At 53.2% G+C, this 111796-nt stretch overlaps 5 protein-coding genes and 1 pseudogene across 12 annotated transcripts; 4 read left to right on the top strand and 2 right to left on the bottom strand.

The window, feature by feature from the left end:
* The first annotated feature begins 10110 nt into the window (after positions 1 to 10110).
* On the top strand, positions 10111 to 17812 carry LOC124514413 (actin-4-like; annotated as a pseudogene).
* A 2909-nt stretch (positions 17813 to 20721) lies between these two features.
* On the top strand, positions 20722 to 22201 carry NPPB (natriuretic peptide B). The gene is made up of 3 exons (XM_047083059.1): positions 20722 to 20942; positions 21174 to 21429; positions 22007 to 22201. Exons 1-3 carry the CDS (start codon positions 20817 to 20819, stop codon positions 22021 to 22023), a joined length of 399 nt encoding a protein of 132 aa, XP_046939015.1. The 5' UTR covers positions 20722 to 20816; the 3' UTR covers positions 22024 to 22201.
* A 6806-nt stretch (positions 22202 to 29007) lies between these two features.
* NPPA (natriuretic peptide A) lies at positions 29008 to 30079 on the top strand. The gene is made up of 3 exons (XM_047082397.1): positions 29008 to 29130; positions 29232 to 29558; positions 30068 to 30079. The coding sequence occupies exons 1-3, from the start codon at positions 29008 to 29010 to the stop codon at positions 30077 to 30079; spliced, it is 462 nt and encodes a 153-aa protein (XP_046938353.1).
* Positions 30080 to 33157: 3078 nt separating this feature from the next.
* CLCN6 (chloride voltage-gated channel 6) lies at positions 33158 to 66425 on the bottom strand. 4 transcript variants are annotated; one of them, XR_006962661.1, is made up of 24 exons: positions 66334 to 66425; positions 65487 to 65546; positions 59143 to 59208; positions 58721 to 58786; positions 56361 to 56427; positions 53669 to 53775; positions 52969 to 53095; positions 51674 to 51741; positions 50223 to 50281; positions 49266 to 49398; positions 48568 to 48681; positions 48092 to 48258; positions 47425 to 47551; positions 44656 to 44782; positions 44215 to 44368; positions 43958 to 44117; positions 43742 to 43848; positions 42399 to 42585; positions 41371 to 41525; positions 41065 to 41221; positions 39391 to 39498; positions 39123 to 39248; positions 37238 to 37374; positions 36024 to 36102 (listed from the first exon to the last, which is right to left on the bottom strand). XR_006962661.1 is itself a non-coding variant. In XM_047083066.1 (23 exons), exons 1-23 carry the CDS (start codon positions 66418 to 66420, stop codon positions 36022 to 36024), a joined length of 2610 nt encoding a protein of 869 aa, XP_046939022.1. In that variant the 5' UTR covers positions 66421 to 66425; the 3' UTR covers positions 33158 to 36021. The 4 variants fall into 4 exon arrangements, 3 of the variants coding, with proteins under 3 accessions (XP_046939022.1, XP_046939023.1, XP_046939024.1); XM_047083066.1 differs by lacking the exon at positions 37238 to 37374 and having other exon boundaries at positions 33158 to 36102; XM_047083067.1 differs by lacking the exon at positions 36024 to 36102 and having other exon boundaries at positions 36604 to 37374.
* Positions 66426 to 66617: 192 nt separating this feature from the next.
* Positions 66618 to 83207, top strand: MTHFR (methylenetetrahydrofolate reductase). 5 transcript variants are annotated; one of them, XM_047083072.1, is made up of 12 exons: positions 66618 to 66813; positions 69572 to 69817; positions 70968 to 71206; positions 71963 to 72073; positions 75242 to 75435; positions 76146 to 76396; positions 76677 to 76811; positions 77027 to 77207; positions 77458 to 77640; positions 78587 to 78688; positions 79595 to 79714; positions 80039 to 83207. In XM_047083072.1, the coding sequence occupies exons 2-12, from the start codon at positions 69585 to 69587 to the stop codon at positions 80252 to 80254; spliced, it is 1965 nt and encodes a 654-aa protein (XP_046939028.1). In that variant the 5' UTR covers positions 66618 to 66813; positions 69572 to 69584; the 3' UTR covers positions 80255 to 83207. The 5 variants fall into 5 exon arrangements, with proteins under 5 accessions (XP_046939028.1, XP_046939030.1, XP_046939027.1 ...); XM_047083074.1 differs by having other exon boundaries at positions 69575 to 69817; XM_047083069.1 differs by lacking the exon at positions 66618 to 66813 and adding an exon at positions 68460 to 69294 and having other exon boundaries at positions 69497 to 69817.
* Positions 80472 to 102770, bottom strand: CUNH1orf167 (chromosome unknown C1orf167 homolog). The gene is given in 19 exon segments (XM_047082398.1): positions 80472 to 80502; positions 80608 to 80683; positions 81673 to 81805; positions 82256 to 82469; positions 82670 to 82992; positions 85973 to 86231; positions 86935 to 87156; positions 88549 to 88762; positions 89836 to 90044; positions 90773 to 90927; positions 91031 to 91217; positions 92840 to 93008; positions 93573 to 93748; positions 96884 to 97070; positions 97500 to 97589; positions 98884 to 99019; positions 99657 to 99846; positions 100135 to 101510; positions 102372 to 102770. Coding segments are annotated over 19 exon segments (4500 nt in total). The 5' UTR covers positions 102525 to 102770.
* Between the last annotated feature and the right edge of the window lie 9026 nt (positions 102771 to 111796).

Here is a 111796-nt window from a genome sequence, read left to right on the forward strand (position 1 = left end):
GGTGCCTGGGTGGGTCAGCCAGTTAAACCTCCTATTCTTGGTTTAGGCTCAGGTCACGATCTCGCAGTTTCTGGGTTTGAGCCCCGTGTTGAGCCCCGGGATTCCCTTTCTCTCCCTCTCTCTGCCCCTCCTGTGCACTCTCTCATTGTCAAAATAAATAGGTAAACTTTTTAGAAAAATAAAAAGAAAGAAAATTAAAGAAAACAAAAGGTCGGTCATCTACCACCGTCCTCCCCCTAGGCTGGACTCCCAGTTTTCTCTTACACGACTTGGGTTTTTTCCTTTGTTATTTTTCTATCATTTATTTCTGGACTTTGGCAGGAAAATTTGGGAGATCTGGCCTTTGTCATTCATCACACAACAAAGCAAAATACAACAACGAAAAGACGTGTTGGTCTTTCCCTCCTTCTCGACGATGAATGCACCGAGGGCAGGGACATTTTTGGGGTCCCCCTTTGTGCCACAAAGTGTCAGGCTTCTGGTCAGTGTTGCTGGACGTTTGCTGCGTCCTGCGGGTAGAGGGACACCCAGCCTGTCTCTCAGAAGCAACAGGTCCAGGGGGGATCTCTTGGTGGCACCAGTCCTTGGTCTTCCTTCCACCTCTTCTGAGAGGTTTCTCCACCAGACAAGTCCATCCTGTCACGGATTCTGGTGGCTTCGTGGCAGCTGTCTCAGGCCCAGCTAGCAATGCCTGCCGGGCACCACGTGGGGGTGTAGCGCTATCCTGCGTGGGGCAAAGCCATCCCGTGGGACAGCAGCTCAGGCTCTCTCACTAAGGATTCCCGGGAATGTGACGGAGACGCAGACAGTGCCTCGTGCTCTGCATGTGACCACCCACGTGACTCCCGCAGGAGCCGGGTGAGGGCCCCACAGCCCTCTCCTGACTCCCCAGTGTCTTCTGAGTGTCCCCCCGCCCCCTTAGGGGGGACCTGGAGCAGAGATTCAACAAGGAGAGCCAGTCGTGGGTAGCCACTCCCCTCCGTCCTCCTGGGACAGTAGGACAAAGCCACCATCATAGTGATAATCAGAGTCACAACAACAGCTCATTATGGGGGGAGTACAATGTGCAGAGAATGATGCTGGGCTATTCCTACAGGCATCGTCTCACTTAGCCTCCGTGAAAACCCCATGAGGTGGGCACTACTGCTATACCCATTTTACGGATTGGGAAAGCTGAGGCTGACGGGTCTGGAGTGATGTGCCTAAGATCACACAGAGCTGGTGGGCTTTAGAACTGGGATTTCGACCCAAGCCTGTCATTCAGACCTCTAGAGCCCGGGGTTCTTCTCCTAATTACTCATCTACTAGTCCTTACTGCCTGGGTGGCCCAGATGAATTATTATGGAAAAAAAATTCCATCACACCTTGGGATGGTGCTCACACTGATTTATTATTATTATTATTTAGCAGCATTATTTTAGGTGTTATGAGCAGCAACCAAATGAAGCTTCTGGAAGCAGAAACTTTACTTAGGGGACCTGCTAAATGTTAGGGTGTCTGCCCAAGTTTCCCCTGTTCAGAGGGACACCAGTTATATTGGGTTTTAGGACCCACCCTAATGATCTCACTTAAACCTGATCATCTCTCAAAGACCCTATCTCCAAATAAGGAAATTCTGAGGGACTAGGGTTTGGTACTCCAACGTGACCATGACGGTGACCTTGGGTAAGTTAGTTAATGACTCAGCGGGGGACACCCGGGTGGCTCCGTCGGCTATGCCTCTGACTTCAGCTCAGGTCATGATCTCACAGTTTGTGAGTTCGAACCCTGAGTTGGGCGCTGTGCTGACAGCTCGGAGCCTGGAGCCTGCTTCGGATTCTGTGTCTCCCTCTCTGTCTGTTCCTCTCCTACTTGCGCTTGTTCTATCTCTCAAAAGTAAATAAATGTTTAACAAATTTGTTTTAATAAGAAAAATTTCCTTGTCTATGAGATGAGGCTGGAGACAATCCCTTCCTCCCCAGATTGCTGTGTAGAAACACCACAGAGAAGAAAAATGTTCGATGCAGTGCCCAACTCATAGCTGGTGCTCAGAACAGCAGCTGTTATTTTCTTTCTTATTTATTTATTTATTTATTTAATTTTTGAGAGAGAGAAAGAGAGAGACAGAGTGTGAGTGGGGGAGGAGCAAAGAGAGAGGGAGACACAGAATCTGAAGCAGGCTTCAGGCTCTTAGCTGTCAGCACAGAGCCCGACGCAGGGCTCGAACTCACGAACAAAGAGATCGTGACCTGAACCGAAGTCGGACGCTCGACCGACTGAGCCACTCACGTGCCCTTCAGCTGTTATTTTCTACGGCGTTCCTAGGATGAACTTGGCCAAGAGACCGTGGGGTCAGGAAGGACCTCGGGGAGACGCTGGCCTTTCCAGGGGCATTTGATGCCTGAAGGCAGGGCCCTGCCCTGGCTCTGGCCCATGCCCAGGCTTCCAGACAGTTGCTGGACTTGACTTCTGCATCTCTGGGTGAGGGATTTGAAGGCCCCACTTCCAGGCTTACTTTTCTGTTGTCCAGCCGGGGTTTCTCGATCTCGGCACCGTTGACATTTTGTCAACAAAATGTTGGGCTGATCGTTCTTTGTTGTGGGGGCTGTCTTGTGCACTCTGGGATGGTTAGCAGTTTCTCTGACCTCTATCCATAGATGTGGGGAGCACCCCCCTCCCTTGTTATGACAACAGTGATGTCTTGGGCGTTCCAAATGTCTTCCAGGGGTCAAGGCCCTACTGGCTTAGCTGGCTGCCTTAAGAAAGGCCCCAATGCTGCTGCATTTGGAATCCCACGCCTACCTCTCTCTAACCACCGCCCCCCCACCCCCCAAACCAAGGAAGGTTCTGGAAATAGTGGGTTGGCCTGCACTTGGGGCAGAAAATCTCTGGCACCGTGGACCCACTCCATATCCTGAATGAACTGTTCTTCCTGATCCTGCTACACAAGCCTGGTTCTCGGGGGTCACCTCAAGGTGACTGTGGCCCGGCCTAGGCACGGTGGCCGGGGCTTGACTGTAAACAGGCAGCAGGAAGCCCAGAGCAGGGGTGGGCCCAGGGAGGCTGGGCCAGGAGCAGGTGTGGACAAGCCCGCTGACAGGCCCACCTTATCAGGCGTAGAGGCCCGGGCTCCAGACGAGCAGGTCGCGGGGCTTTATCAAGCTGTAAGAGTGACAGAGTTGCAGCAATCCTGCGGGCCAAGGGTGCTGACAGCCAGGGGCTGGTGGGGCACAGCTTGGGCTCCGGGTCTCTGGCCTCCGGTTCCCAGCACAGGGCGGAGGCGCGCTTTGCAGGGACATTTGCAAGAATGGCGGTGAGAAGAGAGACAGAGATGAATCTTGCTTCCCCCCTCCCCCCACCCTCCCACTGCTTGCCTTGGAAGATTTAAGCATGTGTTTGCAGTTTCAAAGCTGATGCCTGCTGGCTGCGAGTTATTTTATTGTATTATATTTTGCTAGATTTTTATCGATTAAAAAAAGTTTTTTTTTAATGTTTGTTTATTGTTGAGAGAGAGGGAGCAGGAGGGGGCAGGGCAGGGTGGTGGTGGTGGGGGGACGGAGGATACGAAGCAGGCCTTGCACTGACAGCACACAGCCCGAGGGGGGGCTCAAACTCAACTAATGGGGGGATCATGACCTGAGCCGAGGTCCAAAGCCCGACCCACTGAGCCACCCAGGTGCCCCTACAAGTTATTTTAAAAGGAGTGGGGTGTTGGAGCACCTGGGTGGCTCAGTCAGTTAAGTGTCCCACTCTTGGTTTAGGCTCAGGTCATGATCTCACAGTTTGTGAGATTGAGCCCTGTGTCGGGCTCTGTGCTGACAGCGTGGAGCCTGCTTGGCATTCTCCCTCCCTCTCTCTCTGCCCCACCCCCACTCCTGCTCTCTCTCTCTTTCAAAATAAATACATAAGTAAACTGAAAAAAATAAAAGGGGTGGGGGTGCCGGGATGCACTGGCAGGGAAAGGAGGAGGGGAGCAGGAGAAGGGGGAAAGGGCAGGGAACCGCATGAGGACCAGAATCCCGGCTCCTTCCCACTTCCGCTGCCCCTGCGGTTGTCCTCCCTGCCTTCACTCTTACTGTCCGGAAGCTACAGGAACCAAGAACCGTGCTGGCTCAGAACGACGCAACGCTCATGGTTCTGGAAGTCAGAAGTCCAAAATCTGTATCACCGGGCTAAAGTCAAGGTGTGGGAGGGTCACACTCCCTCGGGAGGCCCTGGGGACAGTCCATTCCCTACATCTTCCAGCTCCTGGTGGCTGCTGTCCCTTGGCTCATGGCGCATCGCTCTGGCCTCTGCCTGGGAGGTCACGCGGCCTTCTTCCATTCCGCCTGGGCCAAGTCCCCCTCCGCCTCCCTCTTACAAGGGTACCTGTGACTGCGTTTTGGGCCCACTTGGATGATCCAAGCTAATCTCCCTACCTCAACACCCTTAATTTAGTCACATCTGGAAAGTCCTCTGGTGGCCAGGTAGGGTGACACTCACAGGTTGCAGGGATTCGTCTGTGGACATCTTTTCGAGGCCTTTAATTAGTCTTTCTCACCCTTGCTCCTCCAGCCTGCTGGCTTTCTGCTGTTCCTCAAACACAGCACCCCTTCCCTCCTCAAGGCCTGGCCTCTTTTCCTGCTGCCTGGATCACTCTTCCCTGGAATCTTGGCTTCTTCTCATTCTTCGGGTCTTGGCTCCAATGTCAGCTCTGTGGAGAGAACTTCCTTAGTCGGCCCCTGTGCCTGGCACACAGTAGGTGCTCAACGCAAAGATGTTGAATAAAAGCAATGGAGAGAAACCCCGTTCTGAGCACCTGAGTCCTGAAGGGGAAACCTGTCTTCCGGAGCCTTGGAACATTCCCTGAGCCTTCCCCAGAGGCCCCTGGGGACTGAGTGGTGGGGGCAGCGGACACTGTGGGCACAATTCACCCACCAGGGGCATTGGGCAAGGCACCTGGCCCTTCTGCACCCCAGCATAATAAAAATACGAGTGAGCATTTATGGAGTGCTGCTCGGCCCCCGGCTCTGCTCATTTCTTCCTCACTGTAAATGACATGATGATTACCTTCAGCGTGTAGAACCGTTCATGACCCCCGCTATGTGCTCAGTGAACATTAGCTTGTCTCCCAGGGCCCCTTAGAGGGCTCCTGGTGTATGTGTGAGCACAGGGAAGAAGAAAGGAAGGAAGGAAAGAAAAGAAGGAAGGAAGGGAAGGAGGGAAGGGAAGGAGGGAGGGAGAGAGGAAAGGAGGAGAAAGAAAGCAGGGAAGAAGGGAAGGAGGAAGGGAGGAAGGGTTGGAGGGAGGAAAGGAGGGAGGAAGGTAAGAAGCTGATCCCGTAACTTGGAACGATGGCTTTACCTCTCTGGGTCTCCGATTCTCTTTCTATTTAAACTGAGGGGTTGGAAATGGGTGATTTTAGAGCTCCCCATTCATTCATTTGTTTATTTTTGAGGCAAGAGCAGCTGAGCTGTCCTGGTGGCATGGGCTCCGTTCTCAGGGCACAAGTGGGCACCTCTGTGCAGCTGGGACCTGAGGCGACAAGGCGGCCGTGTGGTTCTAGAAGGAAAGACTCGCGTCTATGGCCCTCGCCTTGGAGTTGGAAAGAGCAGAACAGACTGGTGGGTCCCCAAGAGCAGGAGTCATCTGTCAATGACCATGAATGCTAAATGACCTTTAGCAGGTTTGGAGTTCTGGCCAAGAGCTGCTTGGCATCATGCAACCAAAACGATCCTCTTGAGATGACCACAGTGGTTGCTGAAGAACGGAAAAGCTGTCGGTCGGCTTTATCCCTAAGTGTCCCCACCTGGGGACATTCTTGTCACTTTCCTCCCTCATCAGAGTTTCCTCTCAGGGGGCAAGTGCCTGACAGCCCCCCGACCCCCCGCAACAGAGCAGTGGAGTGGGGCAGGACTTCCTGTCCTGTTCACAGGTTGTACCCCTGGAAGGATCCACACTTCCATGGGGAGTTGTCTCTCTGGCCTCCAGTTCGGGTGTGGGCAGTGGGAGGTGAGCACGTCAGCCTCCCAGGAATCACTTTGTATGTGGAGGGGGGGAATCTCTGGGTGTTGGGGTCACACAATTAGAGCGAGATGGATAAAAGCTGAACCTCGGTTGTGTCACTTTGCTGTGGGTCGAGACCAAATGACTTAGCAGGTTCAGGTCTCCTGCTCTGTGAGGAAGGAAGTCCTATATTCTTTGGTTCCTGTTTGGCCCCAGTGTTAAGGCAGTGTCGCATAGAGTAGACACTCAATAAACAGTTGCCGAAGGGATGAATTATTTCCTTAATTTCCTCATCTATAGAACAGAGATGATAATATCTACCTGTATTATAGTATTACCTGTATTAGTTAGCTGTTGCTGTGTAACAAAGTAGCCCAAACTTAATGACTTAAGAAAATAGGGGGCACCTGGGTGGCTCAGTCAGTTAAGCATCCAACTCTTGATCGTGGCTCAGGTCATGATCTCATGGTTTGTGAGCTAGAGCCCTGTGTCGGGCTCTGTGCTGACAGCTAGGAGCCTGCTTGGGATTCTCTGTCCCTCTCTGTCTGCCCCTTCCTTGCTCATGTGCATGGGCACTCTCTCTCTCTGTCTTTCAAAATAAATGAATAAACATTAAAAAAAAAAAAGAAAGAAAAAAGAGGGGGCACCTGGGTGGTTCAGTCAGTTGAGTGTCTGACTTCAGCTCCGGTCATGATCTCATGGTTCATGAGTTCAAGCCCTGCGTCGGGCTTGCTCCTGTCAGCACGGAGCCCACTTTGGATCTCCTGCCACCCCCACCCACTCCTTCCCACAGAGCCCGATGTGGGGCTCGAACACATGAACTGTGAGATCATGACCTGAGCTGAAGTCAGATGCTTAACCGACTGAGCCACCTGGGTGCCCCTACATATATTATTTCATTTAATCTTTCAATCACCCCCTGAGGTAGGTGCTGCTAATATAGACGGGCAAAGGGAGGCTAAAGTGGTTTGCCCAAGATACACAGTTAGCACTTGGTTATCAATCGCTGTGTAGTAAATCACCCCAGAATTCAGTGGCTTAAAATGACAGCACTCATTTTATTCTGTCTTAGGGTTTCTGTGGGCCGAGAGTTTGGGAAGGGCTTGTGTGGTTTCTGACTCAGGGTCTTGGATGCTACCGCAGACAGGCAGTGGCTGGAGCTGGGGCAGGTGGGGCTGGCCTGGCGTTTCTCTCTCTTCGTGGGGCTTCAGGGCTTCTCCAGGTGGGCTGCTCTGGGCTTCCTCATGGCATGGTGGCCTCAAGGCAGTGGGACTCCTCACATGCTGACTCTGGCCTCCAGCACAAGCGATCTGCTGAGCAAAGCAAAAGCTGCTTCACTTTCCAAGACTTAGCCTGAGAGGTCGGTGTGACTTCTGCCATAACCATGAGCCTGCCCAGGTTCCAGAGGAGGGAACGTGGTGGACCCTCTTTCGGAGGGAAGGAGAGTTACAGATCCCGTTGTAGGAAGAGCATGTCCCGTGGGAGATCTTGTGGCCATCTGCCACAGAGGGAAGAGGCGGGACTAAACTCCAAATCTCAGGCAGGCTGACTCCCGGAACCCAGACCCTACCTTGTCCTATCAAAGGCTAAGCCCCCCAGAGACCTACGGCATAAACCTAAGGACCCAGGAGCCCAGGCCAAAGACGCTTTTTAAATCCGAGGTGCTTGTGTTCCTTCTTGTGGTGACCACAGCACAGCACCACAGACTGGATGTCTTCAAGCCGCAGAAATTTATTCTCTCCCAGTTCTGGAAGCCGGAAGTCTGAGATGAAGGTGGCGGCAAGGCTGTGCTGTCTCTGAAGGTTCTAGGGGTGGATCTCTCCTTGCCTCTTCCAGCTTCTGGTGGTTGTTGGAAATCCTTGGCTTGTAGACACATGGCTCCTAACTCCTAACTCTGCCTCTGTTTTTAACACTGCTCCCTCCCTCCCTCCCTGTCTGTCTGTATCTGTGTCTCCTCTCTTCTTATAAGGAGACCAGTCATATTGGACTTAGGACCCACCCTATTCCAGTATGATCTCGTCTTAACTAATGACAACTGCAAGGATCCTATTTCCAAATAAAGTCATGTTCTGAGGTTCTGGGAGAACATGAATTTTAAGGGACACAGTTCAACCCAGCACAATGGCCCCTGTCTGATCTTCCTATCACCCCCGACCTACTTTCCCAGCCCCTCACATCATTCCCTTTTAAATGAGGGAACATGGCTCTGACCACGAGGACAGGTCCCCAAACATGTCCCGGAGGATGCAGCTAGCTTCGGAGGGCCTGGAACTCTGAGGCGCCTGGGGACTGCCCCCTTCTCTGGGGAGTAGTGTTGAGGGAGAAGAGCCAACCAGAAGGCCTTGGGTGCCCTGTTCCGGCAGTGGGAGTGTCACAGAGCTCTTTCCCCAGCACGTGGCCCTGCTCCTGCGTGACCCTCCCCAGGCACAGAGTGTTCTCTCCTCAAATAGCTCTCATGTGGAAGTTCCGGGACGGCCATTCATGATCTTGGCCTCACGTGTGCCCCCCCCCCCGCCCCACCCCACTCCAAGCCATTCATGAATGTGACCCTCCGGGCTTGGCCGGCTCCCTCTCCCTCTCCTGTGTCCGTTTCTGTTTTCCACTCCTTCCCTCCCTCCCTGCCCTTCTCCATTTCCAGAGCCTGCAGGATCTAAGCCACGATGTGCTTGTTCTTCAGAGTGACCCCCCCCCCCCCCGGAGTTAGAGGCTGCTGTGTTCACATCGCCCTGGAAGTGAGCAACATCTGCTCGGAGATGTGCCCCGCGCAGCCCTTCCCAGGGACTGCCGTGTGAATGGCGCCCCCTGTAGGCGTGCGCGCAGCAGTAGGGAGCCATTCTCTCCCCGCGTGTAAGGTCTCCTCTTTCGCAGACACCCCCACCACTTTCACGAGGGTCCCTGACTCCGCTCTCTTGGCCCTTGTGACAAAGATTGTCAGCTGCTACGGTCCTGTTGGGGGGCCAGCCCCTCATCAGCATGGAGAGTCCTGAAAATGCTCGTGCTTTCAATTCGGTAACTCTTTCTTGGGCACGTAGCCTAGTAAAATAAAGAAGTGGTTCTCAACCAGGTGGGATTTTGCTCCCCCAGAGGACATTTGGTAATGTCTGGACACACCTTCGGCCTTCATTATTTGCGTGACAGGGACACCACTGGCGTGTGGGGAGTGGACACCGTGGATACTGCTAAGAATCCTACGGTATAGGGGCGCCTGGGTGGCGCAGTCGGTTAAGCGTCCGACTTCAGCCAGGTCACGATCTCGCGGTCCGTGAGTTCGAGCCCCGCGTCGGGCTCTGGGCTCATGGCTCAGAGCCTGGAGCCTGTTTCCAGTTCTGTGTCTCCCTCTCTCTCTGCCCCTCCCCCGTTCATGCTCTGTCTCTCTCTGTCCCAAAAATAAATAAACGTTGAAAAAAAAAAAATTTAAAGAATCCTACGGTACACAGAACAGCCCCCGCCCCCCCCGCCCCTGACCCCGACCAGGAAGGATCTGGCCCCGAATGTCTACATGTTGGAGGATGAGGAACCCACACCGAAAAGGCCAAAAGGCCTACATATGTAAAGGTTTTTATAGCGGCATCATTTAAACTAACGAAAAAGAAGTCTGGGCACTACCTATCAAATTAGAAAATAATGACATTACGAATACAAAATTCAGTGGATTATAAAACGACCATTTAAAAGGATAAGTATGAGGGCGCCTGGGTGGCTCAGTCGGTTAAGCATCCGACTTCAGCTCAGGTCACGATCTCACGGTCCGTGAGTTCGAGCCCCGCGTCGGGCTCTGTGCTGACAGCTCGGAGCCTGGAGCCTGCTTCAGATTCTGTGTCTCCCTCTCTCTGACCCTCCCCGGTTCATGCTCTGTCTCTGTGTCAAAAATAAACATTGAAAAAAAATTTAAAAGAATAAATATGACAGCTCTTTAGCTATATTGAGAACTATATGAAAACTTATGTATAGGAATGTTATAGATAATTGTATGTACAAATGCCTCAAATGATCGAGCAGAGTTACTGGATGGCCCAACCATTCCACTCCTAGGTATATACACAAGAGAGGTGAAACAGTACAGCCTCACGAAAACTTGTGCGTGAATGTTCACGGTGGTATTGTTGACGATAGCCTAACAGCGGAAGTAACTGCAAAGGCGGAAGAATGGAGAAGCACAACGTGAGACGTCCACACAATGGAATATTGTTTGGCCATAAGGAGGAGCGGAGTTCTCATACAGGCTGCAGCATAGATGAGCCTTGAAAACATTACGCCGTGTGAAAAAAGCCAGACACAAGAGGTTACACATTTATGATCTCAATTTATATGAAAAATCCAGAGTAGGTAAATCTATGGAGACAGGAAGATTAGTGGTTGCCTGGGGCTGGCGTCAGGGGGGAGGGGATAATGGCTGAAGGGCATGGAGGTGTTTTTTTTCTGAGGGGACGAAAATACTCTAGAATTGCCTATGATGACTGCATCTATCTGCGAGTATACTAGAAGCTATTGAATTACGTGCTTTCTTTTTTTTAAATATTTATTTTTGAGAGAGAGAGAGAGAGAGAGAGATAGCACGAGCAGGGAAGGAGAAGAGAGAGAGGGAGAGAGAGAATCCGAAGCAGGCTCCAGGCTCTGAGCTGGCAGCACGGAGCCGGACGCGGGGCTCGAACCCACGATCTGCGAGATCATGACCCGGGCATAAAACAAGAGTCTGATGCTTAACTTACTGAGCCACCAGGGTGCCCCACAAACAGACATATTTGCGTATCTCTGGGTTAACACGTGTCTAAGGAGGCCTCTTCCATGTGTCCAGACCTGTGCCAGCCATTCCAGATATAAAATGGGTAAGTCTGACCCGTGCCCTATGCAGCTCCCACCCCGGCAGGGAAAACAGACAGCCGCTGAATAATTCCGCTATAGTATCAGGAGCCTGTCAATGGAGGTCCGCACCAGATTCTCTGGGAGGCACAGGGGAAGGAAGAAATACAACTCCTAGCGTCTTCTGGGACAGTCATTCATGATCTGGGTCTCGGGTGAACACTCTGCTCCAAGCCATTCGTGAGGGGGACGGTAGGGGGAGGGTATGGTTGGCGGGATCAAAGCCAGCATCCCAGCATCATAGAAAACATGATGCCAAGCTGAGCAGAGCTTTCCAGATGGAGGAAGCAGCCACAGTGTGAAGGGCTAGGGTCTCAAGGACTGCCGGTCCGTCGGTTCAGGGCGTGTAGGTATAAAGACTGTGCCCAGAGGGGAAGTGGAAAGCGAGTTGGGGCACACCATGAGGGACTCGGGAGGCAGGCCAAGGCGTTAGGTGAGCAGAGAACGTGGGACAGTAAGACCGACATTTGGCGGTGGGGTTGGGGGGGTTGCGTTACGGAGAATGGCGGTCTCCCAAAAGATCTGTCCACGTCCTGACCCCTGAGAATGTAAACTTGCTTGGAAAGAGGGCCTCTGGAGATGCAATGAAATTAAAGATCTTGAGATGAAGTCATCCCAGATACGAGGTGGGCCCGATGTCCAATGACAGGTTATCCTTATAAAAGAAAGAGTGGGGCACCTGCGTGTCTCAGTCGGTTAAGGGTCCGACTCTTGATTTTGGCTCAGGTCACGATCTCATGGTTTGTGAGTTCGAGCCCTGTGTCAGGCTCTATGCTGACAGCACAGGGCCTGCTTGGGATTCTTTGTCTCTCTGCCTCTCTCTGTCTCAAAAATAAATGCACAGGAGTGCCTGGGTGGCTCAGTCGGTGAGCTGTCTGCCTTTGACTCAGGTCATGATCTCACGGTTCTTGAGTTTGAGCCGCGCGTGGGGCTCTCTGCTGTCAGTGCAGAGCTCACTTTGGATCCTCTGTCCCCCCGGCCCCCACCCCGCTCTCTGCCCTTGCCCTGCTCGTACTGTCTCTCTTTCTCTCTCAAAAACAAAAATAAGCAAATAAATAAAAACTTAAAGGGGCGCCTGGGTGGCGCAGTCGGTTAAGCATCCGACTTCAGCCAGGTCACGATCTCGCGGTCCGGGAGTTCGAGCCCCGCGTCGGGCTCTGGGCTCATGGCTCAGAGCCTGGAGCCTGTTTCCGATTCTGTCTCCCTCTCTCTCTGCCCCTCCCCCGTTCATGCTCTGTCTCTCTCTGTCCCAAAAATAAATAAACGTTGGAAAAAATAAAATAAAATAAAATAAATAAAAACTTAAAAAAAAACATTTGGAAAAAGAGAGAGGGTTTGAGACACAGACAGACACAGAGGGGACAAGGTGACGCGAAGACAGAGGCAGAGATACATTTATAAGCGAAAGAGCACCTGGAGCTGGAAGCATCCTGGGAGGATCCTCCTCTAGAACCTTCTGAGGGAGCGTGGCCTAGCCAACACTTTGATTCTGGACCTCCCGCCTCCAGAACGCTGAGAAAACTCCTGATGTTTTAAGCTGGTTAGTTTGTGGTAATTTTTAAAAAGTGTTTATTTTTGAGGGGGGTGAGGGGCAGGAGAGAGGGAGAGACAGAGAATCCCAAGCAGCTGTCAGCACGGAGCCCACTGTGGGGCTCGAACTCATGAACCACAGGATCATGACCTGAGCCAAAGTCAGACGCTCAACCGACTGAGCCACCCAGGCGCCCCCCGGGTGGTAATTTGTAATGGCATCTCTGGGAACGTGAGGGCGGCACTTTCCTTCCTACCGCCTTACGGGGGTGTCCTTGAGGCTGGAGACCAGGCCTTGTTCCGGGGGAAGCCTCGCTGCTGAGCCTACTGCTAAGGGCTGGTCGGAGACCAGGAACCACACCAGTTATTTTAACAGAGAGAATTTAATGTATAAACTTGTTAACGAGGCGCTGAGAATCTGAAAAGGCAAACAGAGAATGCTAGGTATCAGAGAGGGGGGAAGCTGCTAGAAGGAGATACTCACCCCCTTGCCCCGCTAGGGTAACGCAGGGGGCCCGTAGGAATGCTTCAAACTTAGCAGCTTGGAGGAGGAGCCCCAGGGTCCCAGCCTGATGAGGAGAAGCAGAAAAGGAGGTGTTTGGGGTCAGCTCCCCGGAACAGGCAGGGCCACACTTAGAGGGAGGCAGAGCACGTCCTCTCTGACCTGAAACCCTCCGACGGCCCCCATCTCACTCGAGCTAAGGTTAGCCAAGGTCTTAACCAGAAGGCTGTGCACTGTGGAAACATCACTACCTCTCTGAGCCCATTTCTTTCTCCTCCTCCTCTTCCTCCTCCCCCTCCTCCTCCTCCTTCTTCTAAAGTCTATCCATGTATTTTGAGAGAGAACACACAAGTGGGGGAAGGGCACAGAGAGAGGGAATCCCAAGCAGGCTCCACCCTGTCAGCGCAGAGCCTGGCGTGGGTCTCAGTCTCATGACTGTGAGATCACGACCTGAACCGAAATCAAGAGTCAGCTGCTTAACTGACTGAGCCCCCCCAGGCGCCCTGCCTCTGAGCCCATTTCTTATCACTCCCTCCACTCCCCGCGCTGGCCTGTTAGCCATTCTCCGACGTGCCAGATTCACTGTAGGGCCTCTGCACTGGCTGTTCCTTCGTCCGGCCCGTGCTTGTTCGAGACTGTCAACACTTCTGCCGTGGTTGTGGCCATCCAGGCCGTGCTGTCCCTGTAGATCTTTGGCTGCACCACTGGTACTGTCCTGGGCTCTGGAGATGGGGTCACCCACACTGCACACCTGCCCAGGCCACCCTGCGTCCGGACCTGGCTGCCCAAGACATGATGAATTACCTCATGAACGTCCTCTTGGAGCATGGCTACAGCTTTAGCACAGTGCCCGAGTGGGAAATCATGTATGACGTCACAGAGATGATGTGCTATGTCACCTTGGACTTGGAGCGGGAGCTGGCCAGCAGCCTGTCATCCTCCTCCCTGGAGAAAAGCAATGAGCTGCCCACAGGTGGGGATCACCATCAGCCCTGCCCCGAGGCGCTCTTTCAGCCCTCCCTCCTGGGGAATCCTGGAGACCTCCTTCAACTCCATCACGAAGTTGTCATGACACTGACATCCGGAAGGACCTCTTTGCTGACACGGTGCTGCCTGGTGGGGCCACCACTTTTCTGGTTGTCATTTCCGTCTTGCTGGCCCGATGCGGCTGGGAGAGTCTGAGCCTTAGGACCCACTTTCCTTTCTTTCTTAAAAAAAATTTTTTTAATGTTTATTTATTTTTGAGGGGGTGGGGAGGGGCAGAGAGAGGGAGACACAGAATCCGAAGCAGGCTCCAGGCTCTGAGCTGTCAGCACAGAGCCCATCGTGGAGCTTGAACTCACGAAACACGAGGTCATGACCTGGGCTGAAGTCAGACATTCAACCAATTGAGCCACCCAGACGCCCCTCTTTTTTTTTTTTTTTTTTTTTTAGATTTTATTTTTAAGTAATCCTTTCAGCCAATATGGGCCTTGAACTCACAACCCCGAGGTCTAGTGTCCTATGCTCCACTGTCTGAGCTAGCCAGGTGCCCCCTGTCTACTTTCCTTTCTTTCTTTTTTTTTTTTTAAAATTTATTTATTTATTTTGAGAGAGAGAGAGAGCACACAAGCAGGGCACGGACAGAGAAAGAGAGATTGAGAAAGAAAGAGAATCCCAAGCAGGCTCCGGTCTGACAGCACAAAACCCAATGCGGGGCTCGATCTCACAAGCTGTGAGATCGTGACCTGAGCCCAGATCAAGAGTCAGATGCTTAACCGACTGAGCCCCCCAGGCGCCCCTCCACTTTGCTTTCTTAACTGATGTTTTCCTTCCAGAATGCCATGGGGTGTTCCTTGCCCTGAGTTGAAAAATGGTTTGCATTTACACCTGTACATTTATTCCTCCTTTTAATTTATGTAAGGTTTTTGTATGCAATTCTCAATTCTTCAAGAGATGACAATAAATTTTGGTGTTCTACTGTCATGTGAGAGCATTAGGCCCCAGCACTACATCATCGCGTGAGGAAAATAAAGTTCTGCAGTAAAGCAGAAAAAAAATTAGTGTCCAGCAACTTTGTCTGCAAAGGCTCCAGACTTTGGGCTGTTACTAAGGGCTGTGATACCTTGTTCTCAAGAAACTTTTCTAAGAAAAAGGTGTGCAGTTTCTTTTGGGGACTGTGTCAGGAAGATTTGGGGCGGAAGTGACAGAAATCGAACTTAAATTGGTCTAGGCACAAAGGTGGGGGGGGCAGATTTACTGGCTCCTATAACTGCAAAGGCTGAAGTAGATTAACTTCGGGCATTTCTGGGTCCAGGAGCTCTAATGATCTCACCGGGGTGTCAGCTAGAGGGACAATATGGTACAGTCCTTCCTGGAGGTGGTGGGAAGGATAAGGCGACCCTTTCAGAACTCTTTTCCCTTATGAGGTTATAGAAATGAGAAATGTAATTTCTATAGAGATAGAAATTACGCTCAGATGCTGCTGGTGAGGCTGGACACGGGATGGGAAGAATTAAGAGCTATTTTCTTCCAGGCTACTGATCTCAGCCTTCCCTCTGATAACCATCAGTTTAGAGATTCACTTCACAGCAAAGAAGAGCTGCACACTCATGAACTCATATGCTGGTTTCCAAAGCACCCCCAACACACACACACACACACACACACACACACACGCACACATGCACGCACACCTGCATTGATGCCACAGCTGTGAAGGATCTGATGGCTCTTCTGCAGATATTTTCTGGCCTTTGGAGAAAGTGTAAAGAGTCACAGAAGATGCAGATACTAGCAGGGGCTGGGAGCCGGCGAGCAGACCTAACCATGAACGAGGGGCAGCTCTCACAGGGCTTTTGCACCTGTGAGAAATCTTCATTTCATTCCTTCATTCTACACAAGGGGGAACAGAGTCCCAGAGCAGAGAAATGACGTGCATAAAAGCCACACCATGAGACAACAGCGGGCAGAGACTTACCACCTGTGAACCCCCTGGACAGTGTGCCTTGCTTCCTCCTTCCCCTTTCCCCGGAGGTCGGTGCTCTCATTGTGCTGCCCTTTCTGGCTGCCCAGGGCTGGAGGTCAGAGTCAGAGGGGAGCTAAGGAGAAGTAGGTCAGCACATTTGCCCCAAACCTTTCCTTGTCTGCGTCTTCTCCCTTCTGACAAGAGCCTAGATGCTATAGATTGAGTGTCTGTGTCCCCCCCCCCCCGACAAATTCATTTGTTGAAACCTATTTCCCCAATGTGAGGGGGTTAGGAGGTGGGACCTTTGGAAGGTGATTAGGTCATGGGGGTGGAGCCCTCACAATGGGATCACTGCCCTTTTAAAAGAGACTCCAGAGAGCTCCTTTGTCCCTTCTGCCAGTTGAGGTTATAGGGCAAAGACAGTGCTTATGAACCAGTAAGAGGGCTCTCACCCAACATGGAATCTACCGGCAGTAGATCAAGAATCTACCAGTCTTGATCTTGGACTTTCCAACTTCTAGAATCATGAGAAATACATTTCTGTTGCTTATAAACCACCCAGTCTATGGTATTTTGCTATAAGGCAGCCCACACTAAGAGACTAGAGGTGGTAGTTGATCAGTTAAGCAGCCCTCAGCTCTGCCCTCCTCATCTTCCTTCTAATGGATAATTCTTTCTTTTGTCTTTTAATGTTTTTATTTATTTTTTGAGACAGAGAGAGAGAGACAGAGCATGAGCAGGGGAGGGGCAGAGAGAGAGAGGGAGACGCAGAATCCGAAGTGGGCTCCAGGCTCCAAGCTGTCAGCACAGAGCCCGACACGGGGCTCGAACCCACAAACCGCGAGATCATGACCTGAGCTGAAGTCGGACGCTTAACCGACTGAGCCACCCAGGCACCCCCGTGGATAATTCTTTCTTATCCTTCAAAGCCTTAGCTCAGTAGTAACTTCTTCGGGAAGCTCCCCCTTTGACTGAGTCTTCCTGCTGTGCTTACAGAGCACACCCAGGACTCTCCAGTGTCGGTGGCCACACGACCCTGGGGAGTCTGTGACTGCATCTTTCTCCCTGCACTGTGCGTTCCCCAAGAGCAGAGCCTGTCTTGTTCATTCTGTGTTCCCACTTCCTAGCAGAAAGCTTAGTTTTGCCTGCACAGTCTCATCCCTCCTCATGACAACCATGTAACACAGACATGAGAAAAGATGAAGAGATGCGCGGTAACTTGCCTGAGATCCCATAAGTAGCAAAAGGTTGAGGTGTTGTTGAATCCAGGCAGTCTGATTTCAGAGTCCGGGCTCCAGACCACGGAGACCCCACGCGTTCAACAAAGGCTTGTTGAATGAATTAAGGGGCTTCTTTCTTTCTCTGTAGCCAGCACCTAGCACCCAAGGTTTGACACTGGTAAGAACCAACATTGCCGCCACAACCACCTTTACGGAAGCTTATTAAGTACCGGGCACTATGCTCGGCATTTTGCGCATACTGGATTAATTGCACGTTACCATTGAAACAAATTGCTGCGAACTTAGTGCCTTAAAATACCAAATTTATGTCCCTACAGTTCTGGAGATCAGAAGCCTGAAGTATGTTTCAATGGGCTAAACTCAAGGTGCTGGCAGGCAGGCCTGTGTTCCTTCTGGAAGCTCTAGGGAAGAATCCATTTCTTTGCTTTTTCTTGCTTCTAGAGGCCAATTGCGCTCATGGCTTCTTCCTCCATCTTCAAAGATGCCAGTAGTAGTGTAGAATCTTCTCTCATACCTGATCTCCATTTCCATCCTTCCATTTTTCTCTCTCTGACCCTGATCCTCCTGCTTCCCTCTTATAAAGACCTTTTTGATTATATTAGCCCCCCCCCCCATAATCCAGGATAATCTTTCTACCTCCAGATCTTTAATCACATAGACAAAGCCCCCTTTACCATATTAAGCAATATATTCACAGTTTCTGGAGACTGGGACATGGACATCTTTGGGGAAAATTGTGCAGTCTACGACATATACCATCTCATTTAACCCTTGTACAGTAATGCTGTGACATGGTGGTACTAGCTCCACTTAATAGGAGTGGAAGATGTGTGGCACACAGGGGGTGCTCATAAGTGTTCGTGGGGATGATCTGGTGTGACAGCTGATTGATAATACATTGTTCTTCACTGGACAGAAGGTCCTGAAGGATGTATCCAGTCCTGTGTCTTCCCTAAAATCTTCTCTACAATCCCCCCGGCCCACCCCGGGGCAGGTGGAGGCTCCGTCAGAGTCCTTAGCACTTAATTGTTTCCCTGGCCTGACTCTTCTCCCAGTGAGATCACTATCTCCTTCAGGGAAATTGTATTCCTAATTCTTTGTCTCTTCCCATGATGCCCTGGGCTTTTCACAGACTTCATTTTCTCTCTTGTAGTCCTTGAAAGGAGGGAGTATGTGTCCATTTTGCAGAAGAGCAAAGTAAGGCTCAGGTTACATGCAGGGTCATTTCTTTTTTTTTTAGCGTTTTATTTATTTTTGAGAGAGACAGAGACAGAGACAGAGTACAAGTGGGGGAGGGGCAGAGAGAGAGGGAGACACAGAATCTGAAGCAGGCTCCAGGCCCTGAGCTGCCAGCACAGAGCCCGACGCGGGGCTCGAACTCATGAACTGAGAGATCATGACCTGAGCTGAAGTCGGATGCTTAACCGACTGAGCCACCCAGGCGCCCTGGGTCATTTCTTGATAGATGCTGGTTGATGGACTCTGTCTTGCTTCCAACTCTTTACTTCTTTTTTTTTTTTAAACGTTTATTTATTTTTGAGACAGAGAGAGACAGAGCATGAATGGGGGAGGGTCAGAGAGAGAGGGAGACACAGAATCCGAAACAGGCTCCAGGCTCTGAGCTGTCAGCACGGAGCCCGACGCGGGGCTCGAACTCATGGACCGTGAGATCGTGACCTGAGCTGAAGTCGGACGCTTAACCGACTGAGCCACCCAGGCGCCCCCCAACTCTTTACTTCTAACGTCAGCATGAGGGACTCTACATTCTCAGCAGCCTCTGACCCTCTGACTCAGCTCTGCCACTTGACTGGATTTTGTTTTCTCTTTCACTTTCACTTAATCTCTGGATATTCTTCCTGTGGTGTATGTACACACACACACACACACACACACACACACTCCGGCCCCCAGAATCTTCCCAGGACTGGCATCTTTATGGAGCTCTTACCCCTTGTCCCCCCATCTTCATCTGTAAAATGGTCATCTTAGCCACACTTTACATCCTTTTTTTTGCACACAGCCACCAACTTACACATCCCTCATGGCACAGCTTTCTCTACCTTTGGAAATGACAATGAATTAATCTACTTTTAGTAGAAACCCCTTGCAATCACCCTGGCGGTGATTAAGAGGGTCAGGTCTGGAATCAGACTGCCTGGGTTGGAACCCAAGCTTTCCTAGTCATTAACTAAGAAAGCATATTAATTCCTCTGAGCTCTGTTTCCTCACTTTTTAAAAAATAAGTATGTTTGTTTGTTTGTTTGTTTATAGAGCACAAACAGGGGAGAGCAGAGAGAGAGAGAGAGAGAATCCCAAGCAGGGATTCAGAGTAGAGCCTGACGCGGGGCTCGAACCCACAAACTGTGAGATCATGACCTGAGCCGAATCAAGTCGGATGCTTAACCGACTGACCCACCCAGGTGCCCCTGTTCCCTCATTTAAAAAATGAAAAACAATAAACAGTATTTTTCTCACATATCTGGCAGATGCTATTTTTTGAAGGTAAGATTTGTTTAGAGGTCACTGCTTCTGCCCCTTGCTGCCTTTTCTCCATCACCCATACCCCATTCTCTCATCGTGCTGCTTGTCAACACAAGGCATCTGGAAGGGGTGGTGACATCAGTCATGTACGCTTGGGGGGGGGGTGGTTAATCTGCTGTGTCTCTTCTCAGGGCCATTTTTCCTTGCAGCCTCATTTGCAATCACAGATGGGAGGTCCAGACCATCTGCTAATGGGAATTAGGTCACGGATGGTCAGATGAGGGAGGCACTGGGGAGGGGCACTCCTCATACCTGTAGTGTCCCACCAAATAGATAACCATCTTCCAGTCATCCTTGCTTTTTTCCATCACGTGTTGGCTTGGTGGGGGAGAGGAAGTGTTGGCACCTGGAGGAGGTTTGATAGAAGGCATTCCTGGATGACTTCATCTCTGGGCCTTGCCTCTCAAAATTCCAGCCAAATCAGTTCTACCGTTTAAGGGATGGAAGCAGGGTCAGCATTCCAGAAGTTCCTTGTCATACCCAGGCTTTTAATCAGATGCTACTGGAGAATTAGCATCCTAGTGCAGGCAGTTGTGAGAGGGTGGGGAGGGGTCTCAAAGGTCCCTGCTGCATGCTTGTTTTTCCGGCCAGACTTGGGTTGAGGAGAGCGAGACCTCTTGGTTGAGTTTGCTCAGAACCATCAGAACCACGGACAGCGGTCAGGGTGCCCTGAAGACCCGCAGCGGCGCAGGGTGCAGAGAGCCGACCCCGTGCCGAGTTACAGGCAGGCGAGGGGAGGGAAGACGCGCTCCGGTGGCGGGGGGGTTGGCTGGGACTGTTCTGGCTCTGAGTCACCCCGTGCGCCCCGCACTTGCGTCGTGGGGCCTCGGAACGCTGGAGTTGTGTCTGCCCTCTCCGAGAATGGTTGGGGGTGGGGAGGAGAGGCCCTGGGAGTTTTGCAGGAAAGGAGGCAGCGCGAGGCGAAGGACCTGTTGGTGTCCCCCGCGCGCTCCCGCCCCCCGGCCGGGCCCATTGCTATACAAGGCCTGCTCTCCCCAGCATCCACCCCCAGCGAGTATGGTCGCAGGCGCGGAGGGGTACATTCCCCCGCCCTGAGCTCAGCGTGCCGGAATGCGGCCGATAAATCAGAGATAACCCCAGGCCCGGGATAAAAGGCCGAGGTTGTCCCAGGATCCGGGAGAGCGTCCGCCGGCCTCTGGGAGGTGAGACGTGACCCGGAACACAGCGCAGAGGCAGCGGCAGCGGCAACGATCTCTTTCTCTCCGGTGACATGGACCCCAAGACGGCGCTGCTCCGGGCCCTCCTGCTCCTCCTGTTCTTGCACCTGTCGCCACTAGGAGGTCGCTCCCACCCGCTGGGCGGCCCCGGCCCCGCCTCAGAAGCGTCCGCAATACAGGTGAGAGAGCTTCAGCCTGCGAAAAGGCTGCTGTGGGTAGCAGCAGTTGAACGGGTCCTGAGCTGTTGTCCCAAAAGGTCTAATTCTAGCGAATTAGTGATAAGGGATTAGAAAGCAACCGGATTGGGTGCCAGGACCCCTACCTAAGGTGGTTGGTTCATCTCAGCTCCGTCTAGGGCCGTTTGGCCAGGTGCGGGTTGCTGAGGCTGGGGCTGTCCCCACGCATTGCAGGAGCTGCTGGACGGTCTGCGGGACACAGTTTCAGAGCTGCAGGAAGCCCAGATGGCCCTGGGACCCCTCCAGCAGGGCCACAGCCCCGCAGAATCCTGGGAGGCCCAGGAGGAACCCCCTGCGCGGGTCCTTGCGCCCCGTGACAATGTCCTCCCGGCCCTGAGACGACTAGGCAGTTCCAAGATGATGCGTGATTCAAGGTGCTTTGGCCGGAGGCTGGACCGGATTGGCTCCCTCAGTGGCCTGGGCTGCAATGGTAAGCCCCCTCCCTGCCAGCTTGATCCCCCTGCCCCACTCCTATGGGTCCCACCTTCGGAACCACTTCTGGGTTTATTGTCTCTGGGAACCAATTCTGAGAAAAAGACACTTGGGGTTTACTCTCTCTTGCTGACAGTGCTTAGGGCCAAGGGGCGCCTTTCTGGAAATATTAAATGTGGACATCATTCGTTACTATGTCCACGAGTCCCTACCCACCTTCTCTTGCCTCTCTGACCAAAAGGGGCAGAGTCGCCTTAGGATGGAATCCAGTCATTCTCTGGCTGCCTCTCCTTGGAACAGAAAGAGTCCTAAACGTTTTCCTCCTGGTTTCCCCCAGCCTGTCTATAGCCTCAAAGGCAGAGGACGGGATCACCAGGGCAGCAATAATTTCCAGTTTACAGATGAGGAGACTGAGGTCCAGAGAGATGGATTATTCTAAAGCCTCAAACACCCAGATCAGCCGAGGATGGGGGGGGTGGTGGTGGTGGCAGGGATCACACCCAGTGTGGGGAAGCTCAGATCCTGCCTCAGTTTCCCACCTGACGCTGTCATCACCCTTTCTCCCCCCCACACAGTGCTGAGAAGGCATTAAGAGGAAGTGCTGATGCAGACATCTGCGTCTGATTCTTCATCAACTCCCTGAGCCCCTTTGAAGCAATTCTTATTTATTTATTTTTATTTATTTATTTATTGTGATTGTTTTATATAAGATGATTCTTATCTCCGAGCACCCATTTTCCACGGTGAAATAAAGTCAACATTTTATCTTCTTCTTTCGCAACTGATTTGTCCTGGGGCGCCTGGGTGGCTCCGTTGGTCGCGCTTCCTTCCGGATCTTGGTTTCAGCTTGGGTCATGATCTCGCGGTTCGTGAGTTCAAGCTCCGTTGTTGGGCTCTGCGTTTATAGTGCAGAGCCTGCTTGGAATTCTCGCTCTCGCTCTCTCTCTCTGCTCCTCCTTCTCTCTCTCTCTCTCTCTCTCGTAATAAATAAATAAACTTAAAAAATGTTAAAGAAAAGAAACTGATTCGTCTTAGTGCATTAGAAGAAATACATCATTAAAAAAAAAAAAAACCCACACACCAAAAAACCCAAAGCCTTCGTTTTCCTGAAGGTTCTAAAAGTGTCCTAATGGTGGGGTGTGGAGAAGGCATCAGAGCTGGTCAGGTAGGAGTAGGGGCGCCCTGCTTCTCCTGAAGGGTTTTTCTTGTTCTGAAATGTCTACAAATACCTCAACACTCAAGACACTTTGCAGAAACTGCTTTTCAAAGCTGGCGGCTTCTCCCTGGGAGTGCAGATGGGCCCTGAGACGTTCACGCAACACGGGAGTGTGGGTCCGTGTTTCCTCACTAGCTTTCCCTCTGTCTGGAATTCTGCCGTCGGAGACATTCTCCCTGGTGATTGTTTCCTTTAAAGCCCTGAGTTCAATAGCATTTTCATTTCCCCATCCCAGGTGTAGAAGCGTCTGACAAAAGGCCCAGCATTTAGGGTGCCCCTTTTCCGGGGGCTCCACATCTTTACTTCCTCTCTGCTTCAGAGAGAGAAACCTCTCATTTCTAGGGCCGGAAAGGAAACAACCACCAGAGTCATACTGTGTTGTCTTATTCAGGAGGGAGTCCTGATGGTACGCTGCCCTGTACCCCACGGTCCCCCCTTCCCAAGCGCCCTGCCTCTCGAGCATCCCGGGCCACACTCCTTTGCTTTCAGGCTCCCAGGCCTCAGCTCCTGCGGTCCCCTTGCCCAGAATGCCTTTTAGGATGCTAGCTCCGCAGAAGGGACAGGACTGTTCTTATCCCCGTTTGATGGATGAGAAAACTGAGACCCAGAACACCGAAGCCCCCCTACCTGGCCGCATGTGGCCACGGATGCTCTGAGCTCTCCCACTGAGTGGAGAGCCAAGTGACTCTTGAGCCTGTGCCCTCTCCCCGCGCTCCTGGCCTTGAACTTCACTCTCCTGACCTTCCTGCTGTTCTCAGCTAATGTTGCTTCCACCGAGGGGAACCACAAGTAGTAGGTCTCTGTGTCGTTTCTCATGTCAGCCCAGTGTGTGCCAAAGGTTCTGGACAGCCGATGACATCAATTAAGGTTTTTAACATGAGGTTGAGGAGCGAGTTACTTTCTAATAAAACTGTGAGCCACCTTTACCTGGTGTTTCCGACCCAGGGAGTGCAATGAATACTCAGCGTAGTTAACTTTCACAAAGCCCTCATCAGGCACCAGCTACTGTCTCGTTAACTCCTATAGTCCTTGCAACAAACCTCTGAAGACCTCTTACTAACCCTCATTTTAACAGATGGGGAAACTAAGGCACAGAGAGGTGATGTGACTTGCTCAAGATCATGCAGTCAGTAAGTGGCAGAGCCAGGGTTCAGGTCCAGCACCCAGGTCCCTAACCACTGCATCACCCCGTCCCTCCCAAGTCAGTGAAGCAGGTTTGCTGGTGGGAGTAAAATTGCCCTCCTAATGGCATCATTCGGCTCCTCGTTTGGTGAACTGCCGCTGCCCGCTGGTGACCTCTCCCCTCTGCTCAGGTGATGAAGGCGGGCCTTTCCCAGAACATCCACTCCCCAAATCCAGCCAACGCTTCAGGGTTGTTCCCAGTGAGTCTGGCTTCTCCATATGTAGGGCTCAAGTGGGTGGGGTCTGTACATATGATACGTGTGTTACTTGGGTCTTCTCCGCAGGCAAAAGTCTGAGAAAGAGGACCGCAGAGAGAACAGCAAAGGAGCCAAATGTGACCGCTGGAGGATGGGGGTGGGTAGCCCGTGTACTCAGTGGAGGGACCTCTCATTGAGTTCCCCTCGTGTTTGGTGTTTGTGGGGAGCAATGCAAACACGCCCTGTCTATAGATGCCCTTAAAATTCTTTTAAATGTTTATTTTTGAGAGAGAGATAGAGAAAGCATGCAAGAGTGGGGTTCGGCAGAGAGAGGGGAACGGGGGATCCGAAGCGGGCTCTGTGCTGACAGCAGCAAGCCCGATGCGGGACTCCAACTAACCGTGAGATCATGACCTGAGCCAAAGTCAGACGCTTAATCGAAACCAAATGGACCACCCAGGCACCCCTATAGATGCCCTTTAAAACCTGCCTTCCCTGGGGCGCCTGGGTGGCTCAGTCAGTTAAGCATCAGACTTAGGGTCATGTCATGATCTTGAAGTTTGTGAGTCAAGCCCGGAGTCAGGCTGTCTGCTATGAGCGCAGAGCCTGCTTCAGATACTTGGTCCCCCTCTCTCTCTGCCTTCCTTGCCTCTCTCAAAAATAAATAAACATGAAAAAAACACCACCCTCCCTAACCTGTGACCCTGACCCCTTCAAATGTACCCTCCCCCATGTACCTATAGCCATGGCATTCACCTCCCTGACTTTCCTATTATCAACCTCATTGTCCAACGAAGCTGCCAGATTATATCTCTCCGTAGATGCTCATCGCTGTCATCTTCCCAGAAAGATGTGCTGGTGAAAATAGAGCCCAGGAGCCCTAACCCACGTCTTCAAAGCTGGAAAGGATTTAAGTAGAGAGTGGATGGGCTTTGCTGGGTCCCAAGTGTTGAGGTTACAGAAGTCAGGATAGTATTGGGACTGAATGTTTTCTTTTCTTTTCTTTTTTAATTTTTTTTAATGTTTATTTATTTTTGAGAGAGAGAGAGAGAGCGAGAGAGAGAGAGAGAGAGAGAGAATGTGAGCAGGAGAGGGGCAGAGAGAGGAAGACACAGAATCCCAAGCAGACTCCAGGCTCCCAGCTGTCAGCACAGAGCCCGATGCGGGGCTCGAACTCACTGACCGCGAGATCATGATCTGAGCTGAAGTCGGACGCTTAACCGACTGAGCCACCCAGGCGCCCCGAACATCATTTTCAAAGTCAGAAACAACCATCCCTAAACATGCAGCAGGATCTTGCCAATTTCTTCCAACTGGGGCTTCTGCTGCAGACCATGTGTGACATTGCTGGGACCTCACGGCCCCCCGAAGCAGCCCACAGCGTCCCCGCGGAGAATCCTGAGATGGGGACTCTGCGATAGAAGCTAGAGACTCCCGGGGCGCCTGGGTGGCGCAGTCGGTTAAGCATCCGACTTCAGCCAGGTCACGATCTCGCGGTCTGTGAGTTCGAGCCCCGCGTCAGGCTCTGGGCTGATGGCTCTGAGCCTGGAGCCTGTTTCCGATTCTGTGTCTCCCTCTCTCTCTGCCCCTCCCCCGTTCATGCTCTGTCTCTCTCTGTCCCAAAAATAAATAAACGTTGAAAAAAAAAATTAAAAAAAAAAAAAAAGAAGCTAGAGACTCCCCAATTCTGGATTCTCCCACCCATTTGCAATGCTCATTCCATTGTGTGACTGAGACAACTTCTTTCCAGTGATAAGGAAATAAAGGCTGTTGACTTTTTAGCTAGTGGGAGAGGTGGGGGTGGGGGGTGGATCTGCTTTTCTGTGCCTTTGCTTTTCTTCTGCCTCACTCCTCCAGGCTGGCTTCTAAACACTCTGTCAAATATTAACTCCTCCACGCGGGCGGTGTGCACACCCTCCAAAATTGGGCCGGGGCATGGAAAAGAAGAGAAACTTCACATCAAGCCATTTTCTGTCTCAGGTGCAAATGGAAGGCTTCACCAGGATTGGGGTAATCAGACAATCTGAGGCTGGTCTCCGTTTCCACTAAGCCTTGTCAGTGCAGAAGGTGGTAAGTTGGTTCAACGTCAAGTCCTCGGGGCAGCAAAACTGAATATGCTCTTTCTTGCCACCCCCCCCCTTCCACAAAATAAACAGCAATAAAAACCAAACGCAACCCGGACAAAAAGCCGAGGCTACTAGAAGAAATGCGACAACTGACACTGAGGCCCTGCTCGGGCTTCACTCTGGAAGAGGAGAGGTTACTTTAATACACGGAGCCGAGAAAATTCTGAAATTCTCTTTCTGGAACCCGGAAGGGCATTTCCACCTCTCCTCGGGCCACCTGCAGACTTCAGAAGTGGCTCAGGACAGAGGAGCAGCACAGGCCCTCGGGCCGAGCTATTGCAGGGACTACCTGCCACAAGGCCCTTCCGGAAGTCGCCGCCCGCCTCAAAGGCCTGTCTGAAAGGGCATCTCCAGGGGATCGGCCGTGTGACGCACACAGCAAGGAGCATCAGTTCCCCTAGTGTGGCTGCTCACTGAATCCTCTTTGCTGATAATAACCCTGCCAACCGAGCGATTAAGCTGTGAGCACATTCCAGGGACTCATCAGGATACGAGGGTTTTGCCCCCAGACTTCCTGTTCAGGGTTGCACCCACTCTGGATTTCAAGCTGAGTTCGGCTGACCCTGATAAGTTTCCTGGAGAGCGCTCCTTTCTCCTTCTGTCTTAGAATAAAATCACCCTGGATACCTCTTGTGACCTCTGGCCTCGTACTGCCCCGATTTCCTGCCCGCCCGCAGAACAGCCTCTCTACCTGACCAGCCAGGGAGGGGGCTTGGCACATGCATTTCTTGGCTTCTGGGGAGCCCCTCGAAACACATCGGGTGTGTCGGCCGTTTGCGGGGCTTGGATGGCCCTTTCCGTGAGGTAGTCCACACACGCGCACGCTCACGGACTTGCCAAGGACACCCCCTGCCCAGGAAGGGGGAGGGTAAAGGAGCTGCTCAGAGGTCACCTGTGAAATGGATTAGGAATTACGGGCACTGGTGTCAGACCTGGGGTTCCAGCCCTGGCCTTGCCGCTTAGGCAGTGACCTTGGCCAAGTGACATAACCTCTGTCTTAGTTCTGCCCCTCTGTGAATGGGAACAATATTACCCACCCCATGGGGGCTGTGATGAAAATGAGATAATCCATCTAAAGTTCTCCACATGGTGTCGGGCAAGTTGCAGCTGATCAACACGGGCAACCGTTCTCACCATCTTTCAAACAGATAGCACTTCATACTTGAGAACGCATGTGCAGAACGCACACATTGGTAGTTCATCTAAGCCTCATGGCAACACTGAGGGGTGGGTAGAGCACGGGGAAAATAAGGCTGTGACGATGTGTGTAACTTGGTTTGCTCGGGGCTCTAGCACAGGTCTCTCAACCCTTCAAATTTGGGGTTTTCCCCCCAAGTCCATCTTGCATTGAGTAGTACGCTAACATGGAGTTCAGTGCTTAGTGAACGGAGGGCGCTCATTAAATGTGGGCGGCCTTGGGGAGCCTGGCTGGCTGTTGGGAGAGTGTGCAACTCGTGCTCTTGGGGTTGTGAGTTCAAGTCCCACGTTGGGTGTGGAGATTACTTAAAATCTTGAGGGGCGCCTGGGTGGCTCAGTCAATTAAGCTTGATTTCGGCTCAGGTCATGATCTCGCGGTCTGTGGGTTTGAGCCCCGTGTCGGGCTCTGGGCTGACAGCTCAGAGCCTGGAGCCTGCTTCGGTTCTCTATCTCCCTCTCTATCTGCCCTTCCCCTGCTCATGCTCTGTCACTCGCTCTCTCTCTCTAAAAAATAAATAAACTTTTAAAAAAAAGTTAAAATCTTGAAAAAAAAAAGGGGGGGGGAGGACTTGCTGCCTGTTAATTTTCTTTGGGGTGGGTGGGTCAGGAAAATGGAGGCCTCAGTGGCTCATCACTCGCCTGGCCTCATGGAAGGTCATGGAAGACATTAAGGGAAGCTGGGTGCCACATTCACCTCCCCGTCACTCCACCAGCCAACTCACCACAGGAGCTTTCCTGGGAGTGTTGGGGCCATTATAAACTTCAAACTCAGAGTCTGAGCTGCTATAATCCTCGAGGTGACAGGGATGAAACCATTGGCCTCTCTAAGTGCCCACCTCCCTCAACACTGTGGAGGCGAAGGAGGAGGAGCTTGGCAGAGGGATGGTTGCTTTCCCAAAAGTTTTCTTGGTGTTTATGTGTGGGAGCTGAGTTCTTGGGATGTTCATCACATTTGGTTCCTGGCTGACTTAATATTCTAAATAATAACTCCCTCTTCACCTGACTGCCGAGAATGACTGCCAGGAGTGAGGGCAGCTCAGTTGGAGGGAGAGGTCTGCCCTCACGGCTGATGAGTCAGGTGTGAGGCCGGGTTGAGCATCTGGACTAATTTGTCCCGAGCTGCCGGCCGCCTGCCACTTCCTCCTCTCCCGCCCTTATTTGGAGCCCTTGACAGCTGAGCCGAAAAACCTACCCGGGGAGCTGGGCGCTGGCCAACCGTCACCCTCTGCCTCCCCGCATGGGTCCTGTTGCCCAGGAGAAAGAAGCCCCAGGCATCACTGTGAGATAACCAAGGACTCTTTTTTGCTCTTCTCACACCTTTGAAGTGGGAACCTCTTGAGGCAAATCAACAAGAATGTGGCTCTTGCAGCTGAGGGTCTGGGGTTGTTGGGGCTGCTCAAGGTGGAGGGGGCAGTGACAGGCTCTGCTGGGCTGATAGCTTTAAAAGGTCATCTTCTGCTGTTCCCTCATTCAGCTGCTTTATCGCTGCAAGTGACAGAATGGGGAGGGTTCCGTCCCTCTTGCGCTCTTGGAGAGCTGGGGGGCTATAAAAAGAGGAGGCGCAGGGCAGCTGGGAGACAGGCGGAGGGAGGCTGAGAGAAGGAGAAGAGAGGACAGAGAGGCAGCAAGCACCAGAACACTCCTTGACCGACGCCATCATGGGCTCCTTCTCCACCATCACCGCGAGCTTCCTCCTCTTCCTGGCGTGTCAGCTCCTGTGGCAAACAAGAGCTAACCCGGTATATGGCTCTGTGTCCAACGCAGACCTGATGGATTTCAAGGTAGGGCCGGGACAGGGGCCACAGTCTGGGACCAGGGGGCTTTGTGACACTGTGCCGGTCACTGAGACCTCTCCCTTTCCCCGTGTGTTCCTTTTGTAAAGAATTTGCTGGACCATTTGGAGGACAAGATGCCTTTAGAAGATGAAGTCGTGCCCCCACAAGTACTAAGTGAGCAGAATGAGGAAGCTGGGGCAGCTCTTAGCCCCCTCCCTGAGGTGCCTCCCTGGGCTGGGGAGGTCAACCCAGCCCAGAGAGATGGGGGTGCCCTTGGGCGGGGCTCCTGGGACTCCTCCGATAGATCTGCCCTCCTGAAAAGCAAGCTGAGGGCACTGCTTGCTGCCCCTCGGAGTCTGCGGAGGTCCAGCTGCTTTGGAGGCAGGATGGACAGGATTGGAGCTCAGAGTGGACTGGGCTGCAACAGCTTCCGGGTAAGAGGAGCTGGGGGTGGAAATGGGGTGGGGAGGAAGGCGGTTATGGTTTCACTGAGACTCAAACTTTGTCAAAGAACACCACCAGGGGATGCCTCCTGCAGTAACGAGACCAGAGTAGAAGCTTTCTTTTTGGAAATTTTGTGTCCCAACTTGGGGCAATGACATCATTCATCATTCTCAGCTACAGGCTGCTAAGGAAATGCTAAGAAAAAAAAAAGTTACTGCCATGAGCACTGGGGACTTAAAATGTTCTTGGAGCCAAGTCACCTTTGTTCTGCTGATTGGCAGTTCATGTGCCTCCCCAGAATTGTCAGACCCCAAAGGATTAAATGAAAATGACCAGGGTTGACTTATAGCTTCTAACAAGCAATTTGTGTACCAGTTCATGAAACTCAGGGTTGTCAGGCCGGAGTGGGGGCTGCTGGGAAGTGAGCACAGTCCTGTAAGGTTGACTTTTCCAATAGGGCCAGGTCACCAAGCCAACCTTGTCTCTGTTCTCTTTGTAGTACCGAAGATAATGGCCAGGGAGGAAAAGGCAGGCCAGGCCCTGTGCAGACTTCGAGAGACCCTCATCCTTTGGGGTCTCTCACTCAACTTTGTCCCATCTCATTGCCATCAAGTTGAGCTGTGATGAGCACCCTATTCAAGCTGCAGCCTCTTGTCAACGTTTCTCACATTTTATGCTGAATGTAGACCAAGTGGTTTAATTGTGGCTTCCCCTCCGCTCCCATCCCATGCATTAAATTTTAGGATAGACGCTCACCCATTACTGAAAGCTGTTTGAATCATGAATAAACTTCAGCACCACGGACAGAAGCCGAAGGCTCGGGTTGGTGATTTCTTTCTTTTTCCTGGGAAGAGAATTCAGCCTGATACCCATTTACCTTTTGTCAGAGAGAATGACCAGTTTCTCTCTTCTTCGTTTTAAACATAATAGAACTTATCTTGGGGAGCCATTTAAGGTTCACAGCAAAATGAAGCAGAAAGTGTAGAGAGGCTTCCCATAGGCCCCCTGCCCTCACACATGCAGAGCCAGCCCCGTCATCAATGTGTCCCACCAGAATGGAGCCTTTGTGACAGCTGATGAACCTACACTGACACATTGTTGTCACCCAGGGTCCAGAGCTGACATTAGGGTCACTCTTGGTGGCATGCTGTGGATTTGGACAAATTCTTGCTTGTATTCCCTCCCACCTCTTACCCTTAAATTTTCCTTTGGTGGAGGGTGGGGCACAAACCACAGTTCACAGTTTACTCTCTCACATCGGCCTTATCACAGATCCTGGAAATGCCCCAGGAGACTGAAAGGGCATTTATTTTTCAGATTTTCTCATATTCAGGGTACTTATTTATTAAAAAGAAAACTTACAAACATCTGGGTTTTTTTTTTTTCTGGCTGCATCTAATGTAGCTTGTACCCCATAGACAATTTTGTACACCCAGTAGTTTTTTGTTTTTGTTTCTTTTTTTGTTTGTTTGTTTTTGGAGGCACATATATACCCAGAGCCTAAAAAAAAAAAAAAAAAAAAAAAAAATCAAGGCACATTTGTAAATGAGAGCACTAACAAAACTTTCTCTGATACATTTTGAGTTACTTGGCACAGCTGAGTGACTGCACTTTAAGAAAAGTGGGCAAAGCATTTGGGTTTAAGAGGTAACCAAAGCAGGGCACCTGCGGGGCTCAGTCGATTGAGCATCCGACTTCAGCTCAGGTCATGATCTCGTGGTTCTTGCGTTGGAGCCCCATATCAGGCTCGCTGTTGTTAGCGTGGAGCCCACTTCAGATCCTTGGTCCCCCTCTCTCTCTGCCCCTCCCTCACTCATGCGCTCTTTTTCTCTCCCCCGCTCCCCAAAATGCTGAGCAAAGTGAAGAAAAAACATTTGCTGACGAACCGCACATTTATGTGCCTTTTGGGTACTAACACATAATTAAAAAGTAGCCGCCAGCTTTCTCTAATTCAGGCCCAAGGTGATGGAGCAGGGCTGCACTGGAGAGGATGCCATTTCCTTGTGTCCGTTTCTGAAAAGCAGAGAGTCCCAGGCACTAGGTTCACCCACAACAGGGAACTGTGCTCGAACCTGTTTTCCCGCCCTACAGGCCTCATTCTCCATGTCAGATTCTAGGACATTCCTCCGACCAGCGCTCCCCCCTCCCCCGCCAAAATGTTCACTTCATGCCCTCCTGTAATGCGATTTAGCCAGTGCTCCTGGGAACATTCTACACATTCAAGGCTCATCGAAAATGCCACTTCAACCCTGAGATCACATGCCCGGTACTAATTAAGCTCTGCACCAGCAGCATTTTGTATAGGACTATTACAAGACAATTTGCCTTGGTATGCGATTGTGTCTGTGTCCCTGGACTGGAAACTCTTTGAAGGTGAAGGCCTGGTCAGCACCGCTGCAGCACATGGGATTCTTGGTGCCCTATAAACGTCACATTTTCGGGGCGCCTGGGTGGCTCAGTCGCTTAAGCGCCAGACTCTTGGTTTCAGCTCAGGTCATGATCTTGTAGTTCTTAAGCTGGAGCCCCGTGTTGGGCTCTGCACGGATGGTGTGGAGCCTGCTCGGGATTCATTTTCTCTCCTTCTGTCTCTGCCCATGTACTCTCTCTCCCAAAATATATAAACTTAAAAAAAAAAAGTCAAATTGTCTTGGTCGTGTACAGAAATTAGGAAAAGAGGGAAATAAAGTAGTAATTCGCTCTTCGTAGAGAAGAGGGGAGGCCAGAAGTGAATTGACAGTTCGGGAGTAGAGGTGGGGAAAGACCTTTAATCTAACCACCTCTGATAAAAATATTCTTCACGTGGACTTTGAGCACAGGATGGAAAACCAAGAAGGAGGGAAGGCCTAGCAAGGACAAGAGCAGCGACAGGGAGAAGCGTCTGTCCAAACGTGGCTGCCGAGGTCCGGGGAGGAGGGGCTGCTAGGAGGGGAGCGTGGTGAACCGCGCACACGCTCCTGAGGGGTCACTGGGACACGGCGGGCTCTCGCGGAACGGAACTGACAGTGCCGGGTACACAGAAAGTGCCCCTGGCACTCAGGAAACCAGGGGACAGGGTTGAATGGAGACCATTTCTACTGCTGGTCGAAGGGTAACTTAGAGCAGATCAACCAGAGACAAAGAGAATCCTGTTTCTGGCCGAGCAAAGAGAATGACAGATGGCACCAGGGAAGCCAGCCCCAAGGTCTAAACATCTACAGACTCAGTACGGATTTCACTTCTTCTGCTGGGTGTCGGGGAACCTGTCGGTGGGGCGAAATGGATCCTCTGCCTCCTGCTACGGACAGTGACAGCGGACAGGGGACAGCGGTAGCTGAGGGAGCGGGTGCAAAGCATCAGCACACGAGATGGCACAGTGTTCATTGGGGGGGGGAGAAACGGAAGACTGGGAACTGGGTTGATTTTTGCTAAGATCCACAGGACTAAGGTGGGAGTAGATGGACCCCTGGGGACGAAGCCTTCTTGCTGGCAGAGCCCTAGCAGGTGACAGCTGAGACGCTGCATCTGCTCTGTGATTTTTCCATATTAGAAAGAGAGAGTAAAGTAAAAGCCAAGTGCAACTCCAAAGAAAGAGCACCGTGGGGACAAAAGCTCGAAGGAGACAGATGAAGACATTTTATTCTGATGTGTTACGGTTACAATGAGAACTTCCAAGTTCCAAAAGTCCAAATAAAAATAGAATTTTACAAATTAAAAAAAAATACAATTTATGTACACAATAGGATTAGCTAGTATTACTATACAAACCAACAGTGCAAACAGAGAAAAGGAAGCTGCTACTGTCGAGGTGACCAAGGTCCACGGAGCTGGGGGGCAACACTGTACATTGACACTGCAGGGCCCAGGAGGGCGCTTCTGGCCTTTCCAGAGGCTTCCTGGTCTCCGAGGGCCGCATCAGTACGCGATTTTGCATCAGAAATGTCATAGAGTTGGTTGGGTCAAGCAAGCAAGCGTCCATCCCAGCCAGGAACTGCTAGTTAATCAAGGTCATGAGCAAATCACCCCCCAGAGCGCAAAGGTCCCACGGTCCGGAGGGACTCTCGCTCCCTAGCTCCCGATCACCTCAGCTGGGGAACCGGAAACACCAAGCACGAGATGAAACACAGAAAACCGTCTCCGGCCACCCCCGTGGTCCCCCTGTGGGTTCTGTTTATGGACATGCCATCCCACCCGGAGGCGACGGGGCTGGTGATGGGGGAGATGGTGACAACGTGGGCTTCTCACTATCAAAGGGGTGAGGCTTCCAGTTACTTTGTTACAAGTGGGGCAGTCGCTGTCTTTGGGCTTATCTGGGAGGGGCAGACGCCCACAAAGGACAGGAAGCAACGTGCCTTTCCAGAGGGAGTCTGGGTCGGTGGCAGCCAGCGGATGGAGGGAGGCATTTGCACGGTGCCATCTGCCTCTGGGCTACACCAGTGGGGCCAAAGTATCTGGTGACTTAAATGCAAGGCAGTGTGCACTGGGGGGGTACATTCCAACAGCATTCACCCAGGGCGGCCTTGAGGCAGGCAGCTGGTGTCCCAGACCCCTGGAGGCCAGAGGTCCCTCCGCAGCACTTTAGTTCTGCCGATTCCAGGGAGGGATGGGAAGAGGGGGTTGTTCCTGTGATGGGTGGTCCAGACGTTTGCCTGACTCGGGGAACTGCTTTCTTTCTTAATAAAGGGAAAGATTAATGTTGGCCAAGCTCTGAATGCTGCCTTAAAGCACACTGGCAGCCGGTTAAACACAGTCACAGTCAGAAGGGCTTGCCTTTTTTGGTCCTTGTGATTCTCCCAACTAGTTATTGGGGGGCGGGGGGGGTCCCATCCACATCTCACAAGTCAAGTGCATCCAAGGAAACTGAAAAATGTACAAGTTAACGTACTTTTGGTCAAAGAGGCCAGAAAACGGGAAGAACAGAGGGGGCCGCAGTCAGGTGGGAAAGACCCTGAAAGCAGCCTCCTCACTGAGTGAGCAGAGTGTGCTGAGCACAAGGCCTGGGCCGGCCTGGCCCCGATGGATGGACGGATGGACAGAAGGACGGAAGGACAGACGGACACGCGCCCCCAGGCAGAGGGCAAGAGGTGTTGCCGAGGCCCTGGCGTCCACGCCCTCAGGCATCTTCCACGATTTACAAAAATAACTTAAATGCGAAGGAAGGGCCATCTTGAGTCCCAAAGCGCATCTGCCCCAGGGCTGCAGGATGGGCCTCGGATGGGGACACAATAAGGGGAGAGCACGGGGGTCGACAGGGGAGAAGTGCAAATACCCGACGGCAAGTGCTCGCTTTGGGTGCCCAGAGGACCACCCGGCCCGGAGGGAGGCAGGTCACTGACAGCCAGAGGCCTCCTTCCTAAGGTTAACACTATAGCCTCAGGGCCTGGTCCTGCCCACCCTGGGGACCGGTTGACAGCAGGGGGCTGAGAGAGGTTTGTGAGGGGCACACACCCTCCTCCGGGAAGAAGCTTCATCCTGACACTGGCTTCTCCAGCCACATCACGTTCCTGCTGAGGTCACTGGCTCAGGGCTCGCTTCTTTCTGTCTGAGACACGACTGTACCACCCCCCCCCCCGGAGTTAGGTAGAGCAGTTTGATCGTGGGGCGCCCTTTTAGCTAACTTGGGGTGGCGGGGGGAACGCCAAGATCCTCCTGCTTCACCAGGAAGACGCACGTAAGAACTGAAGGAAAGTCAGTCAATGCAGATCAAAGGACGAGGGACGGACCGGAGAGAAGCTGAAATGTTAAAAACTAGGGGGGGGTTGTAAATTGGGGCGTATGGTCAGACTTATCTCAGGGACTATCAGTGGGACCTTAATGCTTTGTGCTTCTGGAAGGCGCCGCCCCCACGGAGACCGCGGCCGCAGGGGTGCGCCCGGAGAAGCCGCCTCCAGAAAACAGGTGCTTCCTCCAAACGAACTGCTGAGCACATCGAGTTAAGGGTCCCAACGAAGGAAGACCTCCCCGAAAGGGGTCATTTTCTCACTGCCCAATCCCTAAATTTGGGAATTCACTTAATTTTGCGACTGGCGCTTGCCCCAGTGTCTGCCTTGGTCAAAGTCCCTCCTGTTACAATTTAAGGCAACAGCTGGGCTCCCTAGGAAAGCAGCAGGGAGGGGCGGGAAAACTGCTCTGGGGGTCACTCTCCGGGGGGTGAGGCCTGACGTCCCCTCTGGTCCTGGCACTAGTGGGGTGGAGGGGCCTGGGGCCTGAGCCGATGCTGGACGGCAGGAAAGCAGTGAGCAGGAGACAGGAAGATACTTGCTGAGAGAGTCAGGCAAGTTCACGCTCTCCTGGTGCAATACCACCCCCGGGATCTCTGACCAGCGAAGTGTTCGATGATTGTAGGCTTTCCGAGCGAGTGGGTGTGTGGGAATCTTCCGTGCCCTGGCACGGCCCCAGCCAGCCATGGCGGCGGAGCATGAGTGAGCTGCGCCCTCAGGCAGCTCTGGGAGAGGGTGGGCTGGCCACCCTGGCCCATCAGATGGTCTGGTAGTGCTGCCGTAGTCGGGCGTGCAGAAACTCGAACGTCAGGTTGTGTCGAGTGATGATCCCAACGATCTAGAACAAAGAGAAGACCCACGTCACCTGCAGAATAAATTCACTGGGGCAAGAACAGGAGCAAAGGGAGCTTGCCCGATCCTTCACAGTAGGCGGAGGAGACAGAGTCCGGGCCTGTAGAGCGCGGGGACAACCCGGTCACGCTGTGCACTTCAAGGTTACCCAGTTTCCAGATGAGAAAGAGATCAACGTAACCAGGGCTTGTAAACTGGAGGCCAATGGGACAAATTCACCCCCAAGAGGAGTTTTAGTCGGGCCAGCTAAAATCTGAATTTGAATGTCTTAAAAAAAATGTTTATTTGAGACAGAGAGAGATTGAGAGAGAGAGAGCAAGCGAGCACAAGAGTGTGTGCACGAGCAGGAGAGGGCCAGAGGGAGAAAAAGGGAGAGAATCCCAAGCAGGCTCCGAGCTGTTAGCACAGAGCCCGATGTGGGGCTCGAACTCAAGATCTCTGAGATCATGACCTGAGCTGAAATCAAGAGTCAAACACTTAACTGACTGAGCCACCCAGGCGCCCCTGAATTTGAATGTCTTTTGGAGCAAGGCACATGCTCCCTAACCTTCTCAGTTCCCACCACCCCTAGAGCCTGCCTCACACACATGTCCAAAAGGCATAGCTCAATGCAGGCTTCCGAGAGGCCCAGACCCCGCTACAGCTCATAAATATGGTCTCTCGGCATCACCTGAGTCATTGTGATCCTGTGATTTATAATGGGACTTATAATAGGAAATTCATAACAGGTCTTCGTCCTAGTCCCCGCCACAAGCTCTTGAAATTCGTGGAATGAAGTGATGAGAGTGAGAAGGTGTCTTTTATCATTCATAGCAAGCTCCTTTCAACCATACCTGAGTTTACGTGAATAACATGACTTTTAAGAAGCTCCCGAGGACACAGGCTAGTTGCCAGGGGGGGCCAACCATGTGCCTACAGGATTGGATCTTCTAGCCCCACCCCCTATCTCGGGGGGTGGGGCCTGGAGGTTGAATCAATCACCAGTGACCCATGATGTGATCAATCATGCCTACGTAATAGAGCCTCCAAGAAGATTCCTGAACTACAGCGTGTGGAGAGCTTCTGTGCTGGGAGGGCAGCGTGCTGCAGAGTGTGGACGCGTGGGGCCCCTCGCCACATACCTGTCCTATGCGTCGTCTCTTCCCATCTGGCTGTTCCCGAATCACAGTCTTCTATAGTAAACTAGTAATCTGGTAAGTAAACTGCTTTCTCGAGTTCTAGGAGCAGAGGATCACGGGAACCTCCGATCTATAGCCACCTAGCCAGAAACACAGATGACAACTGGACTTTTGACTGACATCCGAAGTGGGGGGAGGGGTTGGTAGGGCTGAGCCCGTAACACGTGCGGTCACGTGCTACCTCCAGGTACATGGTGTCAGAAACGAGCTACGCCGTGGGACGCCGAGCCGGTGTGCAGAGACTCAGAACTGCCCGCGTGCGGAACAGGGACAGAAGTACAGCAGAGGATGCATCCAGAGAAACAGGTTTTTGTGACCGAGGCGGCAACACACATCTGTCACTCACGTGGGTACTCCGCACCGCGAAACGTGTCGGGACCCTCACGGCACTTGTGTTTCAGGGAACACGATCTGATCCCCCACAACTACACCCACGAAGAGCAGGCTATGGGGTGCCAGCGTCTGCCATAGGATGCTTCTATTTAGAGAGGTTTCATTCCCCGGGGGTGGGGGGCCACTTGGCAGCACAGATCCAAAGTCTCAGGAGGGTGAACCCTAGAGTGACATTTAACAAAATATCCCCCAACAGAGGACCGTTGGGTAAGTGGCCGACAGCCGGCCAGTGGAATGCTATCCGGCCAACTAAAATACCATAAGCCGGGGGGGGGGGGGGGGGGGGGCGCCCGGGTGGCTCAGTCGATTCAGCACCCGACTCCTGATTTCTGCTCAAGTCATGATCTCGTGGTTCGTGAGTTTGAGACCTGCATCGGGCTCTGTGCTGACAGCTGGGGGCCTGCTTAGGATTCCCCCTCCGCCCCTCCCCCACGTGTTTCCTCCCTCTCTCTCTCTCAAAATAAACATAAACAAACTTAAAAATATGTCTGTACTAGGGGCGCCTGGGTGGCTCAGTCGGTTAAGCATCCGACTTCGGCTCAGGTCACGATCTCGCGGTCCGTGAGTTCGAGCCCCGCGTCGGGCTCTGTGCTGACAGCTCAGAGCCTGGAGCCTGTTTCAGATTCTGTGTCTCCCTCTCTCTGACCCTCCCCCGTTCATGCTTTGTCTCTCTCTGTCTCAAAAATAAATAAACGTTAAAAAAAAAAATTAAAAAAAAAAATATGTCTGTACTGTAGGCCAACGAAGTTTTCTGCCACCGAAAGTCATTTCCTCTAGATTAAACAAAGCATTAGGGTGTTAAACAGTATAAACAGTGATAACATTCTCATTAAAACTTGATACATAAAATCTCTACTCCTAGATGCGGAGAAGAACGACAAAGGATCTACCTTGGCTAGACAGCGTGGCTACCTCTTAGAAATAACGCTTTGGTATTTCTTTTTGTTTATATTCTGCTTCTCTACATTTTCTTATACACGTCTTTTTAACAACCAAACAACACCTGCGTAATGAGGGAAAAACATGGAGTTCTAAGAAGAAAAAAAGGAAAAGTCTGCAGCAATGATTACTAGTTGTACCTGGCTGTATCTTTCAAAATCGTTCAAGTGTTTTGCTTGACATTCTCTCATTTAATGTTATAAATGCTCATCCCAGGTGGAGAGCAGAGCCCCTCCTCCAGGAAGTACAGGCCCCCACGGAGGGTGACGAAAACCTGGAAACCCGAAACTGGACTGTGCTAAGGCTGCCGTGACGCTGGCGACACCTGCTGGCCGAGCGGAGTGTGCGCGTCAGCAACACGCAGGAGGCAAAGGTCCTCCGAGGGCTGCGGAGGAGGTTCTGGCCCCAGGAACCCTGCTGGCTGGGAGGGGCGCTGAGGTCACGGGGTCCTCTCCAGAAGAGGCACGGCTGTGGGCAGACCGGAAGTCAGACTCACCTCCCCCACGGCATTCACCACGGGCAAGTGCCGCAGGCCCATCGTTCTGAACAGGTTGAAAACTTGAGAGACGTGGGTGTTAGGTGAAACGGTGAAGGGCGAAGGGTTCATGTACGGGGTGACGTCCTGCAGAGGGGACAACACAAGTCACCGGCGGCCACCGCCGCCCTAACCAGGATGAGGCGCGAACGGCACCGACCAGCTCCGCGTGGGACGGGCTGCTGGCCTCCTCTCTGGGGTCCCCGCCCAAAGGGACAGCCCCGCTCACCACAATCATGCGTGGGTTCAGCAGCGTCAGGTCCAGGTCGTGGATGTCCGGGTACCGCGGGTAATCCTCAGCCATCTCGGCGTACGAAAGGCGAGGCTGGCTGGCGCTCTGCAATCCCGACCAAGACACTGTCCTTGCTCGGGCACAGCGACTGTCAGGGTCACGTCTAGGGCCCCTCCCCCTTTGAGTCCATGTCCCCCCAGCCACGGCCCCACCCGGCGCAAGGAGCGCAGAACAGAGCGCTCGGCAGAGAGCCGCCGCCATCTCCAGCCGGCTCCCCGCCAGCCCGCCACCCTCGCAGAGTCTCCTGATCTCTCGGAACCTGCTTCTCTTCATCTGTAAGATGGACGTGGCTTATTCTGGAGTCTAAATGAGAGAAGAGCTAGCCAATAGCTGTCGTGGGTTGACTTGTATCCTTCAAAAGATCTGAGTCCTAACTCCTGCTGCCTGGGAATGAGGCCGTATCGGAAACAGGTCTTGGCGGATGTGAGCAAGTTAAGGTGAGGTCATACTGGATTAGGGTGGGCCCTAGATCCAATGACGGCTGTCCCTCGAAACAGAGGAGAGGATGCGGAGGGAAAAGCCCACGTGACAACGGAGGCAGAGACTCGAGTGACACATCCACAGCCACGCCGTGCCAAGGATGGCCGGCAGCCAGCACGGACTGGAAGGCAAGGAACGCCCCTCCCCCGGAGCCTCTCCAGAGAGCAAGGCCCGCTGGCGTGTGGACTTTGTACTCCGGCCTTGAGAATCATGAAAAGAATAGATTTCTGTGGTTTGCAGCCACCCAGTTTGCGGCAACTGGACACGGCAGCTCTGTTACCATCCCTGCATTCTGAGCATTTTAGATTTTCCCTCCGCCCTCCCTGGGCTCCTGGGCCACCACCACTGGCACTCAGGCTGGGCCCAGTGGCTGCAAGCGCCAGTCACTGCTCTGTCCTGATCTCTCTCCCCGGGACCCCGCTCTCTCTGCACACAGCGTCCTCCACCCGCCGCCTGCCGGGCGGCACCTGCCCCGGCTGGTTTCTGCTCACCCAGCCCACCTCACCCCTCCTGTGCCCCACATGCCACCTCCACCCTCATCCAGCCAGGCTGTCCTCACCACAGACCGCTCTCCCCGTGGCCCCTTTTGTCCTGCCCCACGCTGGCTCTCTTCCACAGGCCACCAGGACCACGAGTGACCTCAGGCTGGCCTCTGTGGGCAAGAGCCGAACCGGGAGTGTCAGTTTGGAAACCGGGCCTCTGGGCAACCTTCAGGGTCTTCAGGTCGCCACAGGGACCACTTTGAACAAGACACCCCCTCCTACCCCTGCTTTTCTCCGTGAACACCAAAGGAAAGGAAAAAAGGAAATTAATGGGAAAAACAGTATTTTTTGGTAACGTACGTACAAAGTTCGCCTGAATCAGAAATCAAAGCGTAGAAACTATGTTAAAAGTCTGCAGGCTAGAAGGACACTTGACAGCCAGCACACAGACTAAGGGGAAGGCGACTGGGAGAGTCCCCTGCGGCTCAGGGTCACCTGAGAGGCACGGACCGCGGCAGAGGGAGCCGCGGGGCCGCACGCACCCTTCACAGCAGCCCGCTGGCACCTGGCCTCCCCAGCGGAGGCACAGAGACTGTCCTCCCGCCACCCCGTGCCTTCGAGAATCCCAGTGCAGACCAGAGACACTCACTGATTGACTTTCAGAGTAACAAACTCCTCGGACGAGCAGGGTGACCAGTTGTGACCGCAGGATCAGGCCGTGGAAGGTCAGAGGGCGGAAGCGCTCCTCCATGGTCCAGTCTTCGCTCGGGGACTGGTCAGGGTATAGGTTGGGGTAGGGAGTGTATCTGTTACATAAAAACCAGACGCTGCCTAGCACACCCTCAGCAGGACTGCTTCTTGCTTCTCCCCCACGTCCCCAACCAGCTCCCCAAATCCCCAGGAAGCTGGGGAGCTAACAGCGGAGCGCCGGCTCTTCCGGAGCCCGCGCGCTCACCTCCGCTCCAGCATCTGCTGCAAAAGGTCCTCCTTCTCGGCCGGCTCCTCGGGGACGTGCTCGTCACACACGTTCCGCAGCTCGCTCGACGGGTACGACTTCATGGACTGGCTCCGCCTGCGCTGTTCGCCGGCCCGGGTGACGATGCTGGACTTCTGTGCGTGGGCAGGAGGGGAGGGGACAGGTTTCTAGCGGGGGCGGCCAGCGACTGCCGGGCACGGGCACACAAACGTGGCATCTTCGTAGCTTGGGGATTTGGGGGACGGTGGGGTCAAAAGCATAAGCCGACAGAGGAACTGCAAGAAATCTTCACGGTGGCTCAGGGGGCTTGGGATTGAAAGGAACCCCTCTGAGCCTCGGGGTTGGGATCTTGCGGTTTTCTACCGGCCCAACTTCCCCACCCCTTCGGTTTGGGAGCAGCCCCTCCTCAACTCTCCAAGGGAGAGCCCCTCTCCTACATCACGTCGTGGGGGGACCGTCGACGTATGTGGGCCTGGCCCCCAGAGCCAAGGGGTGGGCACAAGGCCTCCGTGAGGCAGCGGGACTCTCCCACTGCCTGGATTTCAAATCAGGAGCAGCGGCTGGCGTCCCCTCCGGGGCGTCTGCCAGCCGCCTGCACACTCGGCGTGCTGCTCCCCACTCTCCAGCTCTCCTGTCAGTCCTGCAGCCTCCGGCTTGTTTCTTTTTCTGTCTTTAAGTAGGCCCAAGTCCATCTCTGTCACTGACAACTCTAGAGAGCCCCCTGCTACCACTATACGCCATAAATCATGTCAATTAACACAAAAGATCCGCCTACACGGATTGCTGGAATGAGAACGGACACATGTCCCAATGGCCTAACGAAGTCCACACTTGCTATCGTGTCTACACTCACTCGCTCGCCGCACGTAACGAAGAGGCTGATTGGCTGATTCTCCCCGCCAAGAGCCAACCCGGGTACCCCACCTACGGGCTGGCAGGCACGAGATGAGGGTGTGTGTCAAGAAACTGCCTGGTTGTCGCCCACCGCTCCCCTCGGGCTGCTGTACCTTGAATTTGATGTTGTTACTGATGAGCTGGTTGCCCTTCATGAACTCCTTCTCGTTGCCCCGGTTCTCCGTGACCACCGGGAAGGCGTGGTGGACCGTGGTGCGCAGGATGCTAACCAGAGACTGGATGCGGGTGTGCGGGTAGACGTAGGTCAGGTTGGGCTCCATGATGTCACTGGCTCTCAGTCTAGAGGAGGGAGCAAAGCCGTCCAGCCTCAGCAGAGAGCCCACAGCACTCGGGAGCGAGTCCCGGCGCTCCTGCACTCCTGGACCGTGGGGGTCCCTCTTCCGAACCATCTCTGGCAGCTCCTCTTGGGGCGCCTGGCTGGCTCGGTCGGTTAAGCGCCCGACTTCGGCTCAGGTCATGATCTCACGGGCCGTGAGTTCGAGCCCCGCGTCGGGCTCGGTGCTGACAGCTCGGAGCCTGGAGCCTGTTTCGGATTCTGTGTCTCCCTCTCTCTCTGGCAGCTCCTCTGGATTTCTATCCTTTGCAAATGCCCTTCCCCGTGCCTGGAACGCCCTTCCCTGCTCTGCCAAACCGGCGGGCCTTTCCTCACCCCTCAGCTCCACACAAAATGTCCCCTCCCCACAGACCCCATCCACTTGTCCGGGTGATCGGCCATTCCCTCCTCAGCCCTCCATGGCACGCTGCTCGTGTTACCACTGAACTGCTAATCGTACTATTGGAATTAAAAGAAAAAAAAGCGCGGGGTGTCCTTTTACACCGGGGTGGCAACTGCAGGTTACAGATCAAATCTGGCCTCTCCCGCTCACTTACGTATCATCTGTGCCTGCGTCTGCACTGCAGTGGCCGAGCTGAATACGTTAACAGAGACCACGTGGCCCGCGAGGCTGAAAATGCTATCTGCCCCTTTGCAGAAAGTCTGCTGATCCCTCTGTGGGACTCTCGGGGCCGGGTGGGATACCCAGACACAGGCGGCCCAAACCATTTGTGGGCTGATGGAGAATTTGGTGATTATGCCCAGAATAAGCACTGCTGATAGCATGACACTCATTAGGCACGTGGGACGCAGGCTGGTTCGCACTCAACAGGGCTCGACAGACCCTTAAACGTTGTCATGACACAGGCCTCATCGAGAGACCCCCCTTCGCGTTTAACCGGAATCCCACAGGAGCCAAAGACCACCAGGAAGCAGCCTGCCCACCTCTGCCCCCACCAGGCCCCTCTGTCCTCCACCCCCGGGTCCCCGCCACACCTACATGCTTTCTGCAGTCCAACCGCAGAACCTTAATTACCACCTCCCACCCCGATACAAACATCCCTTGGGCCCCAGAATTTATAAATTCTGAAACAAGCACACGAAGACAAGGCGTGGCCTCACTTGTCCATTTCCACATCTGTCTCCCACTCCAAAAGTGGTACGCCTCGCAAGCCCACGTGGATGTCATAAATGCCCTTGTTGAAAAAGTCTCCCGTCCATTTGGCCACCTGAAACAGGAAACAAAGACTTGAAAAGAAGCTGCTGTGGGGGGTGGGGGGGGGGGTGTGGGGAATCTTGGCCGCGCACCTGAGAGAGGCCGGGAAGGGGAGCACTCACCATCAGAGTGATCATAATGGGGAGCCCATAAGTGATCTCGTTGGTAGACTCAATCAGGATGACCGTCAGACTGATGGTCATGCGCACGACCCCACCCAGGAAGGCTGCGGCACCAATCAGGGCGAAGGTCCCCGAATAGATATGGCCCAAGCCGATGTAGCTGGGGACGAAGGAAACCGAGACCCTGGCTGAGGATCTCAAGGTTTCCACACCCGCGAGCACGTACACACGGGCGTGCTCAGGCACACACACGGTACCTTTTGAGGACATTGGCAACTAAACGCCCAAAAGCGGCTCCACACAGCAGGGAAGGCACAAACAGGCCACTAGGAACAGAAGTGCCATAGGTCCAACACGCGAGCAGGAAATAGAGGGCGAAGAACAAGGCCAGGGTGACAGGGCTGAAAGTGCCTGCAAGGCAAGGGCCACCCTGAGTCCCACCACCGGATGCCACCAAGGCCCACCGGGCTGCCCTGGCTCCTTCCAGATCCTTCCGTACCCCACTGGTCCACCTCCGACACTGGAGGCAGAAACTCTGGCCTGGTCTGGGGTGGTATTACAAAAGAAAAGTCCCATTGCTCAGATCTGAGGGCAAGTGTGGCTGTGTCCGTGGGCCAACAGAAGTGGCAGAGAAATGGTAATTTGTTCCCTGCAGAAAAGACCGATCGCCCGAGGATGGCAGGCTCACGGATTCTCACCGTCCTGGTGGAAAAGCTGAAGGATGGCAGACTCCTGGGGATTGAAGAAGAGTGTGGCCATGTCATTGTAGGTCTCGTTGGGACAAAAAAAGGTCTTGATACTTGAATTGACATCTTCTGATGTGACCTGAGACACAGGAATCAAAAAGTAGGCACAAGGTCACTAAAGGGTCAATACACCGGACCAGGGCACTCAGAGTCTTCAAGCGGGATGTCTCTGCTCAGGCTGAGAAAGTCTGGCTCGCAAGTTTTACCCAGAAATTAAACCTGTGGCAAAAACAGATCTCTAGCCACGAGCAGCCAACCGTAATACTGTATTCCTTATGTTTTGAGGACGCAAGCATCGGGAGGAGGGCTCCTGAGTTACTACAATGAAATTCGCCATGGATCTGCCCCTGCTTCCTCTCCTGGTGCTAATTTAGTAGGTGACACTGCCAGAAACCTGACCCCAGAGTGCCGTGGGCTGTGGGAAGAGGAGGTGGGTGACAGATGAGTTGCTGGGAGGTGACAGGTGATGGTGGAGGACAGGCCAGGTTCCTGCCTGACCCAATGCCCCGACTTCGGGTCCAAATGGAAAAAGCCTCCCCCCTGCATTTTCTGCAGGAGAAAAGCCAGTTCCACACGAGGCCTGGAGGAGATGCTCTGCTCCTGGCTGTCTCTCCCTCCCAGGCCCGTCTGGCTGAACAAAACCCCAACAGGGAAAAGAGGTGATTTCTCCACGATTCAGACCTCTTGTTCTCTCCGCCATTTTGTGTGGGAAGAGGACATCCTGGTAGCGGCCTGACTCATCGGAGGACAAGGGCATTTGGGGTAGGACAGTCCCTGTGTTTTAGCTTCTGGTGCACAACGGTACAGGTCGGGTACTTAACACTGTGTGTACGGATACACTGTTACTACAAAGTTCATCACGAGGAATGGATCTTGCCTGGATTCAGTTCTATTGAGGACATTCTAGAGATGCCCTCCTGTGAGGTGATGGGTTTGCAAAGTCCTGCCAGGTGAGCCTGCCTGGGCGATACAGCTGGATGAGGGCTGCCGCAGGAAGCAGGTCGGTGCCCCTTGCTGGAGGAACCTGGCAGGGAGGAGCTGCCAAGGGAGAAATGTGTGTGTGACCGCAGAATGACCAACAGGTGTAGTGTTTCCCAGACTATGTCTAGAGGAACCCCAGTCCCGAGGGCTGCCAGGGAAGAGTCCTGCGGTCGAGTGCACCGAGATGCAGCACAGCACTTGTTGGAGATCAGGGAACCTGCTGAAGGCAGAGCACAGGCTCCATATGCAGAAGGACTGGCCTCTAACCCAGCCCCTCGCCAGCCCCGTGGGAGAGGCATTTCATTCTGTGAAGCTTCAGCTGCCTCACCTATGCAATGGGAATAATGCTGACCTCATGTTATATGCTACTGAGAGATCACGGTCAAGACCTCACTTTGTCTGTCTTCCCACCTGTAAAATGGGGTGCCAACACGGCAGTGGTAAGGATTCGATGGAGTCCTGCACGTGAAGTGCTTAGTGGAATCCCTGGCACCCAATAAACGTTCCAAACGTCTGTCACACTTCCTGGAATCTTAAAGGCCCTAGGAAGTCCCGTATTAGAGCAACCTGTTTAATTCTGGTTACCCTGTCAGACTGCAGAATTCTTTTCTGTCTGTTCCCGAATCACATATGTCAACATTCCACAAAACATATTTGGAAAATGCCGGGCTGGTGACGAGATCGCCTCAGGACTGACTAGCGATAGTGGCTGGCAAACTTTTTCTATAATGAGCCACACAATAAATCTTTTAGGCTTTGCGGGCCACAGACAGCCTCTGTTGCACATTCTTCTTTTCCTTAACGGCCTTTAAAAATGCAAACACTGTTCTTGGCTCGGGGGCTACACAAAAACAAGCAGTTGCCAAAGGCCAGCTCTGGCCCGTGGGCCATAGTTTGCTGACACCTGATCTAACACGTGCTATTCATGGATGCTCCTGGGGACACCAAAAGGACAGTCATCCAAGACAACGTCCCTACCGAGGCCTTGAGGGAGCTTAGCGGCTACTCAGGGGCAACAAGAGGACAGGGGACTTAGTGAACACTCCTGAGCCCCTAACCTAGAGGCCAGAACCTTGCATCTGGCTGACCAGATGCGGCTCTCTAAACCCAACAGGTTGGACCAAAAACTTGCGGGACAAAGCTCTAATGCTTCCCTCAATGACCCTGCTCTTTCAGGGAAAGGTTCTAGAAAATACTAAATACTCCTAAAAAGAGAAAGAGAGACGGAAAAAGAACATATGCCAGTAAATGACCTAAACCCAGTAAGAACCAGAAGATGCCAGGAGAGCCAGAAGACTGATCACCCCAAAACAGACATTCCTTTCTCCCCATCTTAGGGGTGATTCTCACAATCATGGTGAGGCTGGTGGGCACCTTTCAGGGGTGAAGAGTTAGAAGAGGAAACTGGAGCTTGATGAAGAAGGGATGATCAGCTTCCTAAGCTTCCCGATCAACAGAAAGGGGGGCCGGGGGGCTGGAGAGAGAGAAGACTTCCCTTCTAGGATGTCCATGACTCTTCACCAAAGTGAAAAGGACAGAGCGTGCACATTCTTGCTTCAGTAGAAAGGCTATTACAGATTCCTCGATCTCTTAGCAATCTGACACAGGCGCAGAGCAATGAACCCAACGTATCTACTAGCCCTAAGCAGAGGCAGGTCATACATTTCTGGATTCTTCTTCTTTTTTTTTTTTTTTTTTTTTGTGGGTAGAGGACAAAGGTAGCAGGTGCACAGGGGTTACCTGGAGCTGGAATGAGTCATTACCGATTTGACTCGAAGAAGACATCTGTCGGCATTCTCCTAACACCATCGAGGCCATGAACACCACCACAGTGGTTACCAAGGACACCAAGAGGCTCTCTAAGACTCTAGGAAGCAAAGCACAGCTGTTATTACAAGATAAAAAGACACCCCAGTCCTGGGAACTAAAAAGCCACAACCCTGTCTACCCCCAACCTTCACTTCCCCAAAGAGCACGCCCGGCAGCCTCTAGTCAGTCAGCATCTGTGCAGAATTTGTCAGTGACTCACTGCATCCCAGCAAGGCGTATGTAAACAGTGGGTAGCCAGTAACACGGGCTGCTACATCCACATCATCTCTCTCAGAGGAACAAAATGGCCCTCCATTTTAGGTCCCGGGGTGAGAGCCTTCTGACTCTGTCACATGTCCTAACGGCTGGGACTCAACCAGCAACTCTGATGTAAGTTAAGCTCAGACTCAGCCTTTTGGCCTGTCTGACAAATAGAGGAGATCTACGACCCCGTCTGTGTTTTCCGTCTGAGACATGAAATCAAAGCTGGCACGGGAAGGAGGGTCAGTTCACACGCTCGCCCTCCTAGGGAGAGGTGGCCCGGTCCACAGGAAGCTCAGGGAGCCACGGCAGGCTGGGGAGGCGACTGCACAGGTACCTGACGAGCTTAGGTTTCGGGTGCACGTTTCGCATACGGTACTTTGCAAGCCTCTTGTTCAGACAGTTGAATGTGGCTCCCAGGAGGCCCCCAATGACCCCCATCACGACGAAGAAACCCAAATCCATAGCTGTCCAGAGATGACATTTTTTATCAGAGTCAGAGCACTGAGAGAAGGGGCAAGGGAGGGAGAGAGAAAAACCATAGTGCCCGTGAGAACAGGGAGGGATAGAAGCAGAGAAGAAAGAAGAGGCGAGGCTGCTTTCTTTCTACAAGAGCCAATGCGGTGCTGGAAGCCCACCCACGCCAAGCACTGAGCACACACACGAGACTAACGGGGCAGAGATGCCCCACCGGAAGCCATACCTGCCCTTCTGACCACTTCTCTCTGGTACTTAAGAGCGATTTTCATAGGTCAAGTAAAAACAAAAACAAAAACAAAAACCAACAACTATGGAAGAAAGGATAAAACCTACCTTAAACTCGCCAAAGTTCAGCAATCCAGGGAGCTGGAAGGAACCCCAACTCCCAAACTGAATCCCAGAACGAAAGAAGTTGAGGGTGAAGGTGGCGGACATGGAACAAAAGAGCTAGGAGAAAAGGGGATGCACGAGAACATTCAGTAGTGACAAGTCCTACTTTCTGCTGGACGCGGCCTCAGGAAACCTACTGCCCTGCATAGAAACCCGCCGTGGGCACACCTCAAGTGTGAGAAAATGTGAAATCAGGCCGTAAGAAGTATGCGTTCAACAGCCTATTGGGAGAGTCCGTTTATTTAGCGCCTATTATGGACTGGATATTGTGCCCTAAAAGGAACAGCAAATACGAGAGGAGGAACACAGTAGTCTGAGGTAGGACGCTAATAGGGTTCAAGTCCAAGCTCTGCCACTGCCTGCCTCTGACCTCAGCCGGTCTCCCATTGTCACACCAGACGGCTCATCAACAGAGGACAAGGGCAGTTTGATTTGAGGATGGGGGCATTAACAGGAAAAGTACAGAAAAGTCCAAAGTTTGGAGGTTACAGGGCTAGAGCAAAGGACTTTCTGATACAGTCACCCGTCCTGGTCTCAACCAAATGACAGGTAAACACACCAAGTAAGAGATGTCTAGTTCAATTCGGGGGTGGGAGCGGTTTTAGGTTTAGGAAAAGGTTTTCACTCAAAGTCCTCCTTACCACTTTCCACGTGAGCCCCTGGTTCCAGAAGGATGAGCCCTCCTCCAGACTGAACAGGGTCCCCCCGATGGGAGCCCCGAAAGCTGCAGCAACTCCAGCAGCTGCCCCCGCTGATACAAAGTCCCGCTTGTCTCTGGGGGAGAGAAGACAGACAGGTGGTTTACCCAAAAAAAAAAGAGTCCTCACGCCGCAGAAGGCAGTTTTTACTTCCTGGTCCACCAACGTCTTGTGACGCGCAAACAGTCAGGGCTCATGACGGGCAGGTGTCTGGTGAGGCCGACTGAGCAGCAAATACGGTTTACCTAAGAGCCAAACACACTCCTGAGTCGGAGGGGCTCCCTGATGTCAGTCTGCTCTGAACACGGACTGAGTGCAGACTTTTGTCGGTCACTGCTGAGCCACGTTCTCACCAGATCTTTCTTCTAGCAAGCCTCAGCATCAGTGAAAAATGTCAAAGCGCTGTTTACATGCAGAAGAGCGGTAACAGTGACCGGCGGGACTCCTGATACGAGAAGATGGACAGCTCTGAACCTGGGCCCCTGATTGCAAGGGCCCAGCAAGGCGTGCAGGTCAGTAATACACACAAATCCCATGGGGTGAAAAAATACCAGGAAGAGCACCTTGCAACCCACAGAGGCAGCTGACCAAGTACGACATTTTGGAACATAAAACACGTTCTCGACAATATGCCTATGGACTTTCTTGGTCATGTATTCGATACTGGGCTGTCTTCTTCATTGCCTGAGATGGTTCTAGGCCTTAGGTCATGATAAAATAGAAGCCGTGATGCCAGCATGGCCCTAGTGCGTATTCTCAGAAACACTCAAAGACCCCCCCCCCCCCTTCTCTGATGGTTGGGTTCCAAACGCAGCCTGCCTGGCCAGGCAGACCACAAGCCAGCTTCAGTGACTGTAGGGGTCTGAGCAGCAGGAAATGAAGTGGGTTGGGTTTTCATACCTGTCACTTCGGAAATAGGGAAAGTTAAACTGGATCTTCCGTAAGGAGATGCTCTGAAACTAGAGGAAGGGAAAACAAAGTCAGAGGGGGGCCCACAGGGACCGAGGCCCTGGAAAGTCCCTTTGCTTGAGCACACCCAGCCAGATGTGTTACAAGAAGGAGAAGTCCAGAAGAACAACATGGGGGGCGGTGGGGGGAAGGCATCATTTTTGGAAAGAACTTCTTTTCCTGCCCCCACATTTCTAGGATCTTTGGAAATCGCATTTAGTGCACAGTCAACAAGTCAGGAAGGAAGAGAAGAGGGGTGCCTGGGTGGCTCAGTTAAGCGTCCGACTATTGATTTCAATTTCGGCTCAGGGTTATGGGATTGAGCTCTACGACGTGCTCCGCGCTGACAGCACGGGATTCTCTCTCTGCCCCTCTCCCACCCACGTGCACACACACATATGCGTGCACGTGTTCTCATGTTCTCTCAAGATAAATAAATCTTAAAAAAAAAAAGAAACAAAGCAAAGCAAAAGGGGAAACTGCTGAGCAAAAGGAGGATCTGAAAGCTGCAGCACAAGACGAAGTAGGCTCTGCTCAGGGGAGGTCAGTAAGAAAGGGGCCGGGAGAGCCATCCTCCAATGTGTCCAGCAAATTCTCAGGCTGCTGCTGCCTGGCCCTCACCTGGCCTCCCCCCCCCCCCCACCCCGCCCGTCTCCACTCACTCCCGGGAGGCCAGGATGAGCACTTGATGTGAAGGAGATGACGCAGTAGCAAGAGAGAGACCAGAAGATGGGCTTGGACAACCCATAGCCACAGCGACTCTTCCCTCAGAGCATGAGGGTTGTCTACAACGAAACACAGACTTCTCCAACTGGCAGCTGGGGAATCCAGAAAAACCGTGAGAAGCGGGAGCTCTGGCGTCCCGAGCCGGCTGCTCAGTTTCCTCAAATGCGAATGGGGATGACTGAGGCCAACCAAACCCTTGAGGCGGCTTTAAAGAAGAAAGAAGTCGGTATATGGAGAGTCTGGCCCAGAGGGCACTCAGCAGACAGCGGCTGCTACCTTTCCTGTGCTACCCCAAAGGGGGTCAGCACACACCTGGGCCTGAGACCGCCTCGGTCAATGCCTCCAGCCTCTTCAGGTTTGGCAGCATGTAGATGACCCATCAAGCCCCTGGACGTGCAGACGCTCGGCGATGGCTATGGGTGCACTAGGTGACTTTCATTCGAACAGAATGTCCCATGGCTGTTCCGGGCACTCAGCAGGGCCTTGTTAAAACCTCGAGGTACCAGTTACCCACTCTCCTGGATGACAGGACAGTTTCCACCTCAACCCAAACTGACATCTGATTCCAAAGCCACGTTAGGTGCTCCCGACGAATTGGTTATCAACTCAACCATAGACGTGCCCCTGCCCAGGGGCCTGCTGTGAGGGATGTATCGTCCCAGCCCATCAACTCTTACCTGAGGCAGGCCAGCTCCCACCACTGCTCCACTGTGGATCATGGGGCCTTCCTTCCCCACAAAGAGCCCTGGGAACAGGTGGAAAAGGGGAGACCATCAGTCAGCACAGACACCCCACTTGGTTAGGAGACCTTTGCTATGTAGACTTTTCTCTCGACAGCCGTACAACAGAGATGATTATATGACTTTGTAAGAGAGTCAAATTCCCATCAAATAAGAGAAAATACTCTTTAAATTGAGGTGTCAGAAAACTATAGTCTGTGGGCCAAGATAGATTCAATGTCTGTTTCTACAGCCTGGGAGATAAAAATGGTTTTTACCTTCTTTTTTTTTTCCTTAAAGATTTTATTTTTTTATTTTTTTATTTTTTTTATTTTTTTTTAGCGTTTTATTTATTTTTGAGACAGAGAGAGACAGAGCATGAACAGGGGAGGGTCAGCGAGAGGGAGACACAGAATCTGAAACAGGCTCCAGGCTCTGAGCTGTCAGCACAGAGCCCGACGTGGGGCTCAAACTCACGGACCGCGAGATCATGACCTGAGCCGAAGTCGGCCGCTTAACTGACTGAGCCACCCAGGCGCCCCAAGATTTTATTTTTAAGCAATCTCTACACCCAACGTGGGGCTCGAACTCACAACCCCGAGGTCAAGAGTTATGCACTCCACCGACTGAGCCAGCCAGGTGCCCCTGGTTTTTACATCCTTACATGGATCTATTTCAACGTTTATTTATTTTTGGGACAGAGAGAGACAGAGCATGAACGGGGGAGGGGCAGAGAGAGAGGGAGACACAGAATCGGAAACGGGCTCCAGGCTCTGAGCCATCAGCCCAGAGCCTGACGCGGGGCTCGAACTCACGGACCGCGAGATCGTGACCTGGCTGAAGTCGGACGCTTAACTGACTGCGCCACCCAGGCGCCCCTACATGGATCTATTTCAAATGGTTACAGAGGTTTAAGTACCTACATAACATCTCCCCTTTTGCCTCTTGGCCCATAAAGCCTAAAATATTTACTGTCTGGTTGTTTACACAAAAAGCTTGCTGACTTTGCTAAAAGCCAACTCCATGGACCAACTAAATAGTCACACTACTCCAAAACTAAATGTGTTTGTCACATATCTCTGGTAACTTCCTAATGTGTCTACATTTAAAACAATGACTTACCAAGAAACAGTGCAGGGGTCTGAGGGCAGGCTCTTCAAATCCAGATCGACTTAATTTACGTACATGATGCTTCTTGTTATCTTCACCCCCTGAATACTTGGAAGGATAAAAGTCAGAAAGAGCTTCCTTACCTCCAGCCACACTGAACAGCACTCCAAAGACTTTGCAGAGCAGGGTTCGGAGACGGACAATTCCGGGCACCTTCACACCGTTCAGGTAGCATTTGATTTCGGGTATTCCAGAACCTGCTGCCACTGGCTGATGGGGGAGAGAAGGACACCCGTAAACTCAAAATCCATTGGTCCTATGGCTTACTGGCAACAGCCTCACTACCAAGGTGGGGGGTGGGGTGGGGCTGCCCTTCATTCGCATCAGCATCACCCGGTGGGCCCCACCCTGAGTTTCTGACTCAGCAGGTCTGAGGGGAAACCGAAACAGCTGCATTCCTAACAGGTTCCGGTGAGTCAGCATCACCTGGGAAACTTGCACCTGCCAATGCAGACATTCGCCTTCCAGAGACTCCGATCTCATTCATTTGAGCCGGGTATCTGCCATTTTTAAAGTTAGTTTAAAGTCATTTTTTAAAGTCCCCCAGGTGACTCTAATGTGCTGCCACGGTTGAGAACCACCCTCCTAATCTGGACTTTTCCTCTGTAATCTCACCAGAGGCTGAAACCTTTACTTTCAGAAACAACTCTTAAGTGTAGGAGGGGCCACTTTCTGCCGGAACTTACATTTCTAAGTCTGATTCAGCTTCCCGGCATTTCCAGCAGTGGACACGAAAGAATCCGAAACTTCATTAGCAAAAAGGCAACACCCACACCACCTCACCTCAATCAGGACGAGAAGGCTTGCTAGGAAGACAAAGGTCAAGTTGAAACCCAAGAGCTCGAGGAGGGACAGGGCAAGGCACCCTTTCTGGCTGCATTCCTCCACCGCTACAGAACCAGGGTTAAGGAAAACATGCTCCGCCAGTCAAGGGCGTTCCCACCATCACCTGAAATGGTGCGGTGTCCCTTCCTCTAAGACATAGTGGCTGTTTCCTGTGCATCTTCCTGTTCTCCATACATAAACTTAAAAAAAAGGCAACTGCCTGAGATGTCTTCTACATTAGGGGCCATTTTTAAATTATGAAATAGTGATGGGGAGAACAAAGGCAAAAGGAATGTAGAAAAACTCAAATAACCTTACAACTTGCAGCCCATCGACAAATACTTGAGGTGGTACAGTGACTGCCCTCCAGGAGCTCAAATGTCTGACCCTTAATGCTCCTGGCAAAGGGCAACTTTAGTTTGACATTTGCTCGACCTCCAGGATCCTCAGTCTTCTTTAACATATGAAAATCCCTTTGGAAACTTCTTTTATCTCAACTCCCAACCCAAGGTTTATGTTAGCAATCATCCTTCAAACATACGGCCCACTGATAACACCTCTGAAGGGTTCCACGACAAAGATTTTACTAGACAATGGTAAACAACCTTATCTTAACAGCAGCTAGCCTCTCAAGGCCCTGGAAACCTTGCTTCCAAATTCCTTAAAGACTTAACGCTATCCTTGACCCCCTCTCAACTTAAAAGTATATAATCACTCACTCCTCACAATCCTGGGGCAGCTCTTTCTGCCCATGGCTCCTGTCCCTGTGCTTTAATAAGACCACCTTTTTTTGCACCGAAAACGTCGCAGGAATCTTTCTTGACCATTCACTCCCGGACCCCAACATTTCACATCAACACTTCACTTTATAAAAAGTAACAAACACCCTCCCCCCTCCCATCCTTTAACAAATCCTGAATTTGCTCCAGGTTATTTTTTTAATTAAAATATTAGATACCATTAAAAAAATTCCTTTGTTTCCCTCCCTCTCTCCCCTCAGAGAAACCACTAACCTGAAATTATTGTGTGTCTTTCTGTGTTTTTATACGTAGCCATATCGTAGTGTATGTTTCTAAAACTAAAATAATGGGATTGCACTTCATACACATTCTACAATTTCCTCTTCTTCAACATCAAGTTTTTGAGAATTAGTCATGTTGATATATACAGCGCTGGTTCATTCATTGTAAATTCTGCATAAAATCACACCATAGGAAGCATTGTACCATGGTACCATTGTAGTGGTAGAATGTTTCCATTCTCCCACCTGGTGTGGTTTCACCTTTCTGCAATCACAAAGCTGTAATGAACGGGTACGTACATGTCCCAGGTCCAAGGTCCGCAGGAAAAAGAGGGATTCAGGAGTTGCTGTCTATTTGGCTGGCATTTCCCTGGTTAGTGGTGAGGGGGACCCTTTCCCCAGGTTTATTTACTGACCATTCAATTTTCCTCTTCTGAGAATTGCCTGTTTGCTCCTTTGCTCATTTTTCTATTAGACTTTTTCCTTACCGCGTTACAGCTCTTCCTGTGTTCCAGATACGAATTACTTGCCTCTTAAATGTATGGTGAACCACCTCTCCTAGGCTGTGGACTAGTTTTCCATTTTGTTTATGGTGTTTTATTGTTGTGGTTTGAGGTTTTTTTGTTTGCATGAAAAACAAACTTGGGTGCTTGGGTGGCTCAGTCGGTTAAGCATCTGACTTCGGCTCAGGTCATGATCTCACGGTTTGTGAGTTTGAGCCCTGTGGCGGGCTCTGTGCTGACAGCTCAGAGCTCGGAGCCTGCTTCGGATTCTGTGTCTCCCTCTCCCTCTGCGCCTCCCCTGCTTGCACTCTGTCTCTCCAAACTAAATAAACGTTAAAAAATTTTTTTAAAAAAAGAAAGAAAAGCAAACTTACTTTGCTGTGGTCAAGTTTATTCATCTTTTTCCCTTTCACTCTGCGCCTCCTGGAGTTTTAAGAAATTATTCCCTACTCTTGACATCACGTGGTATCTTCAAGTTTTGTTTTGCTTATTTACATCTTCAATCCATCTGGAATTAATTTACAGTGCAAAGTAGGAATCTATATTTTTCCAGATGGATAACCAGTGTCCCAGCATCTTTTGTTAAATGATCTATCTCTTCCTCACAGACTTACAACATTAACTCTGTCATTCACCATACTTCTCTACATGTGCAAGCTAATTTCTGCTTCTGTTACCTTCCGTTGGCCTAACTGGGAATTCCTGCACCAATATGACATGGTTTCAGTTACTATATCTTAAATTATGCAAGCCTTCACGTTGAGTAGGACAAGTTCCCCCTGCTTGTTCAAAACTGTCTCGACCACCTTTGGCCCTTTACTCTTTCCAACAAATTTAGGAAGAGAATTTTCCAGTTCCTCGAAAACTCTACTGGAATTGTGACTGGAACACACTGAATTTATAGATGATTGGGAAGAGCAGGCATCTTTGTGGGATCTGTGTCTTACCAACCTGAACACGAGTCTCTGTCAAATTCTTCCTCCTGTGTCCTTCAAAGATCATTAAAAAACTTAAGCTGAATGGCTAATAAAAGCTCTTCAACAGACCCTGTCTACTGTTCTTAGGTAAGAGAGCAAAGTCAGAGACTGCTGACATCTGGGAATGCCAAGAACCGGGAAAAGGATACAGGTCTGAACCACTCCGAACTTGAGCTGGCTGAAGAGGTGCACGAAAAAGTCCACAAAGAGACCCACCTGTGAAGAGCAAGCAAACCGTCACACAGCTTTTCCCCACCGGGGCGCAGGTACTTTGCTCAAATGCTGGGATGACCCCCTGGCCTTTCCTGGTTGGCGCTTGCACCCGTTACCAACAAGCAATGCGGAAACAGGTTTCCTGTTAGGGACTCTGACTCTCCAGGAGATTCCCTGCCAGCCTGGCCCCACCGCCTCTCCAAAGAACAAAGGATGGGGGCATAGCTCTGCCGAGAGAAGGAGAGTAAAACAAAGAGGGAAACGGATGCCGGAAAAGACGTGAAACCGAGGAAGGCCATCCTGTGACTACAGTAATATCCAGAATCGTGGACTGCTCAGCATGTTCCAAAGGCAGTCTCAGATGAAGAATTCCAGTAATATCTTCAGTGATGCTTAGCTAAGTAGATAGCTTAGGACGTAACTTTGAAAAACAACATTTACTCAGGTGTATATGGTTTTTTCCGGTTTGTTTTTACTCTTTTATACTTTATAGGTCGCTATTTTGGCTGACAGCCAATGATCACCCTGGTAAGTAAGAGAAAACCATGCTCCACCAACCAATCCATGTTAGGCCCCAAGTCTCGGCTCTGGGCTTAAAGGAGAACTTCAGGAAAGGTTTATGATTTGGTGGATTCAGGATCAAAGGCTTCAGGCCTTTGACTCTGGCCTTCCCTCAAGCCAATGCCTGGAGGCTTTCAAGTACTGCAGCAGATACCGTGACAGATCTAAGGATAAGAGAGCCAAGCAGTAACAAGAGCTGGTTGCTAGGCTATAAAGGCAAGTCTGCCTTCCAATAACACGAAGGTACGCGGTATAGTTGCTGGTACCGATAAATGGCAGCTCAAAGGAGCTTGATATGAAAGTAGCAGAAAGACTAAACATGTAGATGCTTATTGCCGGGAAATTTGCAACCAGAAACATACACAACAAAGTAGACACTCTAAAATTTCAGTAAAACAATTCGGTCAACCCAAATTCCCCCCACATCGGCATCCATCAGAATGTCACTAAAGAGGCCTTCTGAGTGCCGTCTGTCTTAACTAGTAAGATGGTCCTTGGCCTCTGAATCTACTACAGTATAAATTTGACAAGCGCCAGAAAAATAAAAATTGGTCATAGCCTTTGTGGCTACGTTACATTAAACACACGTTTGCATTTTATGGGTATATCGTACAGAGTCAAGGTGAGACTTGTAGTCATTCCAGAGACATAAACAGGCTGCTGCTTAGGAATACTTATAACCCCAGTCCTGGACTGAACGTTTGCATCCTCCCCCTCCCCCCCCAAATTCATCTGGTGAAATTCTAACCCCCATTGTGACGACCTTAGGAGATGGGGCCTTTTGGGTGGTTTAAGTAAGTCCTGAGCATGGAGCCCTCATGAATAAGGTTAGTAGCCTTATAAAAGACCCCACAGAGCTCTTGCCCCCTTCTGCCCTGTGAGGACACAGCCAGGAGCCAGGAAGCCCAGGACACAGATCTGTTGGTACCACTGATCTTGAACTTCCTGGCTTCCAGGACCGTGAGATATAAACACCTGTCGTTTAAGTCCCTGCAAGTCGGTGTTTTTATTATAGCAGCCCTGATGGAGGAAGACTGCCTATTCTAACACTGTACTGATGGCAAATCATATCTGACATCTCATTTTGACTGTCTGCTGACTTTTCCAGTTTCTCTTCCCCAGCTTTAAGTGTGGTTAGGTCAGCAGTTAGGATTCCAGGCCTTGTGCTACTACTCAAGTTTGGCAGTGTTTCATAACCTTTTCTGGTCTGTGATTCACGTACGAGCAAGCCGACCCCAGGCCCCAGTGTATTCAGGCGTGTTCCTCCACCCACAGCCACCAGCTCTACCTTCTAGATAAAACAAGCCACGTGCAGGGAAGCAGCCCAGGACAATAAATTCACTGAGGTCTACGGTGTCCTGCTTATGGGCACGCCATACTAAAGGAAAGGGTATGACGGTCGGTTTTGTTCCACTACTTTGCTTTTTCCCTACAGAGTGACCTCAGATTCCACTCAGTACTCTCCCCACTATGTCTACCTGACGGGACAATGCCATGTTACGACAGCTTGGTCCTAACCAAGCCTTTGAGTGCTTTAAAGAGTACCAGTGATGTCTGGTTCACTTTCATAAAGAGAAAAACAAGACATGAAAACGGTGTCAGGATCATTATTTGGGGGCGGGGGAGAAAAACAGAAAAGGTGGTCTCTGTTATCATGACAAATGACTTGCCCCCTGACCTCTGCCACCCCTCTGGCCCACCACGTCCCCACGCCCCCACGCCCCCGCCTGCTCACCAGCCCAGTGCAGACTCCAATGGCAAACACCATCATCCACTTCACCGCCTCATACCTGCGACCTTTCTGTTCACACAGAGAAAGACAAGCTCAGTTCATTATACGGCTTTGTTGGCAGCAAGGAAGGAACACATCTTGGCCAATCAGGGTCAGGCTAGATTCCACAGGGACAGCAAGCACGGTAATGGCGTCTGCTACAGCAGGTGCTTTACAAGGCCAGAAGGATATACTGTAAGAGGCTGGGCCAGGTACACTGGTGTGGGTACTGTGGTTGACAGGGTGAAGGTTTCAGGAGTAAATGCAGATATCTCACGAAAGGGGCTAAAAGCCACCGGAGTAAGGCTATTCACAGGGGCATTTAGATGGGAAAAAGAAGCTACTGTGAGATCTCTCCAGTCCCAAGAAATCAATAAGGGATTCACCTTATTGTCCATGGTCTCCAAAACTTCCAGGTAAGGGTCATTGATACAGCGATCATAATCCAAACTCTGAAAGACAAACGGGAGTAAAAAAAAAGTCACAAGACAGGAACAATTACCGAAACCTGGAAAATAAAGCTCTAGGTTCCTGCTACTCCAAGTGTGGACGGGGTAGGACAGTGGGCCTGTAGCACTGGGGGGGTGGGGGGGGGACGAGCTGGTTAGAAGTGCAGCATCTCACACCTTTGATCTGTCACATCAGAATTGGTGCTGGACGTGCACGAACGTTCCAGCAGCACGGCTACAGACTCCTGCTGTGGGAAAAGCGTTCGATTACCTACCTTTAAACATCCTGCTTCTGCGAAACATGAAAAGACCTCTGGCTATCAGTGTTACCCAACTTATCCCACTACATCAACTAACCAGAACCAAATTCATTTAAATTTTTTTTTTTTCAACGTTTATTTATTTTTGGGACAGAGAGAGACGGAGCATGAACGGGGGAGGGGCAGAGAGAGAGGGAGACACAGAATCGGAAACAGGCTCCAGGCTCTGAGCCATCAGCCCAGAGCCTGACGCGGGGCTCGAACTCCCGGAGCGCGAGATCGTGACCTGGCTGAAGTCGGACGCTTAACCGACTGCGCCACCCAGGCACCCCCAGAACCAAATTCATTTAGAGAATCAGTTAATTACAAGTCTCTTCAGTAGTCAGCTTCCATGAGAAAGAGGTTAGTCACGAGACGAACCAATGTGGAAGGTATTTTAAAAAGCAACTTTCAGTTTATGTTGGGAAGAGGCACAGATTCAGCACAGCTCCTAAAACTGCATCGACAGCAGTGTTCCTTAAACTGAGCTATTCTGCAACACGGCTATTCTGCAACAAATCTGTGTGTGTGCCAGAGACATCTTGAGAAACAACTCAAAGGAACTAATTTTATTTCTTCTATGTTTTGTAAGAGAAGCAGCAGTCTGGCAACAAAGGAAATGATGTGTTGTGTGTTCTCTCCTTCCTAAACCTGTTGCTACCTACACATAGGCTGGCGAACAAGCTGGACGCTGGCCCGGTAGCCACACTCCCACACAAGAGTCAGCAGTCAGCCAAACACAGGTGTGACACGTGACAATTTATTCCATCCATATGTATCCCCAAAGTCCAAATCCCTTTTTTAAAAGGGTCCTGGGGCATCGACAGGCAACTTAGTAAATCGATGATCAAACATCCAAATATGGAAGACTACATAACAATAATTATGACAGGTCTTCACAGACGGATGTGGAAAACGTATAGAAATTATTAAGTAAAAGAAAATGCAAAGTACACAAACAGAGCCAGATGCAGAATGAAATGTATAATATGATCCTGTTTTGATGACACAAAATTAAGATTATTTGAATGTCAGCAGATAATGCCAGACATCTGGGAAAACTTTTAAAAAAATTTTTTTAAAGCTTATTTATTTTTTGAGAGAGAGAGAGAGAGAGAGAGAGAGAGAGAGAGAGGCAGAAAGGGGTAGAGACAGAGGGAGAGAGACAGACTCCCAAGCAAACTCCACACTGTCAGCACAGAGCCTGATGTGGGGCTTGAACGCATGAACTGTGAGATCATGACCTAAGGTGAAATCAAGTGGGCTGCTTAACCGACTGAGCCACCCAAGCACCCCTGGGAAAACTGTTAACCATGCATATCTCTGAGGTGGCTGTTCACATCTGGGTGTTGTCTGAAATTCTCACATGTACTTTTTATATTTAAAAAAGACGTTTTTTTTTTTCTGATTACGAAACAAAATTCCGCAGTCGGTAAAAAATACTTCTGCCAGGAAATGGACTCATCTGTGAATGATGAGGATATGTATGTATTTAGTGATTACATATATATAACATACTATACGTGTAATACAGTTGACCCTGTAACACTGATTTGCACTGAGCAAGTACACTTGTACACGGATTGTTTTCAAAAAATACAGTACAGTACTGTAAATGTATTTTCTCTTTTTTCTTAACGTTTTCTTTTCTCTAACTTACTCTATTCTAAGAATACAGCATATGATACATGTTACATACAAATTATGTGTTAACTGACTTTATGTTATCAGTAAGGCCAACAGTAGGCTATTAGTAGAAAGTTTTGGAGAGTCAAAAAGTTATATGTAGATTTTTTTACTGTGCAAGGGGTGGGATATAGAGTATGTGCACGTAATACATACATATTTATATGTGTTTTATATACACACATATAAATATATATGTACATTTAAAAAAAAAAAAAACGTTAAGGTGATATCACATTCCAGGAACAAACAGGGAAAAAAATGTTGAAAAATACAAATGTCCTTCATACCAAACATATAGAGAAATTGCCAGCCAATTATGTGCTTGATGGTTTGTTTAATAATGCTACGGCTTCATAAACATTTAAGAGGTTTTTAAGATGTCCAGAACAGGTAAATCTCTAGAGACAGAAAGTAGACTAGTGGTTGTTTAGGGTTAGGGTCAAGGTCAAGGGGAGTGAGCAGTGACCAATAATGGGTACAGGGTTCCCTGTTGGGGTGACGAAAATGTTCTAAAAGTGATCTGGTGATGGTGGCACAATTCGGTGAATATACTACAAAAACCACTCCATCATATACTTTAGATGGATAAACTGTATAGACTGTGAGTTATAAGTTCAATAAAACTGTTAAAAGCGACATTTTGAAAACAATTCTAACACCAGGACATCGATCTTTTCTTTTTTTTAAATTGAGTTTGACACTTTGTTAAGTATGTACCAATGGACTAGATAATTTATTCATTAAAACGAGATATCGTTTACTTCTCTTTTGTGACAACGAACTTCCTTTGATTTCTGCTGTATTCTGCTCTTGGGTCGGGGGTGGGGGGCTAACAACTTAAAATAAATGTTAACGTTTACATTTTTGAGAGAGAGAGAGAGAGATAGTACACGTGTGCACGTGAACAGGGGAGGGCATAGAGAGAGGGGGACAGAGGATCGGAAGTGGGCTCTGTGCTGACAGCAGAGAGCCCGATGTGGGGCTCGAACTCACGAACCGTGAGATCATGGCCTGAGCTGAAGTCGGATGCTTAACTGACTAAGCCACCCAGGCGCCTCAACTTTTTTTTTTTTTTTTTAAATAAAATATGTATTAGGTGTCCTGCTGCCCAAGGTTATGAGCAAAATGGTATACAGCCACGGTGGGGGGGAGCGGGGGAAGAGGGCAAGTGGGGCTGAAAGGCAGCCCACGTTCCACCAACAAGAAGCACTTTCAATGGGTCTTGAGCTAGAGGAGCTGCTGTGGCCCAGAGGGAGAGGCCTTTTATTCTAAATCCTCTGCTCTGAGGGGTGCCTTTCCCTAATTCAGAACAGCAATAGAGGGTCTGTGACCAGCATGAAACATCACTGTCTGTTAACAGACTCATCCCACAGATGAACCATCCAGAACGAGACAGGATGTCAAAACAGCAATCCTAACATCTTATAAGACCCCCAACTTACAAAGAAATTAGTCAAGTAGGTGTAATGAACTCTTAGTGAGGCAGGAATGAGAAGGAGCACATTTTAGAAAGATTTTCAAAAGAAGGGTTTTCTAGTTGATCCCTAATAAAATCTGAGCAGACTTTTCTGATTAAGCGTCCAGCTAAATTTGCTCTTATGCAAGGCAAATGTTCTCAAGAAGCTCATCCTTGAAGATAGTTAATGGAGAAATATTAATGACTCACATGAAAGAACATTAACCCATACCATTTACATAAATATGCATATCAGGTGAAAGTAAATGCATTACAAACGTAAGTGCAATTTAGTAAAAGGAGAGAAGGAGGCTTGGGAATAGCGGGATCAATGGAGCAGAGAAACCATGGTGAGTTCCAGGGGGTAGATGAAAGCTGCCAGAAAGTTCCAGTCATGGTCACACATTCAGGGTAACATCACTGGGCTCAGTGAGGGAATGTAAGGTGACAGCACAATATGGGGCTTCTTATACTAATTGTTGCAAACCTCTCAACAGTGTGCACGGACACAAATATTTTAGAAATATGGGAAAACACATCAGTAGCTGTGTGCACAGTAGATACTGTGCTTTTTTATTTTGATTCATGAAAAGCATTCCCGTCAGTGTAGCATATACCACGGTGGTGCAACTGGGAAATGCCAGAGTCCTAAAATTATTCTGTCAACTGCAAGGGAAGAAAAAGATGAAGGAGAGACCTACAGATTAAAAAAAATTTAGAAGGAGGGCACCTGGTGGGCTTGTGACTCTTGACCTTGGGGTTGCAAGTTTGAGCCCCACACTGGGAGTAGAGATTACTTAAAAAAAAAAAAAAAGTTTAAAAAAACCTTAAAAGATAATCAAACAAATGCAATGTGAGGACCTTATTTGGAACTGGGTTCAAACAAACTATTAAAAAATTATATGACATTTATCAGACAACTGAGAAATTTGAACACTGGACATTTAATATCAAGGCATTATTGTTAAATTCTTAGGTATGAACATGGTATCCTGTTTTGCTAAAAAAAATTCCCTGGGGCGCCTGAGTGGCTCAGTAGGTTAAATGTCCTACTTTGGCTCAGGTCATGTTCTCCCAGTTTGTTAGTTTGAACCCCGTGTTGGGCTCTGTGCTGACAGCTTGGAGCCTGGAGCCTGCTTCAGGTTCTGTGTCTCCCTTTCTCTCTGCTCCTCCCCGCTCATACTCTGCACCTCTCTCCCTCTCTCTCAAAAGTAAATAAACATTAAAAGAAAAACAAAAACCTTATCCTCTACAGATGCATGTTGAATTATTTATGGGTGAAATAACGTGATGGGTAGAATTTTCTCCAAAATAATAAGGGAAGGGGAAGAGGATGGGAGCCAGATGAAACAAGGTTGGGCAGGAGTTGAATGCTGAAACTGTATGATGAGTACAAGGGATTTCAATATACTATCCTGTCCATTTTTCTCTATGTTTGAAATTCTCTATAATGAAAGGTTTTTTTGAAATTCCATGTTATACTAATAAATCCTATTAGCTGTACTAAATTCTACAGCAAAAGATAAAATGTTAAAAAGAAAACTAGTCTGTTAGTGCCCTAAAATATTGAACTTTTAGTCTATGTGACATTTAAAAAAAAATTTTTTTTTAATGTTTATTTATTTTTGAGAGAGAGAGAGAGAGAGACAGAGCATGAGTGGGGGAGGGGCAGAGAGCGAGGGAGACACAGAATCTGAAGCAGACTCCAGGCCCTGAGCTGTCAGCACAGAGCCTGACTCAGGGCTCGAACTCACAAATTGTGAGATCATGACCTGAGCCGAAGCCGGACACTTAACCGACTGAGCCACCCAGGTGCCCCTATGTGACATTTTTAAAAAGCGTTATACATGCATGATTAATTACACTTCTTAGAATTGCTTAAGGAAGCGATTAAAAATGAACAAGAAAGGATAGTCAAGACTATACAGTTCATCCTATAAAAAAATCAAATTAAATAAATTGTGGCATAATAAAAAAATACTTGTCTATTTAAAAAGATACTGTAGGAAAGTACTTAGCAATACGAAAGTTGTTTTCAAGTTGGGGGAAAACATGTTAAAATAGGACATGTAGTAAAAATCACACTTGTTACTTAAAAAAAGCAGGAATGGGAACATGGAAAAGGACATTCAGTCAGGTTAATGGTCATCTTTTAATGAACAGGGTTATGGGTTTTTCTCTAGCTTCTTTTTGTAAACAGTTCTAGAATTCTCCATCACAACCAAGGCTTGTTTTTGTTATTTCAAAAATCACAGACACATTATTGTAAACGGATTAAATGATAAAGAGGTGTATTTGTTTGGTTTTACTCCAGCAGCACTGGCCTTACTAAACACACACACACACACACACACACACACACACACACACACACACACTAAAAATCCCATAGTTGAAACAAGGACTATAATTAAGAGCACTTCAGAAAAAAGTTCCTTGGGCAGGAAACAATCATCTATCTGAAAACAAAGTTCTCTCCGAAGAGAAGCACACACTCCTGTCCCACACCTGTTATGAACACACACTATCAGTGGCTTTGACTCTGGGTCTCTAGCTATAAGAGGAAATAGTTTAACAGCAAACATATTCTATCCAGGTTAAGGTACCATAGACCTGTGAATGCATGGAGACATACCCAGACCCTGTTTTGGGGTCATGGTGAGAAAAGGGCTTGTTAAACAGCTCGTTTCTCGAGAGAGAGACACATGACCTCTTCTTACCCATTCACTCCCTGGGAGAGACAAAGAGCATCTCTCACTGAAATCCTAATGTTTCGGTCGGAAGTGACCAGGTCACTCACTGCTTTTGTTACCCAAGACAGCATCTAAGAATCTCACCTCATAGTCTTTCCTTGGAAGGATCTCATCCTCCTCCTCCTGTGTTTCTCCAAGGATGGTCTAGAAAAACAGATCCACAAAAGCAAGACTCTTTTAACGGTTAAAAGTAAAAAGAGACAGAAGTATTTATGGAAATTTGTTGCTAATTTCCACATCGTCTCGAACTATTATCAAATGGGAACAAGACCTCAAAAAAAAAAAAAAAAACACTTTTGGGATGGGGGGTGTTGTGGGTGGCAATCTACGGTCATCCAGCTCAGCTCTTTGTTTCTACTGATGTGTTCTTCAAATAACGATTTCAGGACACCTCAAAGATGTCCCTTGCCAGCTAAAGGGGGGAAAAATCAGGTTCCATCTGACAGTGTGGTGAATCTGAAAACAGAAGGGACCTGTCAACTCTGGGACACAGCAACTCAAGTCTTCCCAGGGTGCTTTGCAGAGGGAAGCTGGATTATCAATGACCCAGAAAAGGTGAGGGATACGGTGAGAAAGGGCTGGGGAAACCAAGCCAGCTGCATGATAAGCACAAAGTCCAGGGAAGGGGCTCATTCCGAAAACGCTGGTTTCATTCAAAACTCTTTTCACATGGAAATAAAAGAAAACACGGAGGGGATTAACTGGAGCGGGCCTGGATATTCCCTCAGATTCCAGGGAGGGGTTATGAGAAAAGACCCCAGACTTGGGCACGTGAAGCCCGGCAGATGCTTCGAGAGCTTAGGATGCAGTCCCCAGACCCCACCCGCTGCCACCTGAGGCCCCAGCGCGGCTCGGCCCCACCCCCCGGCAACGCCTCTCGCCATCCCTTGGCAACCGCCCCCTCCCCAGGCGGGCTCCGCCTGCTCCTTACCAGCTCCTCGGGGGTGCGGGTCTCCCGCTCACCGCAGCAGCAGCACCACCTGCAGCAGCAGCACAGGGACCCCCTGCACCCCGCCATCTCCCTCCTTCACTGCCACTCCGGAACCCTCCACCGACCCCCTCCCACCCAGAATCCGCGCCTCACGTGACTGGCCCCGACAGTGTCACGTGGCCCTCTCGAGCTTGGGACCGAGACAGGGAGTGGCTGCAGACGGGTGGGGCGAGGGCCCGCGTCACATGACGGTGGAGGGACCACTTCCAAAGAGACCTCTGGGCGCGGCCATATTGGGGATGGAGCTTCCGGTCTCCCGCACGGATGTTTTCCGCCCTCTCGTCCCTCCTCCCTCTGCACTGCAACCTGACACCTGCGCCGCGCCCCGCCCCCCGCGCGCCCTGCCCGTCCTCCGGCGCTCACACAGTGGTCACGCAGCTGCGGCGGGTGCGAGGGCTCTGGGTCACCCGCCAAGGGAGGGTGAGTGGAAGCGAGGCGTGGGGTCGCCAGGGAGGGATATCCGGGAAGTGGGGACCACCCACCGAGGGGCGGGGAGCGACGGAGGCCCGCCCGGCCCGGCCCTCGAGGCGGTGGGCTCCAGCTCTTCGGCGCACGCCCCCCGGGGGACCTCTGTAACCTCCAAAGGCTGCGAACCTCAGTGACTTCCAACCCTGAAACGAAGACTCCCTTGCAGTCTCCGACCTGGACGGAGGGACCCCGGGGAAGAGGCGGCCCTGAGACGGGGGTGGTGACCCAGACTCTCGGGACCGGGTCTGGGTCCGCGTCCCCGCCCCCACCATGACCCAGTGACCCGGTGACTAGATTCGCGGTTTTGGAAGCCACCCGGGTGCCGGTGGCGTTTTTCCGGCTCCAGCCTTTTAAACCTGCCTCCCAGCTGAGCACCTGTGGGCCGCTGGCACTGCCGTCTGCGGTGCCCACTGCGTCGGGCTGCGCACAGGTGTCCACCCCTGGCCCTTCTGGGAGCGGTGGGTTTTGCATTCGCGCACTGCGCGGTGCTTGGCACAGATTAAGCGAGTGGCCAGTAAATAGCAGAGGGTTATTTTGAGAAGAGAGTGACGGCGCCTGACCTGTTGGCGCTGAGTGCTGGCTTTTATCATCGTGGGGATGCCATAGGCAGGATATTGGGCTCTCGTCTCAGGGCACTGGGGTGGGGGGGGGTAGGAGAGGAGACAAAACCGTGAAGCCACAATTACAGCCCTGTGTTGGGTGCTATGGGAGTCCAGCTTAAAATGGGTAAGTAGTGCTGGGAGGTAGAAGGTTGAAAGAAGGCACATGCCTGGCACGTTCTAGGAATGCTGCAAGTCTTTATTAAAGAAATGAAAGAGCGGGTAGTTCGTGGGTGGTTCTGCTTCCTGCCCCCTCTCCTGGTTTTGTTCCAGCAGACAGTTAATGAGCCACTCTCTTGAGTTCAGGAGGAAGGCCAGCTAGGCCCATCTTGACATTCTTCCCTTCTTCACTCACGTTGGCCATTCCTGCCGAGAACCTCGAGTTTTAGGATCAAAATGGGCATCCCTAGGGAGAAAAATCATCGGTATGAGTGTTTTTACTCTGGTCCTGACTCCTTGACTTTGGACGTGCAAACTTGTGTTGTGTGCACTTGTGTGTGTTTCGGGGGAGAGGAGCAGTGGATTTCATCAATTTCTCAGGAGTCTAGAGCCCCCAAATAGTTAAGAACACTGGCTTGGCAGTGGATGATCCCTGAAAGGAATGAACTTGGCCTGGTTGTTCCTCTGATGACCCCAAGTCACCACACATTGGATTTTTGCTACCAAAAGTGTGTGTTTGCACATTGCTGTGCAAGAGTAGCGTTCTGTTTTGTTTTTAAGAATTTGTCTTATTGGGGCGCCTGGGTGGCGCAGTCGGTTAAGCGTCCGACTTCAGCCAGGTCACGATCTCGCGGTCCGTGAGTTCGAGCCCCGCGTCAGGCTCTGGGCTGATGGCTCAGAGCCTGGAGCCTGTTTCCGATTCTGTGTCTCCCTCTCTCTCTGCCCCTCCCCCGTTCATGCTCTGTCTCTCTCTGTCCCAAAAATAAATAAACGTTGAAAAAAAAAAATTAAAAAAAAAAAAACAAAAAAAACAAAAAAAAAAAAAAAAAAGAATTTGTCTTATTTTCCCCACCAAACCGGCCAATGACGCCGTGCCCTCTGTTGGCCTGCCTGTGGTTGCCAAGGCTCAGGGCTTCCTATGTGGTTGCTGTGCAGTCACTATAATTACTTTAACTGACTTCAGTGGTGTGTGTAAGGAGGACAGTCTGGAAGGCAGGCACAGACGGGACAGCTTTTGTTCTGAGTTGAACATAAATTCGTGCCCTTACTGAATTTGGGTCTGTTTCCTTGTGGAACCTACTCAATGTCAAGTTCTAAGCCATGACGCGTCTTTTTTTGGAGAAGCGTGAACTCAGGAGAAATCTGGCTGCCTTGTCATGCCCGCACCCTTCCATCCTGCAAGCACACAAACCGTTCCAAGTAACAGGAGATATTCCAGGCAGGGCCAGGCTGAGCTCTGCCTTCTTGGGAGAGTGATCCAGTGACCCTGAATGTCTGTTGGTCTCATATCCACTAACCCCTGCAGCCTCCAGTCAACATCCCCCTCCTTCCAGCTTCTGCTGCTAGAGCCCCAGCGCTCGCGCTCTCTCTCTCTCTCTCTCTCTCTCTCTCTCTCTCTCTCTCTCTCTCGCCTAGAAGCCCTGCCCCCGCCCCCTTGCGCAGGGCCCCAGCTCTAGCTCTGGGCTCTTCCCTTGTCACACCTCCCTCCGCCCAGACAAACACACTGGCTGGGGGAAGGTTCCTCCTGTTTCGTTCCCACCCACTCTGGGTCTGAGCTGGCGGAGATGGACCATCCAACACCCAAGGTCCTCCTAGCCAGGCCCCGCTGCCCCTCCCTACGAATGTGGGCTTTGGAGGCCAGCAGCGGGAGGTTCTCAGTGCCACCCTCCATCAGGTAGCTGTCACCGAGGATCCACGGGCTGAAAGAGCGTGTTTCTGTGCTGGGTGGGGGCTGGTTTATTTAGAGTCAGGCAGCTGTGGAGGGCAAAGCTTTGAGTGAAGCAGTGTAGACAGTCATAGCTGTGGTGTGTGCAGCCCTTGGGTGGGGGCACCGTCACCCTTACCCTCACCAGCCTTCTTCCCGCGTGGAAATGCAGCATCTCTCACTTGACCTTGCCACTCCGGGTCCTGGCTGCCTGCCCTTTGACGCTCCTGCCCTCCACCCCGTGCAGCAGGAACCCGGCCATGGTGAACGAACCCGGAGGGGATGGTGGCCCCACGTCCCGCTCGGAGGGCAGCAGCAGTGGCAGCGAGAGCTCCAAAGATAGTTCAAGATGTTCCACGCCGGGGCTGGACCCCGAGCGCCACGACAGACTCAGGGAGAAGATGAGGCGGAGGATGGAATCTGGTGACAAGTGGTTCTCCCTAGAATTCTTCCCTCCTCGGACCGCTCAGGGAGCCGTCAATCTCATCTCGAGGTGCGCTGATGTCCTTAGGAAATAGGGGCCGAATGAGGGGGGTGGGGGAGGGAAACCGGCAGCCTGGGGGCAGGGCCACACTTTGACCCGGCAGAAGAAGGCCGCCAGAGGGGGTGGAAAAGAGGGGGGGGGGGGAGATCATCTGAGCGGCAGCTTCTCGGCTGTCAATAAAAGTCCCTGCAAGCAACTTGGAATTTTTAGAGTCACACACTGCACACAACGGGTTAAAAATGTTCATTCTCTCAGACCGCATTCTTTGGCGGAACTTGGGGCTGGTGCACAAATACAGTTTAGGAAGTCATAAAGCAGCGGCTTGGAGAACGTTTTCCACAAGTTAGGAATTTGACTTAGGCCTCTTGAAATCTAGAAACGCGAAATGAGTTACGTTAGCACGTTATGAATTGCAGTTCCTTTTTTAAGAAAGTGTCTGCTTTTTACCATTTGTATCTTCCATGTGTCGCTCTCACGGTTTTGAGGTTTAAAGGCACAAGGATGTTTAAATACCCTGTTACAGCTCGTGCACACGTGCACACCTGTGGCTCTTCGGGAACCGTGGCCTTGTTCCATAAGGCCGCTGGCCGCCGCACCGCAGCCGGGAGGCAGCATGAAAGAAACCTGTGTCTGCCGACCCTCTTTTCTCCCCGTTCCTAGAGTGAGCCTCTGTTTGCCACTCTGAGAGTTCCCCAAACCTCTGACCATCGAAGTGTCTTAGCTCACCCGAGATAATGAGCGTGCAAATGCTTTGAAAAGGCTGATGTACTGCTCTCACACGAAAGGGTTTCACTGTTGCTCATCAGTTATCTCTACAGTCGTCATCATTGTCATCGAAGCTCACACTGCCTGAGTGCTCGGTGTGTACCAAGCACTTTTCTAAGAGCTGTGGAACTGTCTATGGTAGTACTTCCATAGTGTTACCACGAGTAGGTACCGTTCTTCGCACGTTTTTGCAGTGAAGAAACTGGGGCTCAGACAGATCAAGTAATTTTCCTGAGATCACACAGCTAATAAGCAGCAAAGCCAGCAGGAGACGAATGGAGGTGGCCCGATTACCACCTGCGTGTGATGGTTCCCTAACCCCTGGGCCCCAAGGGAAGGTGGTGAAGGGTAGTGTGCTCTCAGGAGCCCCTCTTCAGAAAGAAATTCCATACAGGTTTGATCGGATGGGGGCAGGTGGCCCCCTCTTCGTAGATGTGACCTGGCACCCGGCAGGGGATCCCGGCTCAGACAAGGAGACCTCCTCCATGGTGATCGCCAGCACCGCCGTGAACTACTGTGGCTTGGAGACCATCCTGCACATGACCTGCTGCTGTCAGAGCCGGGAACAGATCACAGGCTATCTGCACAAGGCCAAGCGGCTGGGCCTGAAGAACATCTTGGCGTTGAGGGGAGGTGTGGAGCCCGCACCCTGCTATCTGGGATCTCACTTCCTCGAAGGCCTCTTCTGTCCCTGGAGCGGTCCTTTACTCTTCTCTGGGTCCCACACTGAGCACGCTCAGTCCCCTCCCTGCCAGTAGTGTCCATGGGCACTGTGGGTAGTGAGCACTGTGGGTACCACACACATGGAGCCACTTCTCGACCTCCTGACCCCCGGCGTAGTTCAGGCAGGAATGCAGCCAGTGCCTGATAACCCTCTGCCCTGGCTACACACAGCTTCATCGATCGCTGGCTGTACCCGGCCCTGGGCCCAATCAAAGAGCGTGGTTCTGGCATTAGTCCCAGGGGTGAGACCGTCGCTGGTGCCTCTAGTACCTGTTGTCCCACCCAAGTGTGAGGAGGAGGAGCCGGACGGGTGGGATTCTGTGGCCTCGTGCCCTCCACAAGAACTCACTTGAGTAGACATTCTCCCGGGAGGCAAGAGGTCCAAGAGGGCGGGAGAGTAAGCAGTAGGGTTGGGTGAGGGTGCCTGAACACAGTCAGATTTGGGTAGGGACGGGGTCTCCGACGCCCCAGGCTGAGATGGCCACAGTCTTCCTGGCCACCATTTGCCAAGTGCCACTCTGGGAGGAAGGGACACGCACCCTGGAGGAAATCAAGGCTCTACCTCTGAGGAGCTGACGACCCAGGTGGGGGGTGGGGAGAAGGAACAAAAAGGCTGTCTGGAGGGTGGGTGACACCCAGTGACTGTGACCTCTGCCACCCCTGCAGACCCCGTGGGTGACCAGTGGGAAGAGGAGGAAGGAGGCTTCAGCTATGCTGCAGACTTGGTGAGGCACATCCGAAGCGAGTTTGGAGACTACTTTGACATCTGTGTGGCAGGTGAGTGGCTGGGCCTTCCCAGTGCATGGGGACAGGGGAGGGAAGGAATGACGCGCCCAGAGGGCACAGAATGCTCACCAGCACTCAGTTCAGGACCCGATATCCCAGGGCGCCGTGGGCCGGAGCCTGTGCCAGGTGAGGGAGGCTCAGGGGTGCATCACACAATGCCCTTGCTCTCATTGTCTTGCCCCACCCTTTGAATTTTTACTCCTCTGCCTTTTTGCACTCTTACCTTGCTTCCTAGCCCTATTCTTCTTCTTTAAACAAAAAGAATATTTATCAAGATGGTGGGGGGGGGCAAGGAATCTCAGAACCCCAGTCAGGAAATGGCATCTGACCTCACTAGGCCCCTGCTCAGAAAGCAGTCAGAAACCAAGGCCTCCCTCATTCTGTCTGGAGCCACATAGTTCCCCCCACCCCCACCCCGACCCCCTCTCTGCCTCCCACCGCACATTTGCTCCATGCTTCCGATAGATCGGATAGGTCTGCTTTTACACACACTGACCAGCTGCCAGCTGCTAAGTGTACATGATCACGTGCAGCCAATAGTCCAGACTGACCGACAGGTCTCAGTATCGGTTCTGAATTCTCAGGAGAGAGCATTGGCTCAGCTCAGCGTCCGTTCTGTGGGCTACAGCCAAGAGGCAAGGTTCACTTGCTGGAAATGGCCTTCCCTCTTACCCCCGCTTACTGGGATTGGGCCTCAGCTTCTCAAACCAGGGCTTGGGTATGATGAAGCAGATGTGCCAGGGATACAAGAAGTCCAGGGATTGCTTTGACACATCATTTAGCATGACAACTTTTCTGAAACATTTTTTGGGAAAATCATATCATTTTTATATTAAAACAAACATAGCCACATTCTGGAGTAGCATGTCAAAGTGACGTGATTTTTAAAAAATAAGCCACGTGACTTCAAGGTAGCTAGTTGTTGCCTATGGCTTTGGGTTTAGTCCCAGGCCCCCATGTACGTATCCACTTTTCACAGTCAACAGGCATGTTTAGGTGAGTGCAGGAGGCCCTGATGAGGAGTCAGGCACATGGCGGGCATTGCCACCTGTTCAAGTGTTAGCTGCCCACACCGGCCACCCTTGGGTCAGTTAATTGAGGAACATGCACATGTGCAGTAGGCATTACGTGCATGGAGACTGGCTGAGCCGTGAGCTTGCAGGTGCCGAGGGGTCTGGTGCTTCGCCTGTCATAAAGTGGGCGAGAAGGCTGATCCTAGGGTTGGAAAACAGCAGATTGGGGCTGTGACAGAAAATACAGTAAATGGAGCAAAATCTAAATGTAAGTATGTGCTGTGTTTGCTGATACCGATGATTTATAGCTCTAGTCTCAGCTGCGAAAATCTCCTTGTTTTTGAAATTCCTGCTGGAAGAATAGCTTGTTATTGAAAGTGAAATTGTGGTGCTCAGTCCCTCCCATGTTTCACCCCTTGAAACAAGAGTTTTTATCTTCCTTTTTGACTTGCAGTTTCTTCAGAACAAAACTGCCTTTATCACAGCAAAGCAGGCTCGCTCTCCGCAGCCTGGCTCAGGGTCCTGCCCAGGGCTGAGGCTGAGGAAGCCAGCACTCCCGATAGCTTCATTTTTTTTTTTAAGATTTAACATATATTTTTAAAAAATTTTTTAATTTATTTTTGAGAGAGAGAGAGAGAGCATGAGCAGGGGAGGGGCAGAGAGGGAGAGAGAGAAAGAATCTCAAGCAGGCTCCGGACTGTCAGTGCAGAGACTGACACCAGGGTCTAGCTCAGAAGCCTTAAGATCACGACCCGAGCCGAAATCAAGAGTCGGACACTTAGCCGACCAAGCCACCCAAGCACCCCTCACCAGGACATAATTTAACTTTGGTGATACCTGGGGCTCATCATCAAGAAGACAGAGGAGAAGCAAAAAAAAAAAAAAAAAAAAAAAAAAAAAATTTTAATAAAAATATAAGAAGACCAGAGTCAGGAGTATGCATGCAGTTTCTAACCAGATTCTGCTTCCAGAAGCTGTGCACCCACGGGCAGGGCATTCTTCTGTGGGCATCTTTTCACTGGACAGTCCCCGATGACATTTGTATTCCTTTCCTCTGGCTTGATCCCTGTTAGAGATCTGGGAGTTCATTATACTGTTTTCATTACTTGGGAGTAGTAAGTTTTCAAACTTCTGTAATAAAAAGTTGCAAATGGGGGCACCTGGGTAGCTCTGTCTGTTGAGCATCCGACTCTTGGTTTTGGCTCAGGTCATGATCCCAGGGGTCGTGGGATTGAGCCCCGTGTCATGCTCTGCGCTGAGCATGCTTGAGGTTCTCTCTGTCTCTGTCTCCCTCTGTCTGTCTCTGTCTCTCTCTGTCTCCTCCTCTCCCTCTCCCTCTGCCCCTCTCCGCTGTAGCTTCATCAAGGCCTACCGTCATCCTCTGCAGGCAGGGCCGCTCAGGGAAGCAATCAGTTTCCAGAGCTAGGGAGGAGCCTAGGTGACATGTGGTCCCACCTCCCGAATCCCATCCTCAGCCTCCCCGGCAGCCCCAGTGCTTCACCCTCCAGGAGCTTGTTACCTGGTGGGGCTGCTCGCTGGGACCGATCCTGGCTCTGTCATCAGAAGCGACAGACTGACTGATAAGGAACTTGATGCAGGTGAATCCCTTCTCCCCGTATGACAGACCATCGGGCTTTTGGTGGTAGTTACGGAATTCCGTCCATTCTTTCCTTCAGGTGGAACATCCCCACTTTAGTCAAGGCTTCCCTCTGTGTGCATGGTTTCGAACTTTCAGTCTCTTAGATCCCTGAATAATTTTGATGTTCAATTAATCCACTGCCCAGACCCCAGATGCTGCCTGACCCGTGCTGAATGTGGTACTTCCTCTTTTCTGTGGCCACAAAGTGCAGGCCTGGTTTGCCTGGCTGGTTGCAAGGGACGTGAGGCAGTTCAGGGAGCTGTCCCCCACAATTCTTTGGCGGGTGGCCATAGGCTGCCTCTCACCGAGGGTCATGTCCAGAGTGAGAGGCACATCACTGCGAGCCCAGCCACCCACTGTTTCGGCCCGTTCGTGCTGCAGTATCGCAGGGGACGAGTCCAGAACCCCCGAGGCAGAGAACTCTGGGTTCCCAGCTTTCTGGTCTCTTCATCATTCACCTTGAGCAGGTGGGAGCCAGCCTCTCCCAACTGTCATCCCTATCGGCAGGTTACCCCAAAGGCCACCCCGACGCAGGGAGCTTTGAGGCCGACCTGAAGTACTTGAAGGAGAAGGTATCCGCAGGAGCCGACTTCATCATCACCCAGCTTTTCTTTGAGGCTGACACATTCTTCCACTTTGTTAAGGCTTGCAGCGAGATAGGCATTACCTGCCCCATCCTCCCCGGAATCTTTCCTATCCAGGTGAGGGTCCCAGGAGGGCTGTCCTAGCATAGGCCAGGGCCCTGGGGTGAAATTGAAATGCCAAGTTCCTGGTAAAGTGCTTTGATGCTCATTGGATTTCCCTTCCGACAGATGCTCCAGTCCTTGGAAAATGCCACCCCATTTTGATTACCTCGTCTCCCACCCTCCCAGACAGCAACAGGGGCTGTTGGAGGGGCCTGCTGACAAGTGTCACTAAAGGGGATTATCACTGCCATTATAAATCTTGGTTAAGTCAATGTTTCCCAAACTTGGCCGTCATCAGAATCATCTGAAAAGCTTTTTCAAAATGTAGGTTTCCAAATCCCATGCCTAGAGGTTCTGATTTAATAGATCTGAGGTAGGGCCTGGGAACTTTCACGTTACTTAAGTTTTACAGGCCGTGCTGATGATCAGTGTGGCTTGGGAACCACTGGCCTTGATGCCCACTATGTTATCAGTAAAGACAACTAGGGACGGAAGGGCTGGCTCAGACCGAGGGCAGGAATGCCGTGGGCAGCCGGTATGCTCTGTGGAGTGGAAGAAGCAGGACAAGGCGAGGGCACGTGTACAGTCTGGTCTGACCTCCCGGAGTCCCTCTGTGCCACGCGACAGTTGGCCAGGAGGCCTGGCAGGGATGGGGAGGGCAGTAAGTATTTCGGGGAAGAGACGGGCTGGGAGATGGCACCCAGAGTCCCCTGTGTCTCGGGCAGGGCTACCACTCCCTTCGGCAGCTTGTGAAACTGTCCAAGCTGGAGGTACCGCAGCAGATCAAGGACGTGATCGAGCCAATCAAAGACAATGACGCTGCCATCCGCAACTATGGCATCGAGCAGGCTGTGAGCCTGTGCCAGGAGCTTCTGACCAGTGGCTTGGTGCCAGGCCTTCACTTCTACACCCTCAACCGCGAGATGGCCACCACAGAGGTGCTGAAGCGCCTGGGCATGTGGATTGAGGACCCCAGGTGAAGCCGGCGGCCCCGAATTCAGGCCTAGGAGCCACAGAGGAAGGTCGGGTGGGCGGAGAAGTCAGTAATCACAGAATGAGCATGCCCTAGTGGTGCTGGCCGCCACAGCCGTCCAGAGGGAGGTCTCCCCTGGCTAGCGGTACACTTAGGGTTCCGCCTCAGGGGGAAGTCCATGCACAGAGTGAGAGCAGAGGTCTCCATCCGGCTCAGTGGTGCGCCCCTCTTTCCTGCGTCCTCTGGCCAGTTGCTCATTCGTTCTGTCTCCATTCTCCCCCAGGCGTCCCCTGCCCTGGGCCGTCAGTGCCCACCCCAAGCGCCGGGAGGAGGACGTGCGTCCCATCTTCTGGGCCTCCAGACCAAAGAGTTACATCTACCGCACCCAGGAGTGGGATGAGTTCCCCAACGGCCGCTGGTGAGCACCTGCTGGGGACCCCGTAGCAAGTGCGAGTGTGTCCTGTTTCTTGGGAGGGAGCTGAAGGGAGTTTGCCTGCTTCTCTGCATGCTTTTTGGGGAGCAGTCAGGGACAGGATCCGCAAGAATGCCCCCGGGTGGGTGGGGGCGCCTGTCCCTCCATCAGGAGCCCTGGGTCAGGAGTGTACCTTGCCCTCCGGGTGCCTTCCTGGCCAGGGGCAATTCCTCCTCTCCAGCCTTCGGGGAGCTGAAGGACTACTACCTCTTCTACCTGACGAGCAAGTCCCCGAGGGAGGAGCTGCTGAAGATGTGGGGGGAGGAGCTGACCGGGGAAGAAAGCGTCTTTGAAGTCTTTGCCTGCTACCTCTCTGGAGAGCCCAACCAGAATGGCTATAAGGTGAGGGCCGTGGGGGCCCTGTTAGGTCCTCTGCCCTGTCTCCCTGTGGGCCAGGCCTCGGGGCTGGGACTCATGCCGCCCCCCGTTTACCTAAGCCTCACCTCTCTCTGGACACAGCACTTCAGCAAAGGGAAGGGTGAGCTGGGAAGTCCCCGCCTGGGGTGCCTGGTGACCGGCGGAGCCCGCAAGAGGGAGGAAGGCGGGCTGCCGGGCGTGATGCCGCCCCAGCCTGGCCCGCCCTCTCTCCCAGGTGACTTGCCTGCCCTGGAATGACGAGCCCTTGGCGGCCGAGACCAGCCTGATGAAGGAGGAGCTGCTTCGAGTGAACCGGCAGGGCATCCTCACCATCAACTCCCAGCCCAACATCAACGGGAAGCCATCCTCTGACCCCATTGTGGGCTGGGGCCCCAGTGGGGGCTATGTCTTCCAGAAGGTGTGGCAGGGACACATGGGGCTTCCCCACCCCGGCCGGCACCCAGGGGTTCCCCAGAGAGGAGGACAGAGAAGCCTTTCTCTCTGGGGTCTCTTTATTCTGAGAGGTAGAGCGGATAGGAGCTCATGCTCTATGTCAGGCAGACCTGGGCAGGCGGGTCGCGTGACCGCTCTGAGCCTCAACTGCCTCTTCTGCAAAATGGGGATAGATCCCGTCACATTCTGGGGCAGAAACATGACAACGCATGGGAAATGCTTAGCACGTGGGAAGAACGCGGGAAGCGTTCATGAAATGGAACTGTTACTGGTCTCCTGAGTTGGCACCTTTCTCTAGAAAGGGGTGCTAGAGGTAAAATTACATTATAAACTAAAGCCCGTGGGCTCTGGAATTTCAGAGATGTGGATTTGAGTACCAGGTCTGCTGCACCTTCTGTGTGGCCAAGTTGCTCAACGTCTCTGAACTAGTTTCCCCATGTGAGAAATGGGGACAATAGTGCCCCCACTCAACCCCTGACAGGCAGCTGGGGTTCAAGAAGCCCTTGCCATCAGTGTTACTGTGAAGGGAGCGGGGAGGCTGGGATGAGTCAGGCCTCTCTCCCATGTCTCAGCTCGTCAGACTGGGCCTCCCGTCCGTTTTCTGAGATGGCTTCTCCGTGGAACCTTCCCTAGTGGCGAGAGGGGGGCAGGTGTCCCTCAGACCTGTCCAGACTGAAACACCTCACATACCTGCTCCTGTCCCCCTTGCCTGGATTCATGATGCGATCCGCACGGCCACGCTAGTCCCAGTGCCTCAAGTCCTGCCACACGTGTGGGCGTGGGCACCTCCCTGGGATGGTCCGGAGGGCCAGCCCCCGGTGTCGCGGAGCACGTGGTGTGCTTAGCAGCACACGGAGCAGGGTCATGCGAGGCCCGGGGCTGATGTGGCGGTGCCCGCCCCTCTCCCGCAGGCCTACTTGGAGTTCTTTACTTCCCGTGAGACGGTGGGGGCGCTTCTGCAGGTGCTGAAGAAGTACGAGCTCCGGGTTAATTACCACATCGTGGATGTGAAGGTAGGCCGGCTTCCGGGGTGTCTACAGCACTCAGCACGCCCAGACACCCAGGGCTGAAGGCACCACGCTTACTCCTCCACTCGGCGAGCACCGAGCGCCGAGCCCTGGCCAGGCACGGAGGAAACGGATACATGTACACAGAGCCAGGCCCCTGCCCTCGGCTCAGAGCGCCCCCAGCCTAGTGAGGGGGCCCAGTCAGTGGGTAATTACAAATGCAGCTGCACTTTTAACAATAAAGTTCAGTATGGGATGCTGGGACCCAGGGGAGGGATGTCTGACCTGGGAGGTCAGGGAAGGCTTAGAGGGGTCCCGTGTGGCTGGCTGGACTCTTTGAGGACAAGGGCAAGGACATCACGGGGAAAGGGCAGAGGGTGTGCGAAGGCATTGTCTGCACAGCCCGTGGGGACGCCGCTGAGTGGGTTCAGAGTCAGGCTAAATGTCGACTGTCCGGCTTGGAAGCTGGGTTTTCCCCTAAACACAGGAAGGAGCCTTTCCCAGCAGCGGTCGCTTGGCTCCGTGTTTTGTCGTAGGCAAGTCAGGGCGGACGGTGGTGCGAATGGTAGGGCCAAGGAAGACTAGAGTCAGAGGCCCCTGTGGTAGTCCGGTGGCAAAGACAGGCCCGGTTGGGCAGCCACGAGGGGACGGATTGCAGAGTAAGCCGGCAGGAGCCACCGGATGTGGGGGATGGGACTTGGGGGAAGTGGAGCTTGGAGGCTGGGAGGAGGAAGGAAGCAGCCTGTGGCCTCTCACAGAGTGGCAGAGCTGGGAGGAGCAGGTGGAGGGGATGGAACAGAGCGCACTCCCCGTGGGTTGGGTGAGCTGGGTTCGCAGGCACTGGAAGGTCTGCAGGTGTCTGTGCCCAGGTCTGTTCTGACCCCCTCCCCCACCCCCCCCCCCCCCCATCAGGGTGAAAACATCACCAATGCCCCCGAGCTGCAGCCCAATGCAGTCACTTGGGGCATCTTCCCTGGGCGAGAAATCATCCAGCCTACAGTGGTGGATCCTGTCAGCTTCATGTTCTGGAAGGTAAGGATGCTGGGAGCGGGCCTGCCCTGCCCACCTTGCAAACCTTAGGCTGGCAGTGGCAGTGGCAGTGGCAGCGGCAGCCCAGGGCTGGTGGACTCTGCCTCGAGGTGTTGATTTCTGGGCTGGGGGATGGGAGGCGACCCTGGCAGTGAGCCTCGTTTCTGTTCCGGGAAATGTCCTGTTGGGCAGCATGGAGGCCCTCGGGGCGCTGAGCGTGGAGCCCTGACCTGCGGCTCTGTTAACCTTGCCCGTGTCTGTGTGTGTGTGTCTGTGCGTGTGTGTGTGTGTGTGTGTGTGTGTGTCCGCACGTGCCCGTGTGTGCAGGATGAAGCCTTTGCCCTGTGGATCGAGCAGTGGGGCAAGCTGTACGAGGAGGAGTCTCCGTCCCGCATGATCATCCAGTACATCCACGACAACTACTTCCTGGTCAACCTGGTAGACAACGAGTTTCCGCTGGACAACTGCCTGTGGCAAGTGGTGGAAGACACGTTTGAGCTTCTCAACAGACCCGGGCCAGAGCAGGAGACAGAGACCCTGTGATCCCGCGCCCTGATGTTCTTGGCCTGAGGCCACCCGTGTCCTGCCTTCCTCCTCCCCAGTCCTGGTTTTCCTGGGGACCCCTCTTCTCCTTCATCTCTCCCCGAGCCCTGGCCTCCACTCCTCACACGGTGATGGCAGCTAGACTTGGTGTGAGGCTTGCCGGCTCCGGCTGGACCTGAGTCCGCCCCACGTCGGAACGGGGCGTTTGTGGCTCAGCCTAGTGCCCTTTGGTGAGAAGCACCCCCCTCCTGCAGAGGACCGTGGGGCGGGTGGAACAGCATCTTCCCTGAGAAGGAGAGAGGATGGTTGTTGCCGACTGAGGCCTCGAACCAGGGCAGCCCCTGGGAGCCGGCCTGGGGCTGCCAGTGACCTTGCACTTGGGACCCACGGGGATGGCAAAGCGAACCTGGGTGGCGGGCACGGGCAGTGCTGCAGAAGAGACATAGAGCGAGGGCGCCGCACCCTCATCTCCGAGGTGTTGGCCGCCGGGCACTTAAGTGCTCGTGGGCGGGAGGGGCAGACCACTGCCCTGCCCACCTGCCCGTCTGGCCGCGTCCCAGGCCTCCGGACAGGCCTTGGCCTGAAACGTGATAGCGTGGGCATTTCTTGCCAGCGTCTGCCTGCGAGCCAGCCCGGCTTTCACCTTTCCACAAGGCTGCTTTTTGAAAGAGCCGTTTCTATGTTCTGGCGGCTCGAGAGGGAAAGTGTCTCTTAAAGGTTGAAGGCATCTATACCCTTCTACTTGGTGGAGCCCTCGGCCTTCCCTCCCCCCAACCCCCACCATGGAGCGCTACCCTGCCTGTTACCGTCAAGGGCAAAGATAAGGCTCCACTGGGCAGGATTTATTTCTTCCTGGCTTATTTTTTTAGATGGGACCTTTTCCTGCCAGCTTCTCTGTCCCCTCTGCTCCTTCCTCCCCCACCCCCCCCCCCCCACTCCCTCGCCATTCCCAAAGCTGTCTGCCTGGCCCTGCTCCCCTGGAGTCAGCCCTCAAGCCCCGCTGCTCAGGGACAGTGACCAGGGGATGCACAGAAGCTGGTCCCTATCCCCGTCCCTGCCTGCTGGTCTTCGCTGGCTCAGCAAGGGTGGGGGTGGGTGTCCAAAGAGCAGCCTGATGGCAGAAGAAGCAGGCACAGTCGTGGGTTACCTACCCTCTTGCTTCCCAGGGTGGCTGGTTGAGGCAGGGGGGCAGCCCCTAGGAGAGGCTGAGCAAGAGAAGCAGCTAGGACCAAGGAGGGTGTTTTATTGTCCTTCAGAGCTCTGTCCCCAGGCTGTGGGATGAGAGTGCCTGGTGGCTTGAGCCTGCACTCCCCGGATGGGTGGGACGTGGTTCCTTCCTTCCGAAGGCTGGGCACAGTTCTGTTTTTCTTTCCATGGGAACAAGTCACAGCTGCGGCTGGGCCCCTTGCCCCGCCCACGTCCACCCCAGCAGCTTCCAGCCTGCTCCCAGGGCTCCCGATGCCCGCCTTGCTCGGGGGGGGGTACCGGGCTGCTTGTGGCTCCTCTCTTCCGGCCCCTGGCTGCCAGCTGTTGGCACCACTTCTCAAAGGCCTGGAGCCAGAGAGGAGAAAGGAAAGGCTATTTGGCCCCCTCCTGGGTCAGTGCTGTCTGTGCTAGGCGAATGCCGGTGCTCAGCTCCTTCTGTCCCCAGAGGGAATAGGAGATCCCTCCCTCCGCCCCAGCTACTCAGCCGGCTCTGCCCCAGGCCAAATGCAGAGGCTCAGAACAGCTCTGATCTGTGATCTGGGGAGCTGTGTTCTGAGTGGGGCAGATGAGGGAGTGGGCACCCGGGGACCCATACCCAGCGTGGGCTAGCGCTGAGTGGCAGCTGTGCTGTGACTGAGCCTTGTTCCCACGCTGAGTGGCAGGGTAGGACTGGGCTGAGCACGTGGCCAGCAGCCAAATCAGAATCCAAGCTGTGTTTTCTCAAAGGAACGGACTCCTCCATGGGAAACGAAGGGGCCCCCAGCTCAGAAACGTCCAGGTGTGGCCCTAGTTGGGAAAGTCCTGCCGGGGGGGGGGGTACCCCCCAGTACCTGGGAAAGGACCCGGCCGCCTTCCTGTTGCTGCAGTCGCCGAGCCGCCCGCAGCCGCAGGACTCGCCGCCGCCACACGCGCCAGGCCCGCTTCAGGTGCCACTGCCTGAGCTGTGGGGACAGGTGGTGAGGCCCCAAGCTGGCCCGCCGCCCCTCTGCCACGTCTTCCCCCTACACCCCTGCAGCACAGGACAGAGGGGCCGTGATGGGGCGGGGACGGGGGTATCCCCCGAGGTGTGTTAACGCAGATCCCGTCGCCTGACCCCACGGATGCAGACCAAGATGCTTCGGGAGACTTCGTTTCTAGGGGTTAGGGTTGAGGTGAGATGAGCTGAGAGATCAGCACAAGGCTGGGAAGGGGGGGCGGGGCTGAGCCTGCTCACCAGCGTCCGTGCCAGCTGCTCCTCTCCCTGAGCGTCCACCCAGTGCTGCCATGTTGCCGCCAGGCACCTGGCCTGCTGGGAGCCCTGGAGCCGGCGAAGCAAGGCCTCAAGGTGCCGGCGCTGCAGGTATCTCCTCCTGGTGGGGTGAGGCCCTGCTGAGCACCCCGACAGCCCAGACCATCACGAGCCCTTCGTGACCAGGCAGAAGGGCAGCGCCACGGATCCCCCAGGATCCTCCAGGAATGAGCGCCGGCCAGGAAGAGCCCAGCTCCGGCCGTGGCTCAGACAAGCCCCGGGGCCCTGCCGCACGCACGCGCAGCTGATCTTACCCTAGCTGCCTCTCAGCGGCCACGCCTTGGCCTTTGAGGACACTGGCCTCAGAGCTGCAGTCCCCTCCTGGTTTTCCGGGCGGCGGGCCCTGGGCCTGCCCGGTGCGTCCAGGCCACTGCAGCTGGACCTGGAAGGCACGGCAGAGGGGAGGCTCTCTGTCACCTGGAAAGAAGAGGTTAATAAAGAATAAGTACACAGAACGGATTTGCCACCTTGCCGGAAGCTGATTTCCAGGCCTGCGAGATGATGGACCCCAGGGGCAGGTCTCCTTACTCTGAGCCCAGGACATTTCTCTCTGCTCCTTCGGTCCACCGCGGCCGTGGTGCCGCGTTGGGCTGGGCCGCGTCCTGCAGCGGTGGGTCTGAGGGAACAGCCGGAGAGCAAAACCTGAACCCGAGGGGTCTGCACCCCCTGGCACTCAGGCGACCTGGCAGGATCCTTTCCTGTCCTGCCCCAGAAGCAGGGCCTCCCGCTCTTGAGCGGCCCTGGGGCTCCCGGGGGAGACGGAGAAGGTGTAGCATGGCCATCGGTACACATTACAGCCTCTTCCCCGTTCTCCCCAGCGAGGCTGGAAATTCAAGCGGAGGGCAGGCCAGTAACAGCCGCCACCTGGTGACAGCGTACCGGTGCCAGCACAGCCTGTGAGCAGGTTGCCCCCCTCCCCGCCCCCACTTAGCCTTTACAGATGAGATTACTTGTCTGAGGCCCCCTGTCTCGGGAGCAGTGTGACTCCAGAGCCTGAGCCCCAGCTTCTACTCGACTACAGGCCAGGGGCTGTCCGAAGGCCTCTGCACCATGAGGTGGCAAAAGACCTGCTCGTGTCGACGGGGGAGGGCTGCCTGGCTGCGTGTGTTCATGTGCTAGAAAGGAGAGGCCTGGAACCAAGCACCCTAGTTCTCGTTTACTTTCGGTTTCCGTATGCCTGTTTCTACACCAGCAAACGGGATCCCCGCCTGCCTTTGCCGATAAGAATGGAACGATAACGAGTTAATTTATTTATTTTAAGTGTTTATTTGGAGAGAGTACGTCCACGTTCGCACGAATTAGGGAGGGGCAGAGAGTCAGGGGGAGAGAGAATCCTAAGCAGACTCCACGCACAGGGCAGAGTCCAACACGGGGCTCATCTCATGACACTGGGATCGTGACCTGAGCCGAAATCAAGAGTCAGGCGCTTAACCGACTGAGCCACCCAGGCACCCCAGGATGTTAATATATTTTAAAAAATTGTTTTAAATGTTTATTTATTTATTTTGGAAGAGAGTGCGGGTGAGCAGGAGAGGGGCAGAGAGAGAAGGGGAGAGAGAATCCCAACCAGGCCCCAAACTGTCAGCGCAAAGCCCGACGTGGGAGCCGATCCCGCAAACCTTGAGATCACGATCTGAGCCAAAACCAAGAGTCGGATGCTCAACTGACTGAGCCACCCTGGCACCCCCGGAATGTTAATATTCTTAAGCACACCCTGAAAATAAAATTGTCTTGTGACACAGATCTAGAAATAAAATACTCTGAAACCCCAGAATCTGCTGTTACCAGAGCCCTATACATGTGAATACACGGATTCTGCAAATAACCAAGCTAGCCCCTTATTCCATTTAAAAAAACAATTTAATCTTTTTTCTTAGACTCTTTCTAGAATTTATTTTATGCTTCCTAGCATTCTGAAACAGGATTCTTGATGATTCCAATTCCTTTTTAGGAACACTGAGTGTCTCGCCGGTAACTCTGGGACTGTGTGTCCTCCAGTGACACGTCCCAAGGCTGCTATGCTGTGTTATTCCTTGTCCCCGGCTCTCACTGTGGCTTTGAATCAGTCCTGTTTGCCATCAAGCTCTTGTTGCCATTTGCTAGTGTCAGAACTGCTTTTTTTCTTTTAAAGATATTTAAAATTGAAAAAATTATTTTTTAAATGTTTTATGTTTTATTTTTGAGAGAGAGAGACAGCACACATGTGCGACCTGGGGAGGGGCTGAGAGGGGGGGGAAGAGAGAGGGAAAGCAAGAATCTCAAGCAGGCTCTGTGCTGTCAGCACAGAGACAGACGAGGGGTTCAAACTCATGAACTGTGAAATCATGACCTGAGCCGAAATTAAGAGTTGGATGCTTGGGGTGCCTGGGTGGCTCAGTCGGTTAAGCGTCCGACTTCAGCTCAGGTCGCGATCTCGCGGTCCGTGAGTTCGAGCCCCGCGTCGGGCTCTGGGCTGATGGCTCAGAGCCTGGAGCCTGCTTCCGATTCTGTGTCTCCCTTTCTCTCTGCTCCTGCCCCGTTCATGCTCTGTCTCTCTCTGTCTCAAAAATAAATAAAGTATTAAAAAAAAATTAAAAAAAAAAAAAAGAGTTGGATGCTTAACCGACTGAGCTACCCAGGTGCCCCCCAATTTTTTCTTTATTTTTAAGTAATCTCTATACCCAATGTGGGGCTCAAACCCACAACCCTGAGATCAAGAGTCACGTGCTCTACCGACTGAGCCAGCCAGGTACCCACAGAACCAACTGCTTCTGGTCTGGAGAGTGACTGACTGGTGGTTTATCTTCGGGTGGAGAGGGTTATGAAAGAAACTGGTTTTTTCCATTTATACTTCCTGATTTCCCCGTAGTGACCATGCGTAATTTTTCCAATAAAGAATAAAAAGGACTTGCTAGTTGCCCCTGTTCCCCTGCACCCATCTGGATCTAGGTTGCACCGTGACATGTATGAGTTTAGGTGCCCGTCTCCCTGGTAGATGGTGCCCAGAGCATTTGTCTCTGGGGCAGATCTGCACCGGGCTGGCACTGGCTGATGGGCCCAAAGATGGCAGTCTTCCAGAGCCAGGAGACTGTCCCACAACCAGGTAGGGGTGTTGTCCCCAAGGTCGGTGGGCCCCCGGATAAGCATCCAGCCACGCTTGCCACCTTGGGCTGAAACAAGCTGACTGTGAGGCCACTGGCCCTCAGGTCATTTTTGGACCTCCCACCCCACCTAGGCTACCTCACCTGCTTCCACGGGGCTGGAGGGTCCATCAGTGCTAGGAGGCGCCCTCTGCTGGCCACCCCGGGCCGCTGCCTGCGGTCAACCGGGCAGGCCTCCTGGGCCTCTGCCTCCTGTGGTTCCAGTTGCCCACTGAGCAGCACTGCCCGCCACTGGGCCCAGCAGGTCCACAGGAGGCGTCTGGACGCAGCCTGCCGGAACTGGGTGATGGCGGCTCCCCGGACACGGGCCCTGGCTGCTGCCTGGGCCCAGGCCTCTAGGACCCTGGGAGAGAGGCAGGAGCCCATGTTTGTGGTGGGCTGTAGGGAGCCTTCCCCTGCCCCAGGCCAAGCCCCTGCCAGTGCTCCTCCCCTCATCCCTCTTCTGGGGAGATCCGGTTCGAACAGGCACCGAAAGCTGCAGAACATCACGCGCCGGGGACAAGCGCCCCGTTGAGGGGACAGAGAGTGGGTAGTCCTGCGGCCACACTGCTCCTCCCCCTCCTTCACAAGAAAGAGCACTGTCTGTTGAGCACCTGCTGTGTTTCTGACCCCTGAACTGAGCATTTGCGTGCGGTATGTCTATAAGGCAGGCCTGTTCTCTTCCTTTGACCTTTCAAGTTAGAGACTTGCCCAAAGAGGGGTCACACTGCTGGGAAGCGCAGGCCTGGAACTGGACCCCAGCATTAGCCCCAGCGGCTGGGATCACCTCTCCCTCTGACCCCCGCCTCCGAAGCCCCGTCACCAGCCACCAAATACCTTCTACCTGTGCCCCAAACAAGCTCAAGACCTCAAAAACAAACCCAGCCGGAAGCACAGTGTGGGGCTGCCCGCGGGCCGTGGGCACCCACCTGGCGCTCAGCTTCTGGGCAGCATGGGCTCTGCTGACTCAGCGTGGGTGGGACCCGTGCACCCACCGCGTCCAGCACAGAGCTGCTCTCTCTTCCGCCAGCCGGTGGGCCTTGCAGCGCCGGCCCAGAGCCACTCACCTCCTCAGCTGCTGGTCCGTCGGGCCCCCCCGTTCACGGCTTCTCCAGTGGGTCACGGGGACCCGGGCCACGTGCTGCTCCTGTGCCCAGGCTTTGGCTGCTCCGGCTTCCCGCCACATGGAAAATGTGGTCCCCAGGGCCCTTCTCAGGCCATCCCGAAAAGCTCTGGTGGCTGGGAACACCCCTGTGTCTCTCACAACTCCACACGGGGCCTGGAAACGGCTGCAAAACAGGAGCAGAGGAGGGGCGCGGCGGGCTTTCAGAGTCAGAAGTCACAATTCAAAATCACACCCGCAAATCCCCTCCACAATGTCAGAGGTAATACGTGGTTTTGCACATACAACCCTGCACCTTAAAAAAACGCACGGACCCTGGGGCACCTGGGTGGCTCAGTCGGTTAGGCGTCCGACTTCGGCTCAGGTCATGATCTCACAGTCCATGAGTTCGAGCCCCGCGTCGGGGCTCTGTGCTGACAGCTCGGAGCCTGGAGCCTGCTTTGGATTCTGTGTCTCCCTCTCTCTGACCTCCCCCACCCCTGCTCCCTTCATGGTCTGTCCCTCTCTGTCTCATAAATAAATAAACACTAAAAAAATTAAAAATGCACGGACCCACGTGTAACAGGTCAAAGTGCTGGCTTTTAAGAGCTGCTGCAGGAGCCAACTGACTCAGGGCGGCAGGGGCTCTCCGGGAGGTTGTGGGAACCCAGCGGATGTGGGGTCCAGTCCCAGTCAGTCCCAGTGTGATCGGGGGAGCAGCCAGGCCTGGTCTCCCTTCACAAGCCCACTCCGGGGCAGGAGGTCAGTGAGGGGAGCACAGCACCCACTCCAGGAGGGGCCAGAAAAACGGTGTCCACTGCTCAGGGGTGAAAGCCCAGGAGTCAGCCGCTCGGCGGTCTGTGGCCGGCGGCCCGTGTGCGGACACCGTGAACGTCGGGGTATTTGTGGCTGAACAGTGGGAAGAGGCGTCATCTGCCCGCTCTGCTTTGTTTTTTTTTTTAATTTTTTTTAACGTTTTCTTTATTTTTGAGATAGGGAGAGACAGAGCATGAACAGGGGAGGGTCAGAGAGAGGGACACACAGAATCTGAAACAGGCTCCAGGCTCTGAGCTGTCAGCACAGAGCCCGACGCGGGGCTCGAACTCACGGACCGCGAGATCATGACCTGAGCCGAAGTCGGCCGCTTAACCGACTGAGCCACCCAGGCGCCCCCCGCTCTGCTTTTAAATACGCACGAATGACGTATAGGCGTCTTACTAGAACATCTCTGTTCAAGATTTCACTCCTTTGGCAATGATACAGGAGAGCTTGCCTGTGTTTGAACAACACGTGGTATTGGAGCACACGATATGGTGGGTGTTTGAGGAGCTGAATTCCCCCATCTTTACCGTGTCCTCTGAAACCAAAGGACTGACCCGGTCGGGAGTCGGAGACCTGGGGCTCATCAGGGCATCGGGTGGAGTTAAAGCCTTGCCACCACCTCCCCCACCACCACCACTCAAACAAAGCAGGTAATAGAAGGTCGGTGGTCGTGGCTCTTTGGCTCCTTCCGGGCTCTCTCCCTGCTTCTTCCAGAGAGGGTGTGACCCTCATCCCCCTACCAGCAAGGCCCACCCACCTCTGCAGCAGGGGCTGCTCCGGCGGGGCCGCTGTGCGTCTCCGATGAGCTGCTGCCCGTCGCCACTCCCGGAACACGGACCTCCTCAGGCCCTGGAGTTGGACCTGCACCCACTGCTGGTACTTTTCGTGCAGGAGCTGCCGCCCTGTGGCCAGAGAGAGGCTGAAATGCCACTGCGTGTGCATCCCAGCCTCGCCCCTCTGGCCCCTGGTGACTGTGGGGCCCTCCTCAGCCAAATGCAGACAGAGGAGGCCCCCTAACCATTGGGGGTTATGGGGCGCCTGGGTGGCTCCGTCGGTTAAGCATCCAACTGTGGCTCAGATCATGATCTCGCGGTTCGTGGGTTCGAGCCCCACGTCGGGCTCTGTGCTGACAGCTGGGAGCCTGGAGCCTGCTTCGGATTCTGTGTCTCCCTCCTTCTCTGCCCCTCCCCTGCTCATGCTGTGTCTCTCTCTGCCTCTCAAAAATGAATAAAGGTTAAACAATAGACAGATAGATAGATAGATAGATAGATAGATAGATAGATAAATGCTTCGGTTACAAGTGTCCAGTGATGACCAGATCAACCCGACTCGCTGTTTTTCATTTCTTGGCAATGTTTAGGAATCAGGAGAATTCATGTTACAATCCAGACTTCCAGCTTTTCTTTGAAAGCTAGGTCTGACAACACCGGGACAGCATAACGGGGCAGCAAGTGGGCTGGAGCAGCAGCTGTCTTCAGTGAACAGGACAGGGGTTCTCCAGAACCACCGGGTCCCCACCTGCCAGCCCATCGATACGATGCATCTGTGCAGTGGGAAGCCTCGAAAGGGGCCCCCAATGATCCCCACCTCCCATGTTGGGCTCTGAGGGCACCATGACTCAGTGCTCAGACCCATGACTCCTGAAGGCCAGGTGAGGATAATGAGGATGAGGACGGAGGCGAGGACGATGGAACATCCGCGAGGAGCTGGGTTCTGAGCCAAACACTGTGCAGGGATGGTCTCCTAGTGTCCCCACAACTGCCCCCTGAGGAGGGTGCTGCTACGATTCCCATTTTCCAGCTAAGTAAGCTGAGATTCGGAGAGGTTAAGTGGCTTGTGTAAGGTCCACACAGCCGGGGAATGGAAGGGCAGTGTTCACAGTGTCCACGCCCCCAGGTTCTGCTCTGCCCCTCCCCATCCCGGGTGAGCTCTGTGGACGTCCCATCACCGGACTCTGTGCGGGAGGACACAAAATCCCGGGTCGCCCTGATGAGCCCTGGCCCTTCTCTCAGCCTCGGGGGCCCGGACCCAGGCCCTGACTCACTCTGCCAGCAGCCGTGCCAGCGGTGCAGGGCGCCCCGGACCAGTGTGCGACCCCGGGCCCGAACGCACCGTTCTGCCTGCAGCCTCTGCGCCAGCCGCCGCCGCCACAAGCCCAGCGCGGCCCTGCAGCTCCGATCCCAGGCCCAGCCAACAGCCAGCTCTCTCTGGGCCCCTTGGGCTGTTGCCCAGTGGCTCCAGCCGAGAAGGATGCTAGGAAGCGGAGAGCCCACCCTGAGGATGGGCACGGCCACCCCAGGCTCTCCCGGCCCTCCCCTCCCTCGGGAGCTTCAGGTGACTCTTCTCCCTGTTTCCATCCTGGGGGAGGGCGGGCTGCTGGGGGCCGGACCGCTCAAACGCTACTCTGAGTGTCACGGTGACAGGCGGTAGGGATAAAATGGGATCCCGGACCCCAGCGCCAAGTCCTGGGGCTCAGCCACTGGTGACAAACATTGCTATGTGCCAGGTACCGTGCTAGGGGATTACAGGCCCCTACCTTGTCGATTCCCATTGGAGTACTATTATTATCCCTGAACAGATGGAGAGACGGAGACTCAGAGGGGTTAAGCAACTTGCCCAAGATCACACAGCCAGCCAGCAAGGGGCAGAGCTGGGATGAGAACCCAGGCAGACGGACCCTTAATTAAGCATCGTGCTACGAATGAATAAATGAATGAGCCACAGCTACACGAAGTCTCTGGGAGAAACGATTACCCCGTAGAGTGCCTCAGGCCCCCTTCCCGGTCAGCAGGGCAGGCCAAGAGGGCAGGAGACGTCCAGAGGATCTGAGTCTGGGGGTGTGAGATGGGAGCCCTCTAGGATGCAGACCCCAAAGGGATGCAGTGGCGAAGGACAAGGACTGATGGGAAGGGGGCTGGGAGACAGGATGTCTATGGAGTGGTGGGCAGCGTGGCTCATCCATCAAGGGGAGGGGTCCCTACCGCCTCCGAAGAGTACATCGGTGCCACCTCGCTGCCCTCCGGGACTGCTGTGCCCGCACCCGCCAGAGCAGAAGGCACCGCCTCTTCTGCTGCCGCCCAGCTGCCCACACAAAGCTCAGCCGGAGCGTCTCCAGGAGGGTGGGGGCCCTGGAAACCTGGGGAAGGAGGGATGGAGTCCTGGATCCCCGGGCCCCTGCTCCGTCCCCACCCTCTCCTCCCACCTGCCACCCTAGCCCATCCCCACCCCCGGCCCCTCACCTTCTCTAGTGAGCTTCGGGGTGTGCTGCAGCCCAGCAAGTCCTCCCCGCCGGGGATGCTGCCCAGGAGCTCCGGGGCCAAGGTGGTCCTGGCACTGTCTGATGGGGTGCCTGGACCCCAGGCCCTCAGGCACCAGCCCCTCAGGATACGCCGAATCATCTGCTGCCGCACGCCCTGGAGGAAGGAGCTACAGGAAGGGGCAGGTGAGTCCCTGGGCCCCAAGCAGGTGCTACCCCCCCAGCTGGGTCCCTGCAAAGGCGCTGAGCTGGAAGGGAGCCACCGCGTGCCAAACAAAGGCTAGAGCACCACCTCTCAAGCCAGCTGCACGTGGGACTCCTGGGGAGTCCTGGGAAGTACTGAGGCCCATTGGGATCCCAGCCCCAGAGTCTCTGACTTAACAACCTAGGTGCGGCCTGGGCTTCCTAATTTTCCCAAAGCTCCCAGAGTGACCCTCGCGAGCCTCTCGGGCTGAGACCACTACTACACCTGCATCACCTAGCTGATCCCTGCCACACTCCTGACGGGTACGGAGCTGCGCCCCAGGCCCCAGGCCCCCAGATTCAAGAGGCCACAGGTATAACCACTTCTGCCTCTGCTCAGTTAGGAAGACAGGGAAACTGAGGCCTGGTGAAAGGTCATTTCCCCAAACTCCAAATAGCAGAAGACGTGGGTTCCATACACTCATTTTATTTTCTTTCTTTTCTACAATTATTGTAATGTTTATTTATTTTTGAGAGAGGGTGTGTGTGCACATGCGCAAGCGGGGAAGAGGCAGAGAGAGTTGGAGACAGAACCCCAAGCAAGCTCTTCGCCGTCGGCACAGAGCCCGACGTGGGCCTTGAACTCCGAGAGATCTGAGCCGAAATCAAGAGTCGGACGCTTAACCAGCTGAGCCACCCAGGCACCCCCAAATACTCCTTCTAGGTCACAGGGTAGCCCCAGCCATGTTGTAGATAGATATGGACTGCTCCCTGATGCCCAAAGGGTAGAGGATGGACTGGAGGAGGGAAAGCTGCCTTCTGGGAGATCACGGTGAACTGACTTTCCCGAGAGTTCTAGGGGTACATTACAAGAGACCGAGGGTCCCAGTGGACCAAGCGGGTGGGGGATAATGGATGCTAGGCATGTGGCGTTCAGTGACAGAATTCTTATCCCTACAACTGTTGGTTTACATCGCACCTGTCGTATCATCGATGCAGCTGGTCCCTCCTGACCCCCTCCACCCCCCTCACCCACCGCGACCATCCCGGGGACCCTGAATCCCGGCCGCGACTGTCTTGTGGAAAAGCAACGGCGACCTTCTTGCTCCTACTTCACAACGTGATTTAGAGCAAGCTGTTGGACCCGCGGAGCCTCAGTTTCTCTAGCTGTATAATGAGGCAGATGGGGGCACTTACTCCCTTACAGGATTTATCCCATGCCTCTGATGTGTCAGACACTTGCCAGGCACTGGGGGGACAGAGGTGAGACACACACGGTTCCTGCCACCCGGGGGCTCCCACCCGGCTGGGAGATGAGCAAGAAACCGACCTCTCTCATCAGGGTTCCAGCCCCTCGGGGAGAAGTCTGTGTTTGTGTCCCCTGCTACCCTGTGGCTCCTACAGCTCTCTGCTCCATCACGGCCTCCAGGTCCCTGGGCCACCTCCCCCCAGTCCCACACCTGCTGGGAACCACAGTGTGCCACGGGGAAGAGCGGGGTCTGGCCTGTTCCCTATGGGGCACTCCTGCCAGTGCTGGGCACTGCTCACGTGCCCACCCTGTACGCATCCCCCAGGCCCAGCCCCGGGCCACAGGCTCGCGGACACCTACTCAGCCTTCCGACGCTGGGAGAGCCGCGTCCTCCAGAGCAGCAGCGCCCGGCGGAGGGCCAGTCTCCGGCAGGCTTCCCGCAGGGAGCTGCCACCTTGCACCTGGGCCATCGTCCCCAGGCCTTGGGCTGTGGCCACGCCAGGGGCTGAGCTGCAGAGGGCCACGTTCCCTGAGAAGGAGTCGAGGGATGAATCAGTCCCGTTCCCAGTGACCTCCTTCCACCCAAATCTGTTGGTGGAAACCACGGCAGTCACAGAGGCTGTCACAGAGGCTGCTGCCTCACCTCCCCGCGCCCCTCCTGAGGACCCTTCCCCTCCCAGGCACTGCCTCCTCCCACTGCCTCCAAATCCTCCCTTCAGAGGCCCCATCTTTCCCTTTCAGATTTTGGGGTGGGGGACAAGGTCTGTGTGTCCCCCAGACCAGGAGCTTCCTGAGAGCAGGGACCACATCCCCCTCTGGTAGAAGACAGAACAAAGTCCCTTGTCCAGAGAAGCTCACGACTGGGGGTGAGAATGGGGCCCAGCCACAGCCTGCCCACTTCGGGGACCCCGCCTGGACCCTCCCGCGCCCGTCAGACTGCACCCCCCCCCCCCAGAAAGCTCCCTGCGTCACCATCCCCCATCCCAAGAAGCCATCGGTTCAACTGGGGCCCATCACAGACAGAGCTTAGGTGACGCTGTTTGCTGGGGTGGGAGGGAAAGGGAGCCCCTCCGCCCGCCACTCGCTTGCTCACCTGCCTTCTGCCGGCAGAGGGACAGCTGGGTCACCTTCGCTCCATCTGAAGCCTGGAGCTGCTTCATTCGCACCCACTGCTGCAGACATATCCTCAGGGTCCTGGCCCGGTGGTGAGCCAGGCGGTCCCGGTACCGGGCCCCTCTTTGCACAAACTGCTGCCAGGCCCCAAAGCACCTGGGGAGCCGAGAGAAGGTGCTGGTACTAAGAGCGATGATTGCAGCAACAGCCGCCTGCCCCATACCGCATCACCTCTCAGAGCCTCAGGCTTCCCGTATGTAAAATGGGGCAGCTGTAAGGACTTACTGCGCCACCTGCCCAGGCCGCCACACCCGGGCCTCTGGGTGCCCGGATGGCCTCGGCAGCCTCCTGCCCGGCCCCCTGCAACGGCTCTCCAGACAGCCGCTGCTCAGTTGCCAGAGTGATCTTTTTCAAATCTCAAACGCGGTCAATCTCGCTCCCCTGCTGAAATCGTCCGGTGACTGCCCCCTCGCTCTTAGGACAAAATGTCAGCTACTCTGCACGGCCCACAAGGCCGCGCAAGGTCTGGCCCCGGCACGGCCCCCACCCTGGACCACGGGGCTCCAACTTGACTGGTGTCCTTTGCGCTTCTCATGCTCCTCCATCACAGGCCTTTGCCTGTGCTGTTCCCTCGCCTGGCGCTCTCCTGCCGCCTCTCCCTCAACTAACCGGCCAAGCACCCAGCCTCACGTCTCCGCTGAACCCCAGTCTAGCTCAGCAACCTTCACTCAAAGGTCTCATGGAAAACTGCACTTGGCGGTGTGTGGGGGGGGGGGGGAGGGGGGATGCCTGGGTGGCTCAGTCGGTTGAGCATCCAACTCTTTTTTTTTTTTTAATGTTTATTTTTGAGAGACAGAGCATGAGTGAGGAAGAAGCAGAGAGAGAGGGAGACACAGACTCCAAAGCAGGCTCCAGGCTCTGAGCTGTCAGCACAGAGCCGGATGCGGGGCTCGAACTCACCAACCGGGAGATCGTGCCCTGAGCCAAAGTCGGCCGCTTAACTAGCTGAGCGCCCCAGCATCTGACTCTTGATTTTGGCTCAGGTCACGACCTTGCAGGTCGTGGGTTCAAGCCCCACTTTGGGCTCTGCACTAACTGTGGAAACTGCTTGGGAGTCTTGCTCTCTCTCTCTCTGCTTCTTGAGCTCTCTCTCAACAAACAAACAAACAAACTTAAAAACATATATATGAAAAATGAAAACCGCACCAGGGGGAAATGCAGTCAGCAGGATGCAGACATCGACGGGTTAACTCTATTGGCCCAGCGGCCTGGTTTCCTCAACAGATAAACTGCAGAGAAAAAAACTAGAGGGGACCCCATAATGAGGGGCGCCTGGGCGGCTCAGTCAGTTAAGCATCTGACTCTGGATTTCGTCTGAGGTCATGACTGCAGGGTCGTGGGAGAGAGCCCGGAGTCAAGCTCCATGATAAGTGTGGAGCCTGCTAAAGATTCCAGCCAACTTTAACATGTTGCCTTTCTTTCTTTATTTTTTGAAGTCAATAGATCATATCTTAAGTGAATCTAATGAACATTGCAAATCCTAACACCTATTTTATGTTATTTTTAACGTTTATTTATTTAGTTTGAGAGAGAGAAAAAAGCACGAGTTGGGAACGGGCAGAGAGAGAGCGAGAGAGAGAGAGAGAGAGACAGAATCCGAAACAGGCTGTCCCTGTCAGCTTGGAATCCAACCCAGGGCTCGAACCCACAAACGGTGAGATCATGACCTGAGCTGAAGTTGGAACTGAGCCACCCAGGCCCCCCCCCCAATATCTATTTTAATTCTTCAAGTACTCCAAAGAGAAAATATTAAATTTAATGTTTCAACAACTAGTATTTTCTATAAGTAGTCTGTGGGCTGTCAGAAAAAAAGTCCCCATTAATCAAGCACTATTTGGGTACAATAGAAAGAAAAGAAACTGATTCTTTAAAAACACAGCACAAAGTTTTGGCGTTTGAATGAATGTCGGCCTCTTCTGGGTTGTCATTTAGGAAGCTGGACACATATTCTGGTGAGTGACCACCCCTCAAAATATTTTGTATTTCTTATTTTGGAATCGTTTTCAAAGACCGTAACATGTGGACTTTATTTAGATCCCAGTTCAAACAAACTATAAGAGAATGCATACCTATAAAAAACAATTGAACATTTGAATGCTGACCAGATATTCTCTGGTGTTAAGGAATGACTGTCCATTTTTCGGGGTGATCATGGCATTGTGGTTATGTCATTGAAAAGAGTCCCCATCTTTTAGAGATGCTACAGAAGTACTTACGGATGAGACGCTATGATGTGGGGGACCTGCTTTAAAATAACGTAGGGGGAAACAGTTGGGGTACAGATGAAATGAATTTTTTAGGGGGTGATTTTCTTGAAGCTGGGTGATGGGGACCCTGGGGTTTAGTATCTATTCTAATTTTTAAATTTTATTTAAAAATTTATTTTTTTATTTTTATATTTATTTTTTTATTTTTGAGACAAAGAGAGACAGAGCATGAGCGGGGGGGGGGGGGGGCAGAGAGAGAGGGAGACACGGGATCCGAAGCAGGCTCCAGGCTCTGAGCTGTCAGCACAGAGCCCAACGCAGGGCTTGAACTCACAAACTATGAGATCATGACCTGAGCTGAAGTCGGACGCTTAACTGACTGAGCCACTCAGGTGTCCCCAGGAAGATTCTTTTACTTATTATTTTAAAATTATTTAAATGTTTATTTTTGAGGGAGAGAAAGAGAGATAGACAGAGCGCGAGCGGGGGAGGGGCAGAGAGAGAGGGAGACACAGAATCCGAAGCAGGCTCCAGGCTCTGAGCTGTCAGCACAGAGTCCAACGCGGGGGCTCGAACTCACAAGTCACGAGATCATGGCCTTGAGCCAAAGTCAGACACTCAACCAACTGAGCCACCCGGACACCCTCTCTCTCTCCTTTTGTATAAGATACAAATGTCCCATAATAAAAGGTTAACCAGAGAAAAGCCCTCTTACAGATCTGTGTTCCTTCCTTTCACAACACGGAACTCAGCGGGACTGGAGCACACCCTCTGTGCCTGCCACGGTTCCACCAGGGTGGTGGGGGGCAAGACCACCACCGAGCTTTGCTTTGGACCAAATCCCAGAGTTCCGGGGAGGAGCCTTCGGCTCTCAGCAAACCGCAGCTGTTTTCACTTCTTATTTTTATCACTGTTTCTGGATACCAGGAGTCAAGAACGGACTCAAAGGGTACCTCCCAGCTGCGTCCCAGCCTCTGCCTCCAGGAGAGGGGTCCCCACTCCACATTCTTCCCCTTCTCCCTACCTGCCGAGCCAGGCTCTCTGCTGCTGGGTGTCCAGAGAGGCCATCTTGGGTGCGTCTGCAGCATGAGAGCACCAGGCCTGGGGGGGTCTCCCCCTCCTCTGAGTCCTCAGCGTGGCCCGGGAGGCCTCTCCCTGGACCCTCCTCTCCTGCCTGGCCCATTCCTTCTGATGGCACCATAAGAGGAAGCCTGGAAAGCGAGGACAGAGAGCAAGAAGAGAGAGTGAGTGAGTGGGGAGGCTCAGGGACAGGAGGCGGCCATGTTGCTCCCCATCTCTGGACCTCAGTTTCCCTGTGAGTGAGGGATGTCTGAGGGACTTTCTGGTTCTACCACGCAAGCCTGGGCTGGACCCGAACTAGCATCGGTGGCACCAATGCAGGACGTGCGCCTCTCATACTGCGTGTCCTCCAGCTGGCCACTTAACTTCTCTGTGCCTCAGTTCCCCGTCCGTAAACTAGGCACAGTGCCTCGCCCGGGTCCCCCAAGGCTCACATGAGATCATGTCCAAAAAGCCGTCTGAGTAGATGCTCAGCAGACCTTTGCTCAGGACCCCCTGCCCTGCCCAGTGTGGGGGCTCAGCTCCCTCTCCCCTGCTTCCCCCGCAGGCCCATGGCTCACCAGCCAGTTGCTGCAAGGCCTGAAGCATCTGTACGTCTCCATCGCCTCCATCTGGTCTCTGCCAGGCTCCCGCCTCCTCCCTCTGACTCCCTGGACCGAGAGCAAAGTTGCCCAGAGAGAAACCGATGCCCAGGCATCAGAGGGAGAGCGCACAGTCCCAACCCAGCCACCCTGAGGATGCGCTGAGCTGGCCCTCCCCCACCCTCTTCTCATTTCACCCCGATTATCTAAGCAGTCTGCAGGGAGGTTCTGTTTCTGCTCCCTTCTCTTCAGTGCTATTTGGGCTCTTGCAACAAACGTGTGTTAAAATAAATGTTATCAGTGGGGCGCCCGGGTGGCTTAGTTGGGGGGTTCGAGCCCCGCGTCGGGCTCTGTGCTGACGGCTCGGAGCCCGGAGCCTGCTTCGGATCCTGTGTCTCCCTCTCTCTCTCTCTGCCCCTCCCCTGTTCACACTCTGTCTCTCTCTCTTAAAAATAAACATTAAATAAATAAAATAAAACAAATGTTATTGGAATAATGATGTCAAGCACATCTAGTTAATTTGCAAACGAGAAAAAAAAAAAAACCAGTACACCCCTATGGTGGAAGATTGAGGGAAGAGAGAAGAAAAGAGTCAACTTGAATTCCACCGCTCCAGAGATAAGCACGACCTGCTTATCTTAGCGTGTTTTGGGGGGGTGTGTGTGAAATATTTACTTATGTTCATTTTTAACAGCAGTAAAATACACCAAACATAAAACTTAACCACCTTAACCATCTCTGAGTGAGCAGTTCCATAGCGCTAACTCATTGAGCAACAGATTTTTCCTTCTGTACTGTTTCACGTGCAGAAAACATATCTTACACACTATTTTCATTCTCCCCCCCCCTTTAGCGTCATCATAACCATTTTTCCTTGTCAGCAAAAATTCCATGCAAATACCCGTGAAACTACTTCTAGGAAGTGGGTTACATGGGGAGAGGGATGAAACTTTCAACCATTTGGAATGTTCTTCAAAGCAAGCACGCATGACTGTTATAATTAGAAATAACACCAATAAAAGACACTAGATACGAAAAATTTACCAAAAAAGAACGGGGAGAAAATTTTAAAGTCTTGACAAACGTCACACGGAACGGTTGCCAAATGCTCATCACGTTGTTAGACCGTAATTTTCTCAATCGCTGTCGGGCATTTAGGCTGTTTTGAGGTTTTTACTAGTATAAATAATGTTGCAATGGACATACTTGGGCAGAGATCTTTGTCCACATCTGCTGGTGTCATCCTCATTCTCTTGTGGGGGAGTCGAGAAGGGGACACTGAGGCAGGAAGCAGGGGGAGGGAAGGCCACCAGCACTGCCCAGGCCACATTGGCCAACTGACCACTGGGGTGTCCCAGACTACCTGCTTCTCCAGGCAGGGTCTGCCCTGGCTCCCTTCCTGAGGGGCTCTGGCCTTGGCCCGTCCCAGACGGTGGGGGTCCCAGCCCAGCCTGGACGCGGGGCTGCCCTTGCTTCTGCTGCAGAGTCTGGTTTCTCCACTGGGGCAAGAGAGAAGGGAAAGAAGGATGTGAGCCATAGCCTCAAATGTGCCCCAATGGTGGACAGGAGTGGGACGTTTCTGTGAGACTCCAAAGTCTCCGGTCTTAACCTATAGACTACCTTGGGAATTAATGAACGCATGGAGAAATGCAGCGCTTTCCTTGGGGGGCAAAACCTGGAGCTGGGCCCTCCCAGAGCACTCCTTTCCCAAGGAGGAAGACCACAGACGTGCCCTCCCAGTCCTGGCTGGCTAACGGTTAGAAAAACATAGCAGCTACTCATCTGGCAGAGTGCTTGCTATGTGCTAAGTAGGGTCCTAAGTCCTTTGTATTTATTAATTTAACCTCACAACAATCCCGAGAGGTACGTACTATTATTTTTATCCCATTTCGGGGCTAAAGACACGAAGGCACAGAGAGGTTAAGTAACCTGCCCAAAGCCACACAGCAAAAAATTTGTGGAAAAAAGAAAGTAGTGGAGGCTGGATTTGAACTCCGGCAGAGCTGGGTCACGTGTCTGGGCGGGCCACCATCCGCTGTACTGCTGATCACTCAGGAGGTATAAAACAGGTGGCCTCCTCCCCAGACATACCAGCCTTTCATCACCTCCCCACGGCCCAACCTGGAGGCCCCGGACCTTTCGGAAGCTCTGGGCCAGCAGGGCCTGAGTGTGTCGCTTCCGTGCCACCTCCAGCTGGGCCTCCCGGAGCCGCAGTGCCCACCGAAGCGCCCGCAGGCCCCTGCGCAACAGCCGCCGGCGGCCCAGGGCCACCGCCGCAGCCACGGCCCGCCGCTTCCGCACCCGATGCCACCAGGCTCTGAAACATCTGAAACACCCCCCAGCAGGGACAGGGTGAAGGAAGTCCCCTCCCCCCTTAAGTCCTGTGTGGATCTGCCCCCGCCCAGGGCCTGCCCTCCAGCAGGTGCTCGTCTCCACTGGCCCAGGCAACTTGGAGAGCAGCCGTCCACCCCCCTCCGCACCCCCACAGCCCATGGCCTCACCGGGCCGTCCCGGACTCCAGGCTCCCAACGTTTCGGGCTTTGTTCTTGGAAAGCAAAAGAACAGGACGCAGTTCTCAGGCTGAAGAGCAAGCAGGGCGGGACACCAAGCCTGCCTGTCCCCGGCCTCCCTTCCTGGGGGCGGGGAGCGTAACAGGGGAGCGGCGGCCAGCTGGCAAAGGGAATTCCTGGGAGCACTCCTGAGGTCCCCCGGCTCCCCCGCCCGGCCTCCTCTGGCCTCTACCTGCAGGGCGCTCCTTGCTGGAGCTGCATCTGGTGGGCAGGAAGCTGTCCTCTCCTCCTCCTGGCCGACCAGCTCCTGCAGGGCCACCTCCCTTCCTTCCTGCCCAGGTGGGCCGCCCCGGGCAGCACTGGAGCAAGCTGCAGAGCAGGGTCTGGCTTCCCTGTTACCCGCCCCTGGACGGAGCCGGGGGTCCCTCTTCGGCCTGCTGCCATATGTAGGCCCCGGGGAGAAGTTCTCTCCTTGCCTCGCGGGGTTGGCCAGAAGGGCCCCCTGCTTAGGGTCGAGGAAATGCCCCGTCGGCATCCTCAGCGTGGCCTCCGGTGACGCAGGCTTACTGCCTGCCCGACCGTCCGAGAGGCCAGCCTGGGCCCCCTGTGTCCCTGGGAAATCCGCAGTTTCCCTGAGGCCTCGCACGGGTTTCTCCCTCCCCTCCCAGGATACAAGAGCAGGCTGGCCGGGCTGGCGGGGGGCAGGGAGGGCCCGGCCGCTGCTGGTCCAGGGGTCCCGGTGAGCAGGGCCTGGGGGTTCCTGGGAGGCCCGGCACCCGAGACGGGCTACCTCGTGCTCCAGGTGTCGCACAGAGGCCAGCAGCTGGTGGATGGCAGTCTGGGATGGGGCCCGAGCCTGGCTCCGGACCGGGACAGTCAGGTCCTCCAGGGTGAGGGGCTCCCCCATGAGCCTAGGGGGCCAGTTCCCCAGGACACACCAGGGTCCGGAGCCTGGAAGTGTGTGCCCACTGAGAGAGGCGAAGCCTGCAGCGGGCTGGACGTCTGGGCAGGGGGTGTCTGTGCCCAGCCACCGGGACTGTCTCAGGCTGGAGGGTGGGTCAGCCAGCGATGCTCGGGATAGAGGGCTTCCCTGGGGTATCGGGTGGGGCCAGAAGCTGCCCTGAAGCTCGGACCGGAGGCGGGGGCTGAGGTGACTCCTGCCTTCGGCCAAGCTGGTCCCCCTTATGCTCAGGTTACTCTGCTGGACGACAAGCTCTCGGGCTCTCCCCTGGGGCCTGCCGGCCGGGGTCTGCAGGTTGCTCTGCTGTTGCAAGCCTGAGTTCACCAGCCGGCCAGTTGCGTCCTTCAGGACGAGGCTTGCGCCGGCCAGGTTGGTCTGGACCCGGCAGGGCTCCTGGCGCCGCTCTGCCCCCGGGGAGCGTATGGTGGCAGGCCCTTCCCTCTCAGCCGGGCACTCGTGCACCCACCGGCCATGTCCGCTGCCCCGGCCGACACCTCTGCTCTTCGGAAATCTCCGTCGCTCTTAAGAGAGGACGGAGTCGTGAGCTGAGGGCGGACGCGGTGGTCAGTGCTCGGGTGGGTTGGGGGGAGCGGGTCAGAGACAGGATGCCAGGCAGGAGGGGGCCAGGACTGAGGGGTGGTCTGACTCGATGCCTGGCTGCAGGGAGCAGGGCTGGGGTGCGAGGGGGGAGGAGGGCAGAGGGAAGCAGGGGGACAGTAAAGAGGCTGTTGAGGGCATCCCAGGTGAGAGAGGAGAGGGCTGGGATCAGGGATGGGGGAGAGAAGGACGCGGAAGCGGATCTGCCGTGGAGGCTCGGGGCTGGGGGGCTGGGGGCCGTGAAGGAAAGAGAAGAATCAAGGATGACTGATTCCTGGCTTGGGCAGGGGTGATGGGGAAGCAGCGCTGGGGGTCAGGGCCAAGACCCACACAGCAAACAGCTGCAGGTGAGCTGCTCTGGGTGACTCAGGGTGGGGCTTAGTCTCCCCAGCTCCCGGGGCCATTCGTCAGCCCGAGACCAGGAAACGCCTGGGGACCCAGCAGCTATACTGTGCCATAGGAGGTGTGCGTTTGAAGACAGGAACTAAAGCCCAGGAAGGTTTGGCAACTTGCCCCACAGTCACGCAGCTAGGACTTGGAGAAACTGGCACGTGCATCAGAATCTGAATCTGTCTGGGGGCGGCTTCCAGCCTTGGCTCTGTAGCCAAGCGCCTGAGCAGGGGGAGGTGGGGGGGGGGAGCCAGGCCCACTCCTGGTCCTCCTCTTCCTGGCCTCACTTCCTGACATCCTGACTCTCCCTCTGTCCCAGGCTAGGAAGACTTCGTCCCGGCCCAGCTGGCCCTGTACGGTCAACCTCTGGAATTAGCGAGGCCCTGGGCTGGCCTGGCGGAAAAGAAGCTCTGGGCCAATAGCGAGAGGGGACCCTGTTCCTGCCACATCCAACCCAGACCCACCAAGCCTCTTGCCTGGCCTCAGGGGCGTCGCAGGCCTGGGGGGCACGTTCTCCTTGCGGCCGGCGTCGTGTCTCAGCTCCATGGATTCGAGGGCAAAGCCAAGGCGGAGGCGTCCTTGGTCCACACTAAGGCCAGCGGTCTGGCCTGTTTGATCGGATAGGTCCTGAAGGGCAAGGACAGGATGCCCAGCTCCCACCGGGCCACACCCCAGCCCTGGCCCGCACCGTACCTTTCATCAGCACCTCTGCTTGCCCTGGGGCCCAGCCCCAGCTGTCCTGGTCAGGCCCCCACACCGCCACCTTCCCCTGATGATTTTCGAATGTCCTCCAGTGCCCCCTCCTTCTAACACTGACCCCAGACCTCTCTGTGGCCCCTGTTTCCCAGACAGCCCTCCTGGCGGGGGGTGGGGGGCTCTCTCAGACCACTTCCTTCCTTCTCCCCACCGACCCCAGAACACTGCAGCCCAAAGCTGAACGGGACTGAAAACAGTCCAGGCCCCGTCCCCTCGTTCCTTGAAGGTTTCAGCTCTGGCTCACTGTGGCAGTCACCAACACACGCCTCAGTCCTTGGCGATCTCACCGTCCACATGGCTAATGCCTCTCACTCCTGGCCTGCGGAGTCCTTGACCTCTTCCTTTCCTGCCATCTTGCCCTTTGTCCCACCTCAGCCATCCACTCCCATGGTGCCCCCAGGCTCTAGCATCCTAAATAACTGTACCTGCTCCAGTTCTGGAGCCCACCCCCACCTTCTAGTGCCCCATGCCGGTGGTCTTTCCCCCATCAGGCCCCATCCTCTGGCCCCACCACCTCTGACTGTCCCTTGCTGCTTGCTGTCTCTCCCTTCCCTCCACGTAAAAACACCCGTTCGCACACCTCGCCCCTGGACCGCGCCCCTCCTCCCTCTGCACAACACTGATGACTGGTTTTCACCCTACTGCTGCACCGACAGCCTCGCTCCAAATGTCCGCCTTTGATCCCACGTGGGTGCAAAGGCTGCTGGAGAATGAGACTAGCTCCCTCCCCCCTCCCTCCTAGATGCCAATTCACACTTTCCCCTCTGTCCTCAAACCCCTGCCACCTCTTCTCCCCTCCCCTCTCCCCCCAGCAGACCTTACTTTCTGTTGCACTCACAAAATAGGGCAACAGAAGAGAAATGCCTCTGTGTTCCTTCCTGGTCAGCTTCCAGGACACAGCCTCCCCCCACCTGCCCTCCCCCCAACTCCCCGCTCCATCCCGTGCGGTCCTGTTCCCAGGCTGACCTTCCCCTGCACTCTGGGGGCCATCCCATCTCACCTCCCCAAGGAAAGCACCCAGAGCCACCACTGGCCTCTGAGGTGCCATTCTGGGCATCAAGACAGGCACCCATGACCCCCACAGCCCCAAGGCAGGCTCAGGCCCGAACCTGGACACAGAGCTTGGGGGGTGGGACACAGGCTATGGTGGGTCAGGGTCATGTCCTTGTTTCCAGAAACCACTCCCCCATCAGTACTTCCCCCTTTTTTACAAGGTCATTCCCATGAGCACTTAAGCAGGCGGTTATTTCTTCCAACTTTATAAAACAGAAAGCAGGGGCGCCTGGGTGGCTCAGTCGGTTAAGCATCCAACTTCGGCTCAGGTCATGATCTCATGGTCCATGAGTTCGAGCCCCGCATCAGGCTCTGTGCTGACAGCTCGGAGCCTGGAGCCTGCTTCAGATACTCTGTCCCCCTCTCTCTGTGCCCCTTCCCCACTCGCGCTCTGCCTCTCTCTCAAAATGAAATAAATGTTAAAAAACAAAATTAAAAAAAAATTAAAAACAGAAAGCAAAACCCCCACCCCCACCCCCACCCTTCTTGAGCCTCAGGTCCCAGGTCATCTCTCCCAAGTCCCCCTATTTCTCTCCCATCTCCAACTGCTGGCCTCGCTGCAACCGGCATCCCACCCCCACCTGCCCGAGGCTGCTTTCCTCCAGGTGATCCCCGAGACATCACACCCCTGGCCGGCCCTGGGTTCTCTGAAGGCAGCAGCAACAGCAGGACAGTGGTCACTCACTCATCTTCCTGGGACCCCTTGCTTCCCTGACTCCAGGATGTTCCCCCCTGGGTATCGAACCAAACGCAAAGGGAGTCACTTATATCAAGAACAGAATGGAGACAGGTCAACGCAGGTGCATAAAGGACACTTAACCTAACCTTACAGGAACTCACAGCTCTTCTCAGAAATCAGCAGAGGTCACCAGCCAATCCCCCAACCACCAAGTCTGTTCATGCCTGTTCAAGTCTCTCTGGACGTCCTTGTCCCCCTGACTTAGCTACCCTGATCCAAATAAAAATGACCACTAGACACCCAACCAGCTCTAAAAGCCAGATCACTGCTGTATTTATCCCATAAAAACCCTTTACGAGCAATCGGAACTCCTTGCTTCCTGAGCCCTGAGTTTCCTGCCTTGCAGGTTGAGAGCCTTGCAATTACTCAGGCTTCCTGCTTTTACTCAATATGCTGAGTTTGGCCTTTGACTGGGTTTCCTTTCCTCCCTCCTGCCTGCCAGCTCCTTCCCAGTCACCTCTGCTGGTTCCTCCTTTGCTGAGCTCTTGCCTTCAAGGCCCCACAGCAGGGTGCCTGTTACGTAAGTAAAGTTGTCTCGGAACACAGCCACATCTAGTGGTTTAATGGCTTGTCTCGGCTGCTTTCTTGATACAATGGCAGAGTAGTTGCAACAGAGACCTTATGGGCCTCAAAGCCTAAAGCATTTACTCTTAGGCCTTTACGAAAGTTTTCTGATCCCTGTCCTGCATCATCTGGCTCTCAGTTACCTTATCGACCTCACCCCTAGACCCCCTTGCTCTCTCTGCTCCAAACACACCAGCCTCCTTGCTGTCCTTCAAAAATGCTGTGCATGTTGCCGCCCCAGGGCCTTTGCACTTGCTGTCCCCGCTGCCTAGAACTGTCTCTCCCTCTCTCCTTCAAGGCCTGCCTCAAACGCAGCAGTGAGCCCTTCCATGACTGTTCTCCCAGACTTTAGCACCCTCTCCACTCTGTCCTCTCTTTACCCTTCGTGGTTTTTCTCCATGACTTGCCACCACCTAACAGACTAAAGAAAGTATTGTTTGCTCCTATCCCTCCAGGGGTCCATGAGCCACTGTTATTTTTTTTTTCCCCTGCAGTATTTGCAGCACATGCAATAGTGCTGGGCACATAACAGGGGCTTCTACACCGTGTAAAACGAGCGACTGACCGTGGTAAACATCATGCAGCTTTAGGAGACACCTTGTCATTTAACCCTAAGAACTAGAGATGAGGAAACTGGAACTTAAAGGGGCTCCGTGCCCGGCCCAAAGCCTATATAGCTGGTCAGTGGCTGCAGAGGGGCCACGGATGGAGGAGGGGCTAATCCCAGGCGCATGCTCATAACCAAGACCACCTGCCCCCCACCTCTTTCCAAAGGAGATCTCAAACAGCTCAACCCACAATATCGCTACCTTTAGTGTCCCCGCCCCGTGGCTGGGTTCATCTGTTCATCTGCGTGCTCCTCACTCCCACCCTCTGCTCCCTGGCTACCCACCCCCATCCCTGTCCAGTTAGGGACATCAGAGCCTCCCTCCTCTTCCCCCCGAAGAACCGGTGGTCAGTGCTCCTGGCCTCTGGGACCCGTCCTCCGGGCGTCTGTCTTCCTCAGGTCCTCCGCCTGGTCCGGTTTGAACCCGCGAGGGCTAACGACCCAGGCGGGTAAGGTGCGGGGACGTCAGAGAACTCGCGGAGCCTGGGGGCGCGCGGGCGGTTCCACGAGTCGCAGGCGTGGTCGCAGGTTCCCACGGCGTGGGCTACAGGGCACGAGCAGAGCGCATGCTCCTCCGCCAGAGTCTCGGCTCCGCCCCTCATCCGGGGACTGAGATCCAGCCTCGTGGCTTCGTGCAAGTGGCTGGCGTGGGGAAGACAGGCCAAGCTGGCCGTGGCCGTGTACCGCTGAACCCGCCCGGAGTGCACCCTCCCCACTCCTCCAGTGCCTCGCGAGGCCCGGTCCCCCTGCCCTCTAGGCTTTTTCCACCTGCGACCTTTGCCCATGCTGTTCCCTGGGAGTCCTGCCTTGCCTTTCCACCCTCAGTCCAGATTTCATGCTTTCTCCTCCCCGAGATGGGAGGGCAAAGAGCCCTCGGCCTCCGGGCAGGTGACCGGTGACTTACCTGGGTGCTGCAGTTGTGTGCCTGAGGCAAGTCCTTCGATTCTCTGACCCTCAAGCTTCCCATCTGCAAAAAGGGTGTGGTAACACCTCCTCTACTATCTCACAGGTTTGACGTGAGAACTTAATAAATAAATGCCAAAGAGCTTCTTAAAGTGTAAAGCAATTCTTAAAGGAGGAGGTATTTATTACTTCCTGAGTCGGTTTCCTCCTAAACCTGGTGGCTGGAATGTTTGTTATTTAGATCTTGGTGTTCTTTGATCTCAAGTAGTACTTTATGCCTTAAAGGCAAGTTGGTCTGATACTAATTTAGTAAAGTTTTTTTTTTTAATTATTTTTTAATGTGTATTTATTTTGGGGGGAGAGAGAGACAGAGTGTGAACAGGGGAGGGGCAGAGAGTGAGGGAGACACAGAATCCCAAGCAGGCTCTGGGCTTAGCACAGAGCTCGAGGCTCCGCCCAGAGCCGGACACGTGGGACACAAACCCTCCAACTGAGAGATCATGACCCAAGCCGAAGTTGGACGCTTGACCAACTGAGCCCCCAGATGTCCCTAAAGTTTTTTTTTTTTTTTAAGATTTATTTTTAAGTAATCTCCGCACCCATCGTGGGGCTTGAACTCACAACCCTGAGATCAAGAGTCCTGTGCTCCACAGACTGAGCCAGCCAGGCTTTAACTTTTTTCATTCTTGTACTTTCAGCTTTCCTGTGTCCTTATATTTTAGGTGTGTCTTGTATTTATTTATTTTTTTAATTTTTAAATTTTTAATGTTTATTCGAGAGAGAGAGACACACACGCGCGCGCGCGCACACACACACACACACACACACACACACACACACGGAGTGTGAGTGGGGGAGGGGCAGAGAGACAGAGGGAGACCTGAGCCGAAGTCGGACGCTTAACCGACTGAGCCACCCAGGCACCCCTAGGTGTGTCTTTTATAAACACAATAGAGCTGGAAGTTCCTGGAAAATCATTTACAAGGTATGATCATGATGTGTATCTATGAAAACATCTATTTTTGTGTTAGCTAGTGGTCAGACTTCATGTTTCTTTCTTCTCCTTTCTTGCCTTTTGAAGAGTTGCTCACATAGCAACAACAAAAGAGTTGATCAAGGCTTTCTTTTTCCTCCTTTTTTCCCTCCAATGGTGTCTTGGAAATCACACATTCTACTTCTATTCTTTCAGTGGTTCTCCAAGACATTAATTTAACAAAGCCTAAAGTTAATCCAGTGTTTACTCTCCTTCCAGACAGAAAAGGTCTTTATTACACTTTGTCCCTGGTGAGCGCCTCCTGAAATATACCAGCATTTTTCTGAACACTAAACCACATGTTTACTGTTTCCTTTGTGTATGTCAGATCTTCCTCATGGAAAAATGTCCTTCTTCTACAAGAAGATTCTTTATACGTTTCTGTATCAAAGGTCTGTTTGTGATAAACCCTATTGTCATTTCTCTGAATAGGCCTTTATTTTTCTCGTTCCTGAAAGATAACTCCTAGTCCACAATTTCAGGTTTATGTTATTTTTCACATCACTTTGAACATATCGTTCCCTGTCTTCTGACTCCTTTGGATACTGTTGAGACATCAATTGCCAGTGTAATTGTCATTTCTTTTAGGACAACATCATTTCTACTTGGTTGCTTTTGGGATTTTTGTTTTTTAATTAAAAATTTTTTAGGGGCACCTGGGTGGCTCAGTCAGTTAAGCATCCGACTTTGGCTCAGATTGTGATCTCACAGTCTGTGACTTTGAGCCCCGTGCTGGGCTCTGCGCTGACAGCTTGGAGCCCGGAGCCTGCTTATGATTCTGCATCTCCCTCTCTCTCTGCCCCTCCCCTGCTTTCTCTCTCTCTCTCTCTCTCTCTCAAAAATAAATAAACATTAAAAAAAATTGTCTTAAATGTTTATTTTTGAGAGAGAGAAAGAGAGAGGACATGCACAGGCAGGGGAGGGGCAGAGAGAGAGGGAGACACAGAATCTGAAGCAGGCTCCAGGCTCTGTGCTGCCAGCACAGAGCCCAATGTGGGGCTCGAACTCATGAGCTGTGAGATCATGACCTGAGCTGAAGTTGGACGCTCAACCGACTGAGCCACCCAGGCGCCCTGATAATGTTTTATAATAACGTGCTGGCTCTGTTCATAGTCGCTAGACTAATAGGTATGAACGTAAGCCCTCAACTACCTGAAGAACTGGACCCACAGAGGTCTGCTGCTGCCAGTGAGGAAAACCTCTGTGTTCCTTCCTGACAATTGTTTCAAAACTTGTAGAAAGCACTCAATAAATGTTTAGAGGACTAATAATTAATGAATAAAGGAATGGGCGGTCAGACAGACTGGTGATGGGACTCACGACATGCTACCCCCAGAATACGGCATCTTGGATATCGTGGACATCTTGGCATCATGGACATCTTAACCTGAGCGTTTGAAAAAATGGCAGAAGCAGGAAAGGCACTCTGACCCCTCCCCCTGTCGTTTCCTGAAACAGGTCTCAAATCTACTACGTGAAAGTTACCCTTCCTGAACCAGGAGGAAAGAGGACATTCTTATCACCGGAGACAGGGAACTTATGGCCAAGAAATCTGTAGAAACCAACCTTTGTTAAACGGACCCTTATATTCCTAGACACTTCTTCACCACTCACTACCCCAGCCCACACCCCTTTGTCCTGTTGGTTCTTCACACATTTTTTTAAAATGTTTATTTATTTTTGACAGAGCGAGTGAGCGGGGGTGCGGAGGGAAGGGGCAGAAAGACAGGGAGACAGAGGATCCCAAAGCAGGCTCTGTGCCGGAGACCCCCGCCCCTGACGTGGGGTTCGAACTCTGAACCTGGAGAGCATGACCTGAGCCGAGGTAAGACGCTCAACCGACTGAGCCACCCAGGCGCCCCGCTCACACATTTGTTTCTTTGTGTGAAAGGTAGAAATGCTTCCTGCTGTTGTCACTTCAGGCCTTCCTTCTCTTGTGAAGGTTCTCGTAGACGTGTAAACGTCCCATAAAACGTACATGATTTCCCGGTTAATTTTGTCAGTTCACTTTTCAGACCCAGCCAGTGACCCTAAAAGGGTTGAGGAAAACTCTTTCCTTACCTCACTCCCTCCCTCTCTCTGAATAATTAACGTGGCAACACAGGTAATGAGAAACACTGACGTGACACATTTTCAGACCTTACTAATCCCTGAGTCAGGCACTATTATTATCCAACTTTTCAGATGAGGAAACTGAGTCACGGCGAGGTTAGGACACTGTCCTGTCTCTTACACGGCCAGTCACAGGGTGCAGTAGGGATTTGACCAAGGCTTGCTGGCTCTAGAGCTGTTTTGGAGGGAGGCTGGGAGAGTTGGGATTTCCAGGCTGTTCTGGAGACTCGTCCGCCGGGCCCAAGGCAAGGGCCCCGCATGTATGGCTGGCTCTGGTCTAGTTTGGGCCAACAGAAGACCTCCATCTCTCCCGGGAGGAGGAGGGCTTGTCTCTGGCTCCCTCATCTGGAAGGCTCAGCTTTGTGTAAGCAAGAAATACAGGATTTGGGAACTAGACCAGTGGCTTCAGCCCTCCTTAGCCAGAGACCAGAGGCAGGAGGAAATCTGCTTCCTGGGGCGGGCAGTTTCCAAAACATACCCCTGAGCTGCCCCGTGGGGAAAGGCAGTCTCTTGCATGCTGTCTTTTTTATTTTAATTTTTTTAATGTTTATTTTACTTTGAGAGAGAGAGAGAGAGAGAGAGCAGGGGAGGGTTGGAGAGAGAGGGAGACAGATTCGGAAACAGGCTCCGAGCTGTCAGCACAGAGCTCGATGCGGGGCTCGAACCCACCAACCGCGAGATCCTGACCTGAGCGGAAGTCAGACACTTAACTGACTGAACCCCGCCCCGGGCGCCCCTTCCATGCGGTCTTTCAACCCCACGTGCCTGGTAACAGTGGCCTTGAGGCTGGAACACTTCCTTACCAAGAGATAAAGAGCCCACCCCACACAGCCCGTGCTGACCTTGTCACCTCGAGCGGGAATATCTTTCCCGTTTCAGGCCCAAGGTGAGCTCCTTTGTTCTGCTTACGGGTGTGTGTCATAGGGCAGCCGGCCAAGCCCATGCTAGATCTGTCCTCTCGGGGAGGGGAGCGTCCTGCCACTGTGGAAGGAGGGCGGGGAGAGCGAGCCACTGGCCCCGTGCCGGTTACTGGGAGAGGCCTGCTGGCCACGGGGGACTGCCGCCAACCGCCAAAACTCAGCTTGCTGCCTCCTCGGCGTGAGCAAAGCATGATTCATCCAGTGCTGGACTGCATCCCTTTCCCGGGTGCCTCTGGCCACAGCGGGCAGAGCTGTCTGATGTCCTCCCTGGAACTGATACCCGGTGCGTGGTGTTCTGCTCAATGTGGCCACTTGTCCCCACCCCCACCTCCCAGGCCAAGCCACCAACATTGTCCTTTCAGAGCGTAAGTCAGATTGTGTCCCATTCTGTGCAAAGCCCTCCAGCGGCCCCCATCTCACTCAGAAACAGCCCAAGTCTGGGGCGCCCGGGTGGCTCAGTCAGTTAAGCGTCCGACTTAGGCTCAGGTCAGATCTCGTGGTTCGCGGGTTCGAGCCCCTCGTCGGGCGCTGCGCTGACAGCTCAGAGCCTGGCGCCTCCTGCGGATTCTGTCTCCCTCTCTCCCTGCCCCTCCCCCACTTTCTCTCACTCTCTCTCAAAAATAGACATTAAAAAAAGAAAAAAAGGCGCCAAAGTCCTTGAAATGACCTACTAACCCTTTGCCAGCTGGTCCCTGCTGCCTTTCTGACCTCATTCCTCCATCCCTCCCTTGGCTCCAGCCGATCGGCCTCCTGGCCCTCCTGGCCATGCCCGGTAACAGGCTGGACAGGAACACACATGCTCAAGCCTTCCTATGAGCTGTTCCCCTGCCTGCAACCTCATGCCAGATGCAATCCCCTGACACTTGGGGCTTTTTTTTTTTTTTTTTTGGTTTGATTCTGGTAGCCCAGCATCTAGAAGCCTCCCAGTTCCCATAGGCTCTTGGCTGCTTGTTGAATGGATGTTACAAAATCAGTTTTGAGACATGCTGCGTGGAAAGGGGGCACCCTGCCGGTGGCCCTCGCTCTCTGGGCCTCTGATGGCACTCTTCTCGCAGGACAGTCCTCCGGCTCCTGGGGCCACTTGGTCTGCATGGTCAGGGCGCCAGAGTAGCCTGGAAGTTTAAGTCACGG

This window comes from Lynx rufus, unplaced genomic scaffold (genome assembly GCF_022079265.1).
Source record: "Lynx rufus isolate CCGP_SWC_20201006 ecotype Redwood Valley unplaced genomic scaffold, mLynRuf1.p SCAF_2, whole genome shotgun sequence".
Lineage (NCBI taxonomy): Eukaryota > Metazoa > Chordata > Mammalia > Carnivora > Felidae > Lynx > Lynx rufus.

Coding starts and splice junctions, on each gene's coding strand:
- CLCN6 (XM_047083066.1), bottom strand. CDS start 66,420: ATGGCGGGGTGCAGGGGGTCCCTGTGCTGCTGCTGCAGGTGGTGCTGC. Junction 51,742..52,968: donor GCTGTTCAGTGTGGCTGGAG/GTAAGGAAGCTC, acceptor ACCTGTTCCCAG/GGCTCTTTGTGGGGAAGGAA. Junction 44,118..44,214: donor GTTGCCAATGTCCTCAAAAG/GTACCGTGTGTG, acceptor CTTCGTCCCCAG/CTACATCGGCTTGGGCCATA.
- MTHFR (XM_047083069.1), top strand. CDS start 69,185: ATGGACCATCCAACACCCAAGGTCCTCCTAGCCAGGCCCCGCTGCCCC. Junction 69,818..70,967: donor GCCGTCAATCTCATCTCGAG/GTGCGCTGATGT, acceptor AATTCCATACAG/GTTTGATCGGATGGGGGCAG. Junction 76,397..76,676: donor ATGTGGATTGAGGACCCCAG/GTGAAGCCGGCG, acceptor ATTCTCCCCCAG/GCGTCCCCTGCCCTGGGCCG.
- NPPB (XM_047083059.1), top strand. CDS start 20,817: ATGGACCCCAAGACGGCGCTGCTCCGGGCCCTCCTGCTCCTCCTGTTC. Junction 20,943..21,173: donor CAGAAGCGTCCGCAATACAG/GTGAGAGAGCTT, acceptor CACGCATTGCAG/GAGCTGCTGGACGGTCTGCG.
- NPPA (XM_047082397.1), top strand. CDS start 29,008: ATGGGCTCCTTCTCCACCATCACCGCGAGCTTCCTCCTCTTCCTGGCG. Junction 29,131..29,231: donor CAGACCTGATGGATTTCAAG/GTAGGGCCGGGA, acceptor CCTTTTGTAAAG/AATTTGCTGGACCATTTGGA.